This window comes from Diplotaxodon limnothrissa, linkage group LG2, assembly GCF_057381915.1.
Source record: "Diplotaxodon limnothrissa isolate DT_005_m linkage group LG2, D_limnothrissa_male_GT1.1, whole genome shotgun sequence".
NCBI lineage: Eukaryota > Metazoa > Chordata > Actinopteri > Cichliformes > Cichlidae > Diplotaxodon > Diplotaxodon limnothrissa.
The window spans coordinates 14,641,952-14,786,130 of NC_140597.1; the positions used below are offsets into that span (position 1 = coordinate 14,641,952).

The window sequence follows — 144,179 nt, forward strand, 5'->3', positions numbered from 1 at the left end:
ATTAGATGTAGCTCCAGCCGGTCAGAGAATCCCCCGCCGCCCCGCCCTCTCCTCCCTGCGCCGCAAGCAGCAGGTGCACCTCGCAAACGAAGAGCGCCCTTACTCCCAGCAAATGGGCGATAGAAAATCGATCGGTGCCTATGCCATTCACAATATGCACTGGCTAACGTCGGGGCAGCATGAGTACGAGTGTGAGTACAAATATAACCTTGGAACAAAATATCATCCAACAATCAGTTTGTTCAGACTCATGTCTGATTGACCGTTTCAAGTCAAAAGGCTTTCTTGTTTCAGGAATGTGGATCTCTGATAAATCACACTGCACTTATCACAGGTAGGCACCTTGTTTCCAGGGGTTCTTTTAATTACAGCAGTCTCTTTGAGCCGAACAACACAGACGAATCAGCAACTACTAAGACAGAAGACACAATTTAAATACACTCAGAGAAACACAGGGAGATTACACAGGGACACAGCTGGGAGTGATTAACGTGACGAGACCAGGGAGGCAAACTGAAAACACTCACATAAGACCGAGACCTTCACAATAAAACAGGAAACACATACACGTAATGACACAACACACAAACTTAACACAGACTGGGGGACTCAGAACATAGGAACATGAAACGTGAAAAAGGAACACAAAAACCCAGAATAATAATAAACTGAAACATAAACACTGAGTCACAAACTCCGGACCATGACAGGCAAAGCTTCACACAGACACACAGCTCCTCCCCTCACTAACAGCTGAAGTCGTTAACGCTCATAACACCGAACAACCTTTTAGGAGGAAGAAAATGTCCTTTATCAATGACACTGAAGTATCAAACAGTTACATAAATGCTAAGCTGGTCAGTGCACATGTTAGCATTAGCCATTTGACTATTAGTTACACAATAGTTAGCAGTTACAGAAGACGGTCCAGAGCTTGGCAAACTAATCAGAGCAAATAAACAGCGAAACAGTGATAAATCCCTCAACCTCTACAATAATTATATCACTCATAACCAGTGTTGGTCAAGTTACTTGAAGGTAATCAGTAACTAATTACTGATTACTTCCCCCAAAAAGTAATCCTGTTACTTTACTGATTACTTATTTTCAAAAGTAATTAATTACTGAGTTACTTAGTTACTTAGTTACTTTTTAAAAACACGATTTACAACCTGAATAGGTGATAAAGCAATAGATCTGAGAGCCCAATTCTACTTTTTCTGCATAATCCATCATACAAAATGTAATCAAATGGAAAAGTCTCTTTTTAAAACTTGTTTTATTAGTTTTAATATTTTAATTTTATGCAGCAAGCAAAATTTTAATTATATGCAACATTCTTTGACTGGAAGAAATTAGTTTAACATTTAAACCTATTTTCTGCACATTCCAGCACATGAAATAAAATATATTTTTTGTGTTTACACCAGGGGCGATTTTAGCCCATTTTTTAAAAAAATGAATCAAAGCACCCCCAAACATTTCTTACTTTTTTGACAATATTTGCTGTTTGTGGGACACACTACTAAAAATATAAAAAGCATCCAGTACGTAATTGAGATGGAACATTTTAACAACAAAAGTATAGATAACCCCTCCCCCCTCCCAAAGTGGTTTGTTCCAGCTCTCCCCTGCTCTGGCTCTAGCGCCGTTGCTGCCAGAGCGATGGTGGCTGAGACGCAGCGGAGCAGAGGTGTAAGTGCCTGGCTTAAAACAGGACATGTTAGCTGCCTTTAACCTTCAGTTACTCTTTATATAGTTAGGTAGGAGTCAGGCCATGTTTCTTTTTAGCTGAAAAATATTACACCAGGTAACCTGCAGTGTTGAAAACGTGTTTTCCGACTGTGTTTGCTACCCTACAATCCGTCCTGCTCTGTAGTAAAATCAGCAACATTTGACCGTCCTGTTGCTCCCATTTAAATGTATGCAGCCTATTTAAAATCTAAAACGTAACATTGTCCGCAGCCTACTGTTGTTACCACCGTCCTGTTTTAAATGTAATGAGAGAAACTGGTTATTTTGTCATATGTGCCGATATTGAACCCAAGGTACTAACTAGCTAACTGACTGGATGCCCATTAACCTTATAACTCCTGTTGTGTGTGTGTGTTTGTTTGTGTATAGAGAGTGTTGAAAACACGCAGTTCTTTGAATCTTTGGGCTGAAGGAGGGACAATACTCGGTGTATAAATGCTCAATCAACAATCATTTATTTCCATACAATTCAACAGTCAGAGCATTACAACGTCCGGACGGGAGAGATGCTACCAGAGGGTCAGGCACATGTCTCAAAATGGTGACGGGTTGCTCAGCTTTTTATAGTCTCTAGTGGCCCCCAGCTAGTCGTAAAAGCCAAAACATCACATTTTTTCTCTGTTACAGCGCCTAAGTTATGACCTCGGCAGTTGTTTCTCTGCTTTCTGTAAGGTGGGGGTGTGGAATGTGGTCTATCTATCTCCCCTGTCTTTAGACACAGAGTCTCCTGCTTACAACCTTCTCTTCATGATTCAACAATTAAGCATGTCAAGAAAACAGTGTAACACATTCCCAGCAGATCAAGGATGCACCTTTATCTAATGAACTAATATGTGAATATGTTCCTTTAACTCAAAAGTATAATGAGAACTAAACTACATACAGATCACACACTCTATTTTAAAGGGTATAATATGATCTACAACAATATCATAATTCAACTATTTTGATTACATCTATAAGGTAACATATAATAACAGAATAATATCACAATACCCTCTTTTGATCTCTCATTAAAGAGATCACTAACAACATGCACTTCAGCGTTGCAAGGTCCAGGTTTTCTTGATCCTGAGGCCCTCTGTCCCCCTTTAACGGGTGGACCATATGGGGGATGACCTCTGTGTTCACGCAGTTCAGATGCAAGCAAAGTTAGCTTTACAACCATAACAGCAGTTACAGATGACACTCCCATCACTCCCCATTTTCCCACAGCTTTATTTTGGTGCTCCAGTTTTCCACCCCCTTTGATGCCACCTAATAGCTTTCAAATGTACTTAGACTAGAACCTCTGTTTAAGGAGCTTTTAACCTTTATTTTTATTGCTGCAGCTACCAGTGTCTTCCAGTTGGGTGATTCTCAGCTTCTTTCTTCGACCTCCGGGGTTAGACCACCCTTTAGTCATTGCACAGTTCTGGGGATTATTCTGCCCTGAGTTCAAACAAAGATCTGTGTGTTTTGGGTTCACCGGCGTGTCCCCCTTTTTGCCAAGAGCCTCTCGAACCTCGTTGGTCTGGTGTTCCTGGTTTTCGCCAACCCCTTCATGGTTATTGCTGTGTTTGTGGGATCCATCTTCTCCAGGAGCCCAAACGTCATGACACTTGACCCCAGTTGCTGTCTCGGCAGTCCCTACATCTGTCCCTGCTGTGAAGGGTCCTCACATCTCCGGGTCCCCGTCTGGTGTCTGTTCCTTTCTCTGCAAGAGACAGAAAACCAAAACACCTCTCTCCCTAGCCTTGATAATCTAATATTGTTATCCATTGTTCTTCTAATGATTCAAATTTGGTTTAAAATATTATGTTCAGGACTTATTCTAATTCTAATCATAATCTATGTGTGTTAAAAGAAATCAAAAATTAGTGAACCCTTTCTAAGTCTAACACATTATAAGCTTAAGTTTTACCATAGCTAATTTATTAAACACAAAAATAAACTCATAGAAATTTTCATATCACCATTGTTTGATGTTCAAACTCAACTCCCCCTTTTTGACACACTCCCATGTGTCAATTCATTGGAGCTAGACAATTAAAAGAGAAGGTTGGTGACCTCATATCTCAGAAAGTATCAGAAATTCTTCTCTCGAGTACCGTTGCTCCAGCCTTGTCATCCCTGAGGATCTTCGATCCCGAAAATGTCCCTTCTCCTCATGTAATAAAGTCTGTCATCCTTCCATGCCCTGGTAACTGGTCCATCCAGAGCTGTAACATTTTGAAATGTACATACAACAAGCCAAACCACACCTTGGTCACACCAACCCTTTTCTGCCCCGAAGATGTCCAATGCCATCCTAGTATGGACTGTCAAAAGTGGCTTTAACGCTGACTATCCTGACAATCCATTTTATAACGTTTCCTGGTCAGATTTGCCAATCTCTGCACCAGGGTTGTAATAGTTTTGCAATTTTCATCAGTTTTTATTTTTATTTAGCTTCGACTTCAGATTTTCAATTTTATATCAGTTTTAATTAGTTTTTACCAATTCTTTGCTAGTTTAGTGTAGTTTTTATTTTCTGAAAATCCTTAGTTTCAATTTAGTTTTATTTGTGTTTTGCAAAAATTAAGTGTAACAAAATCCCAGTTCCATCATATCAGTCAAGCTCTTCTGGTTATCCTTGGGTGTTGAGACTAATAACTATTAACTCTTGCCGCACCGTGTGGTCCTAATTTTGGTTCAAGTGAATTGATAACCTTTTGAAGGCGATTGTTTCACACCTTTATTTAGATGTCCCAGTCCTGTTGTCTCGGGATCCATCACGCTGCCTTATCTGGGGTTAGCTGTTTTCTGGGGATGCGGGTTGAGTGGGTGAGCTCTTCAAGGAGGGGGAGTGTGCTCCCCCTGATGAGGTCTTCTAGGTAAGCTAGGTTAACCTTCTTGTGTGGGCTTTTCAAGTGCACTTTAAGGTTAGTGGGACTTTTAGTTTTATAAATGTCCCTCATGACCCCCTGATGACCCAGTATTTCATTTTTGCACACTGTAGTACACATTTTAGTTTTTGCTTGTAGCTCGCATACTCTACTTGCCACTCCTCTAATTCCTGATGTTTCTTAGAGAGGGCAACAGTACCTTTAAAATTATATCACATGTGTGGGGGTGTGGCCTTGCCAATTGTTTTGCCCACCTTTTCAAAATGGCTGGCGTGCCCACTAGCACATTTCATGGAAAAAGAAAGGTAAGCTTGATATTTACATTCAAACTGTTTTGTTAAACTCAGATTTTTATTTTATTCTTTTTGCAAGTACCCCTCCTCGGTGGCGAGAAACTGTTGGTGTGGTCAAGTGGGTGCTCTGGAAACAAACGCTCAGGACAGAACAGTTATCAGTCATGTACTTCCTACAAATTTTGCATATGTTTTATTCCATATTGATCCTCTGAGTGTAATGGTACATTTTAATTTGAATTTATCCAAACTAAACACAATATTTTCTTTATTTACTTTGCTCTTGTTCTTTTTCAGTACCACATCCTATCAAATGTCCCTGTCGATTATATTCTACATTTAATAACTTACTATTTCAAGTGAGAACCTAAATCACGTGGACCAATGTTTATTATTGCATATCTCTATTCTGAATGTGGCCAGTCATTCATAGGTATTGTTCAATTTTGGCGATTTTCCTCTATAAAATTTAATTGACTTTTTTACAGTGGCCTGCTGTGGTTAATAGTAACATATTCCAGTCATGAGTGATATCAAAAGTCTTCTCCACTGTAGCATTTGGCATTCCCAATAATATAACATGATACCTTAATCAAAACACAGTTAATATAGCACAGTTTTCTTGATGCAAACATCAGTAACTCAAAATCAGCAACCACAGTGTTAAGTCTGCAGTTCATACTTATGTGAAGCTAGAGTCTCCTCCTCCAGTCTCTCTTATCCTCCTGCTCCTGAAAAAACAAAACAAAACAAAGCGAAGCATCCACCCTTCTCTTGTCGGCTGGGTGACTTGTTTATTGGCATTTACTAATCCTACAGTGGGTGCAGTCATTGTCTCAGTATCAAGTCAGTCAAAACTTTTAGTTGTCAGTCCATCACAGTCCATTCACATGCATACCTCCCTACACATTCATACCAGATGTTGCTGATAATGGAGTCTCCCGCGCAACCTATTCGAGCCTCCATCACCAGCAAGATGACGTCATCATTTTAAAGGAAAACAATTCCTTGTTGTTTTTTTGGGCCGGATTGACTCGGTGCAATCCTTTTAGACTCAGAACTTCTCAGTGTTCCCTATAAGTGAATTTCTCCCAAGCCAATTACAATCATGGAGAAGCACACTTTGCAACTGTTTTTGTAAGAATATTTCATAGCGCTTTAAATTTCAATCTTTCAGGCCTGGTTTAAAGAGCTGATTGTTAAATCATGAACTCACAAAATATCAACATATCACCACCGGTGGATCACACCTCTCAGATGTTTTTTCTCCAGTGCACTGTAACAAAAACGAAAACAGACATAACCAACAAAATACTACTAAAATAACACAAACTAGGGCCCGTTGCAGACATGTCCAAGCATAAAACTATCCCTCTCTCGCTTACGAGAAAGAACACAAGCCAAAGCTCACTGATAAAATCAAGCTAGCGCTAAACAAAACCAAACAATCAACCAGAAATTCACAGGAACATTTTGCTTCCTGCCGGGACAATATTGTGTGGGAATGAGAACCTCAGGTGCCGTAACACCTTTTGTTCCTCCTTGAATTAAAACTCAATCACAGAAAATGCCGTACTCCAACCTAACCTTACACTATTAATTCATCATTTTCACTCTGTGCCACTGTTCCTCATCAGGGCTGTGTGAAGCACAGCAAAGAATTCAGTCAAGGCCTTGAGCCATAAACAGACATCACGCACAGACATTGTTTTCATAACCAAACTTTTTTAGACCTTATTAACTCTACATAAATGCCTTCTAGGTGACATATAACACATTCTAAGTAATCAATGGTAATCAATGGAAATCAATGGCTCCTCATAAAAATTATGCATTGGGATGTTTGTGTGCAGCATTTTGCATATCAGCATAAGCAAAGCATTCTTCATTGCATCAGCGTGTATGTGTGTGTGCGTGTGGATCACTCTTCATTGCACAAGCGTGTGCATGTGTATGTGTGCATCACTTCTCAGTGAATCAACATTCCCGTGTGTGTGTGTGTGTGTGTGTGTGTGTGTGTGTGTGTGTGTGTGTGTGTGTGTGTGTGTTCATCACTTTCCTGTTCTGGTGTTCTGGGTAAACCACGGCCTGAAGCGTGCCCTGGGGTCCTGCCCCCCCTCCTTTTTCAGTTTGTTTGCGACCATTGCTGCTGCTGCTGCTGCTCAAAATTCAGTCCGTCCTGGTTCTGACCCCAATTGGGGCAGTCCTTTCTCCAGTGTCGATGTTCACCGCAGGTGAAACCTGCATCTTCTTCTGTGTTTTTGTCCATTCTGAGGTGCCTTCTGACCTCAGTTACTCCTCCTGTCTCGGTCACGCCCTTTTTCGCCACCCGATCATCCGTGTTGGTCCATCACTGTCCTGCACAGTGTGAATGCAAAGTTATCAAGGTCAGCATTCTTTCGCTCGGCCTTACTTTTCATTCGGGCTTGGCGGGCGTCTCGTCACAGCTCTGTCAGCTGACGCAGTCTGGGAATTTTTCCCCCGTGTAGTGAAACGGGCCTTAGGTTTAGTGCTCTCCGTCTCGGCTGCATGAGATCACATTCCTGCAGGTCTGTTGACATTCTCAGGTCGTTGTTGTGGGTCCAGCTGTTGCAGCATTTGGTCAGTGTCACGTATGGGGGAGAGCAGGAGTCCAGTCAGCCTCGGCTTTCAGGGCCGGCAAAGCAGCCTGTAATTAAATATGTATAGAAAAAACAAAACAAAAACAAAACAAAAACAAACAAAAAACAAAAACAAAAACAAACGAACAGGAAAATGTTGTTGTGTTGGCTGTGTTATTCAGAGGGGAGACAATGGGGCCAGGCCCTATGTCAGCCTTCTCTCCCCCTTTTTTTGTTTTTTGTCTCCCGATATAATCAACTCCTAACCCACCAAGTTGACAGGACAACACCGGTATATGTTAAAATTCTTAAAATCATGTTTAAAAGCCCAAAAAAGGAACTTTCTTTCATTCAGTAATCACTTTTATTAATCAATCAACAGAAAACATGTCACAATTTGAATCTTTTAACCACTAAATTTGTTGTGTCTTGCCTGGTTGGTTAGACCAGTGTTCCTTTTTTTTTTTTTTTAGTTAAATTGTTGTCCTGCAACCCAGAGGGTTTCTTTGTCAGTAATGTATAGACTTCATCATTTAAGTATGTTAATTTTTCTTTAACCTTGCTGGAAAATCTTCACGTGTTCATGAGTGTAAGCTGTTTCTTCATTGCGTGTATGTGCATTTGTATAAAAGCAGGTTAATTTTATCTTTTCTCAAACTAGGCGTTACCTTAAAAGGAGCCTTTCTCTCAGATTTCTCTGCTTGTGTGTGTTTTTGTTTCACCTTTTTGTTGTGATGCTCCGGACGCCTTCCCAACCTCCACAAGTCCGTCGGCCCCAATTTTATGTGTTAAAACTTCTCTTAATTTCTCCTCTAATTCTCTCCTCGCTGCTGTCTGTTTCACAGCTGCTGATTCGTGCTGGGTGTGGTTCCCATTACCTATAATTTTGCTTCGGCCGCTGTGCTTGTGGGGGCAGTTGGTCCAGGTCCGCAGCTTCCTGTATTAACACACTAAGAGATTTATTTAATTTCATTTTCATCACTGTTAAACAGATAAGCAGGCAACCCGCCTACCTTGACAGCGTAAACTGTACGCCAGTCTCCCAACACATTCCTCTCTGTACTCCTCCATAATTCTCCACTGCACACCTCTTACTATCTCTCCTTTTTATTTTTATTACACCACAGAGTAATACACCCAATTATGCCCGTCTATCTCTATGTGGCTCCAAATTCCCTCTTTATTTTAATTTCACACTCGTCAGGGGACAGGCACACAACAATTTCAACCACTGAAACGAGGAATTCAACCTTTTTATATTTCTTTACTAATCTAGACTCAACGTTTGGTCGCAAAATGTGTCTTGTTCTAGTCCGGAATAAATGTGAACCCGTGATTACACGGCCGTTCCAGTGTTATTTCCGTAGCTATGCGGGGGCCCTCACCTCCCCAAGTCACCACCTCGGCACCCGGACAACGCCGGTCCTGGCCACGCGTCCACGGACAGGAGGGTCGCCACTCCTAGGGCAAAGTTCCACAGGTACACTAGGCATCAACCTTTGATCCTAAAATGTGTATTTGCTCTAATGTCCTCCTAATCAAACACATCAACCGTCACTGTCACTGTGTTCACGCTTCGCACTCCACACAAAAACACACTCAGAGCGCGCCTCACTCACACTCTCACTCAGTGCGCGCTTCACCCACAAGACAGCACCCAGAGCGCGCCTCGCAGCTTCACACACACTCTCTCACCCAGAGCGCGCTTTCACACACACACTCTCAACACTTTTCCTCAGCGGGAATTTTACACAGAAACCTCTGAGCTCAACTATTAGATCTTCTGAAAGCACACTGCACCATAGACCAAAATACCCCTTTCTCTGCGCTTATGACCGCCACAACGGGGCAAAGTCGCATCATAAAAGTGATGCTTGCATCCCCGAAGTTATACCAGACATCATAAACCAGGTTTTGCTCTATGTACTTCTTGGCAAGTAAAATTTTACTTTGTTTTATGACCGCAGCCCTTAAAAAAAAAAAACTCGACTGACGCCACAAACCACCGTCAAACCTCTGTTCAATGTACTAAAATTAGCACCAACCACTACTGCACTTCACGGCCGCACCACCGGAACACGGCCGTATCATAAACCAAACCTACGGACGTGTTTCGCTCTCGCGTTGCCAGTGTTCAACCGCACCGTGAAGCCAGCATCTGCTTTTCCTTAAATCAACTTCTATTTCATAGCCGGCAAGAGCCAGGACGTAACCGACACCATAAACAAACTTCAAACCTCGACTTCAATGTACTGGACTAATGGCCGCGTCTTCAGAATAAATTCTAATGTATTATTGCTACAGAAGCCAGTATTAGACAAAATTAAATGTGGAAGGTAAAGTGGCTGCAACTAGCTCAACGTAGTATCTTATTAGTTTCTCGGTAGAAGCAGTTTACTGCAACTAGCTCAACGTAGTGTCTTATTAGTTTCTCGGTAGAAGCAGTTTATTTAACACACTGGAATTCAGCCTCAACTTATGTTGTTAGTATCTTGCGCCAAAAACCAGACACCGACAAATTTACTGTGAAAATACATGTGACTCAGCGAACAGATTAATTTGGAAAGCCCAATATGCACATTTGGTATTTATAATACAACAGGCTGTGCTTACCTTTCTGTTTTAGGCCGGCCTTCTGTTCACTTTGCCCCACGATCTCACCAAAGGCCAAATCTACACCTCCTCAGCACACCAAAGATCCGGGTCACACGGCACCAAGTTGTTGAAAACACGCAGTTCTTTGAATCTTTGGGCTGAAGGAGGGACAATACTCGGTGTATAAATGCTCAATCAACAATCATTTATTTCCATACAATTCAACAGTCAGAGCATTACAACGTCCGGACGGGAGAGATGCTACCAGAGGGTCAGGCACATGTCTCAAAATGGTGACGGGTTGCTCAGCTTTTTATAGTCTCTAGTGGCCCCCAGCTAGTCGTAAAAGCCAAAACATCACATTTTTTCTCTGTTACAGCGCCTAAGTTATGACCTCGGCAGTTGTTTCTCTGCTTTCTGTAAGGTGGGGGTGTGGAATGTGGTCTATCTATCTCCCCTGTCTTTAGACACAGAGTCTCCTGCTTACAACCTTCTCTTCATGATTCAACAATTAAGCATGTCAAGAAAACAGTGTAACACATTCCCAGCAGATCAAGGATGCACCTTTATCTAATGAACTAATATGTGAATATGTTCCTTTAACTCAAAAGTATAATGAGAACTAAACTACATACAGATCACACACTCTATTTTAAAGGGTATAATATGATCTACAACAATATCATAATTCAACTATTTTGATTACATCTATAAGGTAACATATAATAACAGAATAATATCACAAGAGACAGCCAGGTTCATAATGGATATGAGGTAGTTTTTTCAAAAAAAGGAGCCACATTCAGGTAAAAGTGTAAAATCAAATGATCCATCAATAAAGGATAATGTTGGATCAGTGTTTCAATATTTATATCCTTTATTAGATGTACATGTGGTTTGGTTATTTGCCTTTTGGTTAAAAGTAAACTGAGAGAGGACTTTTTTTTATTAGTGATCTTAATAGTATTTTTTAATCTAATTGAATACAATCTATTTGCGTATGATTGTCAGTCCAAAGAGGGAGAGAGGAAAGAGGAGAACATGAGGAGAAAGTACAAGGTCAGGAAGAACCAGGTAAGAAAACAGACAGGGAGTACTAACAGGCACAACAGAAACTGTTAAACTGGCAAAGAAAAACTAATTTTACTCGTACAATCTGGAAGTTGTGTTCTCCCTATGTTAAAGCTGCTATACACAGTCTGCAAAACAAACTGGGTTGTCAGCCCTGGCACTGCATTACCATATTGAGCTTCAGTCAGAGGAAGTCACGGTTGCCAGAGACTTTTTGAAGCTCAAGAGTGAGGCTGGTGCCATTCCAGATATGTTAACATTGTACAATCTTCTGGATAATCAGATCTTCCCCGAACTGAAAACTGTTATTCAGGTTGCCCTAACAAACCCAGTTTGCAGCTGGAGCTGTGAGAGGTCTTTTAGTGTCTTGAGTCAGCTCCATACCTGGCTGAGAAGGACCATGGGTCAAAGCAGACTCCAGCACCTGGCTGTGATGTCAGTTGAGAAAGAAATGCTTGAGAGACTTGAACACCAAAATGTGATAGACAGATTTGCCAACCTCAAGCTGAGGCGGCAGAGGATAAAAGACAAGAAAAAATCTGCAGAGCCATAGTAGTATCTGCAGTAAAGATCTTTTCATACATTGTATACATTGTACCAGAGGCTAAGGTGTCTCAGTTTTTTTTACATTTTTTAATAATATTTTGTACATTTCAAGGACTCTTCTATTTTTGGAGTGTATTTTTATGTATCTGTATTGTATTATAATACACTAAAAGTGAATCTCTGTCCAAACAAATGCACTCAGCTTACTTTTTACTCACAGTGAGCATCATTCATTATTATCCCGCAGTAATTAAGGTTAGGAAACTGCGATCGTGGCTCAAAGAGTTGGCAGTTCGTCTTGTAACTGAAAGCTTGTCGGTTCGAGCCCTGGCTCGGACAGTCTCGGTCGTTGTGTCCTTGGGCAAGACACTTCACCTGCCGCCTACTGGTGAGGGGCCGATGGCGCGATATGGCAGCCTCGCTTCTGTCACCAACTGTAGCTACCTCCACCAGTGAGTGAATGAATAGTGGAATTGTAAAGCACTTTGAGGGCCCCGCAAAGTGCTATATGAATGCAATCCATTATTAGTATATGTATTTTTTAAAAATTCCAATCCATTCTTCTTTTGCAGCATTTAAATAACCTTGCTCAGATTTGATGGTTTTGTTACAGACTTTTCAAAAAAGTGTTTTGCTTTTCTTTCACAAATGTGGGGATTAAATTGTGTTAAAATGTACAAAACAGTGATGTCATGTTTTGTGACGAGGACCCAGGCACAGAGAGACTTGATGAATTTAAGAATCTTATGATTTAATAAAGAAATTTGCAGACTTGCACAGAGATGGTAAAATTATGATGACTGATAATGGAGATGAAGACAACAGAGGACGAGGACAGGGAGGACCAGGGGTTTAAATGCACCAAGGGGACAGTCAGAGGGAACTCGGGACAACGGGAGACATTTAAGGATGCAGGGACTGACAGAGACAGGGAAGAAGTCTCATCGTGACAAGGAAAGTTTACCTTGCCTGGATGGGCAGCTCTCTGGGTGCTCAGCACCCCCAAAGCTCTGATCCTAGAATCGCCCCTGGTTTACACTCACTCTTTCAAATAGATGCAAGTAAACCACAGCAGAAAATAAATAAAATCAAAGACTAGCGGTCCTGTTGCTCTATTTTCACCTGTAAAGCAGGAGTGGGGTAGGCAGAGGTTTACCCTGGTGCAGATGTGCCGCAGCGGTGAGTTGAAGAATCCATGAGTTTCTCTGTGAATTTCCCATTACGTGGTAGCGCACTCTGTGCTACGTTTTCTTCCCACGCACAACGGACACTAATGTTTTTGTCACTTTTTATGGAATCAAACTCAAAGTAAGGTCAGTACTTCCACGCAGCGTTCCTACGGGAAAGTAACAGTAATCTAATTACCGTTTTTGCAATAGTAATCCCTTACTTTACTCATTACTTGAAAAAAGTAATCGGATTACAGTAACGCATTACAAGTAACACGTTACTGACCATCTCTGCTCATAACATCTCTGACTGGAGCACGTGGCGCTCACACGGATCATTTTGTTAAAGAAGCCACGTACATTTTTTTGCCTTCATACTGTGAATGCTTTCAGAGGCTGTTGAAGTGCACAGGCATGGCTCCAGTTTCACTGTTTCTTCCCTCAGATCTTCATGAGGATTTCACAAGATATCTACATGAAATCTTTGGGAGTGAGAAACATTTAAGCTCTGTTAAAGTTTTTACATCGTCCAGACATGATTCCCTCTGCCTCTGAATTTTTTAATTGTTAACGGGAGGATTTGGTGGAGAGACTGTATAACAAAGAAATCAGCGGATTCTGAGGTGGTCAGGTTGGACTGATTTTAGATGGAGTGACCAGGGATGGAACATAGATCTGAGTAATCCAGTTTTCATCCATGTTTGGCCTTAGCAGCAGCAGCAGCAGCGGGATGATGTGTGAGCATACCAAACCCTCTAAGGAAGACAAATTATTTTTATCTTGTGAACGCAGGATAATTATGGATGGGAATGCATTCTAATCTTCTGCATGAAGATAAAAATATAGAGAATATTTTGGTACTTCAGAAGCTCAGCAGCAGATTTTTCATCAAAATCAGGAAATGAGGCCTGTAGCTACATGTTTCACAAACAGCTGTCACCCCAAATCTCCTTTTATACTCCAAAGTTAAATTTGGAACTCTTTGTTCATTTTGGCGACTGTGACAGCTTACAGGAAGTTACAGGACGTGAAGCACCGCCATGACACGGAGCTTCACCCACTCTGTCATTTCTTTGTGAGATTTCTAACTTATAATGTGGGCATTCTTTGCTAAAGGATTTTTAAAAATCAAACATCACTCAGCACATTTAAAGGAGTCATGTTCATCTCCCCTCTGCTATTCGTTCCCCTTCTTATTCAGCATATGGAGATATGACAGATACGGCACAAACTATGTGTGTTTAACAGCCGAGCATCCTGGCCTCATTAAACACACCAAACATGTTTTATTACATTACTGAATGACACAGTATTTGGCCATATCAAGAAAAAATGATGGACTCACCTTTCAAAACCTACACAAATCTAAATATGCAAAATAAGTCTGTCTGTAGAAGGAAACCTGACAGAGCACACGCTCAGCCAACTTTTCTCAAATTTGGAGCAAGTGCAACCAAAATAGGAAGCTTACGTGGAGACGGTGTAAGAGGTCAGAACATCAGGACAGAAACTCCAATCAGTATAGCTTAGAATACAAAATGTAGTAGAAACAAAGGAAACACAGACGGGACAGAGCAGGAACCGGTGTTTGAGACACAACTGTCTGAAAGTGGATGACTCAAACACAGAAAAGACAAAAACAAACCAGCACGACGCTAAAGACGAGCAATCGACCGCATGACGCTGGAATTTTTCTCTGACGTCTTTCCAAACAAACAAAGATGACTGAAGATGACTTCCGGTAATGGCGGCAAAGTGAGGAGACCCGTGCTTCGCGAGCTCAGTTGTCTTTTTCGTTAAATACTCTCTGTAAATCCAAAATAGAACTTACATTTTGACATAGTTCGTTTGGGAACATATGAGAACGCTAACATGCCTAAAAAACTGAACAAGGACAAACAAAAAACTACGTCTGAGGCACAAGACGAAAGCGGGGTGGAGGAAGGGCAGAAAGACGCTATGCATGAACACGAACAAGAAAATGCCAGAAATGCCTTCTACCTTGGACCTTTTAAACGCTATTCGATTGTTCAAGCAAGAGTTCCATACTGAAATGGGTGGTATTATGTCAGCAATAGGAGCTGTTCAAGCTGATATACAAAAATGTGGACGAGGCTGAAAAAAGAATCTCCAACGCGGAGGACGAAATCACCTTATTGAAAAATGATATGGAATGCCTTGAAAGACAAGCCAAATTTCTATCTAAAAAGGTGGAAGATTTGGAAGGAAGAGGTCGGCGTAATAACATCCGAATCCTCGGCATCCCTGAGAAAGAAGAAGGTACAGATCCACGTACTTTCATGGAGAAGTTTATATCGGACATTTTGAAAATCCCCCCTCCTGTCCTGGAGAGAGCGCACAGGATAATCACAAGGCAAAGCTCCATTGCAAACCGATCGAGAACTTTTATAATTAAGTGCTTAAGTTACAGAGATCGAGAAGGCATCATGAAAGCCGCTAGGACGACAAAAGAACTGACGTATAAGGACAATAAGATAGCCTTCCTGCCGGACCTGCCTGCAGAGACATATAGACAGCAGCGTCAGTACGATGGTGTGAGGAAGAAGCTGCGGGAGATTGGATTGTGGAAACATCGGATCATTTATCCAGCGAGGCTGCTTTTGACCAACGAGGAACGTACGCATGTATTCGATACACCAGCGGACGTGGACGCCTACATTAAGAGCCTCAATCAAATACAAGATGTTTGATAAGGTATATGATGGTAGATTACTAACTCTGTTCTAACTGTATTTACGAACCATAATGGACAGAACAATTTATTATATTGCCAAAGGGTTGTTATACAATGCTGGGTTAGACATTGGTTGTTTTGTTCTCTTAATAAGAGTTACTAGTAATTTCACTTATTGTGTCAAATGTGTGAGAGTAAAAACTTGACAAGGTGGATTTATTTCTATTGTTATTATCTTTTTTTTTCTTTAGTTAAATTCTTTTAATCAATTGTAATTACTTTAACAACTGTTGCTAAACGCGGGTGAATAGTTCCTCGGTGTAGGGTGGACATGCTCCAAGAAGAGGGCGGAAGTAGTTTTGGGGTTAAGGGATGCCTGTATGTTCTTACACAGGCTGGGGTGTGGGAAGGGTTGCTCTCTCAAATCGGTAAATTCTCAACATGGTACAATACTTTTCTTTTGTGTATATATATGTGTGTATTTATTTAATAGTACAGTTTTAACATAAATGAATATATATGGCAGAAGTCTTGATTGACTGTGTTTCTTGGAACTGCAGAGGTCTGCGTAAGTTAGTAAAAATAAAACAAGTCATTGGTAGGATTAAGAAATTAAAAGCCAAAATTGTGTTCCTACAAGAAACTCATCTGCTAGGCAGTGAGACAAATAGAATGAAACGTAGATGGCCAGGTCAAATCTTTTCAGCGCCTTACTCCTCCAATTCCAGGTAATGAATCACAAATCTATACCTTTTCACGTTGAGCATGTGCTTAAGGATTGTAATGGACGTTTTCTAATACTACAAGGTAATCTACTATCTACTAGACTAAATTTAATTAATATTTATGGCCCAAATGAAGATAATCCAAACTTTTATAGCAATTTATTTCTTAAAATTTCAGACTTGCAAGGTAAATGTATAATTGCTGGGGACTTAAATTGTGCTTTGAACCCACAGAAGGATAAATCTTCAGGCATGGGTAATACTCATAATAGAACACGAAAGGTGATCAGACAATTTATGAAGGAGTTAAATTTAATTGATATATGGCGAGATCAAAATCCAACTAATTTACTATATTCTTGCCGGTCAGGTACACACAAAGAATAGATTACTTTTTGGTATCAACTGAGCTGGCTCATTATATAAAAGATTGCCAGTATAAGGAAATAATAATATCTGACCATGCAGCCGTTATTTTGACTTTCATAGAGCCAAAACTGATTAAAACTCTAATTGAATGGAGGTTTCAATTGAAGTGGATGCAGGACAAACAGTTTCCTGAGTATTTAGGCAAGCAAATTAATGAATATTTTGAGCACAATTCAGATCAAACATCGGCAAGTGTGAGATGGGAAGCCTTTAAGGCATACTTAAGAGGGCAAATTATAAGCTATTCTAGTAAGAAAACAAGAGAAAGAAACCAAAGGATAAAATATCTGGAAGAAAAAATAAAAATGTTAGAAGAGATCAGCTTTCAATCAGGTCAAAAATAATGAGCACATTGTAAAAGAATTATTACTATTGAGAACGCAATATAATGAAATGACAAGTGAAAAAGCAGCTGCAAATTTATTGAGATTAAAGCAACAATTCTATGACCAAGGTGAAAAACCCAGCAAACTCCTGGCTTGGCGTATAAAAAAGCAGGAATCTGAAAAGGCAATTACAAAACTTGAAACTTCAAATGGAAATATCATAGTAGACCCATTAGAGATAAATAATGCATTTAAAATGTTTTATGAAACGTTATATAACTCTGAATTCAACAATGCAACTAGAATTCAATCTTTATTTCTAGATAAACTTGATATACCAAAAATTTCAGACAAAGACAAAGAAAATGTTGACAGGCAAATTAGTATATATGAAATTATAGAGTCTATAAACTCTCTAAATGCTGGTAAAACAGCTGGCCCAGACGGATTGCCAATTGACCTTTATAAATACTTCAAAGATAAATTAGCACAGCCCCTCTTAGACATGTATATAGAATGTTTTAATACTGGTAATCTTACTGACTCATTAAGGGAATCCCTGATAATATTGCTTCCTAAACCTGGAAAACTAAATAACAAGTGTGAAAATATGCGTCCTATAAGCTTAATTAACACAGACACTAAAATTATTTGTAAAATTCTTGCCAAAAGATTAAAAAGTATTCTTCCAGTTATTATAGGAGATGATCAAAATGGATTTGTTAAACATAGACAGGGTTTTCATAATGTAAGACGAGTCCTCAACATTCTTCATAATCAAAGTGAACAGGAAGATACAGCCATTCTTTCGCTTGACGCGGAGAAGGCCTTTGATAGAATTGAACGGTCATATCTCTTTGATGTCATTGTTAGATTTGGGTTTGGTAATTTATTTCTGCATTGGATTAAGCTACTACACTGTCAATCTGTGGCTCAGGTTAAGACAAATGAGATAATTTCTGAACCATTTGACATTAAAAGAGGGTGCCCGCAGGGTTCACCTTTATCTCCACTTTTATTCCTTTTAGCTATTGAACCGCTGGCAATAGCTGTTAGAACCAGCGGACAAATACAAGGTGTTAGGATTGGTAGAAAGGAGCATAGAATTGCTTTATTTGCTGATGATGTCATATTATTTTTAAAGCAACTAAAAATTTCTGTGCCCGCTATAAAGGATTTAATAGACCAGTTTGGGGCCTTCTCAGGGTATAAAGTAAATGTAACAAAATCATCATTAATGTTACTTAAACAAGGGTATAATCAAAACGTAAGTCAGAATATATCTGGCTTTACTGTTAATTCTGAACTCACTTATCTAGGCATTAAAATAGTTCCTTCATTAAAAGATGTGGTGGTACTTAACTATAATATAATTCTACAGAAAATTTCCAAAGATTTGGAGCGTTGGATAAGTTTACCACTATCTATTATTGGAAGGATAAGTGTTCTTAAAATGAATGTATTACCTAAACTGTTGTATATGTTTCAAAATGTCCCACTGGCTCCTCCTGCTGGATTGTTTACTAAATTAGCATCATTAGTCAGAGAGTTTATCTGGAACAAGAAGCATCCCCGCATTCGCTTGTCTTTGTTGTATCTTCCCTTTGATACAGGGGGGTTGAAATGCCCCAATTTTTACTGGTACTATCTGGCTATTCAATTAAGGACAATAATGTTTTATTTTGGTGGGGATGGAAGCAAATTCTCTTAAAATGCCATTAAATTTGTACTTATACTCTGCAAAGCCAAAACAGTTAAAGAAAGAAACAAATAATCCTATAGTCCAAAATATGATTGAAGTTTGGTTTACAATTAAAGAAATGATGAATATTAAGAATAATCTCTCTCAGTTTAGTCCTATTTGGGGAAATGCCTTATTTGTACCAGGAAATCTGGACGCAGGGTTCCAGGGTTGGGCAGAAAAAGGTGTTAAGAAAGTGGGTGATCTGTTTTGTGATGGAGTAATGGTTTCATTTGAGGATTTAGTCTCAAAATTTCAAATCCCCCAAAAACACTTTTTTAAGTATTTACAAATTAGAAGCTTCATTTCTTCCATGCAAAATCAGTCTCTCAACATTCCCCAGTTAAGTAAGTTAGAGGAGTTAATGGTGAAAAAAGGTGGTAATAAAGGTTTAATTTCAACATTTTATAACTGGATTGTCTCTGCCTCTCCAGATACATCAGTTTCTAAGTTAGAAGCTTGGAGAAAGGACCTAAATATTAATATTTCTGAGGAGACATGGAAGTTAATTTGCTTAAAATCACAAAAACAATCAATTAATAATAACTTAAAGTTATTACAATACAATTGGATCATGCAAACATATGTAACACCAGTGAAATTGAATAAATATAATAACAGAATTCCAGATACATGTTTTAAATGTGGAGAAGCCCGTGGAACATTTTTCCACTGTATATGGGAATGCAGAATTGTCCGTGCATTTTGGCAGGAGGTGATGAACAAAATAAACCAAATTTTGAATAAAAAGATTGCTTTAGATGTAGAAATGTTGCTATTACAAGTGTATTCTAAAAATCTTAAACTAAGAGCCCATCAAATTAAGTTTATGGATTAATGTACATTACAGGCAAAACGTATGATTGCATTAAATTGGAAAACATCAGATCCTCCTGCTATTGGTGCTTGGATAAATTCTTTGGCACAGTGTATGGCAATGGAAACGATAACGTACTTTCTCAAAAACAAGTTAACATATTTTGATGAAATTTGGAAGCCATTTAAAAACTTTATAAAAGAAGTGAACATCGGACAACTCCTGCAGGAGTGTGGATGAGGAGAAAATTGTTTAGTATGTGCTAGCTATTTCTATTGTCTACTTTTTTTTTCTCTCCTTTCTTTTTTGTTTCCTTGAATATGTATAAATGCCACATATTGTACAAATGTATACATATTCTATGTGGGGTTTTTTTTATTTTTATTTTGTTGTAGGTTTGGAAGAGAGCAGGGTGGGGGGTGGGGGAAAAGGGTTCCTATTACAGCAGCATATTATTGGGAAAACAAACCTTTGTATGTTGTTGCAAAAAGCAATAAAATTTATATTTAAAAAAATGACTGAAGATGAGAAGCACATTTCCTGCTCATGTAAGAAGCCGGATGACAATGAATTTGGCCACAGAGCAGGTGCAGCACGGCAGCAGCTGATGTGTTTTTAATGAGTCCATCTTTTTTCTTCCACTTCATCTGAAAAAACATGATTTCATTTTTGGTCTCATCTCTGTGAAGCGAGGTGATTCCATCATTGTTCCCATGTCTAAGATGATTAGTTCAGTCAAATCTGTGGGTGATTAAGTAAAACACTGCATTAGTCCCGCAGATCGTGAAAACCTTCGCCCATCTGTGGGCCACTAATGTTACTCATGCCGTCTTTCTCCTCCTGTCTGTGGCCTGGATATTCACCTCTCTACACTCCCTGGAAGAACAAAAATCAGCTCAGAGTAAAATGGGTCACTTTGTGAATTTAAGATACGAAAAGTTGTGCTCAGACTCAGAGATGAGTGCTGTTGTAAATGACCTGTTGGAGCACCTCCTTACATGAGTCCTTTTCGTGGATCTGTGGTGGTGGTGGTGGTGAGTGTGTGTGTGTGTGTGTGTGTGTGTGTGTGTGTGTGTGTGTGTGTGTGTGTGTGTGTGAGGGGGGTTAAGGGATTTATGTTTTCTTGTGCCAATGGGAGAAATTTGCCCTCGGGGCTTCCTGCCAAACTTTGAGATTTTGGAAGCATCTGGGTTTAGCAAGGAGAGAGATCACGGGGTCAGGGTTCAAATATTCCACTTCAAGAGCATTAACCACACTTCTTCTACCTTCCTGATTTATTTCCTCTTTCTCACAATACAGTACAATAGAAAATAATAGAATGGGCATTTGTTATCATTTAGAACATTAACCATTAGAATGGTTCAAACAGCACAACAGAGGAGACGATGGAGATGCAGCAGGAGAGGAAGGAGAGGAGGCAGGGGAAGAGGGAGGAAAGAGGGGAAGAAGAGATGTGAAATAGTAAAAGAAGAAGAGAGAGGGGAGGGAGGAGGAAAGGGAGGAGGGAGGAGCAGAGGAGACAGTGCTAGAGTTGTCTTCCTCTCCTCAGACGGAGACGTAGAGCGGCTGCGGGCAGGCTGGGCGCTATAAGCGCGCGGAATTGCTGCGCGCGGACAGAGGCGTCTGTGCGCACGTGAGTGTGACAACAGCGGCGCGGAGCTGTGACTGTAACTGAACCGTGAGGCGGGAAAAGTCCTGCGCAGACGCGTCGGCATGCTTCACCCGGACAACCGCACGCCCGAAGGCGGCGTCGCGCGCAGCTCTGACCCCCTCGCGTGACGCTGAATGGACCCGATGCGACTCGTCGACCCCCGGCACCTCCCGCAGCTGATGCCCCTGAAGGACCGGGAGCCCACCGCGGCGACGGGCACCCTGGGGCCCCGCAACTCCACGCCGGCCGCGGGAGGAGAGGCCCCGCAGCACCACGCCGTGCCCTGGGTGGCCACCCTGCTGGCCGGCGTCCTCATCGCGACCATCGTGGTGGATGTTATCGGGAACCTGCTGGTCATCGTCTCCGTGTTCAGGAACAGGAAGCTCAGGAAAGCAGGTACACTTGACCTCCCGGTAGATGCTCGTCAGCAGGATTTCTTTGAGTTTTTGGAACTTTGTGATTCCAGAACAGATGTGACCAGATGTTCGGTTACATCAGTGAATGTCTCTCTAAGAGTCCCCAGCATGAATCGTTTTATTTCTGTTCAATTTTATTGATTTCATTTATTGAACTCTTTTCTGCTTGAATAATACTACTTTTCTTTGCAAGTTGGTTGTTTTATATTTTTGTGCTGCAGGCATTTTCCAAGTTTTCCAAGATAAATAAACTCTAGCTTTGCATTTTGCATGTATTTCTTTTGATTTAAAATCATCTTTTTGTGTCCTTTGTTCTGTTTTATTAGATATTTCAGTCACCTGTGAAGCGCCTATAACCTGCATGAAAAGCTAATAAAGTTTAATTGGCTGATGGATCCAATGATGAGATGAAAGCACTTCTCTTTGCTCCTGTGTTTGTCTGTGAGCACATAGGAATTTAATCATTTGGGAGTTAAAAATGAGTGGATTGATCCATTGGTCCATTTTTCTGAGGGCGATGGCTCAGACATGCTTTCATGTTTGTGTATTTCAGTATGTTTGCGTGATATTTTGATGATATCCTAACTGAGAAATCTTATAAAAACCATAAAACAGTCATAATCGTGCAGTTACTTGGTTATTGTAATAGACCTGCAAGAATATTTAGAGAAATAAAAAGAGTATGTGGTACCCCAGAGTCCTCACAGAAGCCACTCTAACATCAGCCTGACAGGTTGATGAGTTCCTTTAATAGCTCTTTTGTTGTGAAAGTCTTGAAGAGTCTGAAGTTTGGCTCTCAGGCACTGATGAGCTGTTGGCTCGTGCAGAGGATCAAACTCTCCGAGACTCCCCGACACGTTTGAGGTGTGAGAAAAACGAAGCGCTGGCAGCCTGACAGCTGACTCACTGTGATCGATGAGTAAAACTCTGACAGCGACACACACTTCAGAAGCACCTGAGCACCTCCTGCTCATCAAACACATCATCATCACAGGTTCTGATAAAGCACTCACACTCCTTCACTGCACTTTTCAATACTCACATATTTCCCCATGAGTTATTTGGCAGTTTTCACATTCTGGTGATGCATGACGTCCAGCAAGACCTCAGGAGAATTAGTCCAGGCAGGAAAATCAATTCATCGGGGTTTCAGACTTGCTGCACCTGCTCGTAGTCTCTCCTCACAGCAATACGCAGCACAGGTCAGGGTGCTGGAGATCAACACATTTTACACAAACTGCGCCGCGCCGCTGTTTAACCTCCAGAAAAATAAATTATGAAGAAAGTAATGCATACTTTACTTAGTCATTGCAGAAAGTAATTAGATTACTTTTGCAGTAACAGTCTAACACTGAACTTTTTGCTTGTGGCCACATGTCCTGCTGCGTTTGTACGGCTCTGATGTCGTGTTGATGGACTGTTCTTTCAGGCCTGAGCTCAGTTAAATCTCCAGTGTCACATTTTTCTCCCTTGGTGCAAAAAACCAGAAGCAGTCATCACTCCAGTTAAAAAATGTGCATTGTTTTTGTCTGAAATGTGGCATGAAACAGCTCGCTTCATCATTTCCACCATCATTTCTTAATGTCTGGTACTAAAAGGCATTTATCACAGCAGCATTTCTATGGATGAGGCTCCACGTGGACGTCCTCAATCTTTAAAATGTAATCTAAACTAATCAAAACCTGTCTTTGAACCTTCGATCTGCATCGTCTCTCAAGTCGGCCGATTTCGTGATTTCGTTTAGCAGTTTTCATGGTGCTGTTCAAACTGTCAGCTGATCTGAGAGAGCATTACTACCTTTTTGTTAGTATTATCATGGACACCGTATCATTACTACTCGATCACACAGGAAGACTGGAACAGATGAAGAGTTTAGTTTGAGATGGTTGAAGTAACCTGCTGCATCTGAGGTTTTTTTCTCTTTGTTGAAGGATCAGAGTGCTTAAAGTGTGAGCACTGACACTGTAGTGGGTTTACATCCTGCTGAGAAACTCCAGATAACAGAAAGACTTTCTTTTTCCAGTCTTTTTAAAATTCACACGAAGGTTGGTATAATTGCACATTTGAGAAATTATACCTTATAGAAGCTGGTAGATCTATAATATCCACTTTACACTGTATAGCTAATTGATTACAAGATCATTTTGTACCCTCATCTTGTTTTTCTGTACTTCAAATAAGACCTCTGCACTGATCTTCTTCTTTTAGAGAGTTATGATAAAATAATGCGACAAAATGCAGAAAAAGAGAGCGTTGTCTACAGATGTGAGCACACCTGTTAATGAACATCATTAACCCTCCAAACAGAACAAGTGTATCTGCTATGCAGCAAATATGAAAACAAAGAGCTACAGTTCCTCTAGTGTCCAGCAGAGGCAGCAGCAGAGAGTCACTCCCATCTGGTGTTTAAGTCTGACGTCATTAGCTGTTTCTGGGTCCAAACTTTGCTTCAGGTCCCTAAATCAAACGAACACTGCAGCATCACTGAGAGTGAGATCACTGTATAAATTCTTGACTGTTTAAATGATCGGTGTGGCTGCTCTACCAGGTGTAACAGTAAAGTTTAACATCCAAGCATCCATGAAAACAGAATTTCTGAAATTTAACGGAGTTAGAATTTAGCAGGACGTTAGCTCACTAGTTTCCATCTAAAGATGATATACCATGTTCTGACTGAGGGATTTCTGTAAGATTAAAACGTACAGCTCTGTTATCACTTCAGACATAAATGAAGACAGAAAACTAAACAGCAGTGACGTTAGTAGGGTTACTGAAGCTGCACTAGCTGGTATATAATGATGTGCTATGCGGTGGCTAGCTACACAGCTATGTTAGCATAATATAAACAGACCGAAGCTGGAGGATGAACGCTAACTTTTTTCCACTCGATAAAAGTTAACGTGAGTGTTCCCAATGGTTAGGGACAAATGCATTCACATGGCAGGATGCTGTAAAGAGACCAAACTTCAGTCAGGAGAAACAACTGAGATAATTCATCCACAATACGAGGTTAGCCATTAATATACTTCTGCATGGGCTGGGATGTAGTTACATCGTAAGGGTTTAAAAACTGAGCTTTAAAATGAATAGTGGTAATAAAACCCGAGAAAGGTAAACAGTGATTACTGACTTCAAGATACAAATCATTAAAACATGTTAAAAACACAACAGCCTTAATAAACGTAGAGTAGTCTGGACTCGGAAGCAGGATTCATACGTCATCACTTAAAAAACGGATAGACTCCCATGTAAAAATAAACGTATTTACAGCCTGATACACAAACTGTTTTAGTTTCTATAGATAATTTCCCCTTTCATAACACCTGTATGAGGAAGGATGTTTTTAAAATTCCCCTTTTGCATTATTAGGGGTGTGGCCTCTTTTTTACTTACAGGTAAAAGGCAATACAGAAAGCAGTAGCTGCTCCATTCTTGGGCCAATTTAGGCTTTTTTAACAACCAGCATGATAAAAAAAATGCTTTATTCTCTCTCTCAAAAGTCAATGTTAGTAATTTTCATTTAAAGACCCTCCCATTTCACATACACCAACATCCAAAAAGTGCCAACCCAAAAGTTGGCTTCATTAACCTCAAGAGTTATTCCTTCTGTCTATCCCTAAAGCTTGCACTCAAACTGAAACTGGGTGTTTCCTCCACCTGGAATTATCTCTGTGAGCTGCTTGTGCCAAATGTTCATTTTAAGTGACCTGTAGTCTGTAAATATTCTGTCTGATCTTTTGATGCATGCTCAATCATCAAGGTAAGGAAGTCCCAAAAGGTTGATTCTGTTCATCTGGACGTTTTTAGTGGGAGAAACGTTTAGTCACTCATCCAAGTGAGTTCTGCAGGTTTCCCCAACCTTATAAACAGTACATTTGCACATTAATAGATTCAAAATTCAAAACGTTTATTGTCATGTGTACAAAGAAAAGCATTTCTCTATGCAATGAAATTCTTTCTCTGCTGTCCACACACAGATGCCTGTTAATATGTACAAATAGAACTAGAACAAATAAAATATAAACAGTATGAATAAATACATACAACAAAAATTGAAACAGATAAATAGATTTATATGCAAAAGAGCTATGAGCTTAATATGCTGGTTTGATATGTAAGATGATGTGATGTGCAAAGGTTATTTTTACTGTTAAAATAGGTCAGTTGTTCAAGAGTCTGATAGCAGTGGCGAAGAAGGAGTTGTTCAGTCGGGATGTTCTGGACACTTCTGCCCTCAGGACAAAGGTTTAGAAGTGTGAACAGTCCGTGTTCGGGGTGTGTGGGGTCTTTGAGGATGGAGTTCAATTCAATTTTATTTATATAGCGCCAAATCACAACAAAAGTCGCCTCAAGGCGCTTCATAGATACAGAGAAAAACCCAACAATCATATGACCCCCTATGAGCAAGCACTTTGGCGACAGTGGGAAGGAAAAACTCCCTTTTAACAGGAAGAAACCTCTGGCAAAACCAGGCTCAGGGAGCGGTGGTTATCTGCTGCGACCGGTTGGGGTGAGAGTCAGCTCTCCTCTGGACTCTGCGATGGTATATGCTCTGCAGAGAGGGCAGCGGGGTGACCTTCTCCGCGGTTGTTATCACTCTCTGCAGGCGTTTGCAGTCCATAGCAGTAGTGCTGCCATACCATGCACTGATGCAGCTGGTCAGTGTGCTCTCCACAATGAAGCTGTAGAACCTGCTGAGGATCTTGGCCAACATACCAAATTTCCTCAGCTTCCTCAAGAAATACAGCCGCTGCTGAGCCTTCTTGACCAGCTGTGTGGTGTTCAGTGTCCAGGTGAGGTCCTCAGTGATGTAGACGCCCAGGCCTGTAAAGCTGCTCACCCTCTCCACCTCAAAGCCCCGGATAAACAGCGGCTGGTGAGGTCTTGTGTCCACTATCATCTCTTTTCTTTTATCAGTGTTGAGGGTGAGGTTGTTGTCCTCACACCATGACACCAGACCGGCCACCTCTCTCCTATAAGCCACTTCGTCCCCTCCAGTGATGCAACCAATCCCTGCTGTGTTGTCCGCGAACTTCAGTACGGTGTTATCCCTATTGGAGGCGACACAGTTGTGGGTGTACAGGATGTAGAACATGGGACTGAGGACCAACCCTGTGGAACGCCAGTGTTTGTAATAATGCTGGCTGAAGTCCTGTTGCCGATCTTGACGGACTGGGGCCTGCCAGTCAAAAAGTCCTGTAGCCAGTCACAAAAGGTGGGGTGTAGGCTGAGTGTTGCCAGCTTGTGAGTGAGTTTATGTGGGATGACTGTATTGATACTGGGGGCTTTGCATTGCTGAGACAGGCCAAAACCTTTGTCCGTAGTTGCTCTGCTTCCACGTCTGCAATGTTGTTTCGAATTAATGTTTCTGTGGCTGTGATCAGTCCACTAGCGGGATTTGTCTCTGCTTGGGTGAGTTGTCTGTCAGACATATTTTTCACCCACTTGTCCACACTTCTCTGTGTGGCATCCATCTTTCTTCTGGCCGCTGAGAACACTCTCTGTATTTTGCTTGTGTTTCTGATGCTCAGCAAGTCAAACTTTCTTTGTTGCCTGGTCTTAGACTATGTCCACACTATAGATAGATTTGAAAACAGCGTTTTCGTCTGAAAATGCTCCGCGTCCACACTAGCGTTTTCAGTCGTTTTCAGAGTTGTCCGTCCACATTGAAACGGCTGAAAATGCTTACGTTCCAGTACTGCGCATGCAAGAAGAACAAGAAGATTTGGCCTGCCTCATTTCTGTCTGCCATTTATTTACTTTACGGCTCGTTGAAACGTCGCAGCAAAAGGTTGGGGAAAAGCACCAAGTTTTTTAAATGGAAAAACAATGAGGTGGAGTTGTTGCTGCAAGTAACACAAAAGTACAAAGTTGCCAAAGCGCGTGAGAATTAAATGATTTGAAGAAAAGGAACATGTACAAACTGATATTAATCTTTAACAGGGCTGTCATAATTGAAAGCAAACAAAACAACTGCTGTATAATACCCTCCGCTATCTTTGTTTAACCCTCTCAGGCTCAAATTAAACTTTTTGTTGCTAATGCACAACCAAGTCCTGCAGTGGTACTTCTGAGTAAAAAAAACTCATAAAATATGTATGTGGGGTAATCAGGTTGTTAATTTTTAACTGTTGCAAATCGGCAACGCCTGCCTTGAGAGGGTTAATTGGTCACATGACCGCTTCACATGACTGAAATGCATCATCGTTTTAGAAAGTCTGCGTTTTCGAGTGTCCACACTGCGACGGGACAGCTTTGTTTTGAAATGTATGCGTTTTCAAGAGCATTTTCAAAACCATGCGTTTTTCCTTGGGGAAAGCGTCGTCTCAGTGTGGACAGGAGGCCAAAATGGAGAGAAAACAATGCGTTTTCAAACGAAAACGCATTAATGTGGATGTAGCCTTAGACTTTTCACGCTGTGCTAGACGAGCCTTCTCAGTGAATTCGAACACCTTTTGAAAAGTATTCTTATTTAGAAGCATTGTAAGACTTTGTGAAGCTGCCCCTAACTGACCTCACTGCCCATTCCCACATAGCAAGGAGGTCTGGCCCAGATCTGGTATCAAGCCAGCACTGCTGGCTGACTTCTGGCATGATAAGACGTATGTCATCCTGATATGGCCCAGGTAGGCCTGGCATAGATGACACTGTCTATGTGATGGCATGCCATATCTGGCTCGATTGTGGTTTGGGTCATGTGGCCGAGGTTCATAGAAAACAGGTCTTCCCTGGATCTGGCATCAAGCTGGCACTTCTGACTGACCGGTGTCATGGCAGGGTGTATGTCAACCAGATGTGGGCCAGGTCTGGCCATGATGGCACTATTTATGTTCCTATTTTCCTACTTTAGTTAGGAGACCCAAATGCCATGTTGCAATACTATACTGCTATAGTAGCCAGCGTTTCAAATGCAGGTTTGACAGGTTTGTGAATGTATACTTTATCCAAAACCTAGCGATGGTTTACAGTTTACCACTGGGTGGCTGTAGCTCAGGAGGTAGAGCAGGTCACGTGCTAATTGGAAGGTTAGCGGTTCGATCCCTGGTTCCTCCAGTCTGCATGTCAAGAGTGTGAATGTGTGGGAAGCACACAGTTAGGAGAAAGTGTCTGAATGTTGTATAGAGTACTTTGAGTAATCTAGGTACCTAGGAAAGTGTTATATAAGAGTCAATCCATTCACTGTCTGAACAGAGTTTTGTCATGTTACTTTTGCACTGTTTTGCATGTTCTGACAACTGGCAAACATTCCCACCTATGGACAATTTAGAGTTTGCAGTTAACCTACCCCCACTAACTGCATGTCTTTGCACTGTGGGAGGAAGCCCGAGAACCCGGAGAGAACCCACGCACGGGAAGAACATGCAAACTCCACACAGAAAGACCCCGGCCTAATGGTGGAATCAAACTCAGTACCTTCTTGCTGTGAGGCAACAGTGCTAACCACCATGCCGCCCTTGTTTGAATTAGTGGGTAAATAAAGACTGGGATGATTATCCAAGATCATTCTTTGTCACCTTCCAGTTAGTCCATAACACTTGATCTCCAGAACATCACCTTGCTGTGGTGAAAAGTTATTAAACCAACACATTCTGTTGATCCCTGAGCCGGGGTTGTAATGATAAAAGTTGGAAATCTGGATGAATTATTCACCTCTGTCATTTATTCTTCTCGCTGCCTCCTCAGATATCTGATCACTCATCCTGTCCTCTCTTATCCCTCCTCTTCCTCCCCTTCCTCCCTTCTCTTCAGTAGCCTCATCTCCTTAATTTTCTTCACGGTTCTTCTCCTGCATGTCCATTTTTCTCCTCTCTCCTGCCTTTCTTGTCCTTTCCACTTGATTCATCCTCTCCAACTTTTCGTCTTTCTCCCTCTCTCCACAGTGTCCTTTTATCCTTCCTTTTCAATGATTCTCCTCTTCATTGCTCTTTTCTTTCCTCCTCCTGTCCCATCAGGTCTCTTATCTCTCAGATTTTCTCCTCTCGACTGCATCCTTCTCTCCTCTCCTGAGGGTAAATGATTCTCCTCTTTTCTCCATTTTTCTGCTCTCCCTCTCCATCTACTCTGATCACTGGTGTTACACTTCATCACCACATCTACACAAGCCCGACAGACTACCTTCATTCCTAACCTGCAAACTCTTCTTTCAGCTGCTCGTGCTGAAAAAGAAGCAGAGATTTTATATGTAAAGTAATTTCCGAGTTGGGCTGCTCTGCTCAGGTCTCAGAGGGACTGTTCAAACATGGGTGGAAGCGCAGTGTATCAGCGTCAAGGGTTACTGGCTGACTGCCCAAACTCTACCTGTTCAGCTCATTTTCTGGCTCTGAAACTGTGCGCTGTGTCCAGCAATCAATTTGATTGAGTCAGACTGTCCTGTTTGATCTCAGGTTCAGAACATCAGCAGAGCTCAAACTTTTCTGAGAACAGTCCCATTGGGCCGGAGCAAACCACACAAAGCTGCTTCATTCATGAATCTCATACATCTGCCCTTCATTAGCACTGCAGACGCAAATGCTCATCTCAAATATTCACGAGTAACAGCTCCAGTACAAAATGCTCTTACTGCAGGAAAAACATGTGGACATATCTGCAAGTTCACTCACAGGTTTCAGAAGAAACTCTCTGACGTGCTTTTTTTATAGGCTAGCCTGGAGGTTAGCCTCACCCTGGATTCATTAGCAAAAACAACTCAATTGGATTTTGCATTATTGCTAAAAAATGCTCTGTGGATAAAAATCTTCAGGATATGTTTGTTCAGGGAGATTAGGCTAACTTTAGCCTGTGGTCACATGACTTCCATGATGCTAAGTTTCATCTCAATAAGCCTCCTACTCTCTGGGATCTGCAAAACCTTTATGAGTCCGGTATTTAATAGACATGCGCACAAATACCATGACCATGCACAGTGTGGGGGTTCAAATCGCCCAGCTTCACCCAGGGTGGAGTGTGCATGAATGAATTGAATTGCGCCCTGTGGAGTTTTACTTTTCTCCACTGAAACACAGTTCAAGGATCTTTACTGCACAGCAAATAAAATATTATTTTTTATGCTCAAGCTAGCAGCGCTTAAGTAGAGTAAATTTGGAATGGAGTCAGGGCTATGCCAGGTTTTCTGCTTCCTTCAGACCTCTAATGTGACCATGAGCTGTGGTCATACAGCTGTGAGGATACAAGGGCCAGAAAAGAATCCTCTAAAAGGTGTCCTGGCTCATCCTCAAAGGCCAGGTGAAGAGCTCTGTCAGAGCTGGTTGACTTGCTGGACACCTCCTTCCCAGATAGCAAAATTGGTATGGCCCGGATCTGGCCCACACAATGTGCTTACAAATGGCTCACAAAGAATGACATCCCTTTGGTGGCCCAGATCTGGTTTGCAAGAGGTGGCCCACATATGGGCCAGCACAAAGACAGTTGCAGACATACTGGTGGTCCTGTGCTGGCCCATCTGCGGATCACCTCTGGCAAACCTGGTCTGGGCCACCAAAGGGTCGTCATTCTTTGCGGTATGTGGGCCATGTGTAAGTTGCGTGCAGCGACGGGCCAGTTGCAGACAAACTGCTGGCCCTGTGCTGGCCCAGAACAGTTTCAGCTCTGGCCCCACATGTCAGCCTAATGTGTACTTTAATCAAGCCATGTAATAACAACATGTGCCCAAACGTAATAGTGCAAAAGTAACATGACAAAACTCCGGTCAGACAGTCAATGGACTGATTCTTTTATAGCGCTTTTTCACTCTGTCAGATTACTCAAAGAGCTCTATACAACATGCCGCAGTCACACACTTTCTCTAAACTACATGCTTCCTAACTGCATTCATTCACATTCACACTCTTGACATACAAACTGGAGGAGGCAGGGATCAAACCACTAACCTTCTGATCAGTAGGTAAACTGCTCTACCTCCTGAGCTACAGCCACTCTGCGGCAAACCCGTCAAACCTGCATTTGAAACGTTAGCTACTATAGCAGTATAGTATTACAACATGGCATTTGGGTCTCCTAACTAAAATAGGAAAATAGGAACATAAATATTGCCATCATTGCCAGACCTGGCCCACATCTGGTTGACATACACCCTGCCATGACACTGGTCAGTCAGAAGTGCCAGCTTGATGCCGGATCCAAGGAAGACCTGTTTTCTATGTGGGTTAGTGAGGTGTTTCATGTCCTGCTGGGAGGAACTGGATGTGTCTCCAGTTATTGTGCTTCCAGTCGTTGCCTGCATCTTGATTTCTGATCACCCGAGTGGAGGTGGGCTTTTTCTTGTTGCTAGTTTTTGGCTTCTGATCTGGATTTCAAATGCATGTGTCATATCACCTTGGATGTGCATGAGACACAGGAGCCAGACTTGCTGGTGTAATAAAAATTTGTTAAATTTGTAAGAAACAATGATAGGTTCATCTAGCATAAACCTATTGCTGGAATGCCAAGACAATTCTACTACAATGTCAAAAGCAAGACGCAAGTCACTAGAGCTCTTTGTGTTGCTCGTGCACGAGGGAGAGAACCGTGACGAGTGCTGTTCCTGATGCTTGAACCTCAGTCACTCTCAGTTAGCTCCCCCGTAGCACTGCTCTTTATTGTGATTACATGAATATGCATAGTCTCGTTAACATTTGACGTCTTACATAGGCATGTGAACAAAGTACCGTTTGTGTGTATGTGTAGATATGCGTGTGTGTGTGTGTATGTATATGGGCGTGTGTGTCAAGATATGACCCTGTGACTCCCCAAAGCTGGTGCTAGGAGCCCAGCGGTCCACCTAAACAAAGGGCTCTTATACTTAAGCAGATACAGAGTAGGTGTCTTCCCATAGTATAAATCAGAAAGAGAAGGTACGACCTCTCTCATGACCCTAGGATGTGTGTGCATGCTAGAACACTCTGGAAGGCACACAGAGTCTTTGCAGACTGCTAAGGATCAGACCTCCATAATTATGCAATCGATTTTATACCTCTAACCATATATGAGTCTATATTTCTAAGCATAAATGATAATCCAACAATATAAACCTAACAAACAACATTTCATTTGCGTCCTCTTAATATTTTGACAATTTTAGCATTTTATGAGTCACTTAAATGATTTCATAAATGAGTAATCTATATGCCATCTTTTCATGAACTATCTGCACAGGACCACAGTTACTTTAAAAAAATCTGCTCTGAAACAACAGCACAACACTTCATCCTGAAGTCTGTAATACTCAGATATTTAAACATATGTTAATGGTCAGCGTGTGCTCACAGATGGAGTTTGGCCAGTTTTAAGAGTTTTCAGAGTTGGGATGGTGGGAGGATCCTCTGAATCATGACAAGCAAAGCTGAGCAGATGGCTTTTTATATAAATGTATATATATATATATATATATATGCTGATGATATACATGCACACTAGAGGCTAAAGTATTTCAAGTATTTAACTATGTTGTCTTTTTTGTGTTTGTCACAGTGAGGAAGAGGTAGTGCAGATCAGCGGAAAGCATTTTAATAAAGTTCAGATTAATAATGTGATTTATGCTCTGCTGAGTTTATCAGACACACAAGTCTTCAGTTCTACAGAAAATGATCATTAAACACAACATGAGGAATTATCGTATTTTTTGGACCATAAGGCTGCCATGGTATAATTCTCAAACACGTACCCTAAAGCAGATGACTCGTAAGCTGGAGAGGAAATGGCGTGTCACAAATTTAGAGAATCATCATTTAGGCTGGAGAAATAGTTTGTTGCTTTATAAGAAAGTCCTCCGCAAAGCCAGAATATCTTACTATTCGTCACTGATTGAAGAAAATAAGAACAACCCCAAGTTTCTCTTCAGCACTGTAGCCAGGCTGACAAAAAGTCAGAGCTCTTTTGAGCCAACCATCCCTTTAACGTTAACTAGTAATGACTTCATGAACTTCTTCACAAATAAAATTTTTATCAATAGAGAAAAAATTACCAGTAATCATCCCACAGATGTAATATTATCTACAGCTACTCTTAGTACAATTGATGTTAAGTTAGACTCTTTTTCTCCAATTGATTTTTCTGAGTTAACTTCAATAATTACTTCCTCCAAACCATCAACGTGTCTTTTAGACCCCATTCCTACAAAACTGCTCAAAGAAGTCCTGCCATTAATTAATTCTTCGATCTTAAATATGATCAACCTGTCTCTAATAATTGGCTATCTACCACAGGCCTTCAAGTTGGCTGTAGTTAAACCTTTACTCAAAAAGCCATCTCTAGACCAGCAGTCTTAGCTAATTATATCTCCAACTTTCCTTTCATATCAAAAATCCTTGAAAGAGTAGTTGTCAAACAGCTAACTGATCATCTGCAGAGGAATGGCTTATTTGAAGAGTTTCAGTCAGGTTTCAGAGCTCATCACAGCACAGAAACAGCTTTAGTGAAGGTTACAAATGATCTTCTTATTGCCTCTGACAGTGGACTCGTCTCTGTGCTTGTCCTGTTAGACCTTAGTGCAGCATTCGATACTGTTGACCATAATATCCTATTAGAGCGATTAGAACATGCTGTAGGTATTACAGGTACTGTGCTGCAGTGGTTTGTATCATATCTATCTATTAGACTCCAGTTTGTACATGTAAATGGAGAGTCCTCTTCACACACTGAGGTTAATTATGGAGTTCCACAGGGTTCAGTGCTAGGACCAATTCTGTTTACACTATACATGCTTCCCTTAGGCAGCATCATTAGAAGACATAGCATAAATTTTCACTGCTATGCAGATGACATCCAGCTCTATCTATCTATGAAGTTAGATAACACACCAATTAGTTAAACTGCAGGAATGTCTTAAAGACATAAAGACCTGGATAACCGCTAACCTTCTGCTTCTTAATTCAAATAAAGCTGAGGTTATTGTACTTGGCCCTGAAAATCTTAGAAATATGGTATCTAATAGAGGTGGGAATCACCATACATCCCACGATACGATATTATCACAATACTTAACGCACGATACGATATTATTGCAATTTTTAAAAATATTTTGTGATATTCAGATTCTGTACATAAAGGTAAACTTTATCAATATTCATTTTATCTAATATCAAAGTCTCACACTCAGTCTTTCTCTCATTTCAGTCAGTTTTATTGTTGACAAACTGAACGGTTTGTATTACAGTCTAGACCAAATTAACTGAATGCAACCATCTGGTACAATTATAGCTATTCTGAACTATGAAATTTATGAAAACTATGCAGCCCCTTCAGCAACTGAAGAATTAGAAAGTAAATTAAAACAAAATATAATTTTACATTAAATAAAAAAGTTTTAAACATAATTAAAATAAAACATGTCTTAAATTAAAATAAGTAAACTGTCATGTTTATTGCTGACAAAAAAAAAGTTAAACACATTTGGACAGTGAAGGAATGTCAGGATTCTTGCTCAGAAAAAGGATCAACATGCTGTGAAGTCAGAGCATGTTCCAGTCCACAAAAACTTTTTTTGTAACAAAATATCGATTTCTGCTGTCCCTGTATCGATACATTATTAGCAAACAAAATATCACGATACTACACAGTATCAATTTTTTCCCCCACCCCTAGTATCTAACCAGATTCTTACTCTGGATGGCATTACCTTGGCCTCCAGTAACGCTGTGAGGAACCTTGGAGTCATTTTTGACCAGGATATGTCCTTCAACGCACATATTAAACAAATATGTAAGACTGCATTCTTCCATTTGCGCAACATCTCTTAAGTTAGAAATATCCTGTCTCAGAGTGACGCTGAAAAACTAGTTTATGCATTTATTACTTCCAGGCTGGACTACTGCAATTCATTATTATCAGGATGTCCAAAAAACTCACTGAAAAGCCTTCAGCTAATCCAAAATGCTGCAGCAAGAGTCCTGACAGGGACTAGAAAGAGAGAGCAGATTTCTCCTGTTTTGGCTTCCCTTCATTGGCTTCCTGTTAAATCCAGAATTGAATTCAAAATCCTGCTCCTCACATACAAGGTCTTAAATAATCAGGCCCCATCTTATCTTAATGACCTTATAGTACCATATCACCCTATTAGAGCACTTCGCTCTCGCTCTGCAAAACTACTTGTTGTTCCTAGAGTATTTAAAAGTAGAATGGGAGGGAGAGCCTTCAGTTTTCAGGCCCCTCTTCTGTGGAACCAGCTTCCAGTTTGGATTCGGAATACAGACACTATCTCTACTTTTAAGATTAGGCTTAAAACTTTCCTTTTTGCTAAAGCATATAGTTAGGGCTGGACCAGGTGACCCTGAATCCTCCCTTAGTTATGCAGCAATAGACATAGGCTGCCGGGGGATTCCCATGATGCATTGAGTTTTTCCTTTCCAGTCACCTTTCTCACTCACTATGTATTAATAGACATCTCTGCATTGAATCATATCTGTTATTAACCTCTGTCTCTCTTCCACAGCATGTCTTTTATCCTGTCTTCCTTCCCTCGCCCCAACCGGTTGCAGCAGATGGCCGCCCCTCCCTGAGCCTGGTTCTGCCAGAGGTTTCTTCCTGTTAAAAGGGAGTTTTTCCTTCCCACTGTCGCCAAAGTGCTTGCTCATAGGGGGTCATATGATTGTTGGGGTTTTCTCTGTATCTATGAAGTGCCTTGAGGTGACTTTTGTTGTGATTTGGCGCTATATAAGTAAAATTGAATTGAATTGAATTGAATAAGGCGCACTGGATTATAAGGCGCATTAAGCGAAACAAAATGGTCAATATTAATGACTAACCTCGTATTGTGGATGGATTATCTTGCATTAACTTTTATCGAGTGAAAAAAAGTTAGCATTCATCCTCCAGCTTCACTTTGTTTATGTTATGCTAACATAACTGCGTCGCTAGCGATCACGTAGCACATCATTATATACCAGCTAGTCCAACTTCAGTAACCCTATAAAAGTCAATGCTGTTTAATTTTCTGTCTTCATTTATGTTGGAAGTGATAGCAGAGCTGTACGTTTTAATTTGTTCAGAAATCTCTCAGTCAGAACATGGTATATCATGTTTAGGTGGAAACTAGCAAGCTAACTTCCTGCTAACTTCTAACTCCGTTAAATTTAATAAATTCTGTTTTCATGGATGGTTGGATATTGAACTTAATTGTTACACCTGGTAAAGCAGCACTACTGATCATTTACAAAGACAAACTCTCAGTGATGTTGCAGCATTCGTTTGATTTTGGGACCTGAAGCAGACGGAGTTTTGAACCAAGATTACTCCGCGAAGCTCCCGACTACGGTAGCCGTAATGGTACGACAATCCATCAAGCGGTGCGGCTTCATAGCTTAGCATAGTCGTACTAAAACATTTTTTGAGATATTTTTGAGCGCCATGTACCACATAAAATCGGTTCGAGGTCAGTAAGCACAACCAGAATTCATACATAAGGCGCACAGGATTATAAAGCGCACTGTCTATAGTGTGGAAAATACAGTACTGTGTGTTAAAGGAGGTTAGATGTGATCAATTGATTATGGAGCATTCACAGGCCAGCTGTCAGCATGTAAAGGAGTGACTGTGTGCTGCTGTCAGCAGGACTGCTGTCCAATAATCAGTCTTAAACTGGCAGACACAAGCACATGTTTTCACAGGAAATCTTTATGAAATTAAGCATAATTAGCTTGTATTGACTGTTCCCGATAATGAGACAGTCTCATGGGGGTATTTAAAGTGATGGACTTTAAAGCTTCAGTTTCTTAATCTCGTCACAAACATAATGGGAGGAGGCATAGTTAATTCCCATATTTTCCTCTCCTTGCATGAGTTCTGATTCTGGTTACCTGCAGACTGTAACTGTACCCCACCGGTGAGCCTTCACAAAGTCCAGGGTCATACTGAGATCACAGCCTAACCAGTGGACAGGTGTCAGATCACTCACCGTCTCACCGGCTTTCATACAGTACAGAAAACAGAAATAGAACTTTTGATCTGTGCCAGAACCCCTGGGCATATGATAAATAGGCATTTTCCTGTTTTTTTTCCTTTCACAGTAAAAGTTTTTGACATCTATAATGTGCAATTTTTGTATTTAAAAAAGTCTTCAATGACCATATGACCATTTCTTATATAACTGCTCTTGTTTTGATTTTTAGACACAGAAAGTCGATCTGTTTCTTTGTGCACATTCATCCGTCCATCAACCGTCCGACCATTCATCCAACCGTCCATCCATCCATCCATCCATCCATCCATCTTTCCATCCATTCATCCAACCGTCCATCCAACGATCCAACCCTCCATCCATCCAACATCTGTCCAACTCTCCATCCAACCGTCCATCAATCCAACTGTCCATCCATTCATCCAACCATCCATCCATCCATCCATCCATCCATCCAACCGTCCATCAATCCAACTGTCCATCCATTCATCCAACCACCCGTCCATCCATCCATCCATCCAACTGTCCATCCATCCAATCATTCATCCAACCGTCCATCCATCCAACCGTCCGTCCATTCATCCAACCATCCATCCAACTGTCCATTCATCCAACTGTCCATCCTAGCTGTAAGATTAATGTACTTCACATTTCATGTGTGAAACTGTCTGCTGCGTGTTGTTGGGTGTTCTATAGAAAGGGTTAAAATGTGGTTCCGGGCTCGGAGGGTCAGTGACCGTCAGCATCAGGGTTCACCTGAAGTCTCACATCTGAACAGTTATAGTGTTCAGATGTGAGATGTTCCATAGTGATTTACACATTACAGTTTTTCTCCATTGGTTTGGCTCATTTCTTGAAACAGAAATTACATTCTCAAAACTCTAAGATCATTTGGCAAAACACTCTTACAGTTTAGCACAACACTATAGCTCAACTGCAAAAGCTCATCTCTTCCAAAACTGGTCACTCAGGCTTCAATCTAAATCCCTTTCTCATTTAAACAGTCAGTGTCTCCAAAATGGCAAAGATCCTTCTCAATAGCTTTGGCTCATTTCTCGACACAGATCGGACATTCTCATCATTCTTGGTGCTTTTGTCAAAATAAACCTGGATGGTTGATCACAACAACATGGTCCACCTGCAAAAGCTCATATCTCTCCTAAAACAGTTCACTCATGTGTCAAAACTACATTTCTTTCTAATCTGAATAGTCAGTGCCCCCAAAATGCATCGTCCCTATGGCATTGTGTGAGTACTGCCATACAAAATGTTTAGATGTTTTGTCACTATGGCAGAGGACCAAAAATATACAACAGAAAAGAGTAGCCTCCAAGGTTTGACATCACAGATTGCACTCACACTACCAAGGAAATGATAACCATTTTTTATTCACACACAAAGAAAGTTTCATACATATGTAAAAAGAAAATGTACATTACAGTAGTAAATTGTATGAACACAAAATCAAAAAACAAGGACTTATTCAGTGGTCGCTGTACTCATTCTCCCGCTCTTGTCCACTGTCTTCACCCTCCTGATTATTTACACGCTGTTGTCCGTCTGGCCACAGATTCTCGTCCACATCACAGCAGATACTTTCTCTTGCGATGCAATGAGGGAAGAAACGGCGTGCATGCTGCAACCATCCCCTGCATTGATGGTTGCGGCATGCACGCCCCTGGGACGGCTGATCCTGAGCATGATGCTCTCCACCTCCAAGCAGAAAAAAAACCCTCCTCTATCAGATTGAGGAAAGGAGAGTAAGGTGGTAGGAACCCCATGACCATCCTTGGATGCGTTGCAAACCAGCCCCTAATGAGTGGGCTATGGTGGAAATTGACATTGTCCCACACAATTACATAAATGGGTAGGTGAGGTCCTATGAGACCTCTCTCATTTTCAGGGATAAAATCGGTATAAAGGCGATCCAAGAAGATGAGGAGCTTGTATGTGTTGTATGGGCCAAGACTGGGGATGTGAGTGGCCACATCATTTTCAGAAATGGCAGCACACATAGTTATATTGCCCCCTCGCTGACCTGGGACATCCACTGTGGCCCAGTGGCCAATAATATTACGGTCTTCGGCCCTTGGCCAGGTTGAAGCCAGCTTCATCCACGAACACCAGGATGTGAGGGGTCTCATGTCCTTCCAATGCCATTATTCTCTAAAATAGAGTAAAGACCATAAAATCAGTCATACAGAAGAGTCATATACTACAGTTAGACAATTACATGTTCTCCCCCACAGGTTCAATATACTACAGGCCAGTGATAGGCCTATGAGGAAGTACTGCAGGGGTATTTGATAGAAAGGGGAGTGGGAAATACTGATGACTTACTGAGATGTTACAGTAAAACCTACAGTATTAGATTTGATAAGGATTATAATGAGAATTGTATCTGTCAAGTGTTCCTCTGACTGTGAGGTGTCCACACTTGAAAAAGACCAGACTTTGAATTTCACTCAACTTTATTTAGACCAACTAGTTGGTAGGTAGCAGCAGGTAAAAAACCTTTCAACACAAAAATAAAGAACACTTCATCAACCATTCAGATAAATTACATGCATTACACAAAAGACAGATGAAATAACAAAATACACTTCAGTAAAGCCATTTACCATGTGGTTAACTGTGTTAATTTAACTGTGGTCCTTAAATAAATATACACAATGTGTCTTCTTTGCATTTAACACTTTTTTATAAACAATTGTATTTTAAAGTATACATTTTAGAGTTCACAAACATTTTAATAGAGACTTTAACTAAGGATTTTCTTTACAAAGAATTATTTTCTTTAAATCAAAACCAAACATTTATTCTCTATTTTTACGATCCACCCAAGGATTTGGGGGGTAACTATTTTTAATATTAAGTAACATAAATATGTGGGAACACTAACTGCACAAACAATTTATTCAAACTTAAACATTCTTTTTTGTCAATATAATTTTTTTAACTTAAATGCAGCAACTATTTCCCTAAGGAATCCACCACCAATCCTGGACATCAGTGCTACTCTGGATTTCACCAACGTGGTTTGCGAAGAAGGTCTGGAAACCGTAGCTCTCACGCTGGATTGCACCCAAGACGGTCTGGCTGTCGACAAGGTGGTACCATTTTTTGACCTGGATTCTGCAGTGTCTCTGGAAGTAGGTCTTCAGACGGGCAGCAAAGACTGCGCCACACATCTCTGCTTTAACAGGATCACCTTTGTAGTTGAGAGGCGTCAGTTTGGCTTTGGACTCTACTAGTCTCACAATGACACCATGGCTGCAGCTCCAGCGAAGGTACATCACTGCACCATATGCATGTTCACTGCCATCAGAGAACGTGATGGCACTGGGCTCTGCACAAGGATCTGGTGGAGTCAGGGCTCTAGTGAAATGCAGTTTTTTCAGGTCAGCATACTCTTCCAGAAGCTTTATAGCGTCTTCTCGGAGACCTTCAGACAAGGCTGCGTCCCATGTGTCTTCGAGGCAGTGCTTTACTTTTGCTTCTTGGAAAGCTCTCCTTACCAGGATGGCACCCTTTTGTTTGACGGGAGTCACTAGACCGAGTGGGTCGTATAGGCCGGAGACTTGGCTTAGCAGTTCTCGCCTGGTGAGTGGATCAGGTGTTTGCTCTCTGACTTCTTCTCTGAGCAGGTCTTGACCAAGGCGCATTTTTCTCCTTTTCTTTGAGAAGTTCACTGCAACCATGACATGAAGCTTGTCATCATTGATGGTGTAGCCAAGGCCAAGGGCTTTGTTGTCATCTTCCGTCAGCTGGTTCGGCAGGATCATAGTCTTTGGCTCTGATCGAGGCAACTCTTTCTTCGACTCCTCCCTCCCACTTTGACTGGAGTAGACCCAAGGCTTCATGTAGAATCCTCCAGCTCTCAGGATGTGCTCAATGTTGGCTGTTAGGCGTCTCAGATGGTCGAGGTCATTGTGTGATGTCAGGATGTCATCGACATAAGCATCTTCTTCCAGCACACGTTTCTCCTCTGTGAAGTGACTGAAGGTAGGTAGGTTTGCAGTTTCTCTCATGGCGACTTGGGCTATGCAACCAGCAGGTTTGTCTCCAATGTTGACTCTTGTTATAGCATAGTCTTCTATGTCTGCATCTTCTGTGTCACGCCACAAGAATCTGTGCAAGTGGACTTCTCGATCTTCCAGCCAGACGGAGTTGTACATCTTGCGGACGTCACCAAGGGCGGCGTAGACACCAGCTCGGAACCTCAGCAGGACAGCTCTTATCAGGTTCAGGACATCAGGACCTTTGATGAGGATGTCATTCAGGCTGAGGCCTCTGTACTTCTGGCTGCTGTTCCACACCAACCTCACTGGGGTAGAGACAGAGTGTGGATTTGGCGCAATGAGGTGGCTTATGTACCATACTGGCCCAGTCCAACTCTGCAGGACTTCTTTGGACAGCTTCACTGCAGCTCTGCGGTTTACCATCTCATGAACTTGTGCAGCATAGGCCTTCTTCCATTCAGGTTCTTTAGATAGCTTCATCTCGGTTCTGATAAATGTTGCTTCTACTGCTTTCCTGTTATTTGGCAAGGTTGCTGGATCTTCTACCCATGTGTATTTGGCATGCCAATGTGGTTCACTGCTGTGGTCATCTCCAGTTGAATAAGTCAGGCCGTTCCTCACGATCTCCATCTCCCTCTCTTCTGCGAGCGTCATTTCTTTACCCCCTGGCTGGCAGCTCCCACAACGACACCCTCCACATCTCGGCTGGCAAGCGGCTCCGATGCTTTCCCACCTCCACCACTTCAGAAAGTCTCTGCTGCTGGTAGCTGTGGTGGATAGAGTCTCAGGGTGATTAGGATGCTGACAGGAAGCTAGGTCTTTAGTGAACTTGAATGCAGCAGCTCTCATTGATCTTGCGAAGTGAGTCTTGGAGGTGTGGGCCATCAAAGTGACTTCCTCAAAGAGGTCTGGATGTGTGCCCCCAATTGTCTTGCCAAGTGGACCGTCCCAGAGAACCAGGTCACCGATGGAACGGATCTTTTGGGGCACCAGCTGGCCTTCTTTATGGCTGATTAGAAGCTGGATCTCTCTGGGTCTGATGAGGTCTTGGAGAGGGATGTCAGGGAAGATCTTCTGTAGCTTTTGAGGTGGAACATGTCTTGTCACTTCAGCAATCTTGTCAAGACCATAGCAAACTAACTGGTGAGGCTTTAAAGTTCCTCTTGAGGTGTTGACACTGATCTTGAGAAGGTAGCGCTTGGTTGCCACAGACACCTTCATACCTCCGATACCCTGGATGACAAGCATGACGTCTTCACTGCGAAGGTTGAGCTTACTTGCAGCTTTATGGGTTATGTAGTTTGTGTCAGATGCTAGATCAATTAGTGTCCCAATTCTCTGCCCATCATTGGCGATGACGTCAAGGAGCATCAGGATCACAGGGTACTCTTTTAGACCAGTCTCCTCCAGTAGACCTCTCTCTGCTGCCATGGAGTTGAAGGCTCGTGATGAGACGTTGCAGAAAGCTTTCCAACACTGCTGCGCTAGCTCTGGCGATAGTTTAGAGATGAACTCTTCTTGAACCTCTGTATACCTCCTCCCCTCAGCTCTCGCCGGACCAGACTTGGGCCTTTGTGATAAGGGTCGTGGCAAGGGACAAAGAAGGTAATGATGCTGGTCTTTGCACTCTGGTTTTCCACACAGGTAAGTAGTCTTTCTGCAGGGTTCATCGTGGATCTCGAGGCATCTCTTGCAGGCTCAAAGTTGCTGCACTGCATCCTCTTTCTCCTGTAACTTTGTGTTGGTTCTAAACCGTCTGCAGATGTAGAGCTTTCTCTTGTGCTTTGGGTCCCCACAGATGATGCAGCCTGCTGGATCAGTACTGGATTTAACTGACTTGGTACGGGCGTACTTTACTGGGAACTTTATTCTCTCCTTGGCAGGGTCGATGTCTCTCAGCTGGTCTAACTGCTCGTAGATGGACTCTTGAGATTGGAGGTATGCGAGCAGCTTGTCAAACCGGTTCTGATGAGTCACAGCATTCTTTGGATTAGCAGCGTGGGTAAGCCAGTCTTTCTTTAGGGACTCAGGCAGCTTGCTTTCAATAGACTTTATTACTAAGAGGTTCTTTATGGCATTTGCTTCATCCAGCTCACTCAAATCATAGAGGGCCTTTTCAACTGCGTGGATAAGCTCTATAATTCTTCTAGGCTGGTTGCTACGGACAGGAGGGATAGCTTGAAGCTCCTCAATGATTTCAATGGCGATGGTGGCTTGATTTCCATAGCGGTTCTCGAGGACTCTGAAGATCTCATCGGCCGAGGTGTATGTGGACAGACGCAGATCTTTGGCCACTTTATCATCGAGGCTATCAAGAAGTTGGAATTTCTTTACTTCCACGGACCCGGTTGGCTCACCTTGCTTTTGCAGAGCCTCCCATTCCTTCCGCCATCTGTAGAACTCACGCTGGCTGCCGGTGAACTTTGGTAAAGCTGTGGCTTTCAGTTTTATGGCTGCGACCGAGGCTGCGTTGCGGACTGTGACAACTGCTTTGTCGGCATCTCTTTTAATCCTCTCTGCTTTGATCAGGACTGCCTTCCCTGACACCAGCTTTGGAAGGCAGGTTTCGAGCTCCATCAGTCGACGATCACAATCTCGCCTCTCAGCAGGTGGAGCCCAGCGGTTCCATGTCTGGTGTGCCTGCTTAGCTTTCTTCACCAGTTCTTCTAGATGGTGGAGCATAAAATCATATGCCTCCAGGGGTGTATCAGGCTGAGTGGATGTGACGTTCTCACACGCCATTTCTGCTGATTTTAGAGCAAGGGTCAGTTCTTTTTCACCATATGATGTCCACAGTGTCTCTCTGATCAGGTGCTTCACCTCCTTCAACTTCTGCTCACATTCTTTCTCCGTTTTTTCGACGTCTGCTCTCTGTTGGCCCATCAGCTCCGGTGTGCCCTCTGCTTCACACTGCGTGATGTAGGCGGCTTCAAGCTCCTCGTTCGCGTCAATCACTTTGGAGCCCTCTGCTGTGAGTCTCTTGAAGGAATCCTGCAGCTCCTCTACAGACATATCCATGTGGGTCCTTATTATATGGTTGGTGAGTCTGGAAAACAGTCTCTTTGCAGTGGTTCGCTCTATTTTCAGCTCTTCGAGTGACTTGGACTCAGCCATGCTGTTTTCTCGGTTGTTGATTGGACAGGCAAACGGCGTGCGATTTCCTCCAGGCCCCCAGGTGGAGTCTTCTCCGTCTTTGTGGTGAGCTTTTGTGGAGTCTTCACTGGTCAAGGCCGGTTTCTCTACTGGCCAGGCCGGTTTTTTACTGTCAAGTGTTCCTCTGACTGTGAGGTGTCCACACTTGAAAAAGACCAGACTTTGAATTTCACTCAACTTTATTTAGACCAACTAGTTGGTAGGTAGCAGCAGGTAAAAAACCTTTCAACACAAAAATAAAGAACATTTCATTAACCATTCAGATAAATTACATGCATTACACAAAAGACAGATGAAATAACAAAATACACTTCAGTAATGCCATTTACCATGTGGTTAACTGTGTTAATTTAACTGTGGTTCTTAAATAAATATACACAATGTGTCTTCTTTGCATTTAACACTTTTTTATAAACAATTGTATTTTAAAGTATACATTTTAGAGTTCACAAACATTTTAATAGAGACTTTAACTAAGGATTTTCTTTACAAAGAATTATTTTCTTTAAATCAAAACCAAACATTTATTCTCTATTTTTACGATCCACCCAAGGATTTGGGGGGTAACTATTTTTAATATTAAGTAACATAAATATGTGGGAACACTAAATGGTAAATGGCCTGTATTTATATAGCGCTTTACTAGTCCCTAAGGACCCCAAAGCACTTTACATATCCAGTCATCCACCCATTCACACACACATTCACACACTGGTGATGGCAAGCTACATTGTAGCCACAGCCACCCTGGGGCGCACTGACAGAGGCGAGGCTGCCGGACACTGGCGCCACCAGGCCCTCTGACCACCACCAGTAGTCAACGGGTGAAGTGTCTTGCCCAAAGACACAACGACCGAGACTGTCCAAGCCGGGGCTCAAACCGACAACCTTCCGATTACAAGGCGAACTCCCAACTCTTGAGCCACGATCGCCCCACAGTAACTGCACAAACAATTTATTCAAACTTAAACATTCTTTTTTGTCAATATAATTTTTTAAACTTAAATGCAGCAACTATTTCCCTAAGCGTAAAACATTTGCACAACTGAGCTTCCATTGTTCCAAATATATGTGCAGCAAATGTGAGCTCAAGAGCTTACCGATAGCCCGTCTTGTTCAAAGTCTTCCTCACAGTGGAAAAGTGCTTTGTTTGCCGTCCTCTCAGTATGTTGCTCACGGGTCAAATGACTGCTGCATGCATTTTAAGGTCTACTAGGCACGCCCACCCTTGATTGCTCTAATGTGGCTCACCTGGCAGGGCGGCGCACACCAGGCCGTGCTTAGTTGTTGATTGCACCCAAGGTCTAATCAGTGGCCATGCGCACGCAGCAGCACCGAACAGGTAGTGGGCAGGAGGAGGAAGAGAGGAATAACAGCCACACCTACTAGGCCAGTGCGACAGTATCATACAGTAAACTGCAGTTTTCTGTTGAAATTGTTGAAGTCAGATGAAGCAAATACTGATTCTGAAAGCAGGTAAAGGAGGTATTGAAACCAAATAAGTGAACTACTGCTTACTGTGATTACAGGTAAGGTTATAATGAGAGACAACCAGTAACTGACTTACATTTGCATACTGGTAGTGCAGCTCCTTCACTCTGTCAGAGTTCCTCTCAAATGGTACCCTGTAGATTTGTTTCATTGTCATCTGATGCTTCTTCAAAACCTGTGATGTCAAACCCAGAGATGCTTATTGTGTTTATATTCTGGAATATATGATTGTCCTGAAGGATGGAATCACGGATCTGTCTCAATGTGATGGCATTATTTGCCATCACCATGTTACAAATCTCTCTTTCCTGTTGTTCATTCATTTTCCTCTGCCACCCACGCGAGGTTGTCGTCCAATCCTACACAAAGAACAGAATACAGTAAGTTACCAGCGTAATTGTATTATTGTTTTACTCACAGTAACTTCACTGCGAAAGGTGTGGATGACGGAGGAGACTGTAGATCGAGGCACATTAGGCTGCACTCGACGACCTGCCTCTGCCATTGTGAGGCCATGGTTTATGACATAGTCTATAATTGTGGCCCGAATTTCATTCGGGACAGCACAGTGTCTTCGCACACCTCGGCCTCTTCCCCCTATTCCTCCACCACGCATTCTCAGTCTTCTCAGTCTTCTCAGTCTCCTCCTCCTCCTCCTCAAAGAAGAACGTCCCCTTGTCCATTTGCTTGGCCTTGTCTATCCATGTTCAGAGATCGGACTGGCTCTGGTCAAGCTCTATATATCTGTGTTTGGCAGCACACAATCATGGAACACACCTGTGTGTGACACTCCCCCTTCGTTAGTCTAGTTTCACCTGACTGTCAATGACTGTCATCAATTTATCAAATATTCAAAGAAATTCATATATGGTATTCATGGTATTATTTTCTTGACAATTGAACAGACAGTTGTGCATGCGAGTACTTATACAATGAAATCATGCTGACATGTTTTGGAGAGAATGATCATTAGACTGAGAATCAACTAATCAGTTTAGATCTACAAGATCTATTCATTTGGAAAATGTGCTAAATGTGGGCTAACTGTATAACTGTAGGCTACTTGTACTTAATCATTTGCAAAGATGCACTGAGACAATTGAGACATGTACTAAAGCATTTGCCATTTGATAAAATGAATGAGAAATGCCATTCTGTTGTGAACATTTGCCAAGAGATTTGGGGGTTTGTCCATGTTATTTTGAGAATGTAATTTCTGTTTCAAGAAATGAGCCAAATCAATGGAGAAAAACTGTAATAAAATAATTCAGCACATGTTGTGAGTTGTTTGGGGTTAAAAGACAGTGATGAAGTTTTTGTATTGAGACCAAATCTGCAGAAACTAAAAGAAAAAAAAAATCAAACAGATGTTTTCAAGAAGTTTGGCCCAGAGTCATTCACATTACAGCAAAGCCATGAAATTAACTTGAAACTCTGTTACAGTTAATTCTTAATGTAGAGCAGTCCCTGTGCTACATTCAGTTTTCACTCCTCGTCAGGCTGCAGCTCAGATTACATTTTATTATTTAATTATTGTTCTGAATCGGTGAGATTAAGAGCGTCGATAGCTTAGCGTGACTGTTCTGAAATCATCTGCGAGCAAATCCTTGCTTAGAGCTGCTGTGTTGATCAGACAGAGCGTTTGCAGCTGCGCTTTCTGTGCTGAACAGAAACAAAACTGAACGCCTCTACAACCGACTTCCATCACTCAGCATTCGCTTGAGGATGTCAGCTCGAGTACTTTTGTTCCAGCTGCATAAATCAGGCCACGTATGGATTGCTACAGATGTGCTAGCTTTCTCGTGGCCCCTCTTTCTGAGCCCGAGTCTGCCGCAGGTTTCTTCCTGTCAAAAGGAAGTTTTTCCTTCCCACTGTTGCCAAGTACAAAATAAAACTGAATCAAATTCCAACATCCAAACAGAGGACTGATGAGATTAATGTGGCTAATGAACACTTGCGTGTGGCAGCAGTCAGCCAACAGTGCTCACAGGATCATCAGGGCCACAGTATTAATCTGTAATGCCATCCATATAAGTTCAGCTTTAGAGCAAAGACATCACACTTTAAATGTATTATTAATAAATGTAATTGTCTTTATTGAGTCAGAGCAGATGTGGATGTCAGGACAGAAGCAGCAGGTGGCAGGAAGCTTAACTAGCCTCTCTTCCTCTCTTACATCGTGTCTCGAGGCTCACCTGATCCTGGCTACCTCCCCCATCTCAGCTCGCCGCTGCCACCTCTCACCTGCCCAAGGATTCAGACGCTCGCTGAGCCGCCAGCACTCATGATTTATTCGATGTAATTTCCTGTAAACTGCTCCGACGCTTTCTTGTCGGGCGTAATTCTGTGTGCTCGTGCTCTCGGTGAGGCAGAGGAGGCAGCTGCTGCTGGAAGCAGAGCCTGACTCTGGAAATAAATTGGTTTTATAAAAAATACCCGCTGTGTTTGTTTGTACCGTGGGAGGAGTTTTAAAGGGGACAGACCTCTGAGACTCTTTCTGTGGATTGGGGAGGTCACTGTTTGGATCCTGTGTGGTTCTTAAGGTGGCAGGAATGCTGGCTGGCTTCTTCCTCTACATCCAGATGTTGGCTCTGTTATTGCCACCCACTTGTAGAGATTTGCAATTTCATTTTGCAGAATAGGCACAAAAAGATGTAGCTATCAGAACAGTTAGTTAGTTAAAGCCATTAGTTTAAACTGATCAATTTAAACTGTTCTCAGTTTTAACCTCAGTGTGGACATGAATGAGTTGTTCAGCACGTTTTGCTGAGCAACTGACTTTAGCTGTGCTGGTTTATCCTCCTGTGCTCTGCATCCTCGCTAACAGCCACTTCACTAATTGCTGAGTCCATTCAATGATCAAAGGCTGAGAAACTTTGGCGTCCACGTGCTTGCAGCACCAAGGATGCTCTGCTGATGCAAAGCTTAAAGGCAGCGAGCATCAGCCTCGATGTAGCTTCAAACAGCACTCTAAACATTGCTCCTCTCCACTTTCCACCAAAGCAAGTTCTTATTAATTCATTTCAGAGAAAGGAGGAGTTCGTTAACACCTCACTCTGAGTCCTTCTTGAGGTAATTAAAATGAATGTGTTTGTTCAGCTGCACTAGTGAAATATACAGTGCATGTCCAGTGGTGATGCATGTTGTGAATGTTAGAGAGCTAATTTCTTGACAGTATGTAGGACAGTGGCAAAATATATTGGAGTGCAGTTACTCGAGTACAGTACTGAAGTTACTGATGTTCTGATGCTTCCTGCCTTTATTCCACCATGTGCCCTTTATTTTTTCCTTTTAGCCAAAGAAATAGCAAAATCATCATCTTATTTTGAACATTTTTTTTCACTGCAAACCAGCTAGCGCTGGTCCTTCATGCCTCGTGCCCTTCAGGCCAGCTGCTCAGGTTCTCAGTCAGCTGCTGGATGATATTTGGCCTCATTACACCACAAATTCAGTGTAATTTTGTGGTAAAGATCATCAAATAACCAGACACTTTAAAATGTGTGTATTTTCTGACAGCAGCATTGGTATCTTGTGCTGGTTGATGAGTTTTTACTCCATCAGTCATAAGACATGCATTTTAGGGTGAATGGTGAGTTCAAGGTAGCTGGAATATTAGCCCAGTGACAGCTGGGACAGGCTTCGCCTGCCTGGTGACTCTGAGCAGTTCACAACATGAATGGATGGATGCTTAGTGAGGCAACAAAATAAAAATGTATCAAGACATTAAAGAATAGAAGAAACTAACTCTTTCCCCTTTACTGACAAGTTTTGACACCTCTTTAAATATCAATAAAGTCGTGTTTTGACGACCATCAGAATAGTTTGTGGGTTTTTCCACAGGCACAGACCACCGTTGCTAACTTCCAATGCACACTCAGTCGTTTTGTTCTATGAGCAGGCCTGAAATATGACAGACACCTCTCAGGCCCGAAAAGAGAAACAACGGTTAGTGTTAGCAGGCTTTCAAAGGGTAAAGAGTTAAACAACAGATGGACAGACAAACGGAAAACTTTTTCAAAGCTGTAGACGGCTGCACTGTTCTTATAATCTGCCCCTGAATATGATCCAGTTTCCAAACACCGCTCTTTAAATATTCCATTGACAGAAAAATATCTTTTACTTACAGTCTGAACCCTGGTTTCTGTCTGGAGCCCAAGGCAGTGTCTCCTGTTTCATTTCAGCAAGGTGACCCGAGATCAAAAAGAGACAGACGCCTCCCTGTGTTCAATATGATGGTTGCTTGATCAACAAACAGGTGTATGCACGATTGATCAGATATGAGTTTTATTTGCTGCGTGACTTTTACAGCACGTGTCGCATGTGCTACTTCAAGGAAACATCACGTGGTAAATGAGGTGCAGAGAGATGCTGTTTGTGAAGCAGCACAGTCACATCTGTGCTTCTTCCTATACAGCGCATTAAAACCCTCAGGTGGAGTCCTGATGACTTCACAGAGGGCTCTTTGAGGGACGAAGCTCGCTCGTGGGGTCGTCTGCCGTTCGTCTCAGTCATTCAGTTACAAACACTGGGACATATGGACAAACACTGGGCAGTTCCCACTCTGCTCCCTCTCCAGAGCTGATGGTCTGATTAGATTTTGGTCCCACCAGCTGCATATGTTTGCATTTCAATGTGGAAAAACCAATATCTCTGAAAGTATCAGAACATCTCAGCAGGTCCAGGAGGCAAAGATCACTACACACTGATAGAAATCTCTGAGCTGATTAGGACACGTTTGTATTAATGAGCAGGCTGATTAGCATTGTGGACTGTGCTTCATTTATCATCTGAGTTGGAGAGTCTCAGTGTTTGTCTTTATCTGATAAAAATCACCAACTACACTGTTAGAAGTCCAGTGTCTTAAAACATTGGGGACTTTTAAAAAGAAAAATGATGGCCGAGGGGCTCTACTCAGTGAAGTAGGCGGGCCTTAAACTGTGTTAGGTAGTTAAGGTCATTGGTTGGTTCCCAATCCATTATTGGATATTGGTCACTGTTGATTAATTGAGTTCTTCTTGTCGTTGTTATAATGGAGGTCAACCAAAGCATTGCTGGTCTTCCTCGGGACCTTGTTCCTTCTGGTCTTCCAACCATGATGTCCTTTTCCAATAACTGTTGTTTTCCTGTGAAAATTAACTGAGTTCTAGCTTCATTATTTGCCCTCCACAGGCATTGTTGGCTTTATTTCTTCCAACATTGATTTGTCGGTCTTTGGGCATCCATGGTACTGATAAAATCTGTCAAGAGTTCCACATTTCTGAAACACGGATTCATTGACTGTCCTGTTTTCTTTTTTCAGCTTTCACAGCTCTAGGTGAGCGTAGAGAAAATAAAACTGTACTATAGATTTGAAGACTTTATCCGGTGACTTCATCGTTGCTCTAACATTGCGATATTTCTTTTGATTTCAAATGATTAATTATCGATCCTGGCAGATTAAAGTTCTTGACCTTTTCTTTTTCATCGTTATATATGTGGAAGCTGCCATCTTTGTAGTTTTCAGTCATCAGGATTTTGGTTTAAGACATATGGAGTAGCATCCCCTTGTTCTGGCTTTCTCATTAAACAGTGCTGAGTAGGTTCTTTGTTCTTCGTCTTGGGAGCTGTTTGCTATCAAAGTGGTGTTCTCTGCATATCATAGGTTAATAATAATAATGGATTGGATTTATATAGCACTTTTCAAGGCACCCAAAGCGCTTTACAATGCCACTATTCATTCACTCTCGCATTCACACACTGGTGGAGGCAAGCTATGGTTGTAGCCACAGCTGCCCTGGGGCAAACTGACAGAAGCGAGGCTGCCATATCGCGCCATCGGCCCCTCTGGCCAACGCCAGTAGGCGGTAGGGTAAAGTGTCTTGCCCAAGGACACAACGACCAGGACAGAGAGCCCGGGGATCGAACCGGCGACCTTCCGGTTACAGATACGCTTCCCAACCCCCTGAGCCAGGTTGTCAGTATTTTGTCCTCCAATAAAAAAAACCTTTCTTCATTATCCGTACTCAGTCCATACTCAGTCCTGACAGCAGCTTCTTGGTCTTTAACACAATGTTCTTATGAGGTTAATCGAATGGGTACACAGCAAATCCAGCATGTCCAAATTAACACTGTCGGATTTGATTTCAACACTATTAAAGTGTCTATATGGGTCCACACCAGAGAGTGTTAATTTAACTCTTTTTGGAGAGTTGGTACATTAACTCTGATTTAGTGTTAAACACCAAATCTGTCTGGAGTTGATAATTTAACACTTGGTGTTAAGAGTTTATATATTAACTCTCAAAGAGTATTTTAGTTTAACTACGTAAGAGTTATCTTCTAATTCATTCTAAAAAGTGGGAATTTTACTGTTCTGAACTTCTAGAAATAAACATTTACTAAAAAGACGCAATGGTTTTTGAAAAACATTTATTCTGAACTGTGCACCACAATTTCAAAACATTTTCTGAAAGATGTAACAGTATACATGCTCTCACTTTCATTAGAATTTTGTTTATCAAAAGGTCTGACATGGTAAATGCAAATAACAGCATCTCATCACTTATTTCTTCAATACAATATGCATGTCCTTCATTCATCCCTTTGTGGAACTTCAACGCACTTCTGCTCTCCCCCATATTCCATCTTCACAAGCATATCCTGTGCGGAGATTGAATAAAAATTAGTTGACACTAATTAATGGCACAAATAATCCAGTAAACAATTGCAGCACAGTAAAAAAAAAAAAAAGGAATCCTCTTTGAGCCATTACTTGTGTAAAATATTTTCCCAAAAGACAAGGACACAGGCAACAGGTAATACTGAACTAAATGTAAAACCTCAACCTTTTTCATTTTTACCTAAACCGTGTGCACAAAACTCTGGAAGGATCTATGCTAACGTAGAACCCAGTCAGGACGTCTGCTACTGCTGTTTGCTCGTTTTTTTTTTATGGGCGATCGTTTTCAGGCTTCAAGTAGCACCATTATACCAACATTTACATTCTGCACATTGTTTTAGGTGTATTTGACCAAAAGTTTGACTGAAAATTCACATGCAAGCTTTTTTCAAGGCTGTGGTATTTGCCCGCAAACAATACCTTTCAGCTAGCTAAAACAGAATATTATGCTATCAGCGAGCAACATGGCTACTGCCTTTCACACAGCTTTGTCTCAACTCCAAAGAGCCACAGAAGGAAAAGCTAATAGAAATAATTGAAACATCGCGGATACAAGCGGCAGAAATGAGCTTCCTCCGAAGGGTGGCTGGCCTCTCCCTTAGAGATAGGGTGAGAAGTTCGGCCATCCGGGAGGGGCTCAGAGTAGAGCAGCTGCTGCTCCACACCGAAAGGAGCCAGCTGAGGTGGTTCGGGCATCTGACAAGGATGCCCCCTGGGCACCTCCTGGATGAGGTGTTCCAGGCATGTCCCACCGGGAGGAGGCCCCGGGGCAGACCCAGGACACGCTGGAGAGATTATATCTCTCGGCTGGCCTGGGAACGCCTTGGTATTCCCCCGGATAAGCTGGAGGAGGTGGCTGGGGAGAGGGAGGTCTGGGCCTCTTTGCTTAGGCTGCTGCCCCCGCGACCCGGCCCCGGACAAAGCGGATGAAGATGGATGGATGGATGGATGGATGGACTTACCAAGCATGGCAAACAACTCAAATATGTAGAGCAAAATGTTCTGAAACGGCTTCACTTCAGCTTCGATTGGAGCCGTGCTGGGGGCGGAGTCTGTGAATTTACTCTGTTGGTGTCATAGCCCCTCTAGGAGTTCAGAGTTAAGAGGTCAAGAGTTAATGTTTCCATTGTAACACCTCCAGATTTGACAGAGAAACACTCATTTTTAACACTCGATTTTAACTACTATCATTTTACACCTCAGAGTTACATTAAAAGAATGTGACTCCGCTTAGAGTAAAATTAACTCTACTTTTGCAAGAAGACTATTAACACCAAAACATTTAACACTTTTGAATTTGCTGTGTAGAAAAGCCCACGACCTTTAATGTCCTCCAGAATTTTTGATGGTAAGGTTTGTCACATGATCAATAAATTTTAAAGTAATCATAGTTTCCTGAGGTCACAGACAGAAGGTTCACACATCCAGAGGGTCATACAGCCAGGCTTCTTTTGGAAACTGGAGGTGTCGCCCCCTGCTGGTCATTAGAAAGAATACAGGTTTATCTCTGCGCTTTAGACCAAGTACCTGTTTCTGAGGTGTTCTTCAGTTTTGCATTCATGCACAAGGATCCCAAATATTAGACAGCAGGCAGAAACACATCTGCAAGTCTGCTCCTTTGAGTACTTGTCTTTGTTTCATCATACCGCAGAGCAGCCACATTATTGGAGAGATAATTAAAAATATCTCCAACAGGACGTCCGACATCCTTTTCTCCTCACCTATTACCAAACAACACAGAGCCAGGTAACACAACAGGAGGGGCATTGCAAAGGGCAAACACAGTAATAAAGACAGAGCTTGTGTGGGAGTGTGAGGTTCCAGGTGCAGACATAGACGAGGAGACAGTACTGAACTTGAAACGAAAAGCGAGCCTTTATTTGGGCTGATTAACGTGGCAAACAACAGAAAGCACTGAGGCAAAACTAAACTAGAAGCTGAACTGGGAAAACTAAGATCTGACACTTAACTCAGACAGCAGGGAAAGCGAAGACAGGGTGACAACGATGCACATGATGGAGACTACTATGAACAGGACTCACATAAGTAACATGGACATGACCAGCACAGAGTCCTGAAACCTGGCGTAACATGTGGGAAGTAGAACAGACGACGCAGCGATGAACAAAGGAAGACTGAGGACTTAAATACACACATGAGGTGATCAGGGGAAGTGGAGACACACGAGAACACAGCTGGCTAGAATGAAACATAATGACAATACAGGGGAGAGTAACACTAACTACAATGAACAAAGAACACCAGACTCTTCCAAAATAAAACAGGAAACACAGAGACATAGACATGGCATGAACTTGACAACAAGAGCCATACAGACATGAAACATGACAAGTAGACGCACGGACCAGGGAAAGATGACAAAAGGGACTAAGAAACCAAGGACTAAACTGCAAACTAGAAAACAACTAGATGTGTTACACTACAACATGGGGATACAAAAATATACATTAGAATAATAATAATAATAATAATAATAATAATAAACTTTATTTATAAAGCACACTTAAAAACCAAGGGTATGCCAAGGTGCTTAACAAGTAACATAGAGAATAGAAGGAACATAATAGAAATAGGACCAAAGCAAGTACTAAGTATGCAAGCAGGTAGCTGTCACTGATACATAGGAAAGCAACAGGTACAGAGCAAACAAGAATTTAAATGAGCATAAAAGTGCATGATATGAAATCATAAAAGAAATATTAACTAGAGGGAAAGGCAAGATTGAATAAGTGGGTTTTTAGTCGTGATTTGAACAGTGCAATGGAATCAGATGCGCGGAGGTCGAGAGGAAGGGTATTCCATAGTACCGGGGCAGCCAGAGCAAACGCACGGTCACCCCGGGACTTCAGTCGAGATCTGGGTTGGGTCAGAAGTATTTGAGTGGCAGATCTAAGTGTTCTAGCAGGAATATGTGATTTGAGAAGTTCACTAAGATAACTTGGCGCTAATATATTAATAGTTTTGAATGTAAGGAGTAATATTTTAAATTGAATATGGTACTTTATGGGCAGCCAATGCAAGCTAGCTAGAACAGGAGTAATAGGGCAAAATTTCCTGGTACCAGTCAAAAGGCGGGCTGCTGCATTTTGGACTGTTTGCAGTCTAAGAAGAAGAGAAAAGGGAAAACCGTAGTACAAGGAGTTACAATAATCCAACCTGGAGGTCACAAAAGCGTGAATAAGCTTCTCCAGCTCCTCATGCGGAACATAATGCCTAGCCTTAGAGATAAGGCGCAGTTGGTGGAAGCTAGATCTCACTACAGCAGACACTTGCTTATCGAGTTTGAGCGAGCTATCCAGCAGTACACCCAAGTTACTGACATAGTCACAAGAAAAGCTAGCAAAGGAACCCAGGGCAGCACAGAGTTGGGCACAAGGGATTTTACTGTTGAACACCACAATCTCAGTCTTCTTATCATTTAAAACAAGATAATTACTCAGGAACTGTCACGGATTGCCAGGGCAAGCCGTGTGGAATTGTAGAAAGGGACCAAAAGGCGGCAGCTCTGGTGCAGGTGAGTGTTTATTCACAGAGGTAGGTAAGTACAAACAACGGTGGCGACAAAACATGAAACTGGAAACCTAAACTAGGTAAACTAATAAGACAAACCAGAAACGAGGATGCAGGGAGGTCCGGAGAAATACATACGGGAAGACGCAGGGAGACCGAGGGGAAACAACACAGACGAACCAGCAATTACTATGACAGAAGACACAACTTAAATACACTCAGAGAACACAGGGAGATTACATACAGGTGGGAACACAGCTGGGAGTGATCACGTGACGAGAGTAGGGAGACAAACAGAAACACTCACATAAGACGCAGACCTTCACAATAAAACAGGAAACACATACACGCAATGACATAACACACCAACTTAACACAGACTGGGGGACACAGAACATAGGAACATGAACCATGAAACAGAAGAGTATAAACACCCAAGGTAACCAAAACCACAGAATACTAATAAACTAAACAAACACGGAGTCGCAGACTCCGGATCATGACAGGAACCATTCTTTGACCTCCCGCATGCATTCTTGAAAGTAGTGTAGGGACACAGCAAGGTCGTCAGTAAGTTGAAAATAGATCTGTATATCATCGTCGTAACAGTGGAAGGTGATACTGTATTTTTCAAAGATTGCGCCTAGAGGGAGCAAATACAATGAGAAGAGAATAGGGCCTAAAACTGATCCTTGAGGCACACCACAACAGACCGGAGCAGAGGAAGAGGAGAAGGTGCCCAAGTTAACCGAAAAGGACCTGTCAGCAAGATATGATTTAAACCAGTCGAGGGCAGTGCCTCTAATACCCACAGTGTGCTCAAGTCTTAGTAATAAAATGTTATGGTCCACCATATCAAAGGCCGAAGAGAGGTCTAGTAAAACTAGGACCATAGAGCGTCCAGTATCAGTGATTACAAGAATATCATTAAGAACTCTAACCAACGCTGTTTCAGTGCTATGCAATGGCTTAAAGGCAGATTGAAATTTCTCAGCAATATTGTTCGTGTCCAAGTACTCCTGGAGCTGGGAGAGAACTAGTCTCTCCAGGATCTTGGACAAGAACGAAAGCTTAGAGATCGGTCTGTAGTTTGAAAGGTCATTACAGTAAGAGTTTCTTTTTTTAAGAATCGGGTGGACTACAGCATGCTTAAAAACCAAAGGAACAGCCAGCTGTGCCTGAGTGACCGAGCCCCAGGCCGAGAGGCCGGGGGCACCCCACCTCCGAAGTGGCCCGAGCGAGCCCCAGGCTCCAGGCCCCGATGAGCGGCCGCCAAGGAGTGAGCCGGTGTGTACCTGGACGCCCATCCCCAGACACAAAGAACCACCAACGCACCGATATCTGAGGGAGTCCACCACTGGCAGGGGAAGTGGTGGTGGGTGGAGATAGACCTCCAAACCTTGGAGGGCCTGAGATGTCCCCAGAGAGGTGGCGTCTGATACTCAACCTGACATATAGACACAGACATACAGGCACACACAGATACAAACATCCATTCCCACCCTCATGCTCTCATGTGCACTTACTCCACACTCAACCAACGTGGAGACAGACATGAAGAGACGCTGTACACACGATCACACTCCCCAAGCGTACTCTACGAACCGGGTCTAGGTACCCTTGCCCCTGGAGGGGGGAACTGCACCCAGACCCAGGTGGTGTTACCCTTTTCCCTGCGGTGGGGAGAGGCAGTGTGAGTAATGTGAATGTCTAAGTTGTGGGATAAAATTGAGGCAGAGGCAGTGTTTTTAAGCTTATACGTGGGGGTTTATTTTTCCAAAGGAATTTGGACATACATGAATCTAGAGATCTGAACCAATCTTGTGGCGGTTTAGTTGGGATCATTGAGAATAAATAATTTATTTTTGGTAAGACCATCATTTTTATAGCAGCAACCCTTCCCATGAGTGATATGGGTAGACATTTCCACCTAGCCAGATCACCTTCTACCTTCTTTAAAAGTGAGATATGGTTTAATTTAGTTAGATCTGCAAGCTTGGGAGAAACATTAATACCTAAATATTTTATATTTCCCGATTGCAGTGGTGTAGAAGAGGAATTATGGAGGGAGCAATTAATCGGTAGGACTGTAGATTTTGACCAGTTAATTGAGTAATCTGATATTCTTGCAAAAGAGTTTATCAATTCAATCACCCCAGAGATATTGGTTTGTGAGTTTTGGAGAAAAAGTAACACATCATCTGCATAAAGGCTGATTTTATGTTCCACGTTCTTGCATTTTATGCCCTTAATTACTGAATTCTGTCTAATTGCTGCTGCTAGTGGTTCAATAAAAATTGCAAACAGTGAAGGGGAGGGTGGGCATCCCTGCCTGGTGCCCCTCAAGAGACAGAAGCTGGAGGATGTCTGGTCATTTGTTCTGACACAAGCTGTTGGGGAATTATATAATATTTTTAACCAGTTTATGAAAGAGGATCCAAAACCAAATTTGTGTAAAGTTGCAAATAAAAATTTCCAGTTAACTCTGTCAAATGCTTTTTTTGCGTCTAAAGAGAATATTGTAGTTTCTAGGTTTTTACTGTATGAGTAGTCTATCAAATTAAGTAATCTACGTGTATTTGTTGATGAGTGCCTACCTTTTATGAAACCATAAGAATTTTTAAAGACCGAGGCTACGCCGCCACCCCTACCAGTAAGCCTTGGTGAGCTAAAAGCGACACAGTCCGATGGAAGAAGTTTGGTACACATTCACCCAGTGTATATACTATATGTATGTATATATATATATATATATATAATGTTCTTCCTCTACACCCCCCCCAATTTTTGCACATGTCGAGGAGCGTGTCAGACTACATTTCACTGTGTGTTATACTTGTATAACTATGCATGTGACAAATAAAGAACCTTGAACCTTGAACCTTGGTAAAAGGGATGAACTCACCAGGACGAATCCAGGTTTCAGTCAGGAATAAAGCATCAATCCCATTAGTGGAGAGGAAGTCATTTAAGAGAAAGGTCTTATTGACCAGCGACCTGACATTAAGCAATGCCATCCGTATCCTAGGGGCTAAGTCGCCTAGGGTGGTGCGTCATAGGACACTTAGGTTGCTTCGGCAAACGCTGCATTGGAGCGATGTTATCCAAACCCAAGCAGGAAAACATGCCACAGGAATGGCAGGGTAGACTTCGTGGTCGGCCGAGCAGATCCAACGGTGGGTGAGCAACTTAGCATCAGAGCACTCCTGGGAAGGAGGGAAAGAAGACAAAATATCCAGGCTACCCACATGCCAGCTCCTTCTACCGTGTTTCCTATAGCGTTTCTTGTGTAGATTCGGAATAGGTAGGTGGAGGAAGCCGGTCGGAGGGTCCGGTCATGGGGTCCGGTCGGAGGGTCCGGTCAGAGGGTCCGGTTGGAGGGTCCGGTCGGGGCGCGGTGGCGTCACCCAGGTTCCAGCAAGGATCAGGCCGAGAGGAATGAGAGAGTCTTAGATTTAAAAGTGTTTGCCTGTCGTATGTAATCCGTGCACAGCCATTAGATGAGCATACAACTAAAAGGATAAAAAATACAATGCCAAGGTCCATAAAGAGCGTAGAGAGGGTAAAAAGCAGCGAAGCAGATATAGCCGAGGACGGCAAGCCACGTACACCGGCACCATCTTAGCTTTAGATCTCAAACACTGGGCCACATGGCCCAGAACCCTGACACTAATACTTATTGAGTGGCAATTAATGAGGCCGTGTCTGTTCTCGCAGCTGCAGATCTTTGCTAACTTTCCCTCTGTGACCTGCAACAGACACAGAGTCGCCTTCCAGAATACAGAGTGTCGCTGTAATGGGGAAGTTGATAAATACTGAATGACGGGAGGAGACGGTGTCATTAAAGCCACCTCCATCGACAGCCCCGCTCTCACTGCACGCTCTGCGATATAAGCTTCGAGCCTGCAAGTCATCTTTTGTAACTGGGAGGTTGAGGATGACACGGCTTGGAGTTTCTGCTTCCACTATCAATCAGAAAACCCAGTCGTCTTTCTTTGTCAAACCGTTCACTGTAAATAACCAAACTGAACTTCCATTTAAAGAAAGCTTGGACCGGAACAGAAAATCTCTTTAGCTTAACTTTGATGCACGACGGTAACCTCGAACCCACTCGCTGTTCAACCTTTCTCTTTGCATGGGGCAGCCAATCAGAAGAAAAGTACGCTTAAAGGAGGGAGGCGCTTAAACAGCGCATTTCAGATACTCTGCCAAACTGAACAAACCACCGCTTCATCAGCGTCGATAAACAGAATAAATAACAGAACAGAAATAGCACTGGGCAGCATTTTCTTCAGCTAAATTGCTGCTTGTGTGAGTGAAGCTACAGGTAGCACTTCCGTGTGTTTGTTTTTGGTCATATGAGCCGGGACGGGATGTGGAAAAGTATTAAATTACTCCCAACCAGCAGCTGGTTTTGGGTGGACGGCTTCAGGAAAAACTTTGGAGAGTAGAAGGCGGCTGATGTGCAGACTAACCCTGCTTCATTACATTTGGGGGTAAACAGTCTGTATGTGAGATAGGAAACTTGGCAGTAATAATAATGCTGCTCAGAGGCAGGACAGTTTAATGCTGGGAGCTTGGTACAATGGCTTCAGCCGTGGGAAAATATAATTGAAATGCAGCACGATTCACTCGGGGCGGCAGGTAAATGTTAAACTCTTAAATCAAGCCCTCAAACTTCATTTCCTCGTGTGGGAGAAAGACCTTTACAGCACATCAGCGAGCCCCAGCTTTCTTATTGTCAGAGAAGTCGGCCGAGCAAGGAGCTGATAAATTGGAATAAAATTTATCAGTTGCAACTGTGGCTCAAAACTGATGTTTATGCCTCTGCTGGAAGCAACAGCCCATTATTAGGAGATTTCTTTTGACAAGTTCTATATGGAAGTGCGCAAGAGCAGCTCGGGACAGCAGTATTAATTTGCCTGAATGATGGTGGAGCCATTAAAGCAGCAGTGATGAGGTTTGGAGAGCCTTATGATGAAACTACTCAGCTTCTGGTTTGTCCCCTAAAACAACTTTGAAAATGAATAATGACAAGTGTCGCACTAGTACTATAAGGTAGTGCACCACTGCCATTGGACATTTTGTACATAACTGATATTCCCCCGTGTCTTTTACACAGTGGAGTTATTTCACAGCCTAGAAAGTAGAGTGGTCTGAAACCCTACAACATGTCGAAAAGACACCACTGGATCATCACTGTCACAGGGCAACAAAGGAAATGTTGGAGAAGTTTGTGGTAGATGGATGAACTTTGTTTTACTTTAATACAAAGAAAACTCCAACGACTACTTGCAGTCTGAGAGCGAAGTGCTCTAATGGGGTGATATGGTACTATAAGGTCATTAAGATAAGATGGGGCCTAATTATATAAGACCTTGTATGTGAGGAGCAGGATTTTAAATTCTGGATTTAACAGGGAGCCAATGAAGGGAAGCCAATATAGGATAAATATTCTTTCTAGTCCCTGCCGGTACTCTCGCTGCAGCATTTTGTATTAACTGAAGGCTTTTCAGGGAGTTTTTAGGACATCCTGATAATAATGAATTACAGTAGTCCAGCCTAGAATCAATAAATGCATTAACTAGTTTGTCAGCGTCACTCTTAGACAGGATATTTCTAATTTTAGAGATACTGCGAAAATGGAAGAAAGCAGTCCTATGATATGATTCAAACCACTGCAGTGCAGTACCCCGTGTTTCAATCTTTGTAGTAAATCTCTTAGTATAGCCCAAACTCAGTCTAAGTACTTCTTACTAATGTAATGCCCAGACCAGACTCAAATGCTTGTGTGATTCCACGTGTGTGTCTGCCACCGCGTCTGAAAAGTAACACTAAGGTGTGTCCACAAGTGTGATGAACGGTAAAATATGATGACGAGTTCTACAGGTATCAGCATGTGATGAGTTGGCAGTGAGAATGCGTCGATCTGACTTATCTAGCTGACGACCTGCCTGAAAGATTTTTGGATTAACTTATTTTATACTGACAGCTTGTCATCCTCCTCTTGCTCTACAGGAAACGCCTTTGTTGTGAGCCTGGCCTTCGCTGACTTGGTGGTTGCTATCTATCCCTACCCGCTGGTGCTCACTGCCATTTTCAACAACGGTTGGATTGCCGGCTACATCCACTGTCAGATCAGTGGCTTCCTCATGGGCCTCAGCGTAATTGGCTCCATCTTTAACATCACGGGCATCGCCATCAACCGCTACTGCTACATCTGCCACAGCCTCAAGTATGACAAGCTCTTCTCCAACAGCAACACCATGTGCTACGTCGTGCTCGTCTGGGCGCTCACCATCCTCGCCATCGTCCCCAACTGGTTTGTGGAGTCGCTGCAGTACGACCCGCGGGTTTACTCCTGCACCTTCGCCCAGTCCGTCAGTTCACTGTACACCATCGCCGTGGTGGTGGTGCACTTCATCTTGCCCATTGGCATTGTCAGCTACTGCTACCTGCGTATCTGGATTCTGGTCATCCAGGTGAGGCGGCGGGTCAAGCCAGACTCGAGACCTAAAATCAAGCCACACGACCTCCGCAACTTCCTCACTATGTTTGTGGTGTTCGTGCTCTTTGCTGTTTGCTGGGCACCGCTGAACCTGATTGGCCTGGCGGTGGCAGTGGACTCCACGCTGGGCCGTGCCATCCCAGAGTGGCTGTTCACAGCCAGCTACTTCATGGCGTATTTTAACAGCTGCCTCAATGCCGTCGTCTACGGTGTCCTGAACCATAACTTCAGGAAGGAGTACAAGAGGATCGTCCTCATCATCTTCAAGTTCCACTGCTGAGATGGAATACTTGGAAATGCAGAGATTTTTATCTTTAATGACATGAAAGATAGAAAGAACTTTACCCTGACAGGAAAATAAAACAGGACTGATGAAATGGAAAGAAAGCAAATAAAGGTACAGTGGAAGGAGAACAACAAGAGCACTGAGTGGGAGAGAAAAATAGGAGCGCTTTAATAGCTGCAGGAGGAGAGATGAAGAGCAGACAAAGTGAAATAAATGTTGCCACACTGAGAGTTATCAGTGATGCCTTCAGGGAAACAAGGAGACTAAGAATGCAGAGAGCAAGGGAGAGGCCAGAACTTGGGAAGCACTCCTAACTGGGGAATGTGTTTCATCCTGACTTTCTTGGGTAATGAAGTCGTGACTTAATGTTCAGATGAGAGCATAATTCATTGTGTTTAATTAGCAACATAATTAAGTTAAATGTGGGGTCACTGAGTTGAATAGCATCCTCTGTGAATTAGATTCAAGGCAGAGCTCTGACACTGTGATTTTTTTTAAAAGACGTCGACGCTGTTCCTGTTCCTACGAAGTACGAAGATAACGACGAAGATGACAAATCGGCTTTGAGGAGAATGAAGATGCATTATATACTTTTAAAATTGCAAAATCATTTAAGGTGGGACACATTTTTGAACATTAAGGCTGCGAGAGACTCTGTGTGTGCACAACAACGATTGGGATATTTTACTTGTAATATAACTAATCTATGTAAGAAGGTAGCAAACTCTCACTGAGGACAGAGGGGGACGATGGACGACTTGTCCAGTGACTTCAGCTTTGGACTAAGAGTCCCAGTATGAAGCATAAAAGTACTCCATGATATGGGTCTGGTTCCTGCAAGACTGGTCCTAACTAAAACTTGATATTTGTTAAGACCAGCCCAACTTAAACCTAGTCTTAACTAAGGTGTCCATGCGTCTATGACTGCAGAGTGATAGAAATGTTGCAGAGTTCACCTGTTTTTACCAACCAGCTGTTGTGTAATGTAATCCAATAAAAACAGCTGTTTAGTGACTTCATTGTCATTCAGCTCTAATAACGAGCCCCAAAATTTACATGAAGTCTGAAAAGTTGCTGTTCAAGTTAAAAGACAGGAACACTTTTTCAAGTAGCTCATCATAAAACATTAACAGCATCACTTACAAAATCCATCACTTCTAGCAGCCATGGTTTGGGTTTCGTTTCGTTTTCCTGCATCACAGAGTTCCCTGCACTCAGCTGGTGGCCGTCATGACATCAATGGAATCATGTGTATGCAAATTTTTACCACTTAGAAGGTGCTCAGGTCACCTGCAAATGGTTTAATCACCAAGTCCTTTTAGAAAGGAGCATTATAAGCAGCTACCTGTGCGTTTGTCTCAAGCCCCGAACCTTGGCTCCACTGCCTTCGACTGCAGCTGGCAGTCCTGGTTCTGCTCAGCTTAGCAGCTCACTTCTCCACCTGCGGCATTTTCTGACTCTACATCTCACAGAGAAGAAGAAAGACTACCATGGACAGCTGCAGTTCAAGGCAGTGAACAACAATACTTTAAAAATGCAAATAAAAAATACTAAAATAAAGTACCCCGTGTATTCGTGGGGTTGTTAGTAACCCATTAAAGTCTTTGTGGGGGAAACACTATGCTGTGCTTTTATACTGATACAGTAATAATTACTCTGACTTCCAGTTCTAGTTGTCGGGCCAAAAGCTGGGAGATGACGCATGAATGACCACACACGCTTAAAGCTCTGAGATCCCAACAAAAAACTCAGTGCAAGGTGGAGTCTGAGAAGTGCCACACCTCACCACATCCACCTGTGTGAGTCGTGCATCCACAGTCTTAGTGCCCAGATTCCTGCAAAAAACACATGTCAGAAAATGGTGAAACAAACATGTGCAAGAGTGCAAAACATCCCCAGACCTGCTGCCAGGGCACTTAGGAGGCTACAAGCTTTTTTGACTTTGTGAGGCCTGAAAGTTAAAAGTGTCATTAATCAAAATCCACTTTTAATTTAAAGCAGTAAAATGTTCTTTCGCTGTCCTTCTGCTGTTAAGTGTAACTTTGCAATGATGCTTTCAGGACTCAAACATTTAGTTTGACCGGACAGTGTGATGAATATGAAGAGGGGCAGGGGGTACAATATGCTCCAGAGAGGCTGACTCTGAGACTGTCTCCCTTCATTGCATCATCACCTTCCTCTTCCTGAGAATGAGCGGCACAGGTGTGCCACAGCCTCTCTGCACTGCCTGCACGGTGTGTCCGTGTGCAACCCTCTGCAAACACAGACGGAGACAAAAGGATGAAAACACAGTGTCTGTGTACCGCTGTGTCCTCCCACATGACCAAAGCCAGTCTGAGCTCAGCAACCTGAGACTATCAGTGTTCCCTCACAGTCGCATGAGTGCGTCTGCTGTACACACCGAGTCTGAACACAAGCCAAGCATCAGAGAAACAGGCACGAGTGATTAAATCATGGTAACGGTATTCTGAACATGTCACTGTGCTTCATACTGCTGGGGAGCTGAAGATGAATGTTGCATATGTATTAATAAGCTGTGATAATCTGCCTGTGCTTTGGTCCTATTTTAATAAGCTCACTGTGTGTGTGTGTGTGTGTGTGTGTGTGTGCGCGCGCGCGTGCGTGTTTTGGGACCAGTTTATGGGTCCACTGAGGACCCTTCGATGGCACCAGGGACAGCTGTTGGAGGGACAGCGTGTTTGTGTGTGTTTTGTTTGTTTTTTGTGCCAAGATGTTGCCGGTTCAAAGTCAGTCAAGGTCTGAAGTTTAAAGCCAAATGTTCCTGTGTTCACGTCTTGTAAGCGCAGGCAGGTAATATACAGGTAAAACAAGGGCATCTGACAAATAATCTGAACTCACAGGAAATCTTCAATGAGCTGCTGTGAGTCTTCACATCTGTCCAAGAAACAGAGAAAATAAATTGACCAAGAATTAAGTACATTAATTGAAGACCAACAGGAGTTTAGACTAGTTTAACATAACGTCTTGTTCTTTTTGACACCACGTAAAAAGAAGCCATCCTCCCCATCCTCGGTGCAGATCTGGGACCTGTGGGATTTATCATATCTCTGCTGCCTCTGCGTTGCAAGTTTTATTTACTTTATCAACCTCCAAAGATAAATCTAAGATAATAAATAGTAATATGACGGGAAGCAGTTACTCTCAGATGAAGCTGGACTAATCTAACCAGCTTCCACAGACACTTACAGTGAGTCTGAGAGGTGAAGCTAATGTAAAAACCTAAATTCCTTCTAATGACAACCAGCTGGCTGTTGGCAGGACACCCGTGGATCGATGCTGGATCGGATTGGGATCTGAGGAATCTGCAGTTACAGACTCCAACACGACTGTGAATAAAAGAAAGAAGCACAGATGACATAAACGAATAAAGTGGAATTCATCAATACTCATGTTTGGAAGATAGCGCAGCTCGATGAGGACAGCGGCAGGTTTAATTGGCCCACTGAGGGTTTAAAGAAGCACAGTTATTGGCTTTCTTTTTTTTTTTTACCTGAATTACCTGCAGCTGTGTACATCTAAAGACGTATTTCTCTTATTTTTTTGTGCTAAAAATCAATGAAGCTTGCTGTTGTTTGTGTGTTTGGATCAGTTTTAAACAAACAGAATGGATGTGAAGGCCGAGCGGCAGCCGGTTGCTCTGAATGACAATGTTCTGGTTTTCCTTTCTCACGCTGTTTTGCACATTGCCGTGGAGAATGTTTCCTCTGAATGTTTGTAATGTCGATGAAACAAAAGAAACCAAGCAACACCTGAAATCCATGTCTTAATAAAAGAACTTTCAGTGTGAGCCGCTGGCCTCCTCGCTTTATTTCACACAGAAACAGCACGCTCACAGAGACACTGATCCGGTCTATCGTTATGTTCATGAAGGTTTAACTCTGGTTTCCTCACACGCTGCTGCTCTGTCTGCAGCCACCGCACTCATTTTATTATTTCTTCTTCTCTTATAAAGTCAATCTCTCTCTCCTGCTGGTACACCTGTCCACATTTGTGACTGATTACAAGTTCTGCCTCTTTCAAATGAACACATCATATCTCAACTGATAACTCATAGCTAAGTTATCGAGTTGGTAACAACCTCTGTGATTGATCGATGAGTTGGTGCCAGTAACTGATCGCAGTCTGAACAACCTCAGATCCATCTGCTGGTTCCAAACTTTAATTGCTTTAAAATACCGGTCAATATTTAAAAGCTGATGCCGGTCAAATACATACAGGTTACTGAGCGCTCATCAGCAGTTAAAAAGTTGCTGTTGCTGTGGTGACAGACCAAAAGGAAACACTTCCCTCCACATTTCTTTGTGTGATTTCAGTCGAGCCACACTGACAGCTATCTGTCTCTCTGCACTTCAACACGCGGCCCATCACCACATCACCCTGTGTAATCTCAAGTCTGTTGCTGTGGCAACAGGAAGATCAGAAGGGTGACCTGTCAGTTTGGAGGAGCTGTCGCCGTGAGCAACGATGGCAATCAGCCATCACCTCCCCGCCAGGAGGACAGGTGAAGGAAAGAAATCAAAGAGAAGATGGAGAGATAAAAGGAAGTGAGATAAGCAGGAGGAAGTAACAGGGTGAGGTGTGAGTGGAAATAAATGCCGGCAGCACAGGTGAGTCGAAAACAGCAGCCACACCTGTTAGATTCAAATCTGAAGCACAGCAAACTGAGAACCTGAAAACACCTGGAGCACAGCTGGAGCTGATGCAATGTGAGCGAAACTCGAGTTTCCAACAACAGAGATGACGTGTTTCATCAGACCCCTCTCCCCATCCCTGCTTCAGCCGGCTAACGAAGCTCTCATGTTACCTCATAGAGCATTCAAGTTCTCACGATGCCGTCGGCTGTGATCTAAATTTTAATGCACTGACCCCCCGATGCAGAAAGTGCTCCTCAGCTTCACAAGGTTAGATCATTATTGGACTCAGGAGAGGCGCCTGCTGATGAACAGCGAGCAGCTGAAGGATCCTTGCATGCCAGCACACACCCTGAATCAAAACTGACCTCGCTGACAGCCATGTTGCCCAAGTTCAGTTTTACTGGGTTTGAATAAATCAGAAACAGAATGACGGCTGGGTAACGAGGACCTGATCCTCATCAAGGTCTCATGTATGACCGGCGGCTTGAGCTCACACAGAGAACACGTGACCCTGTAAACAACGCATCCTGTACAGGAAATATTTCTTAGATCTATTTATTACAAACACAGCAGTGATTCCTCCATAATTTATCCATCCAGGCATCTCCTTACACTTACACACTTCAGGGTCAAGGTTAGGCTGGAGCCCATGTTAGCTGTCACAGGGCAAGAGGCAGCTATACCTGGACAGGTACCAACCTGTCACAGAGACAGACAGCTATCACACTCACGCCTACAGACAATGAGCATGTTTGTGGACTGTGGGAGGAAGAACTCAGCCAGAGGTGGACGTCAACATGGCACCATTGGGACAGTCACTCAATGTCATCAGACCAGAGTGCTTAATCTGGCTGTCAGTCAGCTGTTCACCTCAGCTGTGGAGCCACTGCCTGTATTTACTCTGTAAAACTCTGTGAAAGGAGTCAAGCACACCAGTGTATGAGTCAGAGCTCTGACCGATCACAGTCATACTCAGGTGAGCTGTTGAGGACATGAAGAACAGTCTAAACACAGTCGTTATCAGGGTGTTTTTGTTCAGCTCCAGCCTTGAGCCCATAGCTGGCGCCGAAGGGATAGCCGCATTATGATGGTGGTTTTCTTTAGTGCGAACAACTCATGAGAATTTCAAACCTGTTCTTAACAGTCCAACACTGGACTCTCAATCTCCCGTTGGAGAGCCGCGAGCTTCTCCATGATGTTATCAAACTTACGCTCCGTGGTCTTGTCATTCTTGTGCTCAAAGAGCAGATTCGGAGAACTCACGACCGCAGTGAACTTCTCCAAGATGTGATCCAATTTGCGCTCAGAGGTGTTATTCTGAGCATTCACAGCAGCCGTAAGCTTCTCCAAGATCTTATCCATGCTGCACTCAATGAACCCATTCTGAGAAGTCACGCCTCGTGCCATTGTTTCAATCCCAGCGGGCAGCCTTGTGGGGGTTTGAACAGCAGGCACACGATTCTCCATTTCTGCCACCCGTCCATCGTGTATCCGGCAGGGAAAGTGCCACCCAGACACTCAGGCTCACCCGAGCCAATACTTCTTGTTAAGAAAAGGGTGTCAATAGCATTCAGGTACCAGTTGATCAAATCCATAATTCTCTTTTAGGTTTTAGAGAACAGACTGTGAGAGAGTGTTCCAGGGAAAAGTAATACAAAAAACACGAGACTAGACAAGGAAATAAGAGGCTAAGCAGGGAAGATAAGGGAGAGGAGGAGAGGAGAAAAGTGCAACCGCCTTCGCCAAGAGCCAAACGAGAAAAAAAACAACAACCCCCCCCCCAAAGCATTCACACCAGGAGAGTTCGGTCAGGTTTAGGAAACCAGTTATGCCCCAGGATGAAGGAAAGATGTGATCTCTCATTTGAGAGATCACATAATATCTGAAAAGGGGGATGAGCCCTTGTCAGATATTAAAACACAAAGATGATCGTTCACATCTTGAGTCTGAAGCTGCAGACATGACTTTAAATGTCCCTCCAGGGCAAATGGCCGCTTGCAGTTATTCTCCTCCACCTTTGGTGTTTCAAGTATGTGGCTGATCTGTGAAAGACCATTAGTGCAAAGGCAGAAGTCCTCACTGACCATCATATTTAAATATGGTGGGGAAACATAGCAGCTTTATGAGTATGCATTAATAAAGATATAATTACACAGTAATAAATGTATATGTACAATATCTTGTTTTTATTTTGAATAATAAACTGTACTTTAAATTGTTTGTCCCCGGTTCTCTAGATGAATCTATGAAAAATACCAAAGCCAACATAATTTGACATGAATAGTATTTTTGCCCAACAAGGTGATTACCAAATGGCTGTTGGCTGAAACTTTGGCACATCTCAGCATGGTGCAATGTGTCCTTAAAAATCTTACAAAACTGGACCAAAGTGTGAGGTCTAAAAACTATCTACACAGAACAGTATCTGAAAGTGAGGGGAAAGAAGACAGACATCTCTACTTCGTGTTAATAACACATGTTGACACAGAGTGGTGGCTCAGACTGCCATCTTACCTGTGATCATTCAAACACTCTGGTTAAACAAGCATATCTTTAGTCTCCAGAGTGTTGAAGAAAAGCTGTGAGTTTTACCAACACTGCATGTTAGTGTCTGCATGCCACTTAGGTGAGGTTCAGCTTTAAGCTTTACTGCTGCACACAAACACAAGACAAGTTCTGCAAATCGAAGTGAAGCAGTGGGAGGTGAAAGTTGCTGTGTCAGCAGTTGTGGCTTTTAATTACCAGCTGTTTGCAAAAGGAAATAAGGAACGTGGTCCCTTTGGGCTGAACTGGTGGCAGAAAGTCACCTAATTGTGTTTTTTCATTCAGTCCGGCTGCTAATTGGCTCCATTGTGGCTCCTTTTCAGGATCAATACAAATCTGCTGACCAGTAAGAACCTTAAAGCCAGACATGTCCAGTTTCTGCTCCATAGAGTGAAGTCTGGTGACAGTGGTTAGCATGGAAATGTTAGTATTTCTATTACATAGTATTTTTATGGATGGTTGCAGTCATTCAGGCACTAATTACTAGAGAAAGTCCTGAAACTTATAAAGTGAGTATTACATTTCCTATATGGGGTTCATGCCTTTAACCAGAGCGCTGATGAAGTGAAATGTCGTCCACCGAAGCTGCGGCGCAGCCCTCGGACGGCCCCAAGAGGAAAACGTGTTTCCAATGATGACATGGTGCATATGAAAAAGGCATTTTCTTCAGGGATTTTAGTAATTAGAGACTTTTCTGTTTGGCCTTTTGTCCAGGTGTAAACCATGTTTTAGGTCACTGAAAATGAAGTTTTTATCTTTTTATCTTGCAGCGTCAAATTGATGTCATGAATATCTGAGCTGAGGTTTGTTGTCGCCATGTTGGTGTGACGAGCAGAGGGTAATTCAAACTGAGATTACACCAGTTCACATGTGATTAACAACTTATTGGCCAATGAAGATACTCCGATAATTCCTAAAATAAAAATGCCTTTTTTCATTTTTATACAACAAGTAGCACAAAAACAAGAACATCGACAGATAGTCTGATTAGCCTTACTTAAAATAATGGATCAGGACCCCCTTTAAGCACAGTCATGTCCATCCATGGTAGCTTTGATGGCAGGAAACATGCCCAACAGAAACCTGTGCCGTGGACTCATTGGAGGAACGCGCTCACGTTCATGACCACGAACAGTCTACACGCCAAGCTAAACGCAGGGTGAAGCAGCTCATGCTAAATATCCCAGTCCAGTTAATTTAATTCCATCTCTGGCCAAGCTTCACAGGGAAAACGAGCACCAGCGGACCCTCCCCTCTCCCTCTCATTTGTGTCAATTAGGCGGTGGAAGGATTACTCTGACTGCTTCTGTGGCGCATGTTGAAAAGCATTTGCACCTCGGGGAGCGGAGCACATGAACCAGGCAGAAACGCTCACACAGGCAGCTCCAAGGTTGCCATCTGGCCTCAACTTCAATTCTGCTGAGTGGATAGGCAGCAGAGGCTGATAATAATCTGCCCTTTTTGGACAACTACAGTTACAGCTAACTCCAAACACACTCATGCATTGGTAATATTTAGGGGCTGATGTTCAGTCATACCGACTCTGATGCTCTTACTATGGGGTCATCAACAGAGTTTTAATCATGTGTGCTACGAACAACTTCGTTTTCTACCTCATTTGTCAGGATGTGATGCCAAACGTCCAGTAACAAATCCCTCTAAAAATTTCCGAACCCAGTTCTGGATCGGCTCCAAGAGTTGCGAGTTTTCAGATCCTTATGAGTCGTCCTGCTAATACGAAGAGACTGAAACGCACGAACTTGGACTTTCAACATCTTTATTCTGAGAAAGTAAAGAGTAAAGAAATGAGTGATTTAGCAAATGAAGGTCTCACACATATGAAGGATGCAGGCCGTCAAGCTGGATGAAGTTTGGAATATTTTACATTTCTTGATGTTTTCATGCTGAAATGCACTCATTTGATCAGCTGCAACCTGACACTTACAACAGAAAAGGAAAATTATAGTTTAGATGAGTATTTACATGTGCAAACATTTACGATGGATGGATATATACACACACAGAACGACTTCCAGCCCTGCATGAGGTGACTTCACAGGTGAAGGGAAACCAGAAGTCTGTTATCTAATGCCACACGGACAAAGACACACGGCAGCACAGACACTTCACTGTGAGGCGTCGACAACACCTACAAGCCCGCAGTTAAAACTTGCTATATTAGATACATGCAGCTCAAACCTGATGGCGTTTTTTTGTAGCAACCTATCATCGGGCACTAATGCAGCTGTAATATTCACAAGAACATCTGGCACATTTTTAGGGGGTTTTAATCCCTGCACACCTGCCACACTCCTCCCAGAGGATCCCGAGACCCTCACAGGTTCTGCCTCTTGCACCTGTGACCTTGTTGTCAAAGCTCACAGTTTGACCCAAAGCTGAGAGCAAGAAAGCAGCTGTACTGTTTAACAGCTGCTGTGTCATCCTGGTGAGTCTGCTGTGATGAGATACGAACGATCTCCTGGCACTTCGAGGCGTTCCCATCAGAACCGCTATGACCCCTCAACCCAAGCAACAGCGGATTTTTAATTTTTTAAAGCGATTTTAAAACTATATTCAAAGTGAATAAGGCAGAAATCAAAGTGCTAAACAAACATGTTTACTTCTAAACTGGGGGCTGCGTGAAGCGAAGGTGTTTTACAAGGCTCCAAATTGGATGTTAAAAACTGAGGTAGTTTGATTTTTTGACTAAAACACCACAAACAATAATCAGTCAAAAGAATAAATTACCTCTAACCCCCGTACCATCTCCTACCTTCTCCATCATCATTAATCTGTTAGATTGCACTAAAAGGATGGACTTGATAAGACGTGACTGTCAGGTACAAACAGAACATGACACAGCAGTGAAACATCGAGCACCACAGGTTCTCCATGGTCCTTAATCGTAGACATGTCACAGATTTATCCTGAAACAGCTGTGATGTCCAACAGCAGCAGATAAAATGAGATAAAAGTTCAAATGTGCACTAAAATGGTTTCAAATGGCCCGAGTAGGCCTCCATCCACCCGCCGGGAGTCACGCCACTTCATCACTGAACCAAGAAGGTGGATGGCGTCTCGTCGCGCTTGTGTCCGTTGCGGGCAACGATCTCCACGATGGCAATGTAGGTCCCCGTGACGAAGCCGATCAGCCCCACCAGGCTGATGACGAGGTTCTTGACTTTCACCGGCAGCGACAGGCCCTCGCCGTAGAAAACGATGAGCTGCAGCAGGGGTGGGAAGATGAGCGCCAGGAAGCTGCTGCTGACCGAGCCCACCAACGAGATGACGAGGTCCAGCTCTGGGATCAGGATGGCGAGGGCACCTGGGATACGAGAGGAGGAAAGAAGGACACAGTGAACAATAGGGCTGCACGATTTTTTTTGCTTAGAATTGAGATCACGATTCCCTCACGATTTTCTTTTCCAATATAAATATTTCTTGCACTTATTAACCGCACATCAACTTTGTAACAGTTGAGACAGAACATAAAAACAATAAATGTCTCACATTTTGTTGTTGCCGCAAAACGTTGTACTGCTTGTAATTCCGTCTCCACCGTTGCTCGACACTGCGTGTATAGAGCAGGTAGTGCAACATTTTTAAAATAGTTGCGGAACGGCACTGTGTAGCGTTTGTCTAGGATGTTGATCATTCTCCTAAATCCCTCGTTTTGCACAGTGTTGATGGGAGCCATATCTTTGGTCAGGTGATAAGTGATAGCCTCCGTAATTTCTTTGTGCCTGCGGGAGGTCGACGGGTATGGGGAAGCGCTGTATAACGTTCCCGTTATTAATGTTTGGGTGGTTGACGGGGACGGATTTTCTCCTGTCACTTTCTTGGCCTTTACAGCTTCGTTATATTGCACTTTATGGTGACGTTTGAGGTGGTTATACAGATTTGTAGTGTTACCTTGCGGTGCTGCTACTATGGCAAAACACAGCTTGCAAATGATATTTTTTTGACTCTCATCGTCTTCTTTGAAGGCAAAAAACTTCCACACAGAGGAATGAGAACCTTTTCTTGGAAATAATTTTACAGTGGGGTTGTCATTCTCACCGCCATCAGGAAACGTTTCTTCTGCGCTCATTGTGTTTTCTCCCCTCGGGCAGTTTCACGTGCTCTCCGTTGTTTTTCCCCTGCCAGATGGCTTCTGAATCACGTGGTATAAGGCTCCGCCCTTGTCATTTGTTGAGCAGGAAGCGTGAGCGCTTGTTTTCATGCAGATTATGTCCCGGATCAAAATGCGGTACAATCGTCATCTTTTTTTTTTCCCCCTTTTAAAAATCGTTGTCATTTGGAAATGAGATCGCACATAAATATGAATCGAGATCGGGATTTTCTAACGATTAATCGTGCAGCCCTAGTGAACAACATCATCTTTAAAGTGGAACATGACCTCAAACATTTCTAATGAGCTCAGTGCTTCTACAGGAAACAATCCACGGTTCTCTAAAAGGTAATTTTCCTCTGCACACCAAACCCTCTGTGGGATTTCCAAAACACTTTTATTCATGAACGACTGTGAGGCCAAAGGTCAGACTGCGCAGTGATGATGTCACACAGGAGATGTTCCTAACACACCTGGACCAGCAAACATGTCAGACAAAGGAGGATTATTCTCAACTGTGAATCATGCAAAGCTTATCTAACAGACTGATTATTACCACAGAGCTGGAAATGAGAAGAGAAGGTGTGTTTAATGAGCAGTTTCAAACCTGCTGGGTCATGGTGTGGCTGCTCAGGTGAACATTTGTCATACCTAGTGAGCATTGGATCTCAGTGAACGCTTGACTGCCAGACCTTTTGTTTTCGATGATTAAAGAAGAGTGTCCTCATCTTTCCTGATAGCGAGTCTGTTGCCCATTAATTTTTAAATCATGGGCAACGTAAAGTTGGTGCTGAAAAAGGAGAAGTGACGGCTGAGAGATGAAGTGAGGTCGGAGAGTAGCAATAGCCAGAGGGGAAGACAGCAAACCGAGGAGGCGGCGGGAGAGCCTCCCACCATGTGGAGTTTGTTCTCACGTGTTGGTGGAAGCGCCGACCGTGACACTGAAGTCACCGGGGACCTTAAGTGCCTTCACCTGTTGCCGTGGAGATGGGCATAAAGGGCGTTGGCCGACCGCGCTCGTACAAAACAAGCGGCCCGCTGACAAGACGTCAAAGCATTTGCCTGAAAATGTTTGCACATGAGCAGGTTCAAGTCACGCTCCTCTCTGTGGCGAGCGCACGGGACAAATCAGCTGATAAAAGATTTTCTCAACCAGAATCGATCGTGCTCAGATCTGTCAGATTAACTTCTGGGGCAATGGCAAAGTTGAGCTTTCACACAACAAGAGCGGAAACCTGTCACCTCTGGGGAACGGCTCCTGAAGCCTGCTCTTCAAACTCCATTTAAAGCTTTGCAGTTTACCGAGTCATCAAATGAGGCAGGAGCTGTGAGGCGAGTGAGGCTTATTAGAGAACATGCTGAGCCTCTCCGGGGAGGAGACGTGGTCCCTGGAGAGGAGGCGTGGATCTTCAAAGTGCCGGAGAGAACACTCTGAGCACGCTAATTTGGTCGTAGCACTTTTAGGGCTTCAGAGACAAAACAAATTTTTTTCTGCCTGGGTTTAAAAAGAGAGAGAGCATGCTACACACTGAAAGATGAAGACTAGGAAGGCTGGGCATCACATCATTGTATACGGATTGTCCATTGTTTAAATGTCCCGGGCAGTCAAAAAGGAGGTAGAGCTGTTGAGAAATGCTAGGAGCTAACTGGGAGCTAACCGTGTCATTCAAAAACATTAACTGTTGCAGTGTTGGCAAAGAGAGGAAGTGACGTAAGATTTGCGCATGCGTGGTACCGATCTGAGTCTACGAATTTGGACAGCCTTTGGCTGTATCCCAATTCAGGGTCTGCAGCCTTAAAGGCCACATTTTAAGGCCGATTACATCACAGCGACGCGACGAAGGCTGTCCCAATTCAAAGGCTGCTCGAAATGCGGCCCTCAAATGAGTCCTTCATTTCCCTGAATTTTAAGGGCGTGGCGGTGTAGACTTCGTGGCCCAACATATCCCAGAATGCATAGCAGCGTGGTGGGTGTGGATAATTTTGCCGGAAAAAAAAAAAAAAAAAAAAAAAAAAAAACTGTGGATGAGGGGCGCCCGAAGAGTAAACCTTAAGTACTGAATATTATGTCACTTATTTATGTGCAAATGTTTAATAACGAAGAACATTACAACATTCCTGTTGGCCACATGTCGGCAAAGTTATGTGACATTGGTGACGTTTGTACTAACTTGGTTTTAAAGCCTTACTCTAAAACAGCGGTCTCCAACCTTTTTTGCGCCACGGACCGGTTTATGCCCGACAATATTTTCATAGACCGGCCTTTAAGGTGTCGCGGATAAATACAACAAAATAAAACTAGTACCGGTACCGAAAAAAAGAATATTTATTCATAACACGGGTGAAAAGACCCAGGAAAACCGAGTAAACGATAAAAACGATAACAAAATAACGCTGAAAAACAATAAAAACCCTGAAAACTATACATTTCACACCTAAGCCTCAACTCTCGCGGCCCGGTACCAAACGACTCACGGACCGGTACTGGTCCGAGGCCCGGGGGTTGGGAACCGCTGCTTTAAAATATACGCCGTTCAATAGCTGACCTTAATCTTACAGAGAATGATCAAAGCTCATGTAGAAACAAACAAATGAACAAAAGATTCTCTCCTTCATTTCTGTCAAACAAAGCTGTATAAAACGTTTCCAGCTGTTAGCATCCTGGTTGCTAGGCAACCTGGGCAGCGCAACGAAGGCTAGACCGTCCCATTTCACAAGCCTCGCACTTCCGGCCTTAGCGGTCTTTAAGTATGCGGCCCTTGTGGACCGTTAAGGCTGCGTACTTTAAGGCTGCAGACCCTGAATTGGGATACAGCCTTTGTTGCGTCGCTGTGACGAAATCGGCCTACAAATGCGGCCTCAGGAGGATGCAGCCCATGAATTTGGACACCCCCTATAGCTTACATTTATTCTGTAAATAAACAGGAAGGTGACATAAGGTTTACAGAGTCAAAGTTCAAAGACGAATCAAATACTACATGATGTTTATGAACACTGTGCAGGAAGGAAGCAATCACCTGACTGATTCTTACATAGTACATCAGGAGGAGCGACAATCATGGGCTCAGTTTACAGAGTTTAAAACAAGGAAATTATTAATCATCAATCCAAAACAAACATTCAACCAGAGTGGGCAGCCTACCCGTCTGCTGAGGCTTAAAAACATGCACAGCACAGTGTCATGGCATAGACATTAAAAGAAATTCCAGAAAAAGAAAAACAATACAACTGGACCCAGCACTGAACCCTGCAGGAACCCTCCACAGGTGAGAAAAGCAGAGTCAGAGAACCGACTCACAGAGAACATCCTTCCACATAAAACCAAAAACGGAGCAGAGTCACAGATACCAACTATTTTCATTTTAAATGACTCAATAACAACAACAGCCGAGAGAGCATGACAAGTCTCTCCCTTCTGTGCTGACCTCGTCATGCCTTTAACCACACCCCCTCAGGTGTAGAGGTAGGGCTGCAGAGCGTACAGCATCAGTGCATCTCAGTGCCATTACCCTCTGTTCAGACGGCGTCAGTTTGGAGTATGTGGATAACTTTCTATTTAAACCCACCAGCATCAACAGACACTGGGAAGGCCGGGCTGGTTTCACAGCCAGAAGAAAAATGGGGGTGCGGTGGTTTTTAGCCCGTCAGCGGGAGCCTGTGAACTGAGCCAAAAGCTTTTAAATGAGAGATGGACCCCCTACCTTCAGCTGCGTCCAGCAGTGGTGATGCTCCGAGGTGGGATCAGACTTTTGGGAGGGCTTTGGTCTACTTTCTCCACAGGGAGTCAGAGGGTACCGGCGCCACTGGCAAACACTTCCCAGAGAGGAAAGCAAGCCCGTGGCGGCGGCAGGCAGGCGGGCTCTCTGATTGTCTGTCGCTCGGTGGACCGCACCTCATTAAAGATGTCGGGGGGGCTCAGTGTGCTCAGTAACTCCCGGGCCGTTTCACTGGGAATAACCGAAGTCTGCATAAGTTAAAGTTGGCTTTTTTGGCAGAAGACTAAACTCCACAGAGAAAACGGCTCAAACTGTGAAAGCAGTCATTAGCTTAAAGAAGTCTGTGCTGCGTTATCAACGAGCCAGAGCCAAAAAGGTCTCCGCCCATGAGTGCCACTCCAGAGACACACGCTCAGATTGATTTGGCCTCTGGGAGGGAAAAACACAGGTTACACTGCATTGTATACATTGCTCTGGTCAGGCATTTATCCGAGCTGTCTACTGTTTATATTTGATTCCTGCACAGTTGGTGTGGAGCACCCATAATTTCATTGTAAATGCACAATGACAATAAAGGGCTATTCTACTCTACTTTTTATGCATCAGTGGGTACTTTAGCAACACTCTTACTGGATCTCATTCTGAGAGAAAAAAAAAGTTATATACAGGGAGTGCAGAATTATTAGGCAAATGAGTATTTTGTCCACATCATCCTCTTCATGCATGTTGTCTTACTCCAAGCTTTATAGGCTCGAAAGCCTACTACCAATTAAGCATATTAGGTGATGTGCATCTCTGTAATGAGAAGGGGTGTGGTCTAATGACATCAACACCCTATATCAGGTGTGCATAATTATTAGGCAACTTCCTTTCCTTTGGCAAAATGGGTCAAAAGAAGGACTTGACAGGCTCAGAAAAGTCAGAAATAGTGAGATATCTTGCAGAGGGATGCAGCAGTCTCAAAATTGCAAAGCTTCTGAAGCGTGATCATTGAACAATCAAGCGTTTCATTCACAATAGTCAACAGGGTCGCAAGAAGCGTGTGGAAAAACCAAGGCCCCAAATGACTGCCCATGAACTGAGAAAAGTCAAGCGTGCAGCTGCCAAGATGCCACTTGCCACCAGTTTGGCCATATTTCAGAGCTGCAACATCACTGGAGTGCCCAAAAGCACAAGGTGTGCAATACTCAGAGACATGGCCAAGGTAAGAAAGGCTGAAAGACGACCACCACTGAACAAGACACACAAGCTGAAATGTCAAGACTGGGCCAAGAAATATCTCAAGACTGATTTTTCTAAGGTTTTATGGACTGATGAAATGAGAGTGAGTCTTGATGGGCCAGATGGATGGGCCCGTGGCTGGATTGGTAAAGGGCAGAGAGCTCCAGTCCGACTCAGACGCCAGCAAGGTGGAGGTGGAGTACTGGTTTGGGCTGGTATCATCATCAAAGATGAGCTTGTGGGGCCTTTTCGGGTTGAGGATGGAGTCAAGCTCAACTCCCAGTCCTACTGCCAGTTTCTGGAAGACACCTTCTTCAAGCAGTGGTACAGGAAGAAGTCTGCATCCTTCAAGAAAAACATGATTTTCATGCAGGACAATGCTCCATCACACGCGTCCAAGTACTCCACAGCGTGGCTGGCAAGAAAGGGTATAAAAGAAGAAAAACTAATGACATGGCCTCCTTGTTCACCTGATCTGAACCCCATTGAGAACCTGTGGTCCATCATCAAATGTGAGATTTACAAGGAGGGAAAACAGTACACCTCTCTGAACAGTGTCTGGGAGGCTGTGGTTGCTGCTGCACGCAATGTTGATGGTGAACAGATCAAAACACTGACAGAATCCATGGATGGCAGGCTTTTGAGTGTCCTTGCAAAGAAAGGTGGCTATATTGGTCGCTGATTTGTTTTTGTTTTGTTTTTGAATGTCAGAAATGTATATTTGTGAATGTGGAGATGTTATATTGGTTTCACTGGTAAAAATAAATAATTGAAATGGGTATATATTTGTTTTTTGTTAAGTTGCCTAATAATTATGCACAGTAATAGTCACCTGCACACAGATATCCCCCTAAAATAGCTAAAACTAAAAACTACTTCCAAAAACATTCAGCTTTGATATTAATGAGTATTTTGGGTTCATTGAGAACATGGTTGTTGTTCAATAATAAAATTATTCCTCAAAAATACAACTTGCCTAATAATTCTGCACTCCCTGTATATTCTGCACGCTACCTTCCTGCAGCAGCTGCACAGTTTGCCTGCTTTGGGTTGAAAACCTTATTTTGGGCTTTTTCCGGAGCAGAGGCCGGCCTTAGTGTGACACCTGGCCCGTGACTGAGCCTCGCTCCTCCTCTTCCTGATTTTCCCAGATGATAACTCTGCCCTGTTTATCCATATTCCATTATCTGCCATTTGAATCCTGGAAAGTCAGGCTGTACATCCTGCTGCTGTTACTTCACCTTTGCCTGTCTCCTTGAAATGACCTTTAGTATCACACGCTGGAAGATGCTCCACAGACGACGGGTTTTCCAACTTTAATATGGGAAAGCTGGCTGCGTGCCTCGAATATGAAAAGGATTGCTTCAGTTCTGCTCGTGGACAACGTCAGAGGAGCTTCTGTACTCCAAAGGAGATGGGTGTTACCAGTGTCACTGCTGTCAGCAAGAACAGGAGGCTACGGTTCACACAGACTCTCAAACCTGGACAACAGAAGCTGGAGAATCGTTTCCTGGTCTGACGAGTTTAAAGCATGGATCCATCCTGTCTGTGTCCGTGTTCAGGCTGCTGCTGGTGTGACTCTCAGTACCAGCTGAGCATCATTTAAACTCCACAGCCTGCCTGAGTGCTGCCGCTTCTTCAGTGTTTTTAGCAGGATAACAAAGCCCCGTGTCTCAAAGCTCAGACTGGTTTCTATAACATGACCATGAGTTCACTGCACCCAGACGGCCTCACAGTCACAGATCTCAGCTGTGTAATGATGTCACAATGACGTCATAAAAACCCGGACCAAAATCCTCGAGGCTGAGCTCAGACACCCTTCAGAGGAAGCTCACTTCAGCCCTGTTATATCTTTCTGATGAGCGTGTGTTGCAAAAGTAGATGATGATTAAAACTTGAAATATTTACACCTGTTACAGTCACAAAGACACATTTGCAAACTCTTTGATGCTTTTTCACAGGAAGAGGCAGCGTACCTTAATTTTTTAGGACATGCCCGAAGCCCATCTGAGTAATTGCGACTCCAGCGAGGAATAAAAAGAGTTTTCACTTCAAGAAACATAAGTCTGCTTGAGGAGGGACTCCATCCAGAGATGAGCAAAAGTCTAAACATCTCCTTGCGATTCAATTACAAACTTTTGTCGGAGGGGGTGGATGTGTCCTCGGTAAACTGCTCTTTTAGATTGTACGGGAAATGGTTAGAATTTCCTCAGAAAATAAATGGATTACTTGAGCCTCTGGGAGTCACTGTGAGAGCAATCAAACTGGTCGGCCAGGTGGAGAAAGGATGCACAACCTCACAGTTACTGGTTCAATTTACCGTGGCTCATGGTCGTTTGAAATTACAAAGGTAGAAGGTAACAGAAGCCATCACTGCAGCTCCTCCTCCCCGTGGGCGAGTGGGGACTCATTTAATCTCGGGGGGTCTCGGAGCTGCAGGGGCTGTAATCAATTTGGACTGACATGATTATTTCTTTTTATTCAACCACGAAAGCTTCTTTGAGCCATGACTGAGTTACAGACGGAGAAAGCACGATGTGATAAATGAAGTAAAAGTTGTCCGTCTCTCTGCCGCCATGCTACGTCACTGCCACTTTGCTTCAGTTGCAGGGAAACAATTACTTCCTGTTAATGAGAAGCTTTACAGTGTCTGCATCACAGAGAACTGCAGGAGTCACAGAGAGAGCCCTCTCCGTTTAGAAATCACTGAGATTCAGACAAGCACCGGCAGCGAGACAACGTGCTCTCGAGGTAAACAACACCTTCCCCATGCTCTCCGTCCTCAGGTAGACCATCGCCACGTGAATGTCCGTGACCCTGTCGGACGTTTTAGGAGCACTTTGTCTCCCTCGTGGCTCAGACACAACATGAAGGCAGTGCGACAGCTCTTCCTGCGTCTGACACTCAGGGCTCCCTGAAGTCATCACAAACACTTGTTTACTTCTTTAAATGCTATAATCTCACTGCAAACACTCACTGCCTAATTTATCCTGCCATGATGCTCTCAATATTTTCCATTCTGCTCCTTTTTCTACTGACTTAATGCCGGCAATTGCACCCACACCCGTGGTTAAAATATCGCTGTAACTACAGGAAACGCCAGAAGAAGAAAAGCCCAAACGAGCGTGACGCTGGAAGCTGCACGCACATGCTCCTCTTTGTGTTTCTCTCTCGTCTTTCTCTCAAACAGCTGCTGACTTCAGTTATCGGCGTCTGTGACAGTGAACAGGTGAAGAAGAAACGTCCAGCGGTGTGTGCGGTGCTCTGTGCAGCTTTGATGAAGAGCTTGACCCGATTAAAACAGACTTGTTGGAAACATACACCTGAGTGTTTGCTCTAAGCGCAGAGTTGGCCTCGAGCAGCCGCTGGATTTCCTGCCAGAGCAGTTTAATAAGCATCAACCCGGCTGGTTACAGCGAGTGCACGGAGGCGTTCGCCCGCAGCTGCAAACACGACAGTTGTGGGAAACCACTGCTCTGTGGCGTGCAGCTGTGAGGGAGGGGATGATGGATGCGGCTCCATGTATAAATGTGAGCTCTAAGAAGTTCAGTTCAGTTTTATTTCAAACATATACATTCACCAACATTTTATAATATCATCCCATGCAGTTGTTTGAAAAGGAAAAGTGATGAATCTCAGACAACAGCAGCGGGCAGCAGCGAGAGGAGAGGGAAACGCTCTGATGCGGTCTCACATGATTCCCTCCTGTTCTAAAAGCAGCAGCAGGTTTAACACAGAAACTCTAATTTTAAACTTAACAATCCAGATGTGACACAAGTGCAGACCAGCAGATCAGCAACAGTGCAGTTTATACACAGTGTCCTACAATCTGATCACAGACACTGAGGACCCTCCTCTTCAGCTCCGTCCTTTTCTCCATTAACTCGTCACCTTCTCGAGGTGCTAGCCTCAGGGCGGGACTGAAACTTCAGCTTCAGACATGGAAAAGTCGTGAATTATTTTTTTTTTTAGCTCGTGTCTCATCCCGCAGCGCACAACTGAAAACAAGCATGACAAACAGGAAAGAAATTCACACACACACACACACACACACACACACCTCTCTGTCCTGCCCGGCAAACACAACCTCCGTTAACTGTTATGAGTGAGAGGGCGCCTGACACAGACGCAGAGAGCTGGGGAACCTGCCAAAGCTACCTGTAATCACACTGAAGTGGACTTCCTGTTCACTTGGCTAATCAAAGTGGCCTTTCATGTTCCTTTTTCGTGCAGCACCGGGGTTCTCTCCCAGGCCCACCATGAGTGGCTTTGACACACAGCAGGGGAAAAATCATGGTGTCTAACTCATTTAGATTCACCACAACAAACAGCAAAAATGCCACATTTTGCTCGTATTTCCTGACTGTAGCTCAGGTGGTAGAGCAGGTCAGCTATTAACCGGAAGGTTGGTGGTTCGATCCCAGGCTCCAAGGCCCAAATATCCTTGGGCAAGATACTAACCCCATGTTGCTGTCCGATGCACCCATTGGAGTGTGAATGTGTATAATGTTAGACAGTAAGCACTTCACAGTTTAGAAAAAGTGAATGGGTGTGATTGGGTGAATGAATTAGTTGTATAAAAGCGCTTTGAGTGCTCAGATAGAGTAGAAAAGCGCCATGTAAGTACCAGTGCATTTACTATTCAAGCAAAGACCTTTAAAAAGGCTGAAAAAAATAAAACCAAGTGAAACAGATTCATCACCCCACTCTCTGTAAAACTGACAGACGTGAAAGGAACTTTTACAACATACCTTCCACAGTCAGTAATTTATGCTTTCATCCATCAACTACCGCAGAGATTCTGAGCTGTTCCCAGACCAGCAGAGAGTCTACCACAGGCCTGTTACCAGAAACCAGATGCTGAACCATCAAACATGGCTGTGCACCGCCTGCACGTCAGAGTCCCTCCCCTGCCTCAGATGCTGTAGTGAGCCACCCTAATGAGGAAATTCATTTCAGCCAATTCTAATCCCAGTCTTACTCTTCAGCCTCTACCCAGACCCCTAACCCCAACCCCACAGGTGTGGACTCTGTTGGATCAGGCCTCTGTTCATCTCAGCAGATAGATAAAGTGTCTGCATCATTGCAGACGCCGGGGCAAACCCTCCCATCGCTCATGGATACAATAGGATCCCTCCACCTGCCTCACACACCCGGAACAGAAAAGATTTTTACTGACTAACCCAAGTACTTCATTTGTTTCACTGCAGCCTTCACACTCTGCAAAGCCATGCAATGGGCCCTTTAGCAGGCCTCCGGGCCACATGTATGACACCCCTTATACAGAGTACAACAGGCGATGGGGAGGGAAAACAACCAACACGTGTGGGGTGCCCGAGACGCTGACTGGCTGACCGTCGACGTGCTTATCTGCAGGAAAAACACATCCACTGCATTTTAATCTAACTCCCTGGACAGAAGCATGAGAAGTGGAGGAGAGGAGGGTGGAAGTGTAGGAGGATGGAGTTGCAGGGCAAGCCTGACCTTCCCCACCCAGCAGGAGGTCTGTGCTAAAGACCGAAATCCTCAGGCTGACCTCTCTACTTGCAGCCCAGCTCTGCTTGCTGTGTCTCTTTTAGCTCAGAGAGCCGATGGTTTGGTTAAAATGTGCGACGTGCAGAATCATTTCTCATGTGTGACCTTTAGGGTCGATTATCAGGTGAAACCTATATTCTCCGATCTCACAGTGGGAGCTCGGTGATGCAGTGATGCAGCTCTATATGGTCAAAAGCATGTGGACGCCTGACCACATGCAGCTTCCATGATTTGGAAAAACAAATGCAAGGAATAGTTTGGGTTAGTGGATAAGTGCTGTGAGCAGGTAGAGTTACACCCCACACTTCCAGAAACAAGCGGAAAGACTCAACGCTTGTGCCGCTCGCTAAAACAAAGTGCTTCCCTTTGGCAGCAACCGGACGCGGTTCACCGTGATATGAAAACCGTTTTACCGTTCATGTCAGCCAACAGGAGGAGGAGAGGGAGGGGTCACCTGATAGCTGGAGTTGAGCGTGACTCAGTCATGCAGTGTGAAGTGGATTTTTCACTGATGTTTAAATATTTATCGGTTTCTCATCTTTGCATAAACTGTATGTGTATTAATGCCGCTTCCTGCATGCTGTGAATAAACCAGCGTGACCTCTCATTTATAGCCCGGCTTGTCTTTTTCCCTGCGGTGGTCTGAAATGTTTCGGCCCAGCAGCACCAGAGACAGGTTGGGTCCTGTCTCAGAGATCGGTGATGATGTGAGGGTGAACACTCTCTGCAAAGAGACGCTGACTGGACTGCCCAAAGCGCTGACCTCAACCCCTTCCAGCACATTTGGGATAAGCTGGAACCCTCCTGGCCTTATCGTCCCGCATCAGGATCTGAGTAATGCTCTTGAGGCCACGTGGGAACACATGCCTGCAGCCGGGTCCCCAAATCTGCTGCACAGCCCGGAGCCAGACGAGTTTAATGCCAGTGTGGCTCTCAGCCATGGACTGCACCTCATTTCCAATTTATCTGAATTTAATTGAGTTAGAAAATTCTCTTTTCACATGGAAGTAATGAAAAAGGACATTTCCATTTCATTTTAAATTCAGTTAATTAACCTCTGAAGACACTTTCACTGCTTTTCCTCTCCACGTGACTACGTTACTTCCTCTAAAAATACACGCTGCTCCATGTCAGATCTTTGACTCAGTTTGTCAAAGTCACAGGTGAGCCGAAACAGGCGCAGGAAGCAAAGGCCAGAGGAATCCGTAAAAGGTGAACGTGTGCACACATGTTTGTGAAAGGGTAAAAATACGACAGCCGGCAACACGCAGCACAAAGTCCCAGCGGCACACCACCTCTGTGCCACAGCGCTGTAAGAAACAACAAAGAGAAGAAGAAGAGAAAGCTCACGCGACGTCCACACGTCCTCTCTCGTTCCCATCAACAGCACATGCTAGCTGCTCAGCTGCAGCCTGTGGCAAAGTGACTCAGACAAAGGAAGCACGCTCAGCGCCACGGCGAGTCTCGGCACACACGGCCACGCGGTGAGGGTTAACGAGGAAGCTGGGACTGTTAATGAAGAGGGAAGGTCTGCTTCTGTCACAGCCACACACACACACAGCTTTTAACACTGATGCTTCAAGTTTAACCATTCATCTGGTCCAGTCTGACATGATTGAGACCCAGGAACTGCTGACTGCTGTCAAACATAAGGCCCGGAGGCCAGAACTGGCAAGGCAAAAGAGTCCAATCTGGCTCACAGCATGGCTTTGGAATACATGACAAAGGGCGTAAACTTTGGACTTTTATTTGCCTCCGAAATAAAAACTACACCGGAGTAACTGAGCACGAAAAAGTTTTTGTTTTTAAAAGGAACGGAGATGAGATGTAAACAAACAAAAATCTTGTGTTTTACTTTTTAAATAAAGTTTTCTGCATACGTATTTCTTACAGTTGTGCAGTTCCTGCAGCCGCGGTTCTTCATCATGTAGAAAGTCATGCTTTTTCTGAGACTCTGACAGAAGGGGCGGTTATAGCGCTCGCTCCTCGAGGCTACAGTCCAAATGAAGTGAGCCGGTCTGGCTTACTGAGGATCAGAGTGGACTCTAATGGCTCATTGTGGGAAACAAGTTCCTGCTCAAGGTTAATAAACTAAGCTTCGGTGCAGTCGTTTAAAGAGCCCGCGACCTCTGAAGCGTTTCTACACTATTTAGAACCTCGTATTATTAAAGAAGATGTTTTGTTGCTTTGCAGACGACACTCACAGCTTCTTCCTCAGACTTCAGACATGTTAGAAACCTGTTTTAAGAATGAAAAGTGGAAGCTGAAGCTTACAGTGGTATGTGACGCAGCAGAGTGCCGATGCACATCTTCATCTCCAGTCCCAAAGCAGAGGCTCTTCTTCTCATGTTTGTGGCTTTTTGGCATTTCTAATGTGATCAAACGGCACGCGAGACTTGGCTGGCCAGCAGCTCTTAGAGCGCCAAACACATTTGGCACATCAGTCAAAATCACTTCCTGTGACATTTTCCATCTTTGACCGATCACACTGCAGACAGATGGCTGCAAATGTAAAAACAGCAAAGAGCGAGCGTTTTGAAGACTGAGACGCAAGTCTGAAGGTGACTCATCTCTGCTCTCCTCGAGTATCAAAATTTAAGGCCGACTTTCTTTGTTTTCAAACCGTTTAAACCACTTTAGAAGAGCAATGCAGCACCTCTGTATAATCACACACTACACACATCAGTCACTAAAATACAGAATACAGCAGGAGACAGTCTCAGAGGCATCCTCAGAGCATCTACAGACAACAGCGTGCTGCCCCAGTCTCATCTCGTATTTACATTCAAAAGCTAAAGTAATCTCCTGCTCACACATGTGCACGCAGTAGCAGCACCGTCCCTGCTGCAGTCCCTCCTCCTTTATCACAGCATCCAGCAGAGAATCTCACCGGACGCTCGAGTGTTTTGATTTCTCCTCCTGTTGCTGAGCGTGGCCACACTCATAGGACAAACGAGCTGCAGACAGCCGGTGCGCGCGCACGCCTTTATTAGCTTATCGGGATGTGTGTGCAGAAACCGACAGAGCGAGGCAAATTCCATCTGCATAATTCAATCAGAGGCAATGAAGTAAATGAAAATCAACAGTGAGGCGTCATTCATGTGGAGAGCAGCGAGGATGACCTGAGAGCAGGAAACTGTATTCATCTTAAACAATCCGATAAAGCGCCCACGTTACAAAGACCTGAGGATCCTCCCATGACCAGCGTTTCCATCAAATTAACATCTCCACATGTGACGCCTCTACAGACAGTGAAGCCTGCTGGATTTATGAGTTACCTGCTGCACTACAGCAGTGATGTTCGTGGATTCTCCATGTGCCGTTCTTCCAGATGTTTAAGTTTCTCTAACAGCAAGCAGGAAGCTCATCTCAGCTGTCACGCATTTTCATTATTTTTTAAATAATGGAGCCTTTTAATGATTCTCTCCCATCATTACAGGAGATGATCATACAACAGGTCAGAGGTCCATTTTTACCTGATACCAGGATCACCTTCTACCCCGATTCCTCCTGGGTACAGTTCTGCAGTACTTTTAGAGTCACCTTTAGAGTCCGTGTGGAGAGCACACCTGAGCATCACACTTTTTTTAAACATAACAGACCCAAGAGGGCTCAGTCTTATTGTTGGATGCAGAAACTGTATTTATTGATTACTTTAATGGCCGTTATAAATATGAAAATGATCAGTCTGTACTTCAGTGAAGATTCATCATCATCCAGTGTCCTGATCCTAACCTTGAAGCCGGCAGATGTTGAGCAGCTGATGGAGGAGACCAACAATAAACAGCTGGTAGTTGACGTTAACTACCAGTTAAGCAGCAGGGAGAGAAAGTCTGTTTCTGTGCTTCCAGTCTGTAAGGTCTGTGAAAGGATAAATACACCCCCACTTTCAAGAACTACTCTGCCTTTAATGTAAATATAATGATCCCTCAATAGGTGGAAGTGTGCCCCCTGCTGACTTCAGCGTGACTCAGCAGCGGTGCACACAATCAGGCACGAGCCTGCAACACAGAGAATGAGCGGTCATGGCCAGATGAGAATCGATTGCAATTGGAGGACTACTGTAGCTATAAATAGCCTGGCGGGGCTATTACGGGGAACTGTTGGCTACTGCTGGAAACCCGGAGGAGGGAGAGGATCAGGCGAGGGAACGCATGTGAGACACGTGGCTTCGTTGTCCCTTCACTCGTCACCTCAGAGGGAGACCAGACAGGATGTGTTTATCAGCTAAAGCTGCACCCACAGTTGGTCAGTGCTAAGAATCATCCAATCATAATCCTAAAACAGGCACTCAGATGTCCTGGGCGGTACCGTAACCTTAGAGCAGCCATATTATTGGTCAGATAATGTCATTAAAAGCACAAACGCGTGTCCCAGATGTCCAGTCCAGGGACTCCAGTTAGCTGAGGTGAAGCCTAGCAGACAGCTAGCAACTACAGCCACCTGTGGTGCCATCCACCTGTCAGTCAAAGAGGCCCTGTACAGCTGTTGTGAGGGTGAAATTATCTACAGAGACCAAAACAGTCTGTACCAGCCTGTAAGCATGTTTCTTTTAACACGGGAGTCTATGGGGAGTGGCTCATTGCTGCCTCTGCTGGACACCAGAGGAACTGCAGCCAAACTTTTCCTTGTGAACATTTTTAGATTTTTATTTAGTCCAGGAGTTAAAACAACAACAACAACACAAAAGATCCAGAGCTCACAGTCTCAGTGAGCTCCTTGTGTGCAGGTTCATTCACACAACAAGTACAAATGAGTCTTTTTCATGTATGTCTGCTGTTTTTTAAATCCTCTCTAATTCATTAGAAACACAAACAGGGATGTTCCAGGTACTGTGGACTCTGCATCTGTGGAAGTACCTGGAACTGATTAGCCACATAGGGGCTCGAGTCAATAGTTCCACAGGAACCAGAACCAAGTCCAGGTAATCAGCTGAAACGACTGTTACTGACGGGATTAAAGAGCAAAACTCAGCAGCAGCGACCTTCTAATGGGACGCTTCTGTTACTATGTCTAAGAGTAAATTACTCTGCTGCCCCTTTTAGCTCCGCTTTAGATAAAAGCACAAAGACAAGAGAGGAGCAGATTGTACACGTGCTGTTTGCCTCATTACGGCTTGTTAAAGAGCCTCATTTGTCAGCGGGGCCTTGGCTGTGGTGCAGACTCAGTTTTCTTTGCAGAAATAAGCCTAATAAAAATACAATAAAGGAGGCGCCTCACAGAAGTACACTCAGGAGCAGCCACACCGCTCGCTCTGCTCTCCTGCGTCAGTACACACCACTAACACGGGCCAGATTGCTGATGGCAACTCCAAAAGCAGACCTTTCATCTGCTGTTAAAGATACACGACAATTTCACATCAACCTAAAGCCATGCTGCTCTGTGAAGCTCTGCAGTCTGAAGACTACAGAGAACAGAATCAAAGAGGTTGAACACAGAAACAAGCATTCCCACACCAGACCCAGGATGCTCCTCCTGCCTGGATTGGCTCGCCCAGAGTCATCCTGGTCTGATACCTCCTGGGGGAAGAGCTCAGAGGAAGACCTCGCAACCCCAGATGGGGTTTGGTGACAGTCACGACAGTTAAACGGTGAGAAAGGGAAAGTACCAAACTGCTTATAACAGATCGGGGTCTTTGGTCTGGGTTTGTTCTCTAAAGAACAAACGCAGAAATTAGATTTCTTTAAATTGATTCCCTGCACAAGCAGTAGCTGAGATGATGCTGAAAGTGTTTAAAAACCACGACTCTGCTCAGAGCTCACATTAGAAACGCATGAAGGAAAATCTGAGCAGAGGAGTGGAAATCAGCCCATGCTGTGACTCAATGTGCAGAATAAACATACAGCGGATATAGTGGTGGGTCGTGTGATTAGGTAGAGGAAGGGTCCATAGGGGGTCCATGACCCTCTTGGGGACACCTCAAATCTGGGAGTTTCCACCAATTGTCCAGATGCTTTTCTTTCCAAGCTTCTTGGATGACAATGACCTGGATGAGTGAGAACCTTCACGAACATACAGCAGACACTTTAACCCACATGTCTGAGAATTGATGCATAAATAACAGTAAGAGGACGAGTTTCTTTGTAAATCCCGTGACAGCATAAAGTCGATCGTGCGTGCTGACACGCGTGCCATTTATATTCATACATAAGAAGGCTCGGCTCTCGGTCTGAAACACGTTGCAGTTGAGCCTGACATCGTGTGCAGATTTAACAGCCCGCCGCCCGACACACCGCAGACCCGCTCGTACTTACACGTGAAGATGACCATGACAGCACGCAGCAGTAGGTCGATGGCGGTGTCCCACTGATCTGGCACGCAAGCTACCATGGATGGTATGAGGATTTCTGCTGGGACATAGAACTGCAGGGCGAAGGTGATGAAGATCCCGAAGCAGTACAGGAGCTTCACGACCTGGTACATCCTGGAAAATGGGGAGGAAGGAGTGGAAGGAGTCAAGTAATGTGTGGAAAAATGTGACCTATCCCGCTTATTTTTACTCCTAGATTCTCCTAGAGTAGCTTTGCATGACTCATAGTTCAAAATAATGCTATGTTTTAAACAAGCCATTTCGCCTCCCCACTCTTTGAGTGAAGTTTCTTCTGATTGGCTGCCACTCACCTACAGACAGTTTAAAGAGCAGGTAGGTGGAGCTGGAGAGGATTTCCACTCTCACCAAGGCAGAGAAAAACCCTTTGAGGTTGAGTGTTTATTTCCTCAGTGTCCGGCTGGAGAGAGGGGGTAGCTTGTGTGCCCCTGAGCCAGATAAGAGCCATAAAACTGATTTAAAACCTGATGCAGCTGTCACTCTGATCTCAGCATGCTCTGCACTTTTGGAGACTCAGTCAATCCACCACCGCTAGAGCTTGTGGAGCATGTGAGCACAGAGCCAGGAAACTGAAGGAGAAACCAGTAACAGCAGCTCTCACCTGGACTTACTAAAGTAATGTAAACACATTCAGATCCATGGCTTCCTGATTCATTCATCATGCAGTGTCCGCAGGTTTCCTGATGCAAATACAACAAGCTGTGGATGTGAAGCATCAGCTCTGAGTATCTATCTATTAGGGGTGCAACAATACACAAAATTCACGGTTCAGTTCGGTTCGATACTTTGGTGTCATGGTTCGATATTTTTTCGATACAAAAAAAAAAAAAAAAAAAATGTTCATGCCTTTTTAATTTGTCATTTATTAAAATTATAAATATATATTTTAACTCAAATGTACAGTTTTTAAATTTAATGCTGCTGTTACAACAAAGTAATAAAAAAAATAAATATATCTGATTGAGGAATCACTCATCTTTGGAAAAGAGAGTTTATTACAGAGAAATGTCTCTTTCCAAAATAAAAGCTATACTATACGCTTCTTCTGGGCTATATTCTCAGCAGCATATTAAACATATCAGGCACCCATAAGGAGAATCATGTGCTAACGGCTGTCTAAATGACTCGGGTAAAGTTTGTAGCATGCGTGCTTGTTGTTTTTGTCTGCTTCCACTTGTCTTTGCACTAGGATGATGTCGGAGTAAATGTGCACGGCCAACACGTTAACGAGCTAACTGCGCTAACACACTAGTTCCCACCAATGTAACTGAGCATTGCGTGGCACATCCAACATACGGTTTTACTTTAGTCCATGATGCGCTTACCTTCAGGGTCATACGTCACATGAAAACCAAAATAGTTCCAAACGCCAGATCTGAATGAGGGTGGGGGAGGTTCAATTTGCCATGTTGCAAGGAGAGCTTAACTTCTGTCTCGCTAGCTTGCCCTGCGTTCAGTGAATCTGCGTTCGACTACTCCGCCTAGGCTGCACTGTCGAGCGCAGATCCACTGAGCACTCAACACAGAGGTATCAACACATCATCAGAAGGAAAGTTGAAAGTTGAACACTCCAGCTGGCTGGAGTGTTCACACACACATCTTCAACCTTTCCCTCTCTCTGTCTGTAGTCCCAGCCTGCTTCAAAATGGCCACCATCGTCCCTGTACCCAAATCCTCCACCATCTCCTCATTGAACGACTGGCGACCTGTAGCCCTGACCCCCATCGTAAGCAAATGCTTCGAGAAGCTGGTCAGGGACTTCATCTGCTCTGCACTACCCGACTCACTGGACCCTCTACAGTTTGCATACCGCCACAACAGGTCCACTGATGATGCCATAGCCCTGACACTACACACTGCCCTGTCACACCTGGAGAAGAGAGACACGTATGTGAGAATGCTGTTTGTAGATTACAGCTCAGCATTCAATACCATCGTTCCCTCGAAGCTGGACAGGAAACTGCAGGATCTAGGACTGAGCAGCTCCCTCTGCAGCTGGATCCTTAGCTTCCTGTCTGACAGACGCCAGGTGGTCAGACTGGGCAGCATCACCTCATCCCCCATCACACTGAACACTGGTGCTCCACAGGGGTGTGTACTGAGCCCTCTCCTGTACTCACTCTACACCTACGACTGCACAGCCACTAACAGCTCCAACATCATTGTGAAGTTTGCGGACGACACTACAGTGGTGGGTCTAATCACCAACGGTGATGAGACGGCTTACAGGGAGGAGGTCAGCGCCCTGACCCACTGGTGTCAAGACAACCATCTCACCCTCAACGTCGCAAAGACAAAGGAGTTGATAGTGGACTTCCGGAGGTGCAGAGAAGTACACACCCCCATCACCATCAACGGCGCTGCTGTGGAGAGAGTGAGCAGCTTCCGGTTCCTTGGAGTACATCTGGCTGAAGATCTTACGTGGTCAGTACACATAAACAAAACAGTGAAGAAGGCGCAGCAGCACCTCTTCTTTCTCAGGAGACTGAAAAGATTCGGCATGAGCCCCCGCATCCTCAGGACCTTCTATCACTGTGCCATTGAGAGCATCCTCACTGGATGCATCACCACCTGGTATGGCAACAGCACCGCCTACAACTGCAAAGCTCTCCAGCGAGTAGTGCGGTGCTCTGAACGGATAATTGGAGGTGAGCTTCCCTCCCTCCAAGACATCTACAGGAAGCGGTGCCTGAGGAAAGCAGGGAGGATCATCAAGGACTCCAGTCACCCCAGCCATAAACTGTTCAGACTGCTTCCATCAGGAAGGAGGTTCTGCAGCATCCGGTCCCGTACCAGCAGACTGAGAGACAGCTTTTTCCATCAGGCCATCAGACTGCTGAACACTTCATAGACACCTCAGCTTCACTACTGGAACTTCAACATTATGCACTCCACACTGTATATAAATGCCACTTGTTTTGCACATATTCAACTCTGTATATTTTATTATTATTATTATTTTTTTTTTTACTATTTAATTTGTAAAAATGTGTGTATACACACACACACACACACACACACACACACACACACACACACACACACACGAAAATATTTAGTATACACATCCAGAAATGCATACACTATTATATATTGTACATATATTTATTAGTTTCAGGTTGGCCATTCTTGTATTTTGCTCGTTTGTGTTGTTGTGTTTGCACATCTCTGTTGCTTGTGGGGCTCGCACACAAGAATTTCACTCGCATGTGCTGTGCCAGTGTGCCTGCACATGTGATGTGACAATAAAAGTGATTTGATTTGATTTTGATTTGATAAAATAAATTAAAAAAATTTTATTGTTCGATACATATGCGTACCGAACCGAAAGCACTGTATCGAACGGTTCAATATTGATACGAGTATCGTTGCACCCCTACTATCTATGGGTCTAAAACACAGTAAAACAGGTTTTAATATTTTAATGAGACACTGGGTCCCAATCCTGCCACCTTTCTTCTAAACAATGAAGATTTAAGTCTCTTTGCTCTTCGGCACATCACATCTGCTGAGTCTGGACGTACCACACTGTGCTTCAGTTTAGTTTAGGAGGTTTGGACTTGTGTATTGAGACGCACCTGCACCACAAACACACACAATAGTTTGTGTTCCTGGAGGTTTGAGGCAGTGACACACAGTGTTGGGAGTAACGGAATACATGTACCGCCGTTACGTATTTAAAATACAAAATATGAGTAACTGTATTCCGTTACAGTTACCATTTAAAAAGGTGGTATTCAGAATACAGTTACTTTGTTGAAATAAATGGATTACACTGCGGTACTTTCCTGTTTCATTTTGTCGCGGGTCAGGACTGTTTGGGTTTTGTTTGACAGCTACGTGCTGTTGTTCCAGGCGGCAGCGTTACGGTTGCCATGGTTACAGGGCGACGCTCTCTCTCTCTGCGACTGTGTGTTTCCTGGGTGAGAGAGCGCCTTTTCGTTGTTGTTGTTGTGCTAAGCTAATAGGCAGAATGCTACAAGCATAGCTCTAAAGAATGTAGCATCATGGGCAGTGTCTGTGAGCGCGAGGAGGGAGAAAAAGGGGAGTGGAAAGGTACAAGTTGTCATCGAGGAAAAACGGGAGCTGGAAGCATGTAAATATAATAATAACCACTTCAGCCAAGAAGAGAGCCTGACGAGCCCAGTTGTAAGTAAGCTATTAAGACTCGACTGTACACCGTGTTCATGTTTTCCTCCGAAAACAATAAGTTCCGTTGGAGCAGCCTTTCGACACCTCTCTCTGTGTCTCGCAAGAAAAGGTGACCCACACAACAAAGTAAAGCTATTTTTCGGCTACGAGCTGACACGGACCCCGCCGTATTAGTCTGAGGTCCCTTTACTACAGTTCGGAGTCGCGGACCTTCAGTAATAGTAATAAATCACACAGCAATAGTACATTCACGTTGTTGTAAAAAGCATGATAATATATTAAGTAATCCAAAGTATTCAGAATACGTTACTGTCATTGAGTAACGTAACGGAATACGTTACAGAATACATTTTGGGGCATGTATTCTGTATTCTGTAATGGAATACATTTTAAAAGTAACCTTCCCAACACTGGTGACACAACAGGAGGAGATGTGCTTGGGTGGAGTCATCTGAGTGCACAGCTGACTCCACCCATCCTGTGGTGTCTTATGTGATTCTCTGAGTGCTGTAGGACATTAACCAGCACAAATGTTTTTAAACATGCCGACTCGACTCGATTTCTAATCCTGAGCGTTGTGGCGGTATCTCACCAGCAGTTAGGTAGGTTCAGTGTGATGCTGCCGCCGATGTGCTCTCCAAAGCACATGTATCCTATGGTTCCCAGGCTGATGTAGAGGAAGGTGACGATGCCCATGCCCAAATAGAGAACCTGGGTGAACCTCTGTGGCCTCTGCATCTTGTTCTCCAGGGGCAGAACCTGCAGAGAGAAACGCTGTTAGCGGGACATTTCAGTGACACGTGAAGGCTCAGTGGTGTCTGCTCACACTGATGCCCTGAAAGCTCGCCTTCGCCAGGAAGCTTTGCTTTTTTATAAACCAGATTTAACTGAATTAAATGGAGCTTTTGGAAAATGTAGCTTATCAGCCAGGCTTCATCATTATAAAGACAAGCTTCTCTGCATGGACAGGAAAAAGGCCAACTCTGAAACACACGTGTCTGCAGGGCAGATGTTAGCGAGAGTCATACGATGCTTTGAAAAATGTCAAAATGAGGCAAATGTTCTTAAATAAACATCAATAAAGTGAAATAATAACATATCAATAATGTATCTGTAATGAGTAATTGTGACATTAACACTGGGTTACACACCGTGTGTGCTTCAATGGTCACCGGTGAGCGGCGGTGGACTTTAAACGCTCTGAAATCGGACGACTGATTTTGACTCACGTTGTGCTTCATACTGTGAATACCTTCCAGCTCTGAGCGTACACAAGAGTGGGTGCAAATCTGGCACTTTAAAAAAAAAAAATATATATATTTTTTGGCCTTTTTCTGTCTTCGACAGATACAGAGAAGACTGACCGGAAAGCGGAGGGAAACATGCGGCAAAGGGCCGCGGGTTGGACTCGAACCCGAGCCGGCCGCTCTCAGTCATGCGGCATATGGTCGCCTGCTCATCCAAATATGGCACTTTTTAATTCAAATATGACAGTATTAGAAAATGACTGTGAAGGAGTCACAGCATGAAGGTGAGCCTGGCCTATGTAGCTAACAGGAGACCTTTCATATGTTGACACGAGCCCTCAAAGTTTACCCAGAATGCACTTTATTACTCTGACTGGTGACTCACACTGACACTCGCAGCTGCACAGATTCCAGATCTGTGACACGTGATATCTGCTGCACTGATGAAGACACGATTTTAAAAAATGATTAAAAAGCACCGTCTCTTTGTGCTATATGGGCCTGTAAATCTGAAAATATTTATAGTGATGTCAAAGTTTGTATACCTGCATTAATTGCACAGTCAACAGTCTTATCACATCTGAGCTTTTATCTTTTATCTTTTAATGTATCGTTTTAAAAACTTGGAACTGCAGTGAACTGTGTTCGATCATCTTGAAATATTGCTTTGAATTGTTTAGGTGAACACGGGGATTTTGACAGTAAAATCATTCACAGACTTTACATTCCACACTCTGTTATTAAAAATGGTCAGTGGGACGTGCTGGTGTAATCCCCCTCTTTCTGGACCCCTGCTGCTCTCCTATCTCCAGCCCCCCCCCCCCACAGCAGCGTGATGCATGATGCCTTATTTGCATAAAGAAATCCAACGGTAATGCAGGGGGAGATAACAGTGCCGTTTATAATCCACGTAATCGAGGCACACAGGTGTTTCACATTGATACAGTCATAAAGTTTTCGGCAGCACATGCGTGCATGTGTTACCATCAGCCACTCACTCACCACTCCAATGCCTTCGAAGGCAAAGATGGCCGTTCCGAAGAAGAGAGGGTAGTCTTTAGCTCTGCCAACTTTTGGGAGGTCAGTGGGGTTTGAGATGTTCTGTAGAGAAACAAAACAAAATAGATCCACAGCCAGTTAGAGCTGTTCTTCAACTAATCGCATCCTCGCTACTCTTAACATGATTAGCCGAGAAAAAGCTGCACAATGAAAATGAACTGCTGCAGACTTAAAAATTACAGATGGAGTGAGGTGTTAAATGTTATCTGCACGACAGCCCTGTTCTTCACAACAATACAAATAAGAGAGCATCCGCTCAAAGAGCTCCACGCAAGCAGCTCGGCCAGCTGTGTCAGACACATGCCATTATTTCTGTATCTTTTGGCTCTTATTTTGAAAATTCAAACTCTGGTCTGGGACATGAATGATTCTTTCTCTACTGCGAGATGGAGGGTCACCTAAGCACTAAATGTACTACCTGTGCATGATTTATTATAAAGCATGTGTCTGTGTGCAGGTATCTGCAGAGGAGCACCGAGTTAACCTTCTGTCTGCAAACTTTGACTGGATGATGCATTTCATTAAAAAAGGTCAGCAGGATGAGCCCGAACCCTGAAAACTATCTGAAGTGATTAAAAAAAGTACATTATTATTATTATCATCATCATCATCATCATCATCATCATCATCATCATCCTGGTGTTCAAATCAGAGCTCATGCCGAGAGGAAAAAGTCCCACCGAGCAGCAGAAGATCCAGATTGTTTTCAAAGCTGCTAGTGGCCTTTATGCTCTGCTTATCCCCAAATGTGCTGCTCAGATGATCCATCAGCCACAGTCATCTCACAGGCTGCACGCACAACCTTCTCCACCACGCGCTGCTGCAGGGAGCTCTTACTTATCCAGGTAACAAACAAGCTTCTGCTCAATGTCACAACTTAATGAGACCACAGAGGGTGAAAAACGAGGCTACAACCTTGACTGAAGGCAATCGAATCAGAGAGAAACCTGCGGCTCACCGTGAGTGAGTAGTAGTAGATCAGGAACAAACTAGCCGTCATGGCCACATTGGCCCCCAGAGAGAACGGGGCCAGGCACTTCAGGTTGCGGATAAAGACCAGCAGGATGATGGCAGGCAGGAAGCAGAGCATGTATAGGCGGGAGTCAAAGCTCGGGACCAGGACCTGGGTCTGGTTGGTGTAGTTCGTCTGGCAGCTGATGGTGGTGGCGTTGGCAGCTTCTACCACCTGGTGAAGGCAGGTCAGATAAAGAGAGGATGATGCTCATTCTGCTGAAAAGGTCTTAAACACCAAAGGAGTGATTACAACCCAGGACTGGATAGAGATCGTCTGCAGGCTCAAACCAATCAGAGCTAGAGCTCGGGCAGTGTGTGCAGGTTTTCTGAGACATAAAAATCATACGAAATTCTCTCTGTGGAAATAAATAACAGAGCAAATATCACGTGTCTTTCAAAGTAAGAGCATGGGGCTTGTCCACCTGGAAATGGAATGTGTTGTGTTCTCCGAAGGTTGAAAACTGGATATTTCAGATCTGTGTTTGTGTTTGTGTCATGTTTCTGCTCAGCTCTTCAACACACGGCTCTGTATTTACTGAGCCGAGTCAGTCTGAATCTCTGAGTAAAATCACCGCCCACCAGATGTTTGACTGCTGCTTCAGCAAAAATGAGCGGACACAAAATACATGCAGGCAGGCGGCACCCCCTAGTGGCTAAAAACTGAACTACACAAACTGAGCCTGTCTTGATCGCCATCATTTCCATCACCTCACACACTCCCTGCTGAAATAAGTGATCGTCTGATTTTCCTCCATATCAGTGTGTTTCATGGTATTCTATTCTCTCAGTAAAGACAAAACCACAGGAGTATGAACCGAACATAATTAAATATTTACTCATGCAAACATCCATAAAATTATTAGATCATGTGTTTACTCTACAGTCAGTCTGTCTGCACTTTCTTTAAACTGAGGCAGGTGGATGAAGCTCAGCGTGCCTCCTCACGCTTGGCCTGATAGGACAGATTACTTCTGGAGAACATTTTCAGGTTTTCCATGAGTGCAAAACTTTGCAAAAATTTGTTGTAACATGGCACAGCCTTCTGGGTGGCTGACCTGCATGCAGGGGTTTGATCTGGAGTTATTACAGCTTTCCATTTTTTTATTTGAATGTATCTTTAAATCTTTCATTTTCACTTTAGTTTAGCTTCTAGGATACTTTTAAAGTTTCACTTTTAGTTTTTATAACTTTCAGAGTCAGTCTTGTTTTTTTTTTTTTATGAAGAAATGATCCGTACTGATTTATGAAGTTCAGATCAGTTAAACAAAACGAAAACATCTGTGAGGTCACTGAGGTCACACTGGCTGCAGCTCTGTGGTTATCAGCCCAATAAACACCACAGGTGAAAATCACATGGTACAAAAACACCTCACTCTGTAACGCTGACAGGGACAATTAAACTGTGTCTGTGAGTGCATCTGTGAGTTTGTGAATGTCGGTGTGTCTGTCGGTGAGTCTGTGAGTGCATCTGATTATGTGAGTGTGTTGACCTGCTTGACGTTGTCACTGAGGAAGACGAAGTAGACACAGCAGAAGCCCAGCTGTGTGATGATGAGGAACAGGTTGACGGTCCGCCTGGGCGAGACGATGAAACAGTTAAAACACAGAACAGGACGACGTCTCTCTGATCACATCTTTAATTCTTTGAGGTTCACAGGTCTGAAAGAATTTCCTTTCCTTTAAAAAATTTACGTTTTTTGTTATTTGTTTTTTTCTTATGCCTGTGGGACTAAATCTGACATCTTTACATGTTTTACATATTAAAATTAATTTGTTTTCTTGACGTGTCTAAAGAAACACCGAGCAGAACAGGTGAGCGTGTTTCTTACTTTCCCCACTGTGAATGTCGCCTCAGCCACGGCACGTTTTCCATCCCGTACTGCACAGCCTCGCCGTAGGTCAGAGATGGTCGGTTCATCCTGCGGGGGGGGGGGGGGGGGGGGGGGGCATCCAGGTGTCAGTCAGTTTCAGCTGACATGAAGCTAAATAACCAAACTGAAAATAACCAGCACAGAAAAGTCGCCCTCTGCTGGACATAAAGGTATCCAGGTTTAAAGTACTGGCTTCAAGCCTGGACAAGCCATGTCCATCTTTAATATACAGTTTATAAGTTCACTGCAGTAAACACCGCCTGAACACAAGCTTAAGCTCCAAAGCTTGTGTGAACAAAGCAGTTCATCTGGTGTCCAGCAGAGGCAGCAGTGAGCCAGCTCCCACATGTTTACAGACCGACACAGACACTGGTTTAGTCTCTATAGATGATTTATAACTCAGCTGCTTAAATTGCATTAAGGCTTAAAGCTTGCACGATCAGGAGCGTGGCCTCTCTGACTGACAGGTGGATGGTGACACAGGCAGCTGTAGCTGCTAGCTGTCTGCTAGTGTCACCAGAACTGGACTTCTGGACGTGTTTGTGCTGTTGGAGGCTTTTGGAGCATTTTAATGACATCATTTGACCCATAACATGGCTTCTGCGAGGTTACTGTAGTAACAGAGCAGCTCACAGATACCCTGACTTTGGGACATTTCAGGAGCCCAGAAGCACACGAAATGAGCTAAAAAATGATAAAGCCTGCAGAAACCCTCTGAAGTAAAAACAGATAAACGTTATATATGAAGAGTTAAAAACAATAAAATCCTTAGTAAGGCTTGAACACAGGTGCACATGCCCAACGAGTTGACAAAGAAATAAGAAAATGAAGTTTAGTTTTAACCCTTATTGGGTAACTGCGGTTCTTCCATATCTATGACAGAATCAGAGAAGTGACGACTGACTCGGCAAAAATTAAACCTCTAAAAACAGGAAGGGCCGCAACCACTTCTGTGTCTCCTCAGCTGATGCGTGACGGTGCAGAGGTGTCCGTTCACACTCGCGATCTCCTTGATCCTTTTAATCCCAGCTAATGGATCGCCGTGTGAACTGGGCAAAGGGCGGGCGAGGGGTGGATGGGCAGGTTCACAGTCACAGGTAGTACACTAATTAAAGTCTAATAGTGACTGCACTAATCTGCTGAGCTGCCACGTGTCACCAGCTGTAAAACAGATAAGCCCCGGTACTCTGGGTTTTCGGCCACATGGCTTCACTTATGTAATCCCACTAAAACTGAACCGATGTGGCGATCGCCACGGAGAGGTGGGGCTGATCACAGGTCACGGTGACAGTGTTTGGTAATGTCTGTGACAGCTGATGAGCCTCAAGCAGGAACAACAGCAAACACAACGAAGCCGCTGCAGAGCAAACATGCAAGGACGAGTGTGGTTTTAGTGCAAAGGAGATTAAAATGAGCTGCTGCAAAGGCATGAAGGACTCAGTTCAAACAGAAAGACTCAAAGCAACGAGGACTCGAGCACAGCTTACAGAAACCCAGCCTGACCTCTACAGTTAGTTAAAAATAATAAAATAAAACGTGCAGCTCAGAGACATCGTAAAACAGACAGGATTCATCATCAGCACTGGATTCACTGGATCTGTGCATCAACATACAGCTGATTTCTCAGCAGAGCCACAGACTCAGACCGTTTTGTTCTCATGATACAAGCGTCACATGACACCGGCCCACAAACCCAGTTTAATTTGCTCTTGTGCCTCATGCTACCTCATCTATAAATGAGGTATCTCCAAAAAAAAAACTTTCAAAATAAAAGCTGAAATGTGTGTTTTACTGCATTATTGTGGAAAGTAGAAATCAGTGATTTAGTGATCATTAAAATCTGTTCAGAATCAATTAGGATTCATCTCTTAAGTCTTGACACACTGCCGGTCACACATTAGCTGCTGCAAACATCAGGTGAGTGCGTCAATCGGGCTGGTAGTTATTTTACAGTCTGCTGCTTCCAGGCGTGTGTGCAGTGAAAGAAAAACAGCATTTTCCTGACATTTTACATCTCATTTGAACAAAGAGCAAAGAGCCGCTCTGCTCCAACGTAAAGTTATACCGAAGTGACGCACTTATCCTCTCAGCCACGTCCAAACACAGGGACCTTACAGTCTTCCTGCTGAGCCTCCAGCTACTTGCGACCGTGGCTCAGGGGGTTGGGAATCGCATCTGTCACCGGAAGGTCACCGGTAGAGCAGGGCGATATGGGCAAAAATATTTATCAGGATATATATTTGAAAATTTGCGATAACGATATAACTTACGATATAATTGATGCGAGACAAAATACAAACTCCACAACATTACTAGCGCAAAAAGACAACCTTCCATTTATTTTCACTTAAACAAGAAGCTGGTTTTTATGTACATTAAAGCTTTATAAAAATGTAACAGTGCAAATGCAAATTCCTTGCTGAAAGTTTAACCAAAAGGCATTTCCAGTAGAAATGGGCTGACATATCCTGAGCATAACCATGTATAATATCCACTGAAGTTAAAAAGAGGTGCTTTGCAACATTAAACTGCAGTGTGCAGTACGTATTTTTCGGACCATAAGGTGCACAGGATTATAAGGCACATTAAGCGAAACAAAGCAGTCAGATAAATCAAACTTTATTAAACTCATTCTTCTTGCTTCCTCCACTTCTGTACCATTGATTCATTAATGTTGAATTCTCTGGCAGCTGCTCTATTCCCATGTTGTTGCAGTATATTAATGACTAACCTCGTATTGTGGATGGATTATCTCAGTTGTTCTCCTGACTGAAGTTTGGTCCGTTTACAGCATCCTGCCATGCGATTGCATTTGTCTCTAACCATGAAGAACCTTCACGTTAACTTTTATAAGTGGAAAAGTGTTAGTGTTCGTCCTCCAGCTTCACTGTTTATGTTATGCTAACATAGCTGTGTCGCTAGCGATCACGTAGCACATCATTATATACCAGCTAGCCCAACTTCAGTAACCCTACAAACGTCACTGCTGTTTAGTTTCCTGTCTTCGTTTATGTTGGAAGTGATAGCAGAGCTGTACGTTTGATTTTTTTTTTTCAGAAATCTCTCAGTCAGAACATGCAATATCATGCTTAGGTAACTAGCGAAACTAGCGAGCTAACTTCCGCTAGCTTCCTGCTAACTTCTAACTCCGTTAAATGTAATAACTTTTGTTTTCATGGATGCCTGGAAGTTAAACTTTATAGTTACACCTGGTAAAGCAGCAATGCTGATCGTTTTATTAAAGATGAAAGAATTTAGACAGTTTTTAACTCTAAGTGATGCTGCAGTGTTGTTTGACCTGAAGCATACGGAGTTTAGGACCCAGATTACTCCCAGATTTAAGAGCATCTTAGTCCGACAAATACGACAATAACAACGGCCGCTTGCATGTTCTGCAAAAAAAATGTGCTTTGTTGTGTATCTGACGGACAAACACCAAACCAGTTCCACATCACGGAAGTTGCACCATTTTTACAAACCAATTCTGGTTCATCAGGGCTTTGGAGCGTGATGTCACGGGGGTGGGCGTGGAAAGGATTTTGGCCCGATCCGCCATTTTGGGGGTCTAAGTAAGGAGCGAAAGCATAGCCATGGTTCGTACTTGCTGTGCGGTCGGCTGCAATGTTCGATCTTACGACCGGCACGGGAATAAGTTTGGATTGTCTTTTTATGCTTTCCCAACCTGGAAGCAACATGAAGGAGCTCATGTATCGGATATTACCAAACGAAGGCGTCTAGCCTGGATAGCAGCCGTGAGACGAGCTGATATCAGTTGGTGTGCTCAAGACATTTTCATTCCGGTAAGTTCTAAATATGTTCACATCACACTTTATAGCTGAATAATATCATCGTTGGTGGTCTCAGAAGTTATAGAAATTGCGATCAAACATAGAATGGAGTGACTTGATTGGTTGATGTAAAGACAATAAATGAAATGAGACAGGAAGGACACAAATTGGCGTTAATAATTTACCCGATTATCAATGTGTTAACTTGCATGTACTTTACAATTATGGGCATATAATATGATAACGATATTTTAGCAGTTAAATGATAAATGTGTAACATTAATTATGGTGGGGGGTGGAAAATGGCTATTTCACTCGGTGCACTCCAGCTGACTTACTTTGACGACGTACTCAGAGTTTGGCAGCTTGAAAATAGCCAAATCTTGCACCCAGCCATTTGTAAATTGGATGTGCGCCTCCAGTGACTTGTAATTACGAAACTGGTTCGCTGTGTAAGCGCTTACTCCACAAACAAGATACGTGGAGATATCGGGGTAGGACAGTGGCGGTAAGTCGTCTGGGTCTTTACTCCACTGCCGTATTTCAAATGGGTCCAGATTTGCGATGCACTATTTTTTTTCAAGTACCGCTGCTTCGCCTCTGGACGCAATCGGTCTCTATACCGTCCGTTTTCTTTTGAGCTGCTTTTAAGCATGTTTCTTGTCGTCGTCGTTCCAACACAGTGTGTTTGTTTTGATTCGTAGACCCCGAAAATGGAGCTGCGCTCCCACAATGCATTGCGGCGTGACGTCAACTCCAAAGCCCTTCTGTTTCACTCAACAATCGGCCATGTGCGTATGAAAACAAAGGCACTGCGCGTTTTACTCCCATTCTATCGCGATATTTCATTTTCCTATCATTGCCTAACATTATACCGGTATTACCGTGAACGGTATAATATGGCCCAGCCCTAGTCACCGGTTCGATCCCTGGGCTCTCTGTCCTGGTCGTTGTGTCCTTGGGCAAGACACTTTACCCTACCGCCTACTGGTGTTGGCCAGAGGGGCCGATGGCGCGATATGGCAGCCTCGCTTCTGTCAGTCTGCCCCAGGGCAGCTGTGGCTACAACTGTAGCTGCCTCCACCAGTGTGTGAATGTGAGAGTGAATGAATAGTGGTATTGTAAAGCGCTTTGGGTGCCTTAAAAAGCGCTATATAAATCCAATCCATTATTATTATTATTATTATTACTTTGAGAAACATTTAAAAAAAAAAAAAAGAAGCTTTTATTCTGTGTATTATGTGTTCCCATCTAGAGCAGGGCGATATGGCCAAAAATATTTATCACGATATATATTTGAAAATTTGCGATAACGATATAACCGACGATATAATTGATGCGAGACAAAATACAACTCCACAACATTACTAGCGCAAAAAGACAACCTTCCATTTATTTTCACTTAAACAAGAAGCTGGTTTTTATGTACATTAAAGCTTTATAAAAATGTAACAGTGCAAATGCAAATTCCTTGCTGAAAGTTTAACCAAAAGGCATTTCCAGTAGAAATGGGCTGACATATCCTGAGCATAACCATGTATAATATCCACTGAAGTTAAAAAGAGGTGCTTTGCAACATTAAACTGCAGTGTGCAGTACGTATTTTTCAGACCATAAGGTGCACGGGATTATAAGGCACATTAAGCGAAACAAAGCAGTCAGATAAATCAAACTTTATTAAACTCATTCTTCTTGCTTCCTCCACTTCTGTACCATTGATTCATTAATGTTGAATTCTCTGGCAGCGGCTCTATTCCCATGTTGCTGCAGTATATTAATGACTAACCTCGTATTGTGGATGGATTATCTCAGTTGTTCTCCTGACTGAAGTTTGGTCCGTTTACAGCATCCTGCCATGCGATTGCATTTGTCTCTAACCATGAAGAACCTTCACGTTAACTTTTATAAGTGGAAAAGTGTTAGTGTTCGTCCTCCAGCTTCACTGTTTATGTCATGCTAACATAGCTGTGTCGCTAGCGATCACATAGCACATCATTATATACCAGCTAGCCCAACTTCAGTAACCCTACAAACGTCACTGCTGTTTAGTTTCCTGTCTTCATTTATGTTGGAAGTGATAGCAGAGCTGTACGTTTGAATTTTTTCAGAAATCTCTCAGTCAGAACGTGCTATATCATGCTTAGGTAACTAGCGAAACTAGCGAGCTAACTTCCGCTAGCTTCCTGCTAACTTCTAACTCCGTTAAATGTAATAACTTTTGTTTTCATGGATGCCTGGAAGTTAAACTTTATAGTTACACCTGGTAAAGCAGCAATGCTGATCGTTTTATTAAAGATGAAAGAATTTAGACAGTTTTTAACTCTAAGTGATGCTGCAGTGTTGTTTGACCTGAAGCATACGGAGTTTAGGACCCAGATTACTCCCAGATTTAAGAGCATCTTAGTCCGACAAATATGACAATAACAACGGCCGCTTGCATGTTCTGCAAAAAAATGTGCTTTGTTGTGTATCTGATGGACAAACACCAAACCAGTTCCACATCACGGAAGTTGCACCATTTTTACAAACCAATTCTGGTTCATCTGTTTCACTCAACAATCGGCCATGTGCGTATGAAAACAAAGGCACTGCGCATGCGCGTTTTACTCCCATTCTATCGCGATATTTCATTTTCCTATCGTTGCCTAACATTATACCGGTATTACCGTGAACGGTATAATATGGCCCAGCCCTATTCCCATCCGATCCCTGTATCGAGTGTTTGCGTTAGATGAAGAACAGGAGTGAGCTTTTATCTGAATGTGTGTGGGCTGAGGCTGTGTGGATTACGGAGGACGACGGGATGTGAGGAAATCAAACCAGATGATTGTGTTTTTGAGGGCTGAAGAGCGAGAATCGAGATACTCACTTTGCACTGAGGTGGTGGGAACACATCACCAGCAGCTTCATGCAGTGAACCGCGATGATGCCCATGACCAGAAGACTGATGGGTCCGAGCTGCACACAAACACAGACCGAGTTTGTGTGGCGTTTAAAGGCTCAGACTAATTCTGTGTCATGTGACCTTTGCAGGTATGCTTACCACCAGCCCTGCATTCTTGACAGCCAGAGGCAGACCCAGCAGGCCTGTACCAATATTCCCTTTGAGCAGGTGGATCAGAGTCTGGAAAAAACTGCAGCATGAAAAATGAAGTTAGAATCAGACCAGCCAGATCTGCACGTCCTGCATTGGTGTTACGTTCTAAGTCTAGGTGTGTCCTGAACGCAACAAAAATTTGCCCACCACACTCCACCCAAAACAAGAACCCAAACAATAGTATCTTTTAAAATGCTAAGCAGCCATTTATTTGCTTCAGCAGTGAGCAGTGCCAAAAATAACAAACAAAACTCCCTAATGGTCCCTACGCTTTCCTACACAAAATGAAAAACCAAACAAAAGACAATTCACTTACCTAACTCGCTACATGAAAAACAGGAGAAAACTTAATCAACAAAAATGGCGTCTCACGCCTACTAGGCTGCTGCAGTGAGCAATATATACAAGGTGGAAAAAAAAATACTCAATTGCTACTTTACAAATCTATTTACAGCTATATACAAAACTAAGATACCAACACCACAGTGATCACAACCCATGACAAACTGAAACACAGGGCTTAAATACATAGAGGGAGCAATCAGGGAATGGACAACAGGAGGGAAACACAGCTGGGGCAAATCAGAACTGACGAGACAAGGAAGCGTAAACTGAACACACTGAGAGAAGACAGACCTTCAAAGTACCACAGGAAACACATAACAGTCACGCCTAACACAAAACACTGACAACATTGGATCGTAACAATTGGACAGTCCGAAGGCATTTTACTCACGAGGTCCCCGCCTGTCCTCCTATCCTCTCGTAGTTGCGTTGGGGTCTGGACGGTCCTGGAGGAGACGGACACAGAGCGTCCAGCTCAGACGGATTTTGGTCGGACAACAAAGCTGAGACGAGAGGCAAAGAGACAAAGACGAAAACCATGTGTTTGACATCACGTGACCCTCTGATGTGTTTACCACCCTGTCTTATGTCAGTCAGCAGTGTGTAAGCAAGCTTTCCTGCACCGTCACCTTTCACAGTGATGTGACTCCGGTTATATACACACACAGGTGTCATCCACCTCGTCATGTGACCTGACACCTACACTCTCAGTGACAAACTACAGGACCTGAAAGACTTGAAGTTGGAGAAGAAACCCTTCAGATCTGGCCGTGCATGAGGCTCGCTGCACATGACTATAAACACGGTGATAACTGAAGATCACCTGACTGCAATAAGCAGGAAGTCCTGAAGGCACACATTAGGCTCAGTGCTGTGTTTAATAATGTGGCGCTTTAGTACTTGTTCATGACTCTTATTATCCCTTCATGATAAAAACTGGAAGTACTTCCACGTGAGAGCAGAACAGCAGGAAGCTGTGAACTGAGCTGAGACACAGCGCTATAAAACTAACAGTTATAAAAGCGTATTTAAAGATCTGAGAGCATCGTAACTACGTTCAGAGGAACCCGAGCCTTGCACTCATGAACCTGTCACCAAACACTTCTTATCTTTGCTCTTTATTTGATCTCAGACTAGCAGGTAAACTAAAAATAGCCTCAAAGGGAGGTTTTCAATTATAAATGAAAGTGGACATTATATCACCCCACCCCCACTGTATCTGCAGTCCACACATACATGCTTATTAATGCTAAGCACACACATAAAACTCTATTACTCACACAACACACACACAAGCCCGTTCAGCTATCTTAGTGAGGACCTTCATTAACATAATGCTTTCCCTAGCCCCTTACCCTAACCATCAAAAATGAATGCCTAACCTAATTGTAACCCTGACACTAAAACCACATTTTGAGCCTCAAACAGGCCTTCAAACTTGTGAGGACCGGTGAGTGTGTCCTCACAAGTGACTGTTGGTTCTCACAATTATAGCAGAATGAAGATTTCGGTCCTCACAAAGATAGCTAGACAGGAACACAAACACACACACGCTGCAGCAGCTGCATGTGTTTAAAGTCTTTAGAAAGTAAAACCCACTTTGTGCTGCTACACTGAGGAACCATCTCTGACTTATCTAAGAACTCAGAACGACTGACGGCAGCACATCAGCGACCAACAGACACCAAACAGACAGGCGGTCACTGCCATCACACTCAAGGATTAAAACAAACTGTAGAGCAACCCACTTTCTTCAGCCTTAAACACGACCTTTAATCTGAAAATACTGATGGGAAGAAAAAAAGCTTGATTCTTTGAATTAACTAATAACTGATGACCAATCAAAATTAACATTGAAGAACATGAAGAACTACTCAGCAATGCAGAGACTGAATCAGACTCTGACGCGTTCCTTTACTGATGATGATAAAGTGACCCTCTCCGACCTTTCAGCTTTTTAAAGGAGGCAAGTTTGATTTTTGGAGGTAAACATTGTACATGTCGTCGCAGCGCATCATCTGCCTCCATCTCCTCCTATCCTTCCTTCCTCCTCTGTCACACCACCCCTCTGCATGTCTTCTTGTTCTCCTCCTGCTTGGCAACTCCATCTTCATCCTCCACCCTCACTCCTCTGCACATGCTCAGACCATCTCACCCTCTCTGACTCTGAGCTGCCTCTCTGATGGACTCGTTTCCGCTGTGTTGCTTTAATCTTTGTACCAGAGGCACAGTTACACTCGTGCCTTCCCGTGCTCCCTCCCTACATGCTAAATAACATGAACGAGTGTAACAATGAAACCACGACATAAGCAACATCAAACTTCAGCCAACAATCTTGTACTCCACATCTACAAACTGAACATGCTCGCTCACAGATCTATGTCGTGACCGCTCATAACGAGCACGTCGTGTCTGGCCATGACCTCCCACCAAACCAGACGCGAGCCGGCCAACAGACGGATTCTGTAGATGAAGTGAAAGCTGCTTTGATGATTCACCGTCTACCTGCCAGCAGGGATTACACATAATCCCTGTGTGACTGTGGCCCCGGCTCACGTTCGTGCGCCGTATCATTTTTAACCATCGTCCTGACTTTACTACCTTCGCCTCGGCCGTCTACGTCGCTGGACGCCATCATGCTAGATGGGAAGGTTTGGCAGACAGCCGGGCGTCGTCTCTCCCAGCCTCACGGATCCTAATGCAGTGAGATCAGGGAGTCCAGCGTGGACGCCTGTCCACTGCAAACAGATAAGAGATAAGAAGAGAATGAGATCTGGCAGCAGCAAAACAAAAACAGAGTCAGAAACTGAGCATGCTCACAGGCTGCTGCACGAGTCCCTGAACTGGACCTCTGCACCGTGTTTGCGCTGCTGGAGCCTTCTTAATGACATTATATGACCAATAACACAGCTGCTGTGAGGTTAATCATGCTTACATTAAACAGACTTCATGACCTCCTTCGTACTCGCACAAGGTTTCAAACACACGCTTCGTTGTTTGTGTCTGATGGCTTTCGGAAGAAAAGCCGAAAGAGGTTTTTAGGGGACAATTCTGAGGCTTGACTTCTCCTGGCACTTCCTCTTCAGAGGAGCGTGTTTCCCAGCAGCGGTTCACCAAGCGTGGCCAAAGTGTCGCCATCAGGAGCGACTCAGCATTTTTTTGTTAGTTTTTTTTTTTTTTTTTACAGCGAGTCATGACACGAGAGGCCTGAACAGCACAGCGCATAGTTTCTGCACTTAAAACAGCATCAGCAGCTCAATGTGGGCTTTTATTTCACTATGTAACAGAAAGGTTCAGTCCTGCAGCATTGCTTCTCGCCTTTGTGCTCCCACACAGCTGCTTTATATTCCAGGCTTCACCCGCAGAACAAAGCAATCAGTTATTAAATATCCCATTTCGAAGGTGCTCATCTTCAAGTACCTTCATAACTGAACTCTCTGGCCTAAAAGCAGTCAGCGTGACATTCAGCTGTTGTTGGGTGATATTTGTAACACTGTGCATACAGCTGATTCAAAGCCTCCTCGGCCGGCTGAGCTGACAAATGAGCGTGTTTTTATTTCACACCAATAATCAAATTGGAAAGTATATAAATTAAAATGTCGCCCAGGTGAGCAGGAAGTGATTTACCTGAGCAGGAAACACTGCTGAGTTATAAAGATTCATTCAGCCATTCTCAGAAACTACGATTAGACGTTACTGATCGAGCTCGTCCTGATGCTTAGGTGTGTCCCGATGCTCTCTCTCTTACACTCTGGTTTAATCTAATGGCCAATGATCATCATCAGCGTGTGTTTGTCAGGTAAATGTGACACGGAGCCTGCTGCTGTGGAACACTGTGTACATTGATGGCTGAGCAACATGAAAATGAGCTCGTTATCTCACGTGTTTATCTCATCTGCAGAGAAGAAGCCTTTATATATTTACCTACAAACAGGAGGAGGTTTAAAGTGCACCTGTGCAGATGTTGACCCCAGCTGCTCTTCAGAAACCGCGCCAGCCGAGTTGGCGTATTTGTCATGTTTATTTACTTTCTGGTATTTTCTTTTTCTTCTGTTTTCGTCCTCTGGGCCTCGCGTTAAAACAGATATGAGCTGCTGTGTGTTTTACTGTGCAGGTAAACCGTGACAGCCCCAGCCCGAGCCCCCCGGTGCTTTAACGGCAGTCAGCGCGATAATCGCATCATTTTAAACTGTCAACGGACACAGACCCGGCGGGCATTCCCGCCATAAACACAATAAACGAGCCCACGGTCCCGCAAAACCGGCTGTGGACGGAGGGTTAGCTGTTAGCCATAGTTAGCTGTGTGCTGCGGTGCCATTTTCGGAGTAAACAACGAGCCGCGGCAGCAGCGGCCAGCCTTACCTCGCAGACACCGCGCGGACTCGGTCCTCCTGGCCTCGTTATCAGCTCTCAGTCCGCCGCAGGCCGCTTTATTTTCGTATCGTGCTCATGGTGGCGAAGCAGCACAGATTGAAGGCAAAGCGGGACTGTGCTCTGTCGGGCTCGACTCTCCAACAGACAGCCAGCGGTGTGGTCACATGACATTGTCGAGAGGGACGGTCGTGGCATTCGACGTGATCCTGTTGCCATAGATACGGATTATAATGTCGTGGCGGTTGGTAAACCATTTTATTTTATTTTATTTTATTATTTATTGGTTTAATCTTTTTTCTCAGTTTTCTGTTACCATTTGCGCAGTCCTGTATGTTCACTTCTACACAATAAAATAAATAAATAAGCCACCCAGCACATCAGCTGTTCTCCTTGTTACCATCTGGCAGACGTTACAGGAGTCTGTCTGCTCGGACTACAAGACTTAAAAACAGTTTGACCACCAAGCCATACGACACCTCAACCACAACACTTAAACACACACAACACAGTCCACAGGACGCACTCAGAAGCTACCCTGCAGCTTCACAAGTACTCTGTTTAATCTGCACTGGTCACTCCACTTTATTGTTGATATTCATATTTAAAAAGTCTATTTATTATTTTATTATTTTATTTTATTATATTTTCTTCTACTGTACCGTGCTGCTGAGTGACTGCTGCTCGTCAAACACATTTCATTGCAATGTTGACCCTGTGCTAACGTGCATATGACAAATAAAACTGAAACTGAACTGAAATGAATAAAATCTCTGTAAATGGTACTCATGGCCTCTGATCAATCAGTGGTTGTTAGTCATTGGTCACGACAGTTTGCATATTAATCATCAACTTTTTGGGATTACAATAATGCAGTTTGTTTTTAATTTTTTTTTTATTATTATTAAACTTGTTCAGCTTACTCAACCAACCTATTTAGCCAAGTGAAACTAAAAGTGTACCGTTCATGTTAAAATAAAAATATTTTTGATTAAAGGGTTATTTTATGTATATTAGATATAAACATTGTGAAAACGGTCTTGAAAATCTTGAAAATCTGGTATTCTTAACCCGGATATCCGGTATTTGTTGTGCTAACTGCAGCTAGCTTTCGGCTAAACAGCGGTCCCATCCTGGGAGTATTTGGAGCCGTGTAGTTACGTGGAGGCAAAAGTCTACATCGGTCTGTTCGCCGGGTTAGGACACGTCACTTCAGACATGACTGTAAGGTTTTAGGGGAGATTTATGCAGTTTTGTCGGCGTGAAGTTTAACGTTAGTCCGTAGCTGCTTTCTAAATGTCCGTGCACAGGGTACAGGAGTGTTCTTGTTCTGAAGTAGCTTTAAACCATAACCGGGGGCTCTTGCAGCTGCTCTGCTCGGCTTACTTTGTTGTGAATGTGGTACATGTTTTAGGAAATGAGGTGTGGGGTTCACTTTAACCGGACTTTGATGTGTGTCTGACAGAAGCACGAGTTTGAGGTGGCCATGACGTGTGAGGGATGCTCAGGAGCTGTTACCAGGATCCTGAACAAGATGGGAGGTGAGGCTGATCGTTCAGTTTTATTTATACAGAGTCCTCTCATAGCAGCAGTTAGTTTATACTGGAGTGGAGAGACTCCAGTATAAACGGAGCAATCATACACTTGGCATGTGAGGCTCATGCAGACGGTTATGGTTTTCACCTGACTCTCTGCAATTATTATTGGATTGGGTAATTATCTACATTTTTCCTGGAGCTTTGTAGAAAGTTAAAGCATTTGGAGGATCACCGCCTCACAGTGTTAGCTCTGCTGTCACAGGAGCGATGAGGAGATTAAAGTATTGAGCAGAGTTAGGGCTGCTCGATTATGGCAAAAATGATAATCACGATTATTTTCACTGAAATTGAGATCTTGATTATTTGACGATATTTATTTAACCCTTTAAGACCTACTATAGAACCAAGTCCGCCAGAGCTTATATTATATTTTTACATGCTGTAGTGCCATTTGTGGGAGCATTTCAAGTTGCTATACATCAATACAACTGTTATAGCCCATATTTTAATAATATGTATGCATTAAGTCAGTAATTAATTACATTAATTACATTAGTAATTACATTAATTGCAAAAAAGTGCAATAAACTACAAAAAAATTGAAAATGGTTTTTTTTTACATATATTGGGGAAATTTAAGAGGCTTATTCCTCAAAACGTTAAATACAAAAAAGTTGCAAAAAATAGTTTACAACAACAGGAAATTTATTTTGAGTGTCTTCATAGTTTTATTTTGGAGATACAGCAATTTTTATATACTGCAGGAAAAACAAAAAACAATCCTATGATGCAAATTTGCAAAGAAAACAGCAGGTGCATCAAAATAAACTATTTCCAGCAGTGCAATTCGAGTTCTAAGCATCCCAGAAACTATTCAGAAAAGTCAAACATGACTTATAAAAACACCAGTATAGGCTTTTAAGGCCTACAAGTAAAAAACTACATTTTCCGCGAAAAATGACGTCACTTCCGGTGTCTGTCAGGAAATGGCGGACATGCGATAGTTCGTGTTGACGTCTTTTTCAGTGTGGGAAGTGTTACGAACAGCTGATCGGATCGGCAAAGCGTGTTTCTGGAATATTATGATTTTGTTCTTGCAAGCGCTTTTTATGCAATTTTTGCAAAGCTTTATGTGGAAGGAAACCGTGACCGAGGACAAGCTGATGGCACAAGATGTAAGTACAACTCCTCTGGTTTCATATGCAAAACAAATTATTGCGCTAGCTTACGCGGTTCCAGTTCTACGGGGATTTAAAGGGTTAACAATAACAATGTATTGAATAATGACTTTAAAAAATAATATAAAATAGTGTGCAAATACTGATAACAGTGCAAATGTTTGCAATATAAAAAATAAATGAAAAATGTAAACATCTATGTTTAGTGAACTTTGCAGTGTTGCTCTGTGGTGCAGCTATGACACCGTAGCAAAGTTTACACACTATGTCTACTTGATCCACGTCTGACTCCGCGAACCCATAATGTTTCCACAGCACTGAAGTTTTTTTTTTTTTTTACCTCTCTTTTCAACCAACTGCAGTCACTCTCCTCTCCAAATAACTTCTGCTGAGCTTTCCGAGCTTTCCTCGGGTCCTCTTAACTCATTCACGGCTGGCAGTGAAACACAACAAGACTTGCACCACATTTTTGTCTCACTGCGCAATCCCTTACGTGCGCAAACCCTGCACCTCCTTGCAGGTCTACTTTTACTGCTGGTGGGCTTCAGTTCAACTTACGTTGAATGAGTTAATTAGGGGTGGGTTTTTATAATCGATTTATCGATTAAAATCGATTCTGGCTTGGATAACGTAAAATCGATTCATTAAAATCCTGAATCTATTTTTTAATATAAATTTATTTTGCCCGAAATGCCAGAATCTCAGGTGAGAGATCACAAAATTTCAACAACCACCAAACAGCTAAGACAGTAAATGAGAGCAGGAACACGGATTCTGCACAAAGACGTAAACACACAGCGCGGACCCGCGGATCAGAATCAGTGAGATGTTGCCTTTCTCAGCTGACGGTTGGGGCTGAAAGCCGACAGCTCGCTGATTCTGATCCGCGGGTCCGCGCTGTGTGTTTATGCCCTTTTTGCGCTTATCATAAAGCTGTTAGTTTTATAGTTTATACTGACCGAACCAGCAGCAAAAGAAGATCCAAACTACGCTTCACATAAACATCGTCATGAATTCCCTCTTACTTTTGCTGTTTTGCTTCCACCACCCCATATGGAAAAGATATATATATATATATAAATCTTATAAAGTTTTTATCTGTCTTTTATGAAACTTGTATGAAAAGCATACAAGAGTGAAAACACATATAAGATCCCTTTAAAAAATTATATAATGAAACTTGTATGTTTTGTATACTTACTAAAAAAATATATGAAAGTAATGAGAAAGTGGCGACTTTCATGCGTAAATCATGTAAGCCTTATATGATTTATATATGATTTACGCATGAAAGTGGCCACTTTCTGCCGTTGTTTACAGCGCTGTCGGCCGACGTTTTTTTTTTTTTTTTCGTTTTAAATACTTCTGAAAAGAAAACCTAATTTCTGCTGTTCAATACTGAACAAATTTAAACTTTTTAAAATTATGCAAAATGCAAAACGCTTAGCCGTGTCTGTAATAAAACCGCTGTAACTTCAGAGGTAATGTTCATATGTTGATTAATGGTTTTCTTTCGTTTTTGATGTACTGCAGAATATTTGTATAAAATCCCAGGCCAGGAAAACCTTCATGTTTTTCTGTGTTTTATCTTCAGCTACTTTGACACAAAGGCATCTGCTGTGATGCTCACACCTTTGGTAAAGTCTTGGAGTGTCAGCTTCCTTTATATAGGTACAAAAATATGTAAATGTACTGATCTGAATTATAATATTTCTGACTGTCAACATTTCACAGATTCAAATCGAATTGAATTGAATTGAATCGATTCTAGAAATCAGTGATGATACCCAGCCCTACTCTTAATTGTTGTGATACGTGTTCGAAATGCAGAGAGGTGCGCTCGATTTGCCACACGGGGCAGCGCGAGAGTAAAGCACGAGGGAGGGGCTAATAATCGGCTCAGTCATTTTTAATGATCATTGAAAGCCCAGATCGTAATCGTGATTAAAATTCGATTAATTGAGCAGCCCTAAGCAGAGTCAGGGATATGCTGGGGGGGGGGGGGGGGGGGGGGTAGATGTGAAGGGAACGTTCAGGGTCACCTGGTCCAGCCCTAACTATATGCTATGAAAGTTTGAAGCCTAATCTTAAAGGTAGAGAGTTTGTGTGTCTCCTGAATCCAAACTGGGAGCAGCTCAGCTACGTGCAGTGATGACATTTAACTCTTTTCCCCAAAAGCAGCCCTTTTTGTGCTGACCCGAGCAGTTTTCCTTACTGCATGTGCCCATCAGAAGTTAGTGAAGGTGGTCTCAGCCTGTGCAGCAACCATTGCAAAAACCAGAAGCATGTTTTGTCCTGTCTGTTACAGAGGATCCAGTTCCTCACGTTCGGCCCACAGGTCCCCTGATGCTGCTGTTTTCCTTTTAGCCTCGTGTGACTCAATGATCCAAGTATCACTTCTGTTTTTACAGCACGTCCTCCCATCAGTGGAAATGCTGACTGTTTTAGGGAGGCAGAGACATCATGTGATTTTGTTTTTATGTTCCTGTTCCCAGATGTGAAGTTTGAAATTGACCTGCCGAAGAAGCTGGTTTGGATCGAGTCTGACAAAGACGTGGATGTTCTGATGACGGCGCTGCAAAAGTCCGGAAAGGAGGTCAAATACAACGGCACGAAGTGAAGGACCTGCACCAGGTGACCCGGAGCGTTTATAGTCCTCGTGTTTTTTGTAGATTGATGTTTATGACGGCCATAAAGTTCCTGTAAATCTGCAGCTTCGTGCTGAGTTTACTGCATGCAGGAACATATCAGGGACACTATCTTCTTCCAGCAGCTCACAGAAACGTTAACAGGAGAGCGCGCTCCATCAGCTGACTTTAACCTTTGTGCACATTTAGAGGATGTTTATCTTCTGCTTGTCTCAGATCCCCCAACACTTCATTCAGAGTCACATCACAATTAATAGAGTTACACTTTTATTTTTTCATATTTTTTTTAATGCAAATGTCTTTTTTTGTCTTGCTTTAGGAAATAATTCTTGCTGCTGCAAACTGAAGATTTAAGATGAAATTCAAGTTAAAGTCTGAGACCCTCAGTGAGTCTGCACCCCCTCCCATCCAGCTGTCACGCACAAACACCCCCCCCCCCCCCCCACCCCCCCCCCCACACACACACACACACACCCACACACACACACCCACACACTTGATGCAGACAGGAAGTGTGCCTCCTCTGACCTCCTGAGTTACAACATCGTCCTCACACAAACCTGCCGAGCGTAATCATCTCCAAACCTTTACCTTCAGGCTGTAAATGAAAAAAGGAAAAAGCAGCATCTTAGATTTAGTTTCAGCTATGTGATGATGACGATGATGATGATGACTCCATTTCCTGGGGTGTAAATGATGAAACCTGTTGGCTGTGTTTGCTGAACCTGTTTTATTAAATTTGTTGATTTTATTCATAAAAAGACCATTTGAAGCTTTGCTGTGTGAGGATATTTGGAGCTCTGCACCATGTGGGGGTGAGGGTGGGACCACCTGCTGCACCTCCCCTCTGCTCTTCGACACTACAGTCTATTCTCTGCTGTTTTCATGGTTTTTAGGAATGTAAGGAGCTCTCCTCCTCGCCCGCTGTCTCCATAATGCTCAAATGTCTCAATGCTGGAGAAAATAAATCATTTCTGTCTTCAGTACGTCAGACTTTATTTCCACTTGAGTCTTTTTAGAAAAACACTGTCTACAAAATATTGTCTCTGTTCAGCATACAAATGCAAATATCCTAAAATTATCTTTTTTTAAACTGTAGGTTGTGTAATAGTCTGTAACCTTTGACCTCAGATATGCTCTGTCCCACTGCAAGGAAATCTTAAAGGAACAGTGTAAAATTTCACCACCTGCTTGCAGTCAGCTGAATTCTGTTTTCTTCCCCCTCCCTCTCCATTGCATGATCCTAGCTAGAGTGGCCGCTGTAGGACAAACGTGTTAGTGACCAAATAGCTCAAAATTATTAAATTTAGTCTGTGCCCATAAAGCAGGGGTGGGGAACTCCAGGCCTCAAAGGGCCTGTGTCGGCTGATTTAAATGGCTGAATAACCTCCTTAACATGTCTTGAAGTTCTCCAGAGGCCTGGTAATGAACCAATCACTTGATTCTGGTGTGTTTTCACCCAGGGTGAGATCTAAAACCTGCAGGACAGCATCCCTTGAGGCCTGGAGTTCCCCTACCCCTGCTGTAAAGTAAAAGTATTTTTATACAAGTTTTATTTTAACATAGCTGAACAATAAAGCACTAAAAAATGACAGATATGGTCAGTTAAACATACTGCAGTATTTTATGGCTTGGTATGGTCACTCTGGCCGCTGTTCATCATTAGTGAGTGTACTCGGATACAGTGAGTCGGGGGTTTCTGTGGAAGGCTGCCAGTCTGCTGGGACCTTACTGACAGATGCCATCAAACACCTTTAGGATGAACTAGAACACAGATTGTGACTCGGTGCTCTCATCCAGCATCAGTGTCTGAGCTCACAAAGGCTCCTCTTGCTGGGCAAAAATAACAGACACCGAAATCTTATAGAAAGCCTTCACATAGTGGAAGCTGGTACAGGTTAAGGCTCCTGTCAGTGGCCTGGTCTGTAATCAATCACACACATTTAACTGAAGCACCAAATAAATGATTTGTTCTTCCACAAATCCTGTAATGTCGACAAAAAGTGGACCGGCCAGTGAGCAGACCTCTGTCTGCTGAGACTGATTAACTTCAGCTTGTTCTCTCATGTGGGTAAAACCATTGTATTGCAAACGGTTATTGGGGAGGGAGCAACAACAATAATTCTGTTGTTTCTGCAGTAATTGTCTCTGAGCAGGGAACTGAGGAGTGAGCAATCTCCTCTTCCATGACTTTGATGTTCTCTGCAGCATCACAGAAGGACTTTCATCTTGTTTTTAACGCTGCTCAGAGACCTCCACCTTTATCAGAACTTTAATCTGGACCCTCTTATGATTCACGATTGTTTAAGAGGAAAGGAAACTGGTTCATAACGAGAGCCACGGCCTAAGGCGTCACATAAAAACAACAGACAGACAGAATTTGACATGTGTGAAAGCAGACAGTTTGTTGGTTTGCTGACACGTCACCACAGAAGTCACGGTTATATTTGCACTCGCTGTAAACTGAAGGTGGGAAGCCGTTCTTACAACTCAGCCCTTCAGCCAGCAGGGGGAGCGGTGTGGCCACGCTCTTCCGCCTGAGGAGCTCCCGGCCGTGTCAGGGACAGAAGACGAAAAGTGCCTCAGACCACAGAGCAGGTCAAAGAAAGTGCTGAATGAGAAAAGCTGATGGTTAACTCTGGATTCTGTGTGGCCTCGGTGTCTATCACAGACAGATTCTCTCCTGTGCTCAGTCAGGTCAGTCGTATTTATTCAGCCCAACAAGACAAAGATCCAGAAAACAGAAGACAAGCATTAAAACAGACACAGAGGCAGATACGACTGTACACTGATACCACGAACACTCCCTGAGTGTTTGATGTTATTTTTATTTTTTTTATAAAAACCAAGCAGAAGATTTAATTTGAGTCTTTTCTCACTGAAGCATGACGTCTGTGGATCATAATGTCCACAAACATGGACGATGACGTCATCGTTAATGGGAGGAGCTCAGAGGAGCCCAGCCCTGCCGGATATCTGTGTGTTAGAGAGATTAGTCCAGTAAGATGAAGAGTGTTCTTACCCGGGCAGCACCCAGGTGAGCAGTGAGGCCTTTACCAGTTCTCTCCAGGACAGCTGGAGCAATTCAAAGGAGACAGCTAAGAATCTCTGACCAGGTAAGACTGGGAGCTGTTCAGAAGCCAGGAAAACAAAATGTCAGCAAACTTGGCCACAGACGACAGTCCGGCTGTGTGTTGCTGGTCCTAAAGTATAGGTGAGGGATGACCTGGATGAAGACAGGTGAGTCTGCTGAAGAGCGGGACCTGGGAGGCCCCACCAGCAGGCGGAGCCCAGAGCAAACCCAGCTCACCTTTACCTGCGGAGCAGTATGAGAACACAGGAAGGCCTCGTACCTCGTCCAGTTTTATTTAATGAATGGGGATGTTAAACATGGATCCTTTTTTATTATCTTCTTCTTCTTAAACTCTGTTGACTGCTTGGTTTCAGGCCTCTTGACTGAACTTTGCCAGTTGTAAGGGAGTTCTTCCCACCATCACCAGGTGATGCTCACAGCGAATCAATCTGATGGAGCTTTGAGGTTGATGTTAATTAGTGCTATGCAAATAAAACTGAACTGAAATGTGAAATATACTTGAAAATGATTGGATGTAGCCTCACAATAATGCTGTCAGCTTTAGCTCAGCATATGCCATAAACACACACACATACACACACACCTGTCCGCAGGTAAACAGTAACAGGTAATTTATGTGTGTGTGTGTGTGTCCTATGGTTTGGGCTGAGGTGGGGTTGGGTGTAGTTATTGCTGTCACGTCCTGTCCCGGGCGCCAAAGCAAACAGAAGCATCAGCAGGAGGTTACAGACAGTCGGGGAAATGTGCAGTTTGACAGACGAGAGCAAACAAGCAGTCCGGCCTGTGGCTTCGCATCTCTCTGGGAGTCCCTGCCGTATATTTCCTCCACGTTTGGTGGAAATTCATGTGGACCGTTGCCCAGAATTCATACGCCGGGAAACGTAAAGTACATGGATGTGAGCTAACACCATCCTCCCACAGCACAGCGGAACAGAAACAGGTGGAGGTAGCGACAGCGAGTTATCTGCAGAGGTTTGTGTGTGATGAAGTGAGACAGAGCCAGTATTTTAAAGTGTCAGAAATTGACAATCAGAAATTGACACGAAAAGCTCTTTAATATTTTCACTTAGGAACATCACCTGCATCTTTAAGCTTTGAAAAAAAAATGAAAAAAAGAAGAAAGAGTGTTTTGCAGCTGTTGCTACAAAATTGTCATTTCATGTCAAACTGTTATTTTTGGATTTTTCATAGATTCAACAAAAGAAATGTGAACAAATGATGAAAACACCGGTTAATAGGGATGTAAGAAAATATCGATACAACGAAATATCGCGATATTTCGCGCAATGATACTGAATTGATATTTAAAATCAGTGTTATCATTTTTTTTAATTGAAAAATGACATGCATTTACTGTTTATTTCTTTTGTATGTTGGAATTCAAACTCCGGCCACTGGTTTGCAGTTTTCACCGCCTTTACTATAACGTAAAAACGAGGTCTCACGATAACTGTAGAAGCGTCTAGTTTGCCAAAAGAACGAAGTAGAACAGTCAGTGGACGTGTGTGATGCTAGCTAACTGATGACTGAAGAGGAGAGGATACAGCCGGCCCCCGCAGCTTTCAAAGCTGATGTGTGGACTTATTTTGGATTTAGGACAAAAGAAGGCAGTAAAGACTATGACAAGAGCTATGCAGTCTGTAAAATCTGCACCGCCAGAGTCAAATATTCCGGTAACACAACAAATTTACGAACACACGTGTCTAGACACCATAGCGACGTAGCGTCAAATGCTAATTTTAAAACGAAACGAGGTGATCCCTCTCAACGGACAATTGAAGAAGTTAACTTTTCGAAACTACCAGCAACTTCAACTGCAACAAAAATAATGCAGTCAGTACTTGTTTTTATTTGCAAAGACATGCGCCCTTTGAGTGTTGTGGAGAATAAAGGATTTCGTAATATGATTAAAACGCTGGAGCCCCGTTACACCGTTCCTTCTCGACAACACATCACGGACATCGCTCTGCCAAAAGTTGTACCAAGAAGTCGAAGCGACAGTGCTGGACTCTCTCAGCTCGGCTGAGACAGTTCCTCTGACATGCGACGCTTGGACTTCGAGAGCCACTGAATCGTACGTAACTGTTACAGCACATCACATAACGGACCAGTGGAACCTTCAGTCTCATGTACTACAAACCCGAGCCATGCATGACAGTCACACAGGTGAGCACATTGCAGCGTTACTAACTGACGCTGAATGGGGATTGAACGCAAAGGACCTTGTTGTTGTTACCGATAATGCACCAAACATGGCTCTCGCGGCTAGACTTGCAGGCATGACGCACATACAATGTTTTGCACACAGTCTGAATCTCGCCTCACAGAAAGCACTGAAAATACAATCCGTGGTGCGACTTCTCGGGAGGATCCGACGTGTAACAGCCTTTTTCAGGCGCAGCACCACAGCCAGCAACCAGTTGAAGCAGAAACAGTGCCTCCTTCAGCTACCAGCTCACAGATTGATCACGGACATAATTACAAGATGGAACAGCTCCTATGATATGATAGAACGATTTTTAGAACAGCAACCAGCCATCTGTGCAGCTCTGCTTTCTGCAGAAGTTAGGAAGAGTGAAAAAGAAATTTTCACATTAAGTGAGTCTGACATCACATGTGCAGAAGAAGTTGTCAGGGCACTCAAGCCTATGAAGGACGCCACCCTGGTGATGTCAGAGGAGAGTATGCCAACCCTGCTCCTCTTCATGCCAAGCTTGTGATGGGTGCACAAGAAAGTGTTGATGATACACCGATAGTAAGGGACATTAAGACTGCCATAGCAGAAGATCTGGGAAAGAGATATGTAAATGAGAGGGAGACACTATGGATGGCATCAACTGTTGATCCTCGGTTTAAGGACCTGCCCTTCCTGTCTGAAGCAGAGACCAGTGAGACCTATTCCAGACTGTTGGACACTGTGGTGACTGTAATAAAGAAGGAAGAAAATGTAAGTAAATAAATTAATTTATTTGGAAAAATTCAACTGAAGTTATAAGCAAGTGAATAAAGTAAAAAGAAAAAAAAATGCATATTGATGACATTTGTCATCAAATATTAGTGAAAAACAGGGTGAATCTTGGATTTGAATTTTGACTTTCTGACATTAATACTATTTGAATTTAATGTTTTTCAGCAGCAAAAGAATGAGGAGACTGACAAACAGGTGGAGGAAGAGAATGCCACAGAGGAGGCTCATCACCCACATATCAAAGACAACTTTGACTCCATCCCTCGGCCACCCCTAAAGAGACAGAGGACCTCATGTGCATTGGTGGACTTGCTCGGAGCTACGTTTGCCTCTACTAGTGACAATACTGCACCAAAATCAGAACATGATGTTGCTGCAGCTGAGATCAAGAGGTATAGAGATGAGACCCCTTTGCCTCTCACAGGAAATCCTCTCAGTTGGTGAAAGGACCATGAACAGGAATACCCTCAGCTATCCAAAGTAGCAAGAAGTTTCCTATGCATTCCTGGAACAAGTGTCTCTGCAGAGAGAGTTTTCTCCTCTGCAGGAGACATAGTAAATGCACAGAGAAGTGTCCTGAGAGCTGACCATGTCGATCAGCTTGTATTCCTGCACAAAAATCTGGAAATTGAAAAATAAACACTGAGAAAACACTACACATGTAAAATCTCTGATATGAGAATGTTTGACATTTTGGTTGAGTCTCATAAGCACTTTTATTTAGATGAGTAAATTCCTTTTTTCAGGTTGTACTAAAAGTGATGGACACTGCAGAGCTGTACTTTATTTTATTAAGACTTAATTGTAATAGCACTTTACATTTTTTGTTAATGTTTACTTGGATGGATTCTTCAAGCAATTTCATTTTTGATTTATATTTGTTTATGTTAAGGTCACATAAAAAGTACTTTGTTTTGATGCTCCATAGAGCAGTTTTTGGATAAGTATTTTACAATCATAGTACTTAGAAAGACTTCAGTGTTACATGTTTACTTTTTTCATGTTAAAAAATACTTGATATTTCAGTAAAGTAGTTTTTGTTTGTTTATTTGACATGACTTCTAATGAGGCAGATGTGAATTTCTCCATTCATTTTGAACTTAGAGAGTGTTTTTGTTTCAGATGTTTCATGTCAAGCATTAAACAGTTTGGACTGTTTACTGTGAGTTTTCCTAATTAAATTTAGTCCTACTAAACACAAATATCGTCTGGCTTTTAGTATTGCAATATATCGTATCGTCTACCCTGTATTATGATACATATTGTATCGCCAGATTCTTGCCAATACACACACCCCTACCCGTTAAACAACAAAACTAACAAACCAGTGAGCGATGCCACTCAAACCAGGCTCACCCTGGCCGGGTAAGACCCATCAAACAAAACACAGCGTGGAGGAGCACGGAGGAGCACGTGCTGCCTCATCCGTCTCCAAGAAAATCCGCCAATACAACGTCGTGCGATATTTGCGTCTGCCGTGTTTTGGATCGCAGATAAGACAAAGATGAGGGTCCTAGTCTCCTATCTGCATTCCAAAATTAACATAGTCCCCAAATCTGGATCAGGGACCTTGATCAGAATGTGGATTATCTAGAATTCCCGTCATCATCCCAATAAGCTCACGCAAACACAAACACAGTCAGAGAGTGGCAGATTACAGCTGGAAGACAGATAAAAGCAGGAGAAACAGACATGTGTGCATGAAGTGTGTGAGCTTTGATCTGATAGCAGAGAGCAGCCACCACAGACGACGTCTTCAGAGGAGGATTTGCCCATGGCTGCTGATTGTAGCCACAAAATGACGAACACAAGCCTGAGCACGCTCAGTGGCGTAAATGTGAATAACTTGGACAGACATTCAGCAGCAGCTCTTTGTGGCCTCATGCTTCTGCGGAAACATTCTGCAGTTATTATATAAGCTCAGATAGCTCAAACACTCAAACGCATCCACCTTCATGTGTTTTATTTTGAAAAAGAGGACTGTGATTTTACCTGCCAACCACTCAGTTTGGCTGCTTCAGCCCAACCAAACAATCTCATAAAAGCTGCTTTACTTTAGTAGAATTTGATCTGAAGCATCTCAGGATTCATCACATAAAGTCAGAACACTTTATAAAATATGCTACAACCATCATCCAGTGTCCATGGTAGCCTCCTGCCACAGTTACACTGTTAATCTGCATAAAAATGGCTCAAAGACGTTATAATGGTTTACAAACAGAACCAGGTCTGTGCTTGCTAAAAGACTGATTCTAAATCCTCCTGTAGTCTGTAGTCAGTAATTTAACCTGTGATCGCAGAGGAGTTAGGAAAGGTGGCCTCTAAGCCCACTTGTTCTTTTTACTGACGCTCATGCCTGTGTCTGAGTGTCAGGTGTGCCGGTGCCTTCACTCTGAGGAGATACAGATGTGCACAAGTGACCACCCACGAAGTCGACAGGACACCAAACTGAGCCCAGGCGAGAATTCTGCTGCACTCATCTGAGCGTTCTGTCCCTCTGAGCTTCCAGGACATATTGAAACTAAAGTAAAGTAATGAACACAGTCTTAGTTATTTAATTATCTTAATTATGCAATAAAATCTCTCTATCTGAACCATGAATTAAAGCAGCAAAAGCATATAGCAGGAAGAGTATGAGGTAGCAGACTGCTGTGTGCTTACACTTGAAAGCCTTTAAACTTTTACTGCACGCCTCAAATCCAAGCCTCTGATGTGTGTGTGTGTGTGTGTGTGTGTGTGTGTCCGAGGTTTACACGTCACCAAACCGTCTGCTGCAGCCTCAGCTCTGGCTCAGCTGTGCAGGGAGAAATCACCTCATTCCTCACTGACTGTGTCGTTCACATCGTCTGTGATGGATTCAAACCCAGAAGTCTTCTTTTGGGATCTTCACAAGAATTTAAAATGAGTTTAATACAGATTAAAATGGATGGTGCACCATCATACCTGCAGAGGATTTCCTAAACCTGAGCTTAAACTACGCTCTGAGACTTGATCAGCGGGTTTTAGCTGGTTTAAATCCTCGGTTTATATTAAATGTGCAGTAGTAGTATAGTTTGATGTTCTGGATGGATGCTTGAAATGCGACAGAGCATCACGATTTCCTCAAAAACCAAATCAGTCCCACTGCGTCACCAAGCCAAACCAAAACCATGATGGAGGGCTGCAGGCTGTAATTACAGGACAGCCGATGAGCTCAGTGCCTCAGCGCCGGGACTACAGCCCAGGCCTCTACAGGATACGCTGTCGCCCACTGAAGGTGTCCACAACCATCCCCACCCGGCACAAACCAAATAACCTGAAGGGGGAAACGCGAATGCTGGTCCAGGCACACATGCTCAGTCCACACATGCATTTAGATGAAGAAAGGAGTGAAAATATCTGCTTCAACTGGCTTTTCACAGCTGAACTCGGGACGGCAGACTGATCGATTTTACAACATAATGAGACATGAATTTATTGGTGATTTAGACTAAAGAGCAATGCAGGAAGACTGCAGCAAAAACAAACATAACACTGTGAAAGAGTGATGGGTGTAGTTCAAACTTCACTTTAAAGAGCTGTGATTAGCTCGTCTGACAGTTAGCGATCTTCTCATGAGCCATGCTACTGTTAGCAGCTCTTGTTAGCATCTTTCCATGTCTGATTTCCTGATGAAACCGTAGGAGTCACGTCTCCTCCAGGGTCAGAGCGGGGAGCTTGGGTTAACTACTCTACTCTGAGCAGCACGGTTGATCTGATATCCTCGTGTTGGTGTTGTTCCCAGATCATCATACTAAATGTTGTTCCAGGATCAACATTGCAAGTGACCAATCAGAATGTTGTGACGTCATACTTTTTCGACTTCGGGAAAAACCGGCGTAAAACAAAAAACTGTACTTAAGCTGCGTGAAACCGCCTCTGTCCGCCGATCAACGGACCCTGACCCTAACCCTAACCGTAACCCTTTAATAAACAGTAAGCAGAATTGATATTGTCCTTGCAACATTGGAATTTCATAAATGCACGAATGGCTTGGCGCGCAAAAGAATAACGTCACAACAATGTGATTGGTCACTTGCAATGTTGAACCTGGAACAACATTTTCATGATGGTCTGGGAACAACACCAACACGAGGATATCAGATCATCCGAGCAGCACAGTGTGTGCAGATGGGCCCACCCCTCCCTGAGGCAGGTTCTGCTGGAGGTTTCTTCCTGTTAAAAGGGAGTTTTTCATTCCCACTGTTGCCAGAGAAAGTGAGAAATGGACCGGAGGACCAAGACAGAAACACTTAAATAGCTCAGTGTAGCATCATTATCAACATTATTATCACTTCGACCTTCAGATCAGTTTATTGACCTTGAAGGAGAGGTCAGAGGTCAAATGTGACACAATATTTTAAATCTTTATTTGGTGCTTTCTATATGCTGATGACACAGCACATGTGTAAGAAGCACAGTTTCTAAGTTATAAGACTTTTTCATCAGTTTCATGAAGCTGACCTTGATGGCCTCGGTGGATGGAAGACAAATTTTCATGACTGTTACAGTCATCGTTACCATGACAACATGACTGTTTCCCTAACCCTACAGATGTTTCATCATCTCAGAGTTTACAGGACAGCGAGGCGGACGCATCACTGCCACAGCGGGCATCGTAAACAATCATTTCATCTTGTGACCGTCAGCATGCTCAGTCTGGAGCAAACATCCAGCCGGCTCACTGTTGTTTTCTTTCAAGGGCACATTTATGAAAATCAAACAGCGTCTCAGGAATCAGGCAGCCTGTAAAAATCTATTTGGGTTTTATTGTGTTTCTCCACATTTCTTCCATTGATCATGGCGCTGTCACGTTTTCTATTTCAAGCTGAGTTTCTGTTTTTTAGCTCAGGGCGCGGCAGCGAGCAGTAAGCGTGTCATTTACACCTCAGAGTTTGTTCATATGAGTAAAAAAAAAAAAAAATCTAAAATGACCCATAATTTATTCTGAGTGTGGGTTTATACTCAATGTTTCTGTTGGTATGGAACAGCAGCAAGAGGAGGAGGAGGAGGCTTGAACCTCCATCAAAGTGAAGAAGCCTCCTGAAGGCCGGCATAGAGCAGCAATCATTTTAAGAGCCTGTGATTTCACAGGAAGAGGTCAAAGAAGAAGCTTTAATGTTTGTTTCTGGGTTTAAAATGTTCTTTTTTAGTTTAAAAACTGACCCCCGACCCCCCAACCCCTCATCAGACTCGAAGAAACACCAGGACCTGCTGCAGCTCTGGTGTTTACAGTCAGGAAAAATCATACATATCATACATTTCATACATTTTGCACTGAACAAAGCTGTAACCAATAAGAGATGCAGCCTGCAGCAGGTACACTGCAGTCTAACGACTTCACAGGTGGAGTCCGGACCTGAAGACTGCCTCAGTTACAGCGGAAGATCCAGGTGGAGGCTGAAGACAGAGCAAGGTTTACTGATGAAAAATCCAAAAAGGAACAGAGTGGTTTCTGTCCTGGTGGTGGACCTTTAACTGGCGCTTTATCCTCTGGAGGATGTTCGACGGTGTGTGTTTTGTGGATGTGGAAAAGCCTAAACCTGTCAGGCCCTCTGTTCTGGTCCCAGTAGAACCACAGTGGGAGGCCGCATCACTTTGACTGTTGTAGGTCGGACCGAGGCTTGCTGGCTGTTGGATTCTGTTGTTCCAAGTGTAGCTGCACAGGGCGGGGTGTCACTGCAGGTCGTTTGCTGGGTCAAATGTGAAGAGGCTGGAATGAAAATGAACACTTCAAAGTCTCAAGCTGTGCTCTCGGCAGGAGAAGGGTGGAGGAGATCAAGTATCTGATGTAGCATCTGTAAATTACATGTTGCAAATTTTGGTAAATCAGGTTGTGCGGTTTAGAGATTCTGCTCCCTGTTGCTCCTTGAGAGGAAATGCAAATGCAGCAGGATCTCTTACCTGTAACTGTCACTGTGCTGTTGCCCTAAACACAGACAGCTGTTGCCCCCCCCCCCCCCCCGAAAAGCTGCTGTGTGACTCAGTTCAATTTTATTTATATAGCGCCAAATCACAACAACAGTCGCCTAAAGGTGCTTTCTGTTGTACAGTAGATCGTACAATAATAGAATCAGAGAAAACCCAACAATCACATGACCCCCTATGAGCAAGAACTTTGGCGACAGTGGGAAGGAAAAACTCCCTTTTAACAGGAAGAAACCTCCAGCAGAACCAGGCCCAGGGAGGGGCAGCCATCTGCTGCGACCAGTTGGGGTGAGAGAAGGAAGACAGGATAAAGACATGCTGTGGAAGAGAGACAGAGATTAATAGCAGGTATGATTCAATGCAGAGAGTCTATGAACACATAGTGAGTGAGGAAGGTGACTGGAAAGGAAAAACTCAATGCATCATGGGAATCCCCCGGCAGCCTACGTCTATTGCAGCATAACTAAGGGAGGATTCAGGGTCACCTGGTCCTGGTCCACCTGGACTCGGACCTGAATGACAGCAGAACTTTGACCCGAAGGAAGACGAGGCACAAATCCAAAAACAAAGCAGAAGAGGAACACAAAGAAAAGCCTTCAGCTCATCAAGACAGGAAGCAAAAACACGAGAACCGAAAACTACCAACAAGAATCTAGAGCTCAGAAAACCGGACACGCTGCTCACAGGCCACCAATCAGGTAACTCTGTCATAAAATGTGAGAAATGTGTGCGCATGTAAATGCCAGTATGCTTTTGCAGTTACGTCCCTGCAAAGACTTTACTCAGACAAAATAAATTATCCTGCAGTGTGATGAACACATCGCACAGCAAAAGAGCAGAGCTCGTTCTGCCATCCCCAAAACATCACCGATATTAAATCACAGGGATTATATAAAAAAATAACACAGCTTTCAGCCAATCACAGACCTCAGATATTTCTGTGTTTCTTTGTTTCACTACGTGGCACACAGATGGGTGTGTTTCCATAATCCTGTTTAATAATGCTGCCACATTACAGGGGCGTTTAAATCCTCACATCTTCAGACCTGCAGAGCTGCCCGTGGATGATTTAGCAGCAGAGGAAAAAATAATGACATGTTTCATCAGACACAGAGAGACGACTGCCACGTTTGCAGAGAGAAGGGAGGGAAGAAAAGAAGAAAAGGTGGGCAGACTGAAGAGTAACAACACCTCCTCCCCTCTTTTCTCTCCATCTGCAGCTGGACTGTGGCTTCCTCGCAGAATGGAAAACGCCACGTTGCATTGCAGGGATTTTCCCTCTCTCCCTCTGATCCAGCTGTTCTTCACATCAGCTCTGGTCTGCATGCTGGGAACAGACAGTAGCAGTCCATCAAACAATGAGACAGAGAAAATGAAGGGCGAGCCGAAGAGCATGAAGCATGCACATGGTTCTTGATTGCTTCTGTCTGTCAGAGGACAGCAGGTGCTGGAAAAGCAGTCCATGAGTCTGAGCTGTGGTGATGCAGATGTTCTACAAATGCCCCAAAGCACTGAAGTCACTGAGTTACAGTTTTATGGGAACAAGACTGAAGCTTTAGTGTAGAGCGAGATCGTGACTATTTAACTCAGGCATAGATGCACATTTACGGAAAAATAAGATTTACTTGCACAGAACTTGGACCCGAGGTTCAAGACCAGACGGAGAAGAACTCAGATAGCTGCAGTCTGTCCAGCAGAGGCAGCAGTGAGTCAGTCCCCATAGACAAACTTTAGAACAATGTTTTTATACTCACCTAGTTTTCAGTTTGCATTATTATGGGCGTGGCCTCTCTGACTGACAGGTGAACAGTGACACAGGTGGCTGTAGCTGCTAGCTGCCTGCTAGGCTTCACCTCAGCTACCTGGAGTCCCTGAACTGGACCTCTGGAGCGTCTTTATGCTGTTGCTCCATTCTGCTTTGGCTTAAACAACCCGGGACACAGAGAGGCTTCCGGTGCAGGTGTACGCCAGCAGCCATCAGTGACCATCACTAACCAGACACGCACTTATAATAATAATAAATACCATATACCCAAATACTGGACAGCTATGGTTAGCACTGTTGCCTGAGTTCTATGTCACATGCATGTTCTCTCCATGTTTGTGTTTCCTCCCACAGCCAAAAGGACTGAATGCATGTACCAGTGGCTGTCTGTGCCAATGGCTGTCTCTCTGTGTTAGCCCTGATTGGTCAAATTGTGTACGTTGCCTCTCGCCCTATGGTAACAGGGATAGGCTCCATCATGAATCAGCTGCTGGGACTGGGAGGGTTATCCTGATCTTATTGCTGCACAAAGTGCAAATGCTCAGCTAATCAATGTGTGCCCATCTTCCATATACAGTCTGTAGGTGGACTACGTCAATCCAGATGTTTAAAGTATTTTGTATTTGATGATTTTCTTCAGAGTTACCAAAATGTTTTTTATGTCTTTGATCTTTCTAACAGTAATAAGTAACGACACAGGTCACGTGTTTCTTCTCGTGTCATCGCTGCTCTCCAGTCTTCATTTATCCTCCAGCCACTGCGTAAGGGTTAACATCACAGACCCGCCCACAGGCGGTGGGGGAGGCTGTGATGGACCAAAGGGGGGGGGCTGTATCCAGGCTGGGACGTCCCATTGGAAATGAGCTGTGCGTAAAGCAGTACTGGAGTTAGATCGTCGGGGTCCCGCACACAGCTGACTTCTCTTCTGGTGTTCTTCTCTGAAAGCTGAAGGTAAGCGCTCTGCCTCCGACTCGTACAGACACATTTACACTTTTAGATGCAGTGAAACGTTTCTGCTGTTAGAGCTCTGTCAGTTGGAGTGACGGCTTTACGCAGAAGGGCTCTGCTTTGACACTTTTCCTCACACACTTATCACAAACACAGATGTCCGTTTTAACTTCAGCACATTCAACAGCTGGTACTTTTTTTCTGTTCCACTTTGTTGAATTTTGCTTTTAAAGGCAGGACTGTGGTCTGAGAGCAGCCACGGCTCCTTTGCCATTACTGCTCAATCACAGCCTGCAGGTGAACGAACTGAGAGCATTCAGACTGTGGAGCTATTGTGTGCCACATCGGCAATAAGAGGAGGGGGGCTGAGGGGGAGGAGGGATTCAGACCCTTTTTAATTGGACACTTTTGTTATTCTGATTCTCGATTTTCTGCTTTCCTCTCTTTGGTGAATTATTGTTTCTGTAAAAAACAATTATGTGGAAAAATGTGTGAAAATACAAAAACAAAGAGAGAAAGAAAATCGGACGAGGAGGAGGTGAAGCTGTGACAGATTCTAGTTTCTCCACAGTTTCCTCCTGACCCCCTCTGTGACCCCCTCCCTGATTACTCTCATGTAAAGGAATGCAGGTTGCCATGGTGATCGGTTACCAGCTGTTTCTTTGAGTTAGTGCTGATCCATGGTGCAGCAGCTGGATTGTCATGGAGCTCCATAAAGATTTTCACAGTTTGGTTAGAACAGCCTGACTGGGCCCATAGAGCCGTGACCCCCACCCCAGATCCACCCAGCAGCCTGAGGATAAACTAGAGAGCTGCACAGCACATATGACCATCATGACTTCAAGAATCCAAAACTTATACTGTGATTTTACGTAAAAGTACAAATCAGTAGTTTAACATTAGTGGCACGTGAGCTCTCATAATGATGATGGCTCTGCCTTTGGTCCCTTTTTGTGGATGGCAACATTTCCTGGGAAGAAAAAAAGGTCAACAGAAGAGACGTTTATGTAATTTTGCACCCAGCAGTTTGTTTTTTGTTGCATGAGGAAAACTGAAAAAATAACTGAAGATCTACAGGAACTCTTTAACCACAGGAACCTTCGTGTAGTCACACCTGAGCTTTACTGGACGATACTTTTCAGATATGCACAGATTAAATGAAACTTTAACTCAAACTGAGTTGAGTTTTTATATCTTTAGAAAATCTTGGGTTATTTCATTGCTCGCTGCTGTCTAAGGAAATGTGCTCAGTCCTTTCTTCTTGTGTCACACTCGGTTACATGTGTCTCAGTAAAATGTCTCCAGTCTCGTTTTGTGTGTTCGTCACACCTGTTGAGGATTTGTCCGAGATTTCTGTGGAAAGGCTGAAGCACAATGTGCCAGCATTAGTATGAGAGAAGTGCAGACACAGCGTCTCTGGCTGCTTAATTGTTGAGGTGGCAGGTCTGGACCGGAGTGGAAGGTGGAGGAGGAGGTGGTGGAGGAGGGGCTGGAGCTGAGGATGCTGTGAAAAGCCAGCTTGGCAATCTCTAGAAAAACACTAATCCCCAGAAAGGAAGGAGGGATTGTGCTACTGTCTGTGCTCAGCGCGGAGAAGAAAAATCTGGAGTTCAATGTGAGGAAGAAGGACGCGAGGAAGGAGACAGAGAAGGAGACATAAAAGTAAAAGAATAAAGAAATATGAGAACACACCAACAGACTAACAAGTCCTGCTGCTTAGAGGGAAAAGTCTCTTCAGAGTTCAGTCTGAGGTGTGACTGATTCATCGGTTTAAAGAAGCACTTCAGTCGAGGCGTGCTGACTTCTCAGTTGAATTTATACAACTTAAATCACCACAGCAGTCACCTCAAGGCGCTCAATATGGTGAGGTAAAGGCCAGACAATAATACAGGGAAAACCCCGGCAATCACACGACCTCCAATGAGGAAACGCTTGGCGAGCGTGGGAAGGAAAAACTCCCTTTAAACAGGAAGAAACCTCTAGCAGAAACAGGCTCAGGGAGGGGCTGCGACTGCCTTGGGGTGAGGGAAGGAAGAGCGGAAGTGTGAGAGGGGCTGCTCTGACTGACAGGCTGAGGGACGCTGCCATCAGTGAGCGGTACACTCCCTGTCTCTTGGAATTGTTTTGGTTAGCAGAGCAGTCGCCCTCTGGTGGACATTAGAGAAACTGCAAATCAAATCAAATCAAATCACTTTTATTGTCACATCACATGTGCAGGTACATTGGTACAGTACATGTGAGTGAAATTCTTGTGTGCGAGCTTCAAAAGCAACAGAGTTGTGCAAAATACAATAATGTAAACAAGCAAAATACAAGAATGGCTACATCTGAAACTAATACATATATGTACAATATATAATAGTATATGCATTTCTGGATGTGTATACTAAATATTTTTCTACGTGTGTGTGTGTGTACACATATTTTACAAATTAAATAGAGTAAACAATAAATAAAATACCGGTATATAAAAATATACAGAGTTGAGCAGGTGATACAGAGCAGGTGTCAGACCTGAACGCTACCACCATCTTTTATGCTGTCTGAGGTTTTAGCTCAGATTTAGCTTTATAGCCAGGGTAAGCCAGCCAGAAAGACACCTCACCGGAGTTAATGTTAGCTTACTTCCACGGTTATCTAAGGCTAATGTAGATAGCTAACTGATATGAGTGGATCAGGTATTTCAATGTCTGACTTCAGGTCAAGCTACGAGCAACTTTCTGTTGTCTGGTGTTTTATCCAATCAGAGTAAAGCTGTAAGAGTGAACATTAAATCATTAAAAGTTTATTAAAAGTTACATTTGTGTGTGATTACATCTGCTTTATTCTTATCATCTTCCAAAACCTTAAAAAGAATATAAATAATATTGAAGTAAAGGGTCTGTGACCACCATACCGAGCACATAAAGTCAGGATCTCCTGGTTTCCTGCTGTGTGTGTTGGATGAAGTGAAAGCGGCAGCAAATGTAGTTCAGTGTTACAAAAGTGGCCGAGATGAAAGCGAAGAGCGCTTAAAGCCGGCCTGCCCAGTGACGGAGCAGCGTGTTCCCTCTGATCTGTAGATATGAAGATTGGTGATATTATTTTACCTCAAATTACAGCAATCAAAGAGAAGAATATCAAAGATAAAATTATGAAGGGAAGGAGAGAAGGATGAAATAGAGTCAAACAGGTCATGTGGCGAGGGACTCGGGTTACAAACATCCGGACTTTTTCCACTCGAGTTCTCCTTCATTCCTCTCTTTGTGCTCAGCGGTGCAGGTGAATGGGACGCTGTGAAAACTGCTCTTTGTTCAGGCAGGTCGCTGGGAGGTCCCTGTACTCCCTGGAAACCAGATTCATCAGGTGTGAGCTCGGACTGAAGAAAGAAACCGCTGCAGCAGGCTGTGAAGATTAAACCTGAAGTAATGCAAGAATCTGTAATGAAGCAATCCACAAAGAGTTAATGTCAGCAGCTTATATTCAATAAGTGAAGATTTGGTTAATTTAGAGAGATTCTGGTAAGGAAACAGTCCTACTGGTCCAGGTTGCAGTGAGATTTGATGCATATTCAGGAAAAACTACTTACCTCATCCATCCAAAGACATGCAGCCCATCTCACATTAGGTGTGTGATGAATTAAAAAATCAACGCTTTTTTATGGGATTCTGAAGGTCCTAATGGAAAAGTAACATCTGCTATGGGCCAGGGGTCACGTGGTGGATGTTAAGAGGTCAGAAAAGTGGATGCTCTCCATGTCACCTCATATATCCCTCTAGGACATGTTCTGCTCATTTCCACTGACGAAAACTGGAAACCATCAGTGACTCAGTGACTGCTGCTGCAGATTCTGTTGGGTTTGCAGCATCAGCCACGTCTTCTGTCCTCAATTAAATCTGTAGTGTTGTTGTTTTCATTTCAGCTACTTAGAAAGCAGATTGTTTAAAGTCGTTAAAGTTCGAATCATAATCTTTCTTCTCTGAACCAAACACGAAGGAGGAGTACGGGCTCAGACTGTGGTCATAAATATTTTGTATTTGTAAATAAGACTGCATCGTTGTGAACTGAGCTTTGTGACCTTGTAAACCAAAATATCTGAAAACTTTATAGAGTTGAATGAATTTTATGAAGATGGAGGACAGCGAACACATGTTCGATAAAAGATGAAAGGGTATAGTTGTGGTATACCAATGGTCAGAAATACCATTATTACTTTAGTATTACTTTAACACAAAGTCGCACTGCGCTACAGAAGCGCCGTCGCCATCCTCCATCTTCAAAATGTTTTACCTTTCTGGGACCTGAAGCTCAGTGAAGCGCCCCTCCTACAGTTAAACCCATCTGCTCTCTGATTGGATTATTACATTTGTGATTGACATGACATTGATCAATCAGCTGACAGGAAGAAAAATTCATACTTGCAACTCGAGTTTTATGTGTAGGTTTTTGTAGACAAACTTTAACAAAAAAATTTGTAACTCATCAGTGTGATTTACAAGAAAAAAATCTGAGCCCATAGAGGAGACCCTCCAGTTTTCCTCTAACAGCCTGACTCAGGGTCTGCACTGATCTTTTACTTCCTGTCAGTCCTGTTCACTCGTCACAGACGGCTCAGCAAGGCTTTACGGCACACTCGGATTTCTGCCACCTGTTTGATGGACGGGTCTTTTGGAGCGGGGGTGGGAGACAGTGGTGCCAAAGGTCAAAGGGCAAACGCTGGAAGCCATCACAGAGGAATCTTTCCTTGAGGCGTCCGTCTCGATGGAAGAGAGGTTCTTCTTGTAGAGTTGAAGAAGTTATTGAGAAGCCAGCAGATTGAAGGAAACCGCTGTAGCTCACACTGAGCGAAGACCTTAGAAGCGAGATGATCTGAGGGCCATGCCGAGGCAGGAGAGTCAAAGTTAGGATGCGTCTGTGTTTTGCGTGCATCATGAATGCTGACCTTCCTCGTTCTGAACAGCGTGTGTGTCTGCAGAGCACATCACACACAGAGGAAACCGCTGTTCATTCTCAGTGTTTGCTTTGCACAGCTGTTTGTCTGCAGACGCACTGCGACAGGTTGTTTATCCAGGCCCGCCAACCTGCCCATTATGACACCAAGGAGAAGAAGAAAGAACCTGTGTGAATCTGCTCTCTTTGAAGGCCTGCTGGGAGAGGAGCAGCTGCAGAGGGAAATGTCTGCATCACTGGAAGATCCAGCTTGGGCTGTTTACGCTCGCTTACCCAGCTGAAATCCACTGGTGGGGAGGGAGAAAGGCCCCTTTATGAGCCTCAAGTTTCCCTTTTAGCCTCACCGTGTTTGATTATGTGAGCGGCTTTCCAAATAAAATAATTTGTTTTGCTGTTACATCAGCATGTCCGGCCTCCCCTTTCCCGCCGAGCCAAGCCCAGTGGCTCTCTGGCCAAACGAGAATAAGTAAAAGCGATGGGAACACCACGTCCCTCCAAATCAAACACTCGCTTTCCTGCTTATTTTCTCTTCTTGCTGCGATGACACTCAGCCCAGACACTCTGCTTACGATGTGTCAGAGGCCCTTACTTATGTCCCGTCTGCAGAACATCTTTTTTTCTTTCTTTTCAAAAGGTGCAGAGAAGTGCCTTTGTGCAGGTCATTCTCCGACTGCTGCCAGCTCTTCTGTAATTTTCCACATCTGAGCTGCTTATGACTTCTTAGCCTTCTGAAACAGAGGACACCTCTGTGCTGGTCCTGCCTGGACTCTGAGCTTAGAGCAAACGATCTTTTATAGCTGCAGAAGCAACGAGCAACTCTACACATCAGAATTATTCTCCTTTTCCTAATACGACCCAATCCATGTCAGGATTTGACCCTAAGGGATGCAGTGCTTAACCCCCGTTAGACTTCAGGCCAAAGGAAACAGATTTCATCTTCTGAAACAGAAACAGGAAGTGATATCTGTTAACTCACCCACCAACTTAAAGGTTTTTCAGGCCTCCATCAACAGCAGTGATAATCAGAGCAAGCTCAGGTTCTTAAATAAATCCAGAGGACAGCATCAATTTGAACCACATGGAAACGTTTAAAGAACAAAAGAAAGTTGTTGCTATGATTCCAGACAAGTAGGAAAGCAAAACGATAAGAATTAGAACCATTTTTTCTTTGTGATTTATTTATTTATTAAATATATTTCTTCTGCATGACCAACATGTAATAATAAAAAACTAAACTAAATAAAGAAAGCCCTGCTAAAAGTCCATTTCCCTCTTGGCCAGCTTCAGGAAGCCTACAGACGGGCAGCAGCAGGACTTTGTGACTTTACATGAATGTGTGCACTTATATGCTGATACATTACCACCCTGTATCAGCTGATAGAAACCGGTGGGAGTAGAAGGAAATCTGGTTCCTTAAAGCTGCAAATTTAACCAAAAATCAACGTCTGTCCTTCCTAACGAGCACTGCTGTGAGCATTTGGAGCCAATCGCAGACAAACGCCAATCCCCGGACTCGTGTTTAGCCTGAAGGTTCTTCAAACAGATTTACTCTTTTCTGCATGTGTCGCAAAACGTCGCTCGACTCAGCCTCTTCGTGTCTACAGGCCTCGTGCTTTTCATCAGCCGGGCACGGTGTCAGCTTCAGTGTTTTCACAGTCACGCCATTCAGCTGCAGCTATCTTTGACATGCTGGGAGGTTTAAAGCTGCAGAGGAAGGAGGGATCATTCGTTTTTATTCAACTGTTGTTGGTTTCAAGCTGCTGCACTCTTATCCGAGGCGCAGGAATTCCAAGTATGCACAGCTCTGTTTGCTAAGTCTTATTATCCTTGCTGATCTCACGCAGCCTTTAAACTGTGTCCGCTCAAAACTGCAGATACTGCCTTGTGTTTTGGGGCGAATTCCATTTCTTTTCAAAATCCAGACTTTGATCTGTATGGTCTGCTCCTTCTCATATGTTTGATCTCACAGATTCTTCCCCTGATGTCTGGGAGAAGCTTGATGGAGGTGCAGGATGAGATAACTAGTAGACTGAGCAGCGCTGCGCTCTGTTGCAAACAAAGGAGGCTTTATTCAGTCCTGGAGACATGACACAAAGAGGAGACAGAAGCCGGGATGAGTTTCCAACAGTGGTTCCTTAGAGGAGACACAGAGAGTCTCTTTTCACAGGAAATATGCACTGTCTGTTATCTTTGACACACTCGGGGTGACAGAGCTTACTGCAGCATGTGCAGCACTAACACGCCAGCGTATCAAGCGTATTTTGGTAACTGCACAATGACCTCTCTTCGTGAAGGTGGCAGAAGGTGGTGGCACCGTCACCAGCACCTAATAAAGCTCCCAGCTGGTGTTGTGTTTGGTTCCACCTCTAAATACACACTTTGTCCTTACCAAAGGCGTTGCCACCGCAAACGCACAGACGCCAGCGTGTCGCTCCATAATCGAGCCTCTCTGTCGCTCGGGTGTGAGGACACGAGCAGCAGACACACCTTTAGGTTTCAGCACAGATCCTTCAAAATAAGTTGGTCAACTGATATTTGAATGAGTCCTCCTAAAACTCCAGCGAATCTGTTTCTGCAGGCCTCTCTCACATCCACGTCACCTCATGTCACTCTCAAGTGTTTCACAGGCGGGTGCCAAGTCCTGTCTCACCCTTTAAAAGACCCCAAGTCACATATCAGGGCCCTGTTATCACATATCTGTCATTAGGGTGTAAATGTGTGTTTAGCTGAGCTTAATTGAGGCTGGTCGATCCAAACACTGGCTGGTGCAAACGTTGCCTCAGGCTGCTGTGAGAGAGAGCGCACAAAGACCGGAGCCATTTCCACCCGAAGAGCATGACAACAGGCCGACCCGGCCTCGTACGGGGACCCCGGTTAGCATTCGGTCAGACTCCTGCAGCAGAGCAAACGCCTCTCAGAGGGAGAGATGGTTCTCAGAGCGTCACAGACCATCTGAACCCAGCGTGTCGGGAAACAAAGCAGACAGTGAGCGCTTCTGTTTGGGAATCTGGAGCGCTTCCATCAGCGTCAGAATCGTCCCACAGGCTTCTGTGGTCGTGAGAAGAACTGCAGGGCTCTCTGCCAGAGGCGCCATAGTTTACACTGATTCTAACAAGCGAAAGAAGAAGCAACAAAAACTCTGCTTTACTTTGAGTGAGCACTCACACAAAGCTGCGTACTTAATCAAGTGTCTGTGTGCGTTTTTGTCAGCTCATCATCTCTGTTTGTCTCCACAGACTTTGAAGATGAGGGTGTGGATCGTCTTCCTCCTTTGCCTGGCTGGCCACGCCAGGGCTGCTCCTGTAAGTCACACATGCCTGTAAGAGTGTGTGTGCGTGTGTAGATGTTTACGTCTCGATAGCATCTTCCTTTCTTTGTGTGACCTCTTTTCTTCTTTCCTCTGCTGTGACTTATCGTGTGTGCGTTTCTCTTCGACGTGTGTGTGTGTGTGTGTGTGTGTGTGTGTGTGTGTGTGTGTGTGTGTGTGTGTGTGTGTGTGTGTTTTCCTGATGGCCAGTTCCTCCCCTGTGAGTGTTTCTCTACTGTGTGTTTGTGTGGACGCACTCACATGACTTCTATGAGCAGCCACAAGCATTTAATAATGTTTAAAGTGTGTGTGTGTGTCAGGCTGATGAGGAGCCCATCGTGGAAGAGCCTGGGACTGAGGAGCCAGTTGTTGAGGTGAGTCCAGATGTTGATGTTCTTGCCGTCTGTGATCATCGTCCGTCACACAAACAGGAAGCTTCAGTTTCCATGAAACACTCCATAAGGATTCCTCTGTAGCCTTCGTGGATCTGTGAGAAACCCTGGGTGAAAGTCTGCAGAGGAATCCTCTGGCAGCGAGTGTAAGTGTGACCGTGATGTCTGTGGGAAACATTTGCTCTCCCGTATGTCTGATTTGGCCTCTGCGACGTATTTTCTGAGCCACGCAGCTGCTCGGAGATGATGCGATCTGCAGCGGAGCTTTAGGGTTCATCCGCAGCGTAGCCGAAGTTCGAGGCGTTTTTCCACTTGTGACTGCAGGAGAGACTGCTTCTGTGAAGAAATCAGTCCAGCAATAAAATCATCAACAAAAACTTGTTGTTTTTTGGTTGCTTTCTAAAAACATGAGCCCAAAGGACACAACGAAGTGTTTTTACAAAGAGCTGACACATGTTTGAGACATGTCAGAAAATAACCAAGATCAGCTTAATGAATCAGTCATCTGTGCTTCTGCTTTTGTTTCTGGGTCGTGACCTTCTTGCCTCGTCAAAGCTTTTCAAAAAAAGCCTGGGAGCTTCTGTTTCGTCCTTGAAGGCGTCTCAGGTTTTAAAGCAAATTCCACCCAAAACCGACACGCAGCGACTGAAGACGTGAAACGTCCGTGCTTTTGCCTTTTCAGGAAAGCGCCATGTCACACACGGCAGCGCCTATTCTTTCAGTTCCATCCGCTCAGGTTTCTTTCCGTGATATTCCAGAAACATTCCTGCAGCAGAGCATAGAGTCTTCATGAGAACGTTTTATGGTTTCCTGCTTCAGAGGTCCAGTGGGACCAAAGATCCCACAGCTGTTAATTTTAGCTGCTCAGGAAGCCATTACTCCACATGTGGCCCCAGCTGCGTGTTATTGTTGAATATTATGGTCTGGCTGCTCCCAGACTCTGTTTGGCCTTCAGGGAGGAACCTTCTTTAGCGGTGATGCTTCAGCTTGTTTTTCCCGTCTTCAGGAAACCAGACGTATTTAGGCGGTTTGGTTTAAGTGGACGTCAGGCAGAAATAGACCCGAACACAGCTCAGACCTCAATCTGAGCGCTTTATGATCTGATCTCTGACCTCTCGTGTCCTTCAGGAGACCGAAGTGGGGGCCAATCCAGTGCAGGTTGAGATCGGAGAGTTTGACGAGGCCATCGACATTATTGAGGATGTTGTCACTGAGAGTAAGTTCACAAACACACTCACTTCCAATCAAAACTTTAATGTCACAGTTAATGTCCTTCTGTCCCCTGATGGGTGGTAACGTGGACATGAAAGATGTTGAGATGCTGAAGTCAAAGCAGATGTTCCTGCAAACCTGCTGTAAACATTAGAATGAAGGATTTGATTTCACAGCATTTGTGGCTGTCTGAGTTTAGCAAAGCCTCAAACTGGCAACTCAAATGGCCGTAATGACAGACTCCCTCGCTCTGTAATTACACATTCCACCCACTTTAAGAGGCAGCTCAGCCTATGAGCTGCACACCCTCACTTAATAATGCACAGCAGGTCAGCTACGAGCCGCTGTGTTCTCACTGCAACAGCTGACAGCAATTTGGTGATTATTTGATGATTTGTATATATTGTGCTGCTCCTTATATCTTAACATATTGTATTGCTAATAGTCTAGTCTGTTTTTGTTTTTGTTTCTATTAATGTTACTGTACTGGAGCAACCGTAACTCTCATACTTTCCCTTAATAAAGTATTCTGATTCTGATTCTGACAACCAAAAAGGACAGAAGAGACGTAAAGAAGGAAAGATGGAAATGCAAAAATGATGCAGATCTGCCTTCTTTATGTCCACTTTAAATAAAAACTACATTTTGTCCCTTGAAGCTAAAACCTACTGTTTCACTTCTGTTTTCTCCACAGATGCCTGTCTGAACTACCACTGCAAGAAGGGCAAAGTGTGTGAGGTGGATGAGAGCAACACTCCCATGTGTGTGTGCCAGGACCCCTCTACCTGCCCACCGGTGGAAGGAGACTTTGAGCATGTGAGTTTAAAATCAGCCCGAGTGTTCCTGACCTGAGTGGTGTGACTGGCATCTGCGGCAGGAGCTGAAGCTGTGCAGCTCTGCGTGTTTCTGCATGAAGAGATTTTGTCCTCTCTGCAAGCAGAAAGAAGAATTTTAGCATTAGGCCAACTGTAATCTGATTGGCCTGCAAGCAAAGCAGAGGAGCCACCGGTGGGCGGAGCTTCTCTATTAGGGCTATCTGGTGTCTGTGACATCACGCAAAGCAAAGAGTAGAAAAAAAAAAAAGAATTCCGAGCTTTTAGTTCAGTTTGTTTCAGGAAAATCATATTTTCAAACTAAAGGGCTGTTTTGGTCAGAAGCACACGTGTGAGGACTCGTCTGTCCCTGCAATGTCACTGCGTTGCAGACTGAGCTCTGCTTTCTCTCCTGCAGATTTGCGGCACTGACAACAAGACCTACGAGTCCTCCTGCCACTTCTTTGCCACCAAGTGCACCCTGGAGGGAACCAAGAAGGGCCACAAGCTGCACCTCGACTACATCGGCTCCTGCAAACGTGAGCTCTCACACTCTGCATGGAACCGTTCAGGCAATGATCCATTATGGCAGGGTATAAAAACACATGATCTGCAGACCATGCAGAGATTTTCCTCTATTCATGAGGACTCAGATTAACAGACTAACACGTTGTGTTCTCTGGATGCAGGTCTTTAGCACAGTCTGAACTTGGCTTCACAGATTTGTCCAGTTAAACAAAGTTTTAAATCAGAAATGGAAACAAACTGTTTGTTTCCATTTCTGATTTAAACGGTCCTGAATCAGCATGCAAGTATTTTAGATGGTATCAGTGAGCATTAAGTAAGCTCACAGCGCGGCTAAGTGGAGTGCCAGAGGTTTCTTCCTGTTAAAAGGGAGTTTTTCCTTCCCACTGTTGCCAAAGTGCTTGCTCATAGGGGGTCATATGATTGTTGGGTTTTTCTCTGTATGTATTAATGTAGGGTCTATCTTACAATATAAAGCACCTTGAGGCGACTGTTGTTGTAATTTGGCGCTATATAAATAAAACTGAATCGAGGAGGACGCTATCTCCTTTAATCTGAGTGGATACAGCAGGAATTGAAGCGCTGAGCCTTCGGGTGGTCTCGAGTGAGTCTGAGTCACTGAGTAAAGGACGGGATGGAGGGCGTGCTGC

The 144,179-nt window shown here is 43.6% G+C and overlaps 4 protein-coding genes across 4 annotated transcripts in view; 3 read left to right on the plus strand and 1 right to left on the minus strand.

The window, feature by feature from the left end:
• Positions 1-21,414: 21,414 nt before the first annotated feature.
• mtnr1al (melatonin receptor type 1A like) lies at positions 21,415-63,207 on the plus strand. Its single transcript, XM_085360878.1, has 2 exons — positions 21,415-21,676; positions 62,438-63,207. Exons 1-2 carry the CDS (start codon positions 21,415-21,417, stop codon positions 63,205-63,207), a joined length of 1,032 nt encoding a protein of 343 aa, XP_085217004.1.
• Positions 63,208-72,219: 9,012 nt separating this feature from the next.
• On the minus strand, positions 72,220-112,408 carry slc36a1 (solute carrier family 36 member 1). The gene is made up of 12 exons (XM_085360867.1): positions 112,259-112,408; positions 110,498-110,634; positions 108,288-108,399; positions 107,498-107,588; positions 107,324-107,412; positions 100,625-100,714; positions 100,286-100,370; positions 98,740-98,967; positions 97,725-97,823; positions 96,068-96,234; positions 91,250-91,419; positions 72,220-73,737 (listed from the first exon to the last, which is right to left on the minus strand). The coding sequence occupies exons 2-12, from the start codon at positions 110,532-110,534 to the stop codon at positions 73,463-73,465; spliced, it is 1,443 nt and encodes a 480-aa protein (XP_085216993.1). The 5' UTR covers positions 110,535-110,634; positions 112,259-112,408; the 3' UTR covers positions 72,220-73,462.
• A 953-nt stretch (positions 112,409-113,361) lies between these two features.
• atox1 (antioxidant 1 copper chaperone) lies at positions 113,362-118,617 on the plus strand. The gene is made up of 4 exons (XM_085360889.1): positions 113,362-113,491; positions 113,733-113,808; positions 117,479-117,617; positions 117,951-118,617. Exons 1-3 carry the CDS (start codon positions 113,486-113,488, stop codon positions 117,601-117,603), a joined length of 207 nt encoding a protein of 68 aa, XP_085217015.1. The 5' UTR covers positions 113,362-113,485; the 3' UTR covers positions 117,604-117,617; positions 117,951-118,617.
• A 13,662-nt stretch (positions 118,618-132,279) lies between these two features.
• The window catches only part of sparc (secreted protein, acidic, cysteine-rich (osteonectin)), a 14,389-nt gene continuing 2,489 nt past the window's right edge, over positions 132,280-144,179 (plus strand). The window contains exons 1-6 of the mRNA XM_085360901.1: positions 132,280-132,355; positions 140,518-140,583; positions 140,909-140,962; positions 142,109-142,196; positions 142,887-143,008; positions 143,423-143,543. Of these exons, the coding sequence (XP_085217027.1) occupies positions 140,527-140,583; positions 140,909-140,962; positions 142,109-142,196; positions 142,887-143,008; positions 143,423-143,543 (442 nt within the window). The 5' untranslated portion in view covers positions 132,280-132,355; positions 140,518-140,526. The remainder of the gene's footprint in view (positions 132,356-140,517; positions 140,584-140,908; positions 140,963-142,108; positions 142,197-142,886; positions 143,009-143,422; positions 143,544-144,179) is intronic.

Coding starts and splice junctions, on each gene's coding strand:
- mtnr1al (XM_085360878.1), top strand. CDS start 21,415: ATGGACCCGATGCGACTCGTCGACCCCCGGCACCTCCCGCAGCTGATG. Junction 21,677..62,437: donor CAGGAAGCTCAGGAAAGCAG/GTACACTTGACC, acceptor CTTGCTCTACAG/GAAACGCCTTTGTTGTGAGC.
- slc36a1 (XM_085360867.1), bottom strand. CDS start 110,534: ATGATGGCGTCCAGCGACGTAGACGGCCGAGGCGAAG. Junction 100,715..107,323: donor TCCCACCACCTCAGTGCAAA/GTGAGTATCTCG, acceptor CCCCCCCCGCAG/GATGAACCGACCATCTCTGA. Junction 91,420..96,067: donor CTGAACCTACCTAACTGCTG/GTGAGATACCGC, acceptor CCCATTTTCCAG/GATGTACCAGGTCGTGAAGC.
- atox1 (XM_085360889.1), top strand. Junction 113,809..117,478: donor GATCCTGAACAAGATGGGAG/GTGAGGCTGATC, acceptor TCCTGTTCCCAG/ATGTGAAGTTTGAAATTGAC.